General features: G+C 39.6%; 2 protein-coding genes across 3 annotated transcripts in view; both read right to left on the minus strand.

The window, feature by feature from the left end:
- Positions 1-33,953: 33,953 nt before the first annotated feature.
- LOC136885203 (gastrula zinc finger protein XlCGF8.2DB-like) lies at positions 33,954-82,874 on the minus strand. 2 transcript variants are annotated; one of them, XM_067157624.2, is made up of 5 exons: positions 82,766-82,874; positions 74,303-74,432; positions 70,729-70,824; positions 45,234-45,316; positions 33,954-34,648 (listed from the first exon to the last, which is right to left on the minus strand). In XM_067157624.2, the coding sequence occupies exons 2-5, from the start codon at positions 74,366-74,368 to the stop codon at positions 34,099-34,101; spliced, it is 795 nt and encodes a 264-aa protein (XP_067013725.2). In that variant the 5' UTR covers positions 74,369-74,432; positions 82,766-82,874; the 3' UTR covers positions 33,954-34,098. The 2 variants fall into 2 exon arrangements, with proteins under 2 accessions (XP_067013725.2, XP_067013727.2); XM_067157626.2 differs by lacking the exon at positions 82,766-82,874 and adding an exon at positions 81,420-81,439.
- Positions 82,875-130,747: 47,873 nt separating this feature from the next.
- Positions 130,748-144,179, minus strand: part of LOC137502974 (zinc finger protein 568-like) — a 39,828-nt gene continuing 26,396 nt past the window's right edge. The window contains exon 4 of the mRNA XM_068230255.1: positions 130,748-132,527. Within this exon, the coding sequence (XP_068086356.1) occupies positions 131,327-132,527 (1,201 nt within the window). The 3' untranslated portion in view covers positions 130,748-131,326. The remainder of the gene's footprint in view (positions 132,528-144,179) is intronic.

The raw sequence follows: 144,179 nt of genomic DNA on the forward strand, positions 1-144,179 counted from the left end.
CACAGCGTCCTGTGTGTATATTTGTTACAGTATAAATAGATTCTTGAATAAATTAAGTATTTAATGTACATTACCTTGGCCTTCCCTTTGCACTTAATGATGATGAAGTACATTTCATTCACTATGGGAAGAGAAAGGCCTCATTCGACATGACTGATCTACTCGAATACCAGGCTTGACGAGAAATTAAACTTGAGACTTATCCCCGATTACATACGGAATCTGGAAAAGATAAGATAATAGAAATAGTAATCATAATTTTCTGAGTAATTTGATATGCATGACTATGCCAATTATTATCTCCTGTAATTAATTGATGTTCATCTCTAGTACCGTCAGAAGCACGCCAGCTCCACACAAACAAGTCAAGTGGATGTGAAGTATCCCCGACAGGGAAAACGTAGCATAGCTTAGGTTATCAGTCCAATAAATACTGAGCTGAAGCGGACAGGACCCCTCTCTACAGTCAACTCCGATCGTGATGCACGTGACGTATCTCGATCGCGCTAAAGCATAACTTGGCGTAAACCAAGCATCCTAGAACTGTGTCAGAGATTTGGACAAATTTCTTTATCTGCGCGTTTAAAATACCAGTTAATTACGTTGAAATTGTGTCATAAAATCGAGCACCAATAAGATAGTGGTGACACGGATATGAGGCATTCTTACTTTGCTAGAATTGCTCGCTGTGTAGGCATAAATCTAGTGAAGCCTGAATGTTAAATTGCTCTCAGATTTGTGTGAGCTCAGACTGAACTGTGTAGATTAGCAGTCTTGTAATGGAAATTTCATGTGAACAGACTTTAATCTGCCGATATACAGGGCGCTAAGCTAGAAGGAGCTAGGTGAATAGCACAGGAGGAAGGATGAACTAGCCTATAACTTTGCTGTACATGTGAATAGAAGTGATTGCGTGTGCGGTTTAGCACAATGTCTTGTTTAAAACTTTACGTTAAATAAATGACGGGAGTAACGCTGATGTGCGATATAAGGGCATATGCACGGAACAAATACAGACATTAAAACTGCATTTCTTTTCAATTACCTTACACCGCACGAACGCTCATCCGTAAGTGCCAATACATAACGGCGCGTCCCAGTTGTACGAGAAGGTGACAGAAGACGTTAGTTGATGCCGGGAGTAGATCTCGAATCTAACAGCCCAGGATCAACGTGGTCGTGAACGAACAGCAACTCAGGAGTTCCAGTGAAGAAGATGCAAGATCATGGTCAAGCCACTGGAGAAGAACCAAGGATCGCTGACCTGTGACAATAGCTGTACCATGGCGTGCTGAAAGCCTGTGGTCCGCCATGAAAGACCGCCAAGATGAGGAGATATTAAGGTCAGACAGACTCTATTCTAAGCATGAGTTAGAGATAGAATAGCTTCGCAGATGTTTATATATAACTCTCTTTTGCCCTTCAGGCTATAATTAAATAAATTTTACAATCAGGGCTCGCATGCCTAGATAGTGTAGTTTCTTTTATTTGAGTGTGTTAGTTTATATTTGTTCACGGTTACAGATTGATTCTTGTTATTTGTGTAAATAGATTTTGGTTATTTACTTGAAGATAGGGCTTGCAGTGTAAGATCATTAAAGCAAGCGACCAAAACGGTCTGGTTCCATTGATAGGCAGACCTTGTGTGACAAGTGTGTTAGCTAGGGAGAATTTGTATCAGCATGTATTACAGATATGGTTTCCATAATTTGTTTGTCAGCATTGTAATCAGTAAGGTCATCACGACAGCATCTTCAGTCATTTTCGCAGACGTAAGCATGATTTGAACGGTGGACCACAGAGTTCAGAGATATGATGCCAAGACCAGTTGTATAAGTTTGATCAGCCCGAAGGTGACTAGGCTAGATAAGCCTTAATTTGCGTGGTTACGTAACAGATAAGTGTATAAAGTACGATGTTAAATGGCCTGTAATGAGCTTCACAGATGAGCTGTACTGAGTGCAGATACACGCACGATATGAGGTTAAGAACTGATACTTCAAGATTTATTATGTAATGAATGGCCCAGGCTGTTAAGCCTCTTATTTGCATGTACGCAAAGAATAAAGGAAAGTATGAATTCGTAACGGGCCCTACTGAACTGTCAGATGGTCAGGCTGGTAAGTTATGAGGATCCTGTATGGCAAAGAATGATGACAACCGTGTGACGTTATCATGTCTGGAGTAGTGAAGGGCAGGCAGAGCTGCTGCTGACTTCATTTGTTTTGGTTTGAAACTCTCCCACACCCAGAAATTAAATCAACGGCCAAGGCGGGGTTTATCACGGCCGGTACGTTAACTTTCTGGAATGGGCACAGTGTTAGAAATTTACTAAAGACATCCATTCATACCAGAATGAACATAAGACCTCTACTGGCAGGAGGAAGAGGTCCATAAAATCCGTTGCGAATAGTTTACGGGGTTGTGCGGGTATCAGAGATCGTGGTACTTGTTTCAGTAAGCAGGGTTTCGAGTAGGGGAGCAATGGGCGTTCTGAACCACCTCGTCAGCTCTTTTTTGCTGAGTCAGCACCCAAGGTCATTGACCCGGCCAAGGTCATTGACCCCGTGACGTCATAACCACGTGACCGTGACGTCGTCACCACGTGTTTTTGTTTGTAAACAAAGTCACGTGCTTTTTTTGACAGACACGGGCTTTTTGACAGCTGTCATCGACAACAACGTATCGCTAACCTCACTGCTGCCATCTTGACGGGCCTAAACCTCAGTACCTCAGTGCGGCCAACTAAAACTTACTAGCGCGAGATTTGAATTGGTAAACAAAGCCACGTGCTTTTTTGATAGCTGTCATCCGCCATCTTCATTCGCAAACCTCAGTGCTGCACTATTTACGGTACTAAATCTTACCAGCGCGAGATTTGAATTGGTAAACAAAGCCACGTGCTTTTTTGATAGCTGTCATCCGCCATCTTCATTCGCAAACCTCAGTGCTGCACTCCTTACGGTACTAATTCCTACTAGCGCCAGATTTGAATTAGTAAACAAAGCCACGTGCTTTTTTAGCGTTAACACATTCTCATGTTTACATACACAGCACTTGCATCACACCGCCATCTTGCATCGCATACCTCAGTGCTGCCCTCTTTACGGCACTAATTCTTACTAGAGCGAGATTTGAATTGCTAAAAAAGGCTACGCGCTTTTTTGAGAGCTGTCATCCGCCATCTTGCTTCGCTAACCTTAGTGCTGTCCTCTTTACGGCACTGCTGGTAATTTAAAATCCACGTGCTTTTTAATAGCAGTCATCCGAAATTGTGCATCGCTATCCTCAGTGCTGCTCTCTTTACGGCACTGCGGGCAATTTGAAAAATTCCATGTGCTTTTGTTTGCAAACAAACTCACGTGCTTTCTTGACAGTTAACAACAGCCATCTTTAATCAAGAGAGCACCGTGCTGCTATCTTTACGGCACTGCGGGAAATTTGAAAAATTCTACATGCTTTTTGATAGCTGTCATCCACCATCGTGCATCGCAAACCTCAGTGCTGCTATCTTTAGCTACTACCTTTGAAAATGTGTTGGCGGTTAATTAAAAAAATTCTACGTGCTCTTATTTGGAAACAAACCCACATGCTTTTTTGACAAGCTGTCAGCAGCTATCATTAATCAACAGAACATCGTGCTGCCACATTTAGCTACTACATTAGAAATGTGGTGACGGACAATTCAAAATGTTCTACGTGCTTTATAAACGAATATGCTTTTTTGACGGCAGCCATCTTTATTCAACAGAGTACCGTGCTGCTATCTTTAGGCTACTACCTCGCAAATTAGCATTTAGAGGCTACTACACAAAATGGCGGTGGCTGTTATAGCCTCCTTCTCTACCACCTCTGTTAAGGCATAAATCTATCGAACAAGTTTAAACATGCGTCGGGATAGGTAGAGTAAGCACGTGCTGCAGTGATGAAGTTATTGTGCATGTTTAGACTTGATCGTTTTCTTAAGAGTAAGTATGTGTAAGGAATGCAATAAGTACAACATTTTGAATGCGATCAAATATTTATTTACAATGTACTACAGCAGTGTTCGTTTTGCTGCTGACAAGGACTCCCGGAAATGAGTTAACACTTTTTTTTGCAGAATCAGCACCCAAACTGCACCATGAGTGAGTACGTGCTGCAGCGATAACGTTACTGTGCATGTTTAGACTTGTACAGCCAACTGCTATTTTGTATAGAATTTCACAGGACAAGCAAGCAAGCTGGTACTTGTCGGCACACTGCTAGCATGGTATCCTTCTCAACATACTATTACCTTAGAGAACGACCGGATGCCCTTCTTGACGGTTGCAGAAAAACTACAGCCTTAGGCGACTGCTGCTCTTCCATGCTTTTGTGAAACGACGCATTTTTAAGACCTGGCAGTAGACATCGGCCATTTTTAATCAACAGAGCATCGTGCTGCCCTCCTTACGGTAATCATAGTAGCGGGCAATTTAAAATTATACGTATTTTTTTTTGCCAGCTGCTATATTTAATCAACAAAACATCGTGCTGCCTTCTTTACGACACTAAACCTCACGGGCGGGAAATTTAGTAAGATGCTTTTTTGACAGCAGTCTGCGGCTCTGTTTATGAAGTGTCTGGAATATGACCAATCCTGCGGGATATTTGTTAGGTAATTGAGTTATTGGATGAGTTATTTATGATGATTGATTTGTTCTTGTGTTATTGGTAGCGCAAGATAAATTATAATTACTGGAGCACGTGTTGCGTGTGTATTTCACGGACAGGGAACAATAATAATGCGATTGAGGCTCACGGACACGATAGTTTCAACCTATCACCCATGCGCTGGTAGTGATTACGGATTTTATTGAAATCTTCGATTACAATTTCAATGTTAGATGATTTCCATCTGTATGAGAAGCATATTCTTACCCAAGTGATGTCCCAAACTTCGATCACTAGTCACTATGAATGATAAAAATAATTTCTGTACACAAATTATCTCCTACTGGATATGACGTGACCGGACCATTCTTAAAAGTCAAAAGTAAACTTGCAGGAATAGGATTCGATGTAAATAATGTATATAAAATACGTGTTTCCAAGTATGAATGAGTGAATGTGTGTGTGTGTCTGTAAATATGTGTATTTTTCTTGTATCATGTTTATTATATTTAACTTGATCTGGTCGTGTACTTGTGACGACGCAGATTACATTCCTCGTTGTGTGTTACCTTAAGAAGTAATTTTCGTTCCCTTAAGGGAAAATTTCGATAAGTTTAAGTCGAGGAAGACTAGGAAAGGATTTATTTTTGTTGATGAACGTGATTTAAAAGGAAAGATCATCTCGTTATTTTCACGAAGGCAATTAATTAACTAGCTCACACGTGGATAACAAAGTTTTCTAACACATTTATATTTGAATTTTGAAATATTTTAAAATTAATTTGAAACGTAAATGCCATGCAAATATCAGAAGTAGACGTTCATTAGCTACATAATTACTTTGTTTTTGGGTGATAATGAGTCACTATAATTAATAGAAAATAATTATTTTGGAATGTAAATGACAATTGCTAAGTGAATGATGCAGTAAGAAATTAATTAGAAACACGATCGTGTGATAGCGAAGGACGTGTTAATTAAATAAGGAGATTGATAATAATAAGAATAATAATTAATTAATTTTGAAGTTTTTGAAATTAATTTCGAATTTGTATTAAAGCTTATACTGGTGTTATTGACCAATGGTAAATACATTAAAGGATAAAAATTAGTAGAATTCAACTTAAACCACGTGTTGACGCTACTTTAAAGTCATGGAGCCTTTAACTACTTTATTGTAAAAATATCAGCAGGACAGTTATCGAGTTATTTTGTGAACCTCTTTGTTAATTTTTTTGAATTTCTTTCAGCCGAATATTTGGTTTTTAAAAGGCGGTAGGGCTAATTTCTCTTTGATTTTCATTACAGACCAGTAAGGCTGTCCATTAAGAAATACGTGCTTCTCAAAGACTGAGGAAGAGATGGATGTTATGAAAGTTCAATGTAAAAGAAAGTAATATCAGCAAGAATATTTTTATTTGTGATCTGCTTGTGTTAATAAATGTCAGAGTGTTGTTTTAAATTTTTTTTCTGGCTTGGTCATCAACCCTTCTATCCCTTATATGCCTCTAGAAAACAATACCCAATGAACGAACGGTCCCCCTTGGGATCTCTCGCTCACTGGCTGGGCTTAGCTAGGCAATAATGGGGGCATTTAAGATGGCGCCCAGCGTGGGGCTCGAGATTGGCTTATCCAAGCTCGAAAATGATCTTGTGCTGTCCAGTGTTCACGACATTGACAAGATCGGATGACCAATTAAGTTAGGTTGACTCTGATCATTTATTCGCCCAAATTCTTGTGGCTAACATAAGCACATGTTAAATGTAACTTATATGAATCTTACAATCACAGGAATAGAACCAGCCACTGCTAAGCAGAGTCCTGGAGTGGCGTGCCATTCCAGCTGATGAGTCCAAATGGCACGTCTGGACGAAACTCTGCATAATGCACACGGCATAACCACCCAAAAGCTGGTTCTATTCCTGTGATTTTAAGATCTGCGGGCGTGAAAGCCTTTTTTGAATTTATATGAATCTTGTTTAGGATGAAATTCTTCCTGGTAATTAGAAATTCTAATTTTGCTGCAATGACATAATTAACTAAGGTTAGGATAATAATTGTGACCGATATTGGTAAAAATTCAGAACTTTCATGGTATCAACAAATCATTGCCTTTGCGAATTAGATGAGTTCGATCCCTAAGATTCCCGCATCCCGATTAGAATCCTTCCTTTATCAGAATAGCCATTTAATGAATAATTGTAACTATGGAGGACTTAAGACAAATGTTGTTGGCTATGGAGGAGAGTCTTAACGCTAACTTGAATGCTATCCAAGCTAATTTAGAGAAAAAGCTTAATGACAATCAGGTGAACTTAGATAAGAAACTTAGTGATCTTAGTGATAACCAGGCGAACTTAAATGCTAACCAAGCGAATTTAGGAAAGAAACTTAGCGACAATCAGGCTCACGTAGAGAAAGGACTCTCTGAACTTAGCGACAGTCAGGCTAACCTGGAGAAATCTTTTAATGATACTCAGGCTCACTTGGGAAAAGGGCTCAGTGACCTTAGTGACGCGCAGATAAACTTAGAAAAATCTCTCGGGGAAGCTATTGAGGAAAAACTTACAGACATTAAAAACCAAACCGAGGAAGGTCTTGGGAAAAAATGTGCTGACATTAAAATTTTTAACGGCAAGCTAGCCTCGATGCAAAGCGAGCTCGTTATAGTTAAGAGTGATTTCGCAACCTTGAAGAAGGAAGTGAACGAAAACATCGCTAAATCCATGGCAGACATGTCCAATGAATTTAGTGAACGGTTGGCTAACGTTCAACAGGACATTTTGACGGGAATTGACAAACACAAGGGCGAAGTTGAACAATCATTCCTGAATATTGAGGAAAAGATTGACGAGAACGCCGAGGACCTTAAAGCCACTAAACTGGCTTGGGCCAAGAAATTCACCGGACTAAATGAAAATTTAAAACAAATCGAAAAGGGCATCCTTGACGAAATCAAGACATCCCAAGCTGACAATTCAGAGCGGATGGATTATTTCCACCAGTCACTTGAGGAGAGTCAGGACGAAATAAAATCAATTAAGGCCACCTTGATAAATGAAATACACAAGGTTAAGGCCGAATCCAAAACTGACAGTGACGGGATACGAAAGGTGTACACGGACGGAAATAAGGAGCTTGTTCATGAAATACACCCCCTAAAAGTCCAGAATGAGAACACTAGCACAGTCACTAACTCGTTGCTAGAAAAGCAGGCGTTACTGGAGCAACGCATAACCGGCACAGGTCAGACGTCAACTCCACGGGCAACCGGAGAAACATGCGCTGCGAATACTATTGATATTTCTTCAGGGCCGATGGTAAATACGCCTCAACTAAACACAACTGGTCAGACGCAGATAGTCAATATAATTCGTCTTCATGAAGACCAGCCCAAGAAATTCAATAATACCAGAGGCAACGTGACACCAAAGGGATTCATTCGCGAACTTCAAGATTACTTCCGTGATGCGAAAATTCCACCCGAAAGACAGTTAAGAGTCACTGAAAGGTTTCTGGAAAATTCAGTGCATACCTGGTTCGTGGCATTTCGATTTTCGTTTGACGATTTCGAAAGTTTCAAGAAGGTATTCCTGGAAAAGTACTGGAATAACGACGTGCAACACAACCTCAAGACGGAGCTATACGCCAGGAGATATGCGTCTTCTATGCCCACTAAAAATGCAGACTTCTTTTCCAGTCAATTACGGAAATTGCGAGAACTAGACTCACCGCCGTCAGAATCTGAGTTGGTCAAGGTAATCATACGTCAATTGCCAACAGATGTGCAGAGGATCATGATAGCCTCGAACACACAAACTGCAATCCAGGCTGATGCATTATTAAGGCAGCTGGACATGACGTCAAAGAAACCAGTTCGTCAGGGACGAAACCAGGAGCTTCAGATCAACCAAGTTACCACAAATAAGGAGGAGGAATCGAGACCAGTCAACCAAGGGAGAACCCTGCAACGTAACCCTGGAGGGCAAGATTCGCCTCGTGATCGATCGCCCGTACGTCGAAATAGACCCACCAGAAACTGGGAATATTCACGACGGAATGAGAGAAAGCGAACGCACTCGGACTACCGAAGGAACTCGAGACGAAACCAGGACTTCTGCCAGTCATGAGGACGGAAAGATTGGCGAGAAGAGGAGAAAGAAAAATATATAAAGGACCTGCAGTACTCGACACACGAAAATGAACGATGGAGAAGAGCAATCCAAACCCAGGATACTAACTCGGATATCGTGGGAGCGGAGAGCCTTCAATATCAAGAGGCTAAGGCTCGAGAAAGCCAACCAAGTAACTCGAGTCAGGAGCACAGCCAAGGCGCTGTGAAAAAACTCCATCTCCAGTAAAAGAAGATAGCCTGAATCCTGAAATCATGGTCAGAAACTATCAAGAACGGATTGTGGTACAGGTCGACTCATGGACTACCAAGCCCGATGATTTATTGGACGAAGTTGGTCAGCGTGACAATGAAATACCATCAACTTTACCTATAATTTCAGCAAGGATCTGCGATGTTCGTGTTAAATGTTTCATCGATACTGGGTCAACTATTAGCGTCATTTCTACTGCATTTTTAAGAGATCTCAGGGACAGAAATGATATACCTGTCATACCGGTATCTCATGTAAAAATTAAGGGCATTATACCGGATAAGTCTGTCATGTGTAAACAACAGACATTGTTGGATGTTGAGATTGGAAGGACGATATTTCCTCACGTATTCCTAACCATGTCCAACATTAAATTCAACATTATCCTAGGTGCTGATTTCCTAATGTCGTACCAGGCTATGATTGATATGCAATCAAACTCCATCCAATTCAGAAAGGCAGATTTTTCGGAGACTGCTACGTTAAATCCTTCAGACGTAAACGATCCATACGCCTATTGTGGGGAGTCGAACGCCTTATCTCTGAGGGAAACCTAAGACCATGAGGCTTCCGAAGAAATTTTAATGGCCATGGATAAAATATTAGAAGAAGGCGAAATTTGCACCACTGTTTGTGGGACCCTACAAAATTACTACAGTATTTGGCAATAATTCCTACAAAATTCAAAGTCTTGACAAGTCTTACGAAGCTGTCCACAATGCTGCTAATTTAAAAATATACCGGACACCTACACAACAAACTGACATCGTGTAACCACCTACTAAAAAGGGGAAAATCATTTATTGAAGAAAGAGGCAAAACTTGTGGAGCACCCTGTGTAGAGATACCAGGCTACCAGATGCAAGGAGCGGAACGGAGAACTCCGAGTCTCGAGCAGGACAGACACCCGGCGTGAGATCAACTACGCTACTTCTATGTACCTATCAGCCAAATTTTCAGGAACAATAACTAATGGATACTGCTATTTTATAATTTAATCTGCTAATGAAATTATGCTCCAACCAAGGGAGAGATGTCCCCGTCAAAATTGGCGATATTTAGTATATTTCCAACAAGTGGACATTAAATATTTTATTTTCTGCCTGGAGCTGTAACTTGTCATTTGGGAAGTAGTGTGGCGAGCTGAAAACAAGCTTTTTTCGTCATTCAGAGGGGCGACGTATTGATCGAGCTTCGACCAAGGCCAAGGCAAACCACGTGACATGTCCATGCACTACCTGCCACGCGCGAACGACAGACAGCTTGGTTCCAGAATAGTCTGAGCCAATTAAGGGAGACCTGATGACCAATTACAGTTCTCGTTGGAATACACGCCTCCCAAGCAGAGAATATAAAAAGCCTCGTTCCGAGCAAATCACTCTCTGACTGTTGTACTCTGCTCTGAATGTTCTATTCTACGCTGCATTCTGAAGATTCTGCATTCTCTGTACTTGCTACGACCACGTGGAGTAATTTTCAGCGCAAGCAGACGCCCGTTCTGCCAACAATTTAGTGAACTCCTACGGAGTAAAATCATCTTAAAATCCAAGTTAAGTGACTATCTAGAAGAATAATCGAAATCCTGCGTGTGTTTGTGCCCATATTTATTCTTGCCATCTCAGTTACAGCTTACGTCCGGAACTTAATAGAAGTCGTCTTGAAAGCTGCAGTACGACAACATGGATAATTCTACAATCATCTGCAACTCAACTTCATCGAGGGACACCGACGACCAAGTCTCCACGGATCTCTAAAATGTGAGGCGTCACTGGTCATGGGAAGGTAACTGACCGGGGAAATGCTGGAATGATTGACTGCTGCCTGGGATCGAACCTCATCTAAACTTGAGTACCACTTAATTCAATCACTGTCTCATCTTTTGTAAAACTAGATGTCTTTCTTCTTTAAATCGTAGAGCTATTAGTTTTGTTGTAGTTAGAAGCATTTCATTTTTCTAATTCTTAAGGTGTCGTGGTGGACGAGTCACATGTGTGAATGAAATTTTGATCCTGTTAGAGTAGACATGTAGTTTGTCTTTGGATGATTTCCCGTGCTTATGAGCTAAATATCTAAAAATCACTGACCACGCGATAAATCTACTTTTGTATAATGTTGAAGTTTATCGGACTTGAATTTACGTGTACATTTTGTCCGATAGGGTCGAGCCTAGAGTCTTTCAAGATCACTTTTATTCCTTAGGATCGAGTCATCTGACTTTATGATATTTCATGAGGATCAGTAGATGTAATAATCACTTGATTAATAATAAAAATGACTAAAGATCGAGTAATAGAGAATTAAACGCTCGTGAGCCATAACTTTACAGTACATTCCTTATATGTGAGATTGAATGTGCTCTGTTTATGAAGTGTCTGGAATATGACCAATCCTGCGGGATATTTGTTAGGTAATTGAGATATTGGATGAGTTATTTATGATGATTGATTTATTCGTGTGTTATTGGGAGCGCAAGATAAATTATATTTATTGGAGCACGTGTTGCGTGTGTATTTCACGGACAGGGAATAATAATAATGCGATTGAGGCTCACGGACGCGATAGTTTCAACTTATCACCCATGCGCTGGTAGTGATTACGGATTTTATTGAAATCTTCGATTATAATTTCAAAAATAGATGATTTTCATCTGTATGAGATGCATATTCTTACCCAAGTGATGTCCCTAACTTCGACCACTAGTCACTATTAATGATAACAATAATTTCTTTACACAAAATTACCTCATACTGGATATGACGTGCCCCGACCATTCTTAAAAGTCAAAAGTAAACTTGCAGGAATAGGATTCGATGTAAATAATGTACACTGACTGACAGAGCAAATGCAACACCAAGAAGGAGTGGTCAGAACTTTATGCCAATTGCAGGGTAGACTGACGTCACTGAGGTATGCTCATGATGTGAAATGCGCCGCTGTGCTGCGCACGTAGCGAACGATAAATGGGACAGAGCGTTGGCGAATGGCCCACTTCGTACCGTGATTTCTCAGCCGACAGTCATTGTAGAACGTGTTGTCGTGTGCCACAGGACACGTGTATAGCTAAGAATGCCAGGCCGCCGTCAACGGAGGCATTGCCAGCAGACAGACGACTTTACGAGGGGTATGGTGATCGGGCTGAGAAGGGCAGGTTGGTCTCTTCCTCAAATCGCAGCCGATACCCATAGGGATGTGTCCACGGTGCAGCGCCTGTGGCGAAGATGGTTGGCGCAGGGACATGTGGCACGTGTGAGGGGTCCAGGCGCAGTCCGAGTGACGTCAGCACGCGAGGATCGGCGCATCCGCCGCCAAGCGGTGGCAGCCCCGCACGCCACGTCAACCGCCATTCTTCAGCATGTGCAAGACACCCTGGCTGTTCCAATATCGACCAGAACAATTTCCCGTCGATTGGTTGAAGGAGGCCTGCACTCCCGGCGTCCGCTCAAAAGACTACCATTGACTTCACAGCATAGACGTGCACGCCTGGCATGGTGCCGGGCTAGAGCGACTTGGATGAGGGAATGGCGGAACGTCGTGTTCTCCGATGAGTCACGCTTCTGTTCTGTCAGTGATAGTCACCGCAGACGAGTGTGGCGTCGGCGTGGAGAAAGGTCAAATCCGGCAGTAACTGTGGAGCGCCCTACCGCTAGACAACGCGGCATCATGGTTTGGGGCGCTATTGCGTATGATTCCACGTCACCTCTAGTGGGTATTCAAGGCACGTTAAATGCCCACCGCTACGTGCAGCATGTGCTGCGGCCGGTGGCACTCCCGTACCTTCAGGGGCTGCCCAATGCTCTGTTTCAGCAGGATAATGCCCGCCCACACACTGCTCGCATCTCCCAACAGGCTCTACGAGGTGTACAGATGCTTCCGTGGCCAGCGTACTCTCCGGATCACTCACCGATCGAACACGTGTGGGATCTCATTGGACGCCGTTTGCAAACTCTGCCCCAGCCTCGTACGGACGACCAACTGTGGCAAGTGGTTGAACAGAGAATGGAGAACCATCCCTCAGGACACCATCCGCACTCTTATTGACTCTGTACTGCACCCGTCCCTACACATAATGGCTCCGGCATGATATCTACAGGGCGTTAACGGGTTGGAATAAAACAAATAGGCGCATAACTCGACATAGCTTAAAGGCATACAGGGTAGGAGACGGATCATACCTAATTACAATGAGAACACATTCAGGTTAAAGTTTAGATTAATACAAGTGGTTCATTAGGCCTTAATGATGATGATGGTAATGACGCATTTATATACAAACGAATTACATGGATTATTATCAATTGTTGTTGTTTGTTATCGACTTTTAGTCGTATGTGATGGATCCGAGTATTATCTATCGCAGAGCGATCCATTATGACGAGATTCGAACGGGAAAACACTTATCATAGACACTGAGGCTATGTGATATCATTGACCAATAGGATTAACATGCATGCTACGAATCTGAGCAATCCCTATACTAAACACACAACTATTCCCCAACCAAGTACCAAGAAGGAACTCATAAAAATGTGGAACAAACGCCCGGGTTTGAACCGACCCTCACTTGTATACAATTCACCACCCCGATGGTCAACACCATCGGCAACTCAATTATAATCACAACAAGATACATAAACCCTTAAAGAACACAAATTATATACAGTAAACACGTGAGACATCCAGCCTTCGGTTGAGCATTGGGGTACCAATGCCGCTGTCGGGAAATGAACTGACACCCCATGGGATGGAAGTGGGACCCTGAAAACCCTAAGCTACATTATACTCAAGTGTGTAATGACAGTAAACTAACAAGTACTGGTAACAATCGCCGTGTCATTTATTAGCGACTACATCATTCTGGCGTGTTGAATATTCCATTATTAGGCGATTCTTCCGCCCTCGTTCTATTTAACTCAAGGCTCCCCCTTTTACGAGCGGACGAGCATACCAAAAAAAAAACCAACATTTCTCCTCACTAGGTCAACTGCCCCAGCCCCTTTCACGGCGGGTGGTCAATGGCCTCGGCCTTCACAGGCATAACGCCCTTTCTTAACAAAACACCCCATCTCGGGGATCGTTCACTAATAAACTGAACTTCATTGTTCATTAAACAAAATTACATCGGCTCTCAATACTTCACTTCAATTCAACACACACATTCGTTTACAATATCATGATCCCGCGACGCGACACCGGTTTCTATGATACCAATACTTGCATGATTACCATAACTACAATTTATTATTATTATTATTATTATTATTATTATTATTATTATTATTATTATTATTATTATTATTATTATTATTATTGGGTTCATCATTACACTATCTCCCTACACGACTTACCTGGAAATTAGACCATACTGCGTGATCATAATTAACTTCCTCGTAATACAGTGTAATTAATCCATATCTAAATTGTGATTTCTGATAAAATCGTCACACGGTAATACAATTATGAATTAAATATTCCTCAATTTGCACTTAAATTGTGATAAGCCTGCCAATTAAAATCGTACACTTCCTATCTAAATATATGTCAGTGGAGGCCTGGGTGTCAGTTCCGAAGTCATATCTCGTAGTTCTGGGTGCTCACGGAATAAAATTACACTATTTACCAGCCATGCATTATCATCGCTGGACTAACTACAGCCTAACTTGAATTACTCTGAATTACTAAAAAAATTGGTCTCCTGACGCATCAATAATTACAAGTTTCCCCAAATAAAATGATTAAGTCAAAATACGACTGCATGCAAACTTATCGTATTACCCCTTTATTTACAATTGATTGCTCAGACGTGTTACTAATTAAATAAAGTAAATAGAAGCTACGTGTATCATGGTAGCACATCTACATTACTGAAGTTACAATCTTTAACATTATAGCGTCAGGTAATGATAACTGTTCCCCGCCCAATCTGATTACGTCATATTAATTATGATTGATACTCATCTCCATCTCGATGACCCGTTGTCAGCTCAGGGAGTCCATTGCTGGTTTAGTGCTGACCCATAGGCACCAAAGCAGTTACTGGAGGCACCATTCTTCTTTCCAACCGGGAATCCATTGTTCTAGGTTGACGAAACCGCTGGCAGTATTCCTGAGGCACACAACACGTCACTATTTATTCCAAGATTTGTTTAGTTACATTCAGTGTGAACGTCCAGCCACGATATCGGACCTCACTCCGCAATCCGCGATTCAGTATCGGATTCCGCGTACCTTTGTTACTACTCGACACAGTAGCGCCGTAGTAATAATAATAATAATATTATTACAAATTATATTTAATGTTCGCGACACGTCCCTGATCTTTAAAGTTTAGACACTAGCATCACGTCTATCCAATCTCTGCAATATTTACGCACAGTACGCGATTTCACCTGTAAATTAAATTGAAATTCACTCAAACAAAAGATCGCTGGAAGCTCGACGGCACGTAGCTTCGCCGTCTGTAAGCCACAAATCCCGACTGACTCTTCTCCCTTCCTGCAGTAGTTTTTACTAGGGAGCGATACCCCTTCCACTAATTTGCGTAGCGCCTATTCCCGGCGTACTCGAGGTAAAATAGTGCGGGTGACCGGTGACCAGTATCTAGTTGGTGCGATTGAGACATAACCACTCAATTATCCTTCGGTGAATCTCTTTAAATTAATTAAAATATGTTCTGCTTCCCCTACCACACGGGGTGAAGTCCCTCCGTCGAGGACGTGTCATGAGACTAACCAGATGGCCCCAGTACTTTTCCACGCAGAAACAACACAGTATTCTTTCTTCTGCTGAAAGTTATCACGGAAGAGGACATTAAACACTCTAAATAAATGTCTCAGTAACATTTATCCCTTTTAAATCGGGAGAGGAGCCCCTAATTCGAGTTTTATTAATTTTCTACCTCGTAAGTAATTAAGTTGGCCAGTCCGATTCCAAGATGGCTTTCATATTTCGTTTCGAAAAAGTTAGTTTCCCCTCATTCTGTGAGTCTTGAGGAGGGATGTCTTCTCTCGAGTGATGTCACAGGGAATCCCCATTCGTAACCCCTCCCGGGCCTAAGCTGGCTTGGCTTAATCTACGGGGCCCCCGCTACACAAAGGATAATACTGCGCAATAAGTCGCAGACAAAGAAATCTCGTAAAATAATTTTAAAACACACAATTTATCTATCTCAATGGTATGAATATTAACTAGTTTCGGTATGACCTCTGTTAATGATATGAATATTAATAATTTTCAGCGTTCTTTCCCTTTAATAGCATTGCGTGCGTAATTACGGATATCGATATCAACCTAAGGTCCTTGGATCATGCCCCTGTCGGGTTCATATTCCCCTCTCCCCGAGAAGAAATGGGTACAGGCACTGGACACATTTCGTCGCTAAATATACAATTGGCAATATCGATTCACAACTGTTTTTAAACCTTTGCTTTCTGGCGAAGTTCCTGGTTCTCTCTTTCCAAATAATATGCTATCTGACGCAATGCTTCTCTGTAGGTCTCCAGGTACTGACATTCTGGACATTCTTCATCCCCAAGATCTCTCTGTGAAAACAAATTCTCCAAATAATTGACTTCTTCGGCTTCCTCATTTGGTCCCGACTCTTCATCTGACACGTCACGTCGATCTTCTTCTCCGTCTTCCTCATCGTCTTCTTCTTCCGTTGCCCCAAGTTCTTCAGCGTTGTCCACGTCTTCTAAGTTGCCTCCGGACGTATGGTACAACTTCAGATTTGCTGCGTTGTAGATGGTTTCGGTCGCGCCGTCCATGCTTTGCACCTTGTACGCGTTGTTGTCGAGGTTCTGGATGACTCGGTAAGGACCGATGTACAGTTCAGCGAACTTGTGGTAGAACTTGTTGGGTGGATCGGAAACTGTTGGTCGTTTAACGAGAACAAGTTCCCCTACGCGCAGTGGTCGATGGTACCTCTTGTTACGGAGACGACGTAATCTTCGTTCTGCTTGGGCCTTCAAATGTTTTGCTGTCTCCTGTATGCATAGCTCAACCGATAGCCTAGGATCCTGTGGACATTTTAACACCTCGTGCCATGGTCTCTTTGGAAAACTGTCGAAATAAATCACTGACGGAATTTGGCCGGTGGATTCGTGGATAGTGCCGTTGATACTTTCTGTGATAACAGGAATCACGTCCACCCAACGCCAATGTTGTCTAGGACAGTAAATACGGCAAAATTTTGCGATTTCTCGCATTATCCGTTCTGCGGGATTCGACTCCGGATGCCTAATAGAACTTAGATGATGTTTGATGTTTAAGTTGTCGATGTCTCGCTTGAAGTTTCCCGATGTGAACTGCGACCCATGATCAGTGAGGACACATTCGGGCTTGCCCATACGTGGTACGATTTTAGTCTTCAACTGATTTATGACGGCTCTAGTGTTTGCCTTCTGGATTGGACAGAGAGTAACGAAATTTGAAAACACATCCACGCATACCGAAATGTATTGAAGCCCTCTCTTTCCCTTGGGAAGTGGTCCGTAAAAGTCTAAAGCAAACAGTTCCCGAGGTTTACTTGGCAACAACGGCTTCGGTTTTTGCTTAAGTAGGTATGGATTGGGTTTTACCCGTTGGCAAATGTCGCAAGTAAGGAGTACCTGCTGAACAGTTTTTCTCAAATTTTTCCAGATAAAAGTTTCCCGAAGTGTAGCAATTACTTTATCTCTTCCTGCGTGACCTGTAACGTGATGAGCGAGCCAAACTAAATCAACCTGCAACGTCGTTGGAACCACGATCCTGAATTGCGTGTGGTCCTCGTCCACGAATTTATGCAGCATGCCATTAAAAAATTGGTACTTCTCGGATCTTTTCTGAAGTTCACGGTATTCATCCGTCCCTGGCTGTATTCTACGTTGGAGGAAATCGATCAACTTCTTCATTTCCGGACATTTTTGCTGTTCTTCACCAATAGTCCGCAGCCTTTCTATGATTTCGCGGTCCCCTTGTTCTATCAACTGTATTTGGTTAACCACGATAGGTTCCGGATCTGGATTTCTACTGAGGGCGTCTGCAATTACATTTGCCTTTCCGGCGCAGTGCTCAACTGTAATGTCGAATTGCTGCACAAACAAGCACCACCGGCTGACTCTCTCGCTTGTTAATGCCGATTTCATCATGAACGTCAGAGCTTTGTGATCCGTCCTTAACACAATTGGATACCCATAAATGTATTTCTTCCAATGGTTAAGAGCGGTCACGATCGCGAGCATCTCCAGTTCGGTCACGGTGTATTTCAACTCATGCGACCTTAATTTGCGACTCATGAAAGCCAAATAGGTGATCCTCTGTTCGGGTTCAGGCGTCTCTTGATATAGGACTGCCCCAACTCCTATAATCGACGCATCAGTCTGCACGATAAACTTTTGTGTATAGTCCGGATATCCTAATTTTACACTATGGGCCAACAGATCCTTTGCTTTAGCAAATGCTTCACCGCAGGCGAGGTCCCATTTCCACCTATTGTTTTTCTTAAGGAGATCTTGTAATGGTGCAACTATACTGGTGTAGTTCGGACAATGATCCGCGAAAAAGTTACAAATTCCTAAAAATTGCCTGACATGTTTCACCTTCGTCGGCTTTGGAAAATTTTGAATTGCCTTTAATTTAACAGGATTGGGCATAATTCCTTCTGAGTCGATCACATGACCTAAGAATAGGATACTCCTTTGGCAGAAATTAGACTTGGGTAGGTTTACCTTGAAGTTGTTCCTTTCCAAATCAGTTAATAGTTTATCAAGTTTCTCCAGATGCTCTGGCAAAGTTTCAGATGCAATAAGGATGTCATCCACGTACCTCACCGTAAACTGTTTAACTTCGTCACTGAGGTTACGATCTAGTGCCCTAATGAGCGCTGACCCTGCTGTTTTCAATCCAAAGGGTAACCGGTTAAAAACGTAGGTTTGCCCATCAAACAGAAACCCGGTCAAAATTTTGGTGGCTGGGTCAAGTTCAACGTGATGAAATGATGATGTCAGATCAACTCCACTAAATAATTTCATTCCCCGGAATTTCTTAAGGACCTCTTTTATACACGGGGCCTGGTCATACTGTGGGATTAATCGCTGGTTTATTGCTCGCGCGTCGAGGCAAACCCGCAACGAACCGTTGCCCTTCTCCACCACGACCAACGGATTCAAAAATGGTGTGGGTGATTTTGATATAATTCCGTTATCTTCCATCTCCTGTATAATTTTCTTCACCCCAGCGTGAAACTTTTCAGGTATCGGATATGGTCTTTGCCGAAATGGTTCCCAATTGTTGACGACTAAGGAATATTTGAAATTTGGAATTTTTCCTGGACGTGAACCAAATACATTTTCGTGTCTCTCTATGACTTTCTGTAATGTGCCTTTGTCTTCCTCCCCTATCTTCGCTTCGTCGATCTTTTCTTGGACTACCTCCGCCAATGATGGTCCTTCATTCTCCGCCTCTAACTTGAAAATCATCCCTTCAAACTCCTTGATCATCTCGTCCCGATAGGCATCCCAGTTTGGGAAGCAATCTCCTCCTTCATGTTTCAATTGTTCTATCTCCATAGTCCAAATCTTCTCCTCCCCGTGTTGTCCCTCGAAGTCGTTTAACCTTACATCTCCCTGAATTGAATCGTTCCTGAATCTAATTTCATTCTTGTCCATGTCAATGACCGCTTTGAATTCCCGGAGAAAATCAGCTCCAATGATGATATTATATTCCATTCTAGTCAGAATTATGAACGGATGTGATATGAGGTTGTTCCCAATTTCCAAATCTAGATAGGCCTGGCTATTGCATGTAGTTGTGCGGTCCGGAATTATTCCTCTAACCTTAATATTGGAAATCGGAATGATTGGAATACGTTGCTTCGATTCCAGTTCTTTGACTAATACTTTAGATACCACGCTGACGCTCGCGCCTGTGTCTACGAGGCAACGAACCAGCAACTGGTTGACACGGACAAAAATGACGGGTAACGCTCTGATTGGTTTTGGACATGCCTGAACGGGATCTTCAACGAGGTCATCGGGCTGAACTATCCAAGATGCGATGGTCACGGACGTCCATGGTTCCCCCTTCGCTTCGGTAGTCCTCGAAAATCCGACTATCTCCTCATTCGGTTTTCCTAATTTTTTTTTGCTGACCTCCGCCTCCACTTGAATATGGTGGTGCGCGGGGATCAAGATTACTGGCACGGTTTGCAGCATTATGTGCCTGTAGTTCGAGGCTCTCTGCCCCTCGACATTCATCCGACTTAGCGAACTGCTGCATCGAATCTTTCCACCTATCGTTTCCGGCCTGGGTATCTCGCAGATCTCTGACATAACGGCGTGACTCATTTCTTCTATCGTTCAGGTCACCCCGATAGTATTCTCGCGGTCGGTTGTTCGGTCGACCACGGTTATCCCAACGTGAATTTTCTGTTCTCTCGTAAGGCCGTCGCCCTCGTGCGCCGATTTGTCCGTGGTTGTATCTCCCTGACTGATACCACTGACTCCTACCCTGGTCATTTCGATACTTCCACTGGTGGTTTTCCCACTTCGGAGATCGCCAATCCCTACTATTCCTGTTCTGGTTGCCTATCTGAGCATCAGTCTGAGTACTTGTCACCTGAGTACTCCGGTTTACCGACTGATCTCCCTCTCGGACGTTTAACGTGTTGATGGTTTCTACGTTTCTAGCTCGACCGTGCCCGACATGAGATGTTTGATCCAACTGTCTTAACACGTGCTCGGCTTCCACTGCCGTACGAATGTTCGCCGCAATCAACATGCGCTGGACGTCAGCTGGGAATTGCTTTGTGATGGCGGTTATTAATTCACTTTCAGTCGGCGGGCTGTCCAGTTCGCGCATCTTCACCAGCTGGGACGTGAAATAATCGCAGAACCTTGTGGGTCCTCCCGAAGCGTACCTCCTCGAGTAAAGCTCTAACCTAAGCCCTTGCTGCGTGTCCAAACCCCAGTATTTTCCAAAAATAGCTTCTTAAAGCCTTCGTAGCTATCGAAGCAGTAGCGGAAAGCTTTAAACCATTCAAGGGCCTGGTCTTCCAAGAATTTTTCCACTACCCGTAATTTCCTATCCGCTGGTACCCGATGATCCGCCATATAATCATCTACCTCGCGGAGGAAACTTTTTGGCGTAGTCCTAGTGCCTGGTTTGAATTTCTTTGGCTTATCATCCGCCGAACGTAAGAGGTTATACATCGGTATTGGATTTTGGCCAAGCAAGGTCGACGTTCTCTCGTCCATCGTCGGTAATTTATACTCTTCATTGCCAGGTAGTTGCTCCTTGAACAGACTGTAGCCCAACTGTTGTGATCCGCTACCTAATTCCATTTTCTTCATTCCGGCCGTTTCCATTTTGAAATGTGGTTCATCCCGAATGTCTAATTTCTTCATTCCCTCTATTTCTTCGCGAAGCGCGTTAATTTGTTCTTCGTGGATCTCCAATTTCACCATCATTTTCGAGCCTTTCTCTTCGCTCCATTCGTGGATCTGTTTAGCAGTCTCTCCTACTATTTGTCCTGACACTTCCTTCCGTAACCTGGCAAAAGTTAGTTTCGTATCGGACTGCGCTGCTTGCGATACTGACGTAATCTTTTCGTCTAGGGCCTCAATTACCGCCAAGGCTTTCTCCGTCCTTTCTTCAACGATCCTGATATTTATCTGGTTGTCCTTGACCTGCTCCACTATCTCTTCGATCTTCGTGTCGCGGTCATTCGCTTTGGACCTGACCTGTTCCATCTCACCATTCAGCCGATCGATTTCCTCTTTAACATCCACGATTTCGCCATTCACGCGAGTTATGTCTCTCTCGATACCGGTCTCAACCTGACCAAGCCGCTCAACTATTCCCTCGACCTTTATTTCAACAACGACATTGAGCTGAGAAACCGCGTCTATTTTATCGCTTAGTTCCTTAGCCCCCTTTTCGCATTGTTGTTGAACCTCCTGAATTTTGTTCATTAAACTACTGCATTTCTCCTCAATCATCTTACTAGTCTCGGTTCGGTTTTCTTCCAATTTAACCTCAAAATGTGTTAATTTACCGTCAAAGTTCTCTAATTGGTCTCTGACCTCCGCACGCCCCTGCTTGCATTCATTCTCAAGCGTCTTAATATCGTCCTTCACGCTGTCCCTGATCTGCGCACTATTCTCCTCCATCTTATTTTCAAGCGTCTTAATATCGTCCTTCACGCTACCCCTAATCTGCGCACTATTCTCCTCCATCTTATTTTCAAGTGTCTTAATATCGTCCTTCATTTCCTCCCGATTTGCCTTTAAATCGTCCTTCACACTGTCCCTAATCTGCGCACTGTTCTCTTCCATCGCCTTCCTGCTCTCCCTAATTTGCGCACTGTTTTCCTCAATACTTCTCTTTAAATCGTCCTTCACGCTGACCATAATCTCCTCCATCAAAGCCCGCATGGCTTCACTATCCATGTCGCTATCCTTTGAGATGACAGGACCCCCCTCGCTAACGTCGGCGTCAACAAACCACAACAATATATAATTATTATTTACTTTAAAGGAAAATATTCCTCTATCCAAACTTTACGTTCTTCCAGCTTCAAAAGGAAAATTTTACTTTAATCATCATTGCAAATTAAGCCTCAAAACGGCTATCATGGAAGCTGCCTAACTGCCTAACATCATTAAGGTTCATGAAATTTATATGAAAAGCAACGGGAAATTCCGAAAATTATTATAATATTAGCCCTCAAATTCAGTTAATACAGTTGCCGGTTGACCTGTAATTCTAAAATTGGGCTCGATTTTAAATACCAACACATGTGGTATAGTGCCAGTAAATCAACCCATGCCCTCAGCATTGAGGTCCTTCAAACACACAAAGTCATCAGAATCTCAAACTGAACCCATGAAATCAACCTACTGCCACTCGAAAAAAGAAAAGTAGGTGTGAGGTTACCTCTTCTCATCCACGGTTATACTAACGTAAAATATATTTCCTAATAGCAGGTTGTTTGGTGAAGAAACACGCACCACTGGCTAATATCCGTGAATAGATATGCACTAAGAAAGAGCCACTATTCACTTCGAACCTCACTTACGGGAAACTCATTTTATTGTTTCCCGGGATTCGAACTAATCCCCTTGAATTTTGGATACGCCCCTGCTGACGCGAATGTCAAGGCTCTGCCCATATCATTGGACCATGACTGTGTTCTCATTCATAAAACGATTTAATATTGACATCAATGTATCACTTATTCAACTATAATGAACTGGGCCTCGCGTGGAAATGTCAGAAGCAGACACGGGTTACCAAATAATCGTGCCCACTCCTGGAAGCCGCACAAGTATGCCTTGCCTAATACACAACACAACACGCCCCTATCTTCGCATTGTTGTTGCGATAGGTGGGATAATTATGCGCCTATTAAACATGAAAATACGTCCATTAAACCGTAAAACATGTCCCACCTGGAGCGTCATTCTATATGGCAGGTAAAGTAAATATGCGCCCCTATTTAACAGTAAAACACGTCGGACGTTGGGCCGACATTTTATATGGCGCTATGGTACCCCTTTACGGAATTTCGGGCCACACGTTGCTCGGCTACCATGTCTACTATGGCGCTAAATTTCCTAAATCTGGGTAGCCCTTATTTACGGACATATCGAGCCCCCACAGTTCACTTGCGCCCTTTTATCTCGCACCACGTTGGACTGACATTTTAGTATGGTGCACAACGTGTAAACGTCATGTAGAATAAATATACGCGCCTATTTATCTAGCACCACGTTGGAAGCGCCATTTTTAGTATGCACCCGTCCCTACACATAATGGCTCCGGCATGATATCTACAGGGCGTTAACGGGTTGGAATAAAACAAATAGGCGCATAACTCGACATAGCTTAAAGGCATACAGGGTAGGAGACGGATCATACCTAATTACAATGAGAACACATTCGGGTTAAAGTTTAGATTAATACAAGTGGTTCATTAGGCCTTAATGATGATGATGGTAATGACGCATTTATATACAAACGAATTACATGGATTATTATCAATTGTTGTTGTTTGTTATCGACTTTTAGTCGTATGTGATGGATCCGAGTATTATCTATCGCAGAGCGATCCATTATGACGAGATTCGAACGGGAAAACACTTATCATAGACACTGAGGCTATGTGATATCATTGACCAATAGGATTAACATGCATGCTACGAATCTGAGCAATCCCTATACTAAACACACAACTATTCACCAACGAAGTACCAAGAAGGAACTCATAAAAATGTGGAACAAACGCCCGGGTTTGAACCGACCCTCACTTGTATACAATTCACCACCCCGATGGTCAACACCATCGGCAACTCAATTATAATCACAACAAGTTACATAAACCCTTAAAGAACACAAATTATATACAGTAAACACGTGAGACATCCAGCCTTCGGTTGAGCATTGGGGTACCAATGCCGCTGTCGGGAACTGAACTGACACCCCATGGGATGGAAGTGGGACCCTGAAAACCCTAAGCTACATTATACTCAAGTGTGTAATGACAGTAAACTAACAAGTACTGGTAACAATCGCCGTGTCATTTATTAGCGACTACATCATTCTGGCGTGTTGAATATTCCATTATTAGGCGATTCTTCCGCCCTCGTTCTATTTAACTCAAGGCTCCCCCTTTTACGAGCGGACGAGCATACCAAAAAAAACCAACATTTCTCCTCACTAGGTCAACTGCCCCAGCCCCTTTCACGGCGGGTGGTCAATGGCCTCGGCCTTCACAGGCATAACGCCCTTTCTTAACAAAACACCCCATCTCGGGGATCGTTCACTAATAAACTGAACTTCATTGTTCATTAAACAAAATTACATCGGCTCTCAATACTTCACTTCAATTCAACACACACATTCGTTTACAATATCATGATCCCGCGACGCGACACCGGTTTCTATGATACCAATACTTGCATGATTACCATAACTACAATTTATTATTATTATTATTATTATTATTATTATTATTATTATTATTATTATTATTATTATTATTATTATTGGGTTCATCATTACACTATCTCCCTACACGACTTACCTGGAAATTAGACCATACTGCGTGATCATAATTAACTTCCTCGTAATACAGTGTAATTAATCCATATCTAAATTGTGAATTCTGATAAAATCGTCACACGGTAATACAATTATGAATTAAATATTCCTCAATTTGCACTTAAATTGTGATAAGCCTGCCAATTAAAATCGTACACTTCCTCTCTAAATATATGTCAGTGGAGGCCTGGGTGTCAGTTCCGAAGTCATATCTCGTAGTTCTGGGTGCTCACGGAATAAAATTACACTATTTACCAGCCATGCATTATCATCGCTGGACTAACTACAGCCTAACTTGAATTACTCTGAATTACTAAAAAAATTGGTCTCCTGACGCATCAATAATTACAAGTTTCCCCAAATAAAATGATTAAGTCAAAATACGACTGCATGCAAACTTATCGTATTACCCCTTTATTTACAATTGATTGCTCAGACGTGTTACTAATTAAATAAAGTAAATAGAAGCTACGTGTATCATGGTAGCACATCTACATTACTGAAGTTACAATCTTTAACATTATAGCGTCAGGTAATGATAACTGTTCCCCGCCCAATCTGATTACGTCATATTAATTATGATTGATACTCATCTCCATCTCGATGACCCGTTGTCAGCTCAGGGAGTCCATTGCTGGTTTAGTGCTGACCCATAGGCACCAAAGCAGTTACTGGAGGCACCATTCTTCTTTCCAACCGGGAGTCCATTGTTCTAGGTTGACGAAACCGCTGGCAGTATTCCTGAGGCACACAACACGTCACTATTTATTCCAAGATTTGTTTAGTTACATTCAGTGTGAACGTCCAGCCACGATATCGGACCTCACTCCGCAATCCGCGATTCAGTATCGGATTCCGCGTACCTTTGTTACTACTCGACACAGTAGCGCCGTAGTAATAATAATAATAATATTATTACAAATTATATTTAATGTTCGCGACACGTCCCTGATCTTTAAAGTTTAGACACTAGCATCACGTCTATCCAATCTCTGCAATATTTACGCACAGTACGCGATTTCACCTGTAAATTAAATTGAAATTCACTCAAACAAAAGATCGCTGGAAGCTCGACGGCACGTAGCTTCGCCGTCTGTAAGCCACAAATCCCGACTGACTCTTCTCCCTTCCTGCAGTAGTTTTTACTAGGGAGCGATACCCCTTCCACTAATTTGCGTAGCGCCTATTCCCGGCGTACTCGAGGTAAAATAGTGCGGGTGACCGGTGACCAGTATCTAGTTGGTGCGATTGAGACATAACCACTCAATTATCCTTCGGTGAATCTCTTTAAATTAATTAAAATATGTTCTGCTTCCCCTACCACACGGGGTGAAGTCCCTCCGTCGAGGACGTGTCATGAGACTAACCAGATGGCCCCAGTACTTTTCCACGCAAGCCACAAATCCCGACTGACTCTTCTCCCTTCCTGCAGCAGTTTTTACTAGGGAGCGATACCCCTTCCACTAATTTGCGTAGCGCCTATTCCCGGCGTACTCGAGGTAAAATAGTGCGGGTGACCGGTGACCAGTATCTAGTTGGTGCGATTGAGACATAACCACTCAATTATCCTTCGGTGAATCTCTTTAAATTAACTAAAATATGTTCTGCTTCCCCTACCACACGGGGTGAAGTCCCTCCGTCGAGGACGTGTCATGAGACTAACCAGATGGCCCCAGTACTTTTCCACGCAGAAACAACACAGTATTCTTTCTTCTGCTGAAAGTTATCACGGAAGAGGACATTAAACACTCTAAATAAATGTCTCAGTAACATTTATCCCTTTTAAATCGGGAGAGGAGCCCCTAATTCGAGTTTTATTAATTTTCTACCTCGTAAGTAATTAAGTTGGCCAGTCCGATTCCAAGATGGCTTTCATATTTCGTTTCGAAAAAGTTAGTTTCCCCTCATTCTGTGAGTCTTGAGGAGGGATGTCTTCTCTCGAGTGATGTCACAGGGAATCCCCATTCGTAACCCCTCCCGGGCCTAAGTTGGCTTGGCTTCATCTACGGGGCCCCCGCTACACAAAGGATAATACTGCGCAATAAGTCGCAGACAAAGAAATCTCGTAAAATAATTTTAAAACACACAATTTATCTATCTCAATGGTATGAATATTAACTAGTTTCGGTATGACCTCTATTAATGATATGAATATTAATCATTTTCAGCGTTCTTTCCCTTTAATAGCATTGCGTGGGTAATTACGGATATCGATATCAACCTAAGGTCCTTGGATCATGCCCCTGTCGGGTTCAGTACCTCGACGTGTTTCTGCGTGCATCGCCGCTCGCGGTGGTCCTACATCCTACTGAGTCGATGCCGTGCGCATTGTGTAACCTGCATATCGGTTTGAAATAAACATCAGTTATTCATCCGTGCCGTCTCTGTTTTTTCCCCAACTTTCATCCCTTTCGAACCACTCCTCCTTGGTGTTGCGTTGTCACTGTCAGTCAGTGTATATAAAAAAGTGTTTCCAAGTATGAACGAGTGTGTGTGTGTAAATATGTGTATTTTTCTTTATCATGTTTGTTCTATTTATCTTGATCTGGTCGTGTACTTGGGACGACGCAGATTGCATTCCTCGTTGTGTGTTACCTTAAGAAGTAATTTTCGTTCCCTTAAGGGAAAATTTTGATAAGTTTAAGTCGAGGAAGACTAGGAAAGGATTTATTTTTGTTGATGAACGTGATTTAAAAGGAAAGATCATCTCGTTATTTTCACGAAGGCAATCGATTTGTAAAGTAAACTATTAATTAACTAGCTCACACGTGGTTAACAAAGTTTTCTAACACATTTATATTTGAATTTTGAAATATTTTAAAATTAATTTGAAACGTAAATGCCATGCAAAGATCAGAAGTAGACGTTCATTAGCTACATAATTACTTTGAATTTGGGTGATAATGAGTCACTATAATTAATAGAAAATAATTATTTTGGAATGTAAATGACAATTGCTAAGTGAATGATGCAGTAAGAAATTAATTAGAAACACGATCGTGTGATGGCGAAGGACGTGTTAATTAAGGAGAGAGATTGATGATAATAATAAGAATAATAATTAATTAATTTTGAAGTTTTTGAAATTAATTTCGATTTTCTATTAAAGTTTATACTGGTGTTATTGACCAATGGTAAATACTTTAAAGGATAAAACTTAGTAGAATTCAACTTAAACCACGTGTTGAGGCTACTTTAAAGTCATGGAGCCTTTAACTACTTTATTGTAAAAATATCAGCAAGACAGTTATCGAGTTATTTTGTGAACCTCTTTGTTAATTTTTTTCAATTTCTTTCAGCCGAATATTTGGTTTTTAAAAGGCGGTAGGGCTAATTTCTCTTTGATTTTCGTTACAGACCAGTAAGGCTGTCCATTAAGAAATACGTGCTTCTCAAAGACTGAGGAAGAGATGGATGTTATGAAAGTTCAATGTAAAAGAAAGTAATATCAGCAAGAATATTTTTATTTGTGATCTGCTTGTGTTAATAAATGTCACAGAGTGTTGTTTTAATTTTTTTTCTGGCTTGGTCATCAACCCTTCTATCCATTAAATGCCTCTAGAAAACAATAGCCAATGAACAAACGGTCCCCCTTGGGATCTCTCACTCACTGGCTGGGATTAGTTAGGCAATAATGGGGGCAATACACCCGTTGAGATTCATAGTTCTAAACGTTGATGAGTGTTTTCTAGCAAGAGCGTTAATTAGGAGTAGACAATTCCTTTTCCTATTATCATTATTATTATTATTATTATTAGTAGTAGTAGTAGTAGTATTACACATACCTTCGTTCCATTGATTTCTTCCAAAATGCATTCTCGTGTTAATTTTAAATGAATCTCAAGTCACTGTTAACTACGTATACCAATCAGGTGACGAAGTGATCTTACGCAGCTGTTATGCAAGCAATCCGAATGACGTTCGTTATACTCAGCAGTAGTGTGCTAACATGTGAATGTGACACAGGATGTAGACTCCACGCTACCTGCCACACTGTCATTGCGGGTAAGTGGTTCCTGCCTGGTCCGCAGTCGCGGGCTAACATCATCACTGTAGCCAATTGATTACATAATGGAAAAATTGACATGTGCCGAGTTAGCCGACATTCACCTCGTTTACGGAGCTGAATAGACAAAGATTTCCAAATCACTGTATTTCCAATAGCCGAACGTTCGCCGCTATGTGCCGGAGACTCCGTGACTCAGGCTCGCTTCATTCTCATATTGAGTGCCGTGGATGCATCGCGATCCCTCGGAACTTTGGCGGGAAGAAGGATATAAAAGAAAACTTGTAAAAGAGGGACCGACTATAAGTTCAAGGAGCTAGGCAAGACAAGGCAGTACGTCTAACTTTTCTGCTCATGGTACATTGCGTGAACAGCTATTATACCCACAGCACTACGACAACGTTCAGCATCTCAGCGAGCAAATAGCCGCGAGGTTTGCGTCACGTAGTTATCGGCTTGCAATCGGGAGATAGTGGATTCGAACCCCACTGTCGGCAGCCCTGAAGATGGTTTCCGTAGGTTCCCATTTTCACACCAGGCAAACGGTGGGGCTGTATCTTAGTTAAGGCCAAGGTTGCTTCTTTCCCATTCCTAGTCCTTTCTATCCCATCGTCTCAGTAAGGGAATTATATAAAAAAGTTGAGCATCTTCAAGAAGCTGATTACCTACCAGCAGCTGAATTCTGTACCTTGTTCTTGTAACATGTGGACGTAATGCAGACGTCCCGCACAGCTAATTGGTTACAGATGAGGCATCCTTTACCGGGGATATAATTATTTTTCACAATGCCTATACATGAGCAGAAGACCCTCAATGCCATTTCTAGCACATGTTTTCTAAAAGTATTAAGGCTGTAAATTCGAAAGACCTGGTTCTTGTACCATTAGAGATGCCTGCACGACGGACTGGCTCTAGTTATCTCCATTTTATGCAGTTTTCTCCGCCAGAGCCTCTGGACATTCCACTACAGACAGGTAAGCGGCTGTGGCTCACGCAAAATGGAGTACCTCCTCACCTCAGTACATATGCTTGGGCATCACTAGAAGGCCGCTCCCCCAATCGGCGGGTTTGTCGGTGTAGTCGCGTCAGCTGCCAGCCGAGTTCATCTGAGTTCAATCCACTAGATTTTTATTTCTGTTAGCACCTCAAAGTCTTGGAGTACCAAGTGGAAATGCCGATGAATTTACTGTAAGACAACGTACTGGGTATGCTATCGTAACTGTGAGAGCTGACAAAGAGTTTTGCAGGTGGGTGAGGGATTTATGCTGCAACCACAAGGAAGTTGGTCGTCGAATTAACGGACGACATTCCGAGCAACCCCTATGAAGGAACAGAACGATAACTTCGAAGTACATGTTCAAGTAATTATGGAGAAGTTTTCAGAGTTATGATTAACAATTCGGATAATAATTCAGAGTTGTTGACAGTTCACTATTTTCTATTTCATGTATTCTGACAAATTAAGAGCTACAAATTTTCAGTGTGATGGATAGCTTATATTTTAATAATAATTATGTTATTTTCTTCCGTCCCACTACTTGTTACGATTCTCGGAGACTCCGAGGTGCCCAAATTTTGTCCGGAGATCCGAAATACCAGGATCTTGTTCCACATGTATTCTTTAACATGCCAGTAGGACTACTGATAGAAATCTGACGTTTTTACCAGGTTAATTTACCACCAGACTGACACAGGTTTAAGCCTGCGAAGTAAGGGCCAGGATGCCAGTGCTTTAAACGTCTGAGCCCATCCTGTAAACTTGAATTTTGATGCGGTTAATAAGCAGTGCAAACACAGCAATAAGTAAATGATTCTTTATTTTGCTATTATACATGTTTTTGTTAGGATGAACTGTAGGTGCGTTATCTTATGTAGTTCAATAACATGTATGTTATCCATTTGAAACAAAATGTTCGATGTGCTTTAATAATTCGCTTTCAATACTACTAATTTGGATAAATTATACCATGCATTATTTCCTTGATTCAGGGAACGTTGTTTACGTATACACCAGCATGATTTTGCCTTATTCATTCTCCCTTCATGCAATGCAAAATGGGGATAGTAGCATACTTCCTGTCCTCGAGTACCTATCCTAACTCTAATCTTGAATAATTATAATACAGCACAATCTTACAAACCCCATACCGACACAGATGATCAGGTCATTTCCACACTCACTAGAGCATGGGAACGATGACCACAGATATCCCAATCCCCTAAAGGACCTAACAGGAACAGAGCCCATATTATCACCAGCTATTCAATACATCTCCATTAACTGATATCGCAGACCAGGGATGTGTGAAGGTCTTGAAGATGGAAATCCACAGCATGTTTCCAGTCACCCAACCAGGTCTAAAATGGAATGAATGAAGCCACATCTCACGGCGAGGAAAGGAAGTTAGCCAGCTGCCAAAGCCTGTCACACTCCTATGGGGTAATGACCTGCACCTGGCGATTCGAACTTGTCCTTGGGCACTAAAAGCCATATCATATTTCATTAAACACTGACAAATGAAATGTTAATAGGGAGTATTGCTGGTATGAAAGATGACAGGGAAAATTGGAGTACCTGGAGAAAGCTTTCCCGCCTTTGCTTTGTCTAGCACAAATCTCACATGGAGTGACTGGGACTGGAAGCACGGTATTCAGAGACGAGATACCGATGCGCTTGCGCCTGAGCCAGGGAGGTTTCCTTGAAGATCTTGAAATGGAAATAAAATGCTAACAATTTATCGTGGACAGGCTGCTCATATACATAAACAAAGCGAAGCTCTTCTTTCACATTGAGGAGGCATATTAACTACTCTAAAAACATATCCCTTTGCTGACAAAAGTAACTTCCGGCGATTATTCAACATTTTGTATATATTGGTTTTACACATAATTCTTCATTGCTACAAGAAATATCTGCATATATACCTCTAACACCCTGTATAATTGGATGTTGTTGAACTCCATCGCCAATAATATCAAGGGCTTTTCATGGGTTGAGTTTACTTTGGTGTTTGCTTGAATCTTATAAAAAGGATAGCATGGGTAAAATTGTAGTAGTATAGGGCTTATTTTCACAGGTTTTCACGGATTTATTCCAATCACTGACTTCAACCTCTTGTTTTGTTCATAATATAACATCATACATTTAATGTAAATAAAACTATTTTGTTTTGTGATATTTGAGCATTAATTCACTGGCACTTTCAGACCTCTTAATTTGGAAGTTCACTTTGGTCATCAGGCACATTTAATTAACTACAGTGAAGGCTCAATTTTATCATCAGGCATGTTTCCTTAACCTTAAATATTAATTGTATTGGATGACCATGATAGTACAGTGATGTGAATTGGAGGATGCAAAAAAAAGTTCAGTACTCAGTATGTCTATTCAACACTTGCAACGTTGAGATATGAGCTTTTTAGTGACTTCTTTGAGATTTCATTAGAGAAAAGCCAGTGGCCAATTCTCTGCCACTTACTGTGCGAGTAAACTGTAGCCGTCGATATACGATTCCTTAATTACAGACGCCTCCATGAGAACTACATGAACTTCATGAAGAGCTTTGGGCACTGAAGCTGAACTTTCAATTTCCATTCAAAAAATGTTGACAGACACAATATTATAATACCAGAGCCTAGAGCAGGTACAGTTTTGAGCTACTTGTCTACTCATAATGAAAGGAACACACTAGTGACATGTACCAACGGAAGCACAGGCGTACTCAATCAGCGGCAACAATTTCTTCAACTGAATACCATATTATGACTTGACTCGGCACTGACTTATTCCCTTGAAGAGTTTATTCAATGGTTTGAATAATTTTTCATGCACTTCTAGCGTTATACCACTTGTGTTCATGTGACTCTTGTGTGTTCATCCGGAATACTTCTTACCCCGCATCTGAACGGCTCCTCAATGCGGGTTACAGAGCACACTTCTACAGAAGTCGAAATCAGAAAAAGGTTCGTCCATGGCTGAGAACAAGCTGGTGTCGTATATCTGTGATTGATGAGGCTATAACTTTTGAAATGTCCTTTGCTCAAGCACTTGGCAAAATGAAACTGCAAATTTTGCCTCACAGAAAATGGCGCAAAGGGACTGGACTGCTCTCTGGTGTACATCATGAGGTGAGCCTAAAAGGTGCCGTTCTGGTTGAAGAAATCTGCTGTGTGCGATTGCATGTGCCTGGCTACATCTCCAGAATTGCAGAAGGTCTTTGAAACTGCGACTCTCGTGAAGATATTATTTCAACGTAAAGCAAAATAACTTTATATATAATCTCGAGCGGTTTCCGGCGCGACGTGACGATGTGCGCCGTCCCGCCATTCTGGTACACCTTGCGAACGATTTGCCATGAAACACGGAGCAGTAGAGCATCTCACCATTGTGGTTCACATGTACTCGGTTATGTTACAAGATTCTTTGTACATTTTATCGCATTACTGAACACCCGAGTGCCTTAACACGTGTCTGCATTCGGATGTGAACTGTTGGATAGACTTTCTGGCATTAGGTTTACACAGACATTTCGCTGTATGGCTTCTAGTCTGTATGCGTTTGCGTTTGTTTCGTGAGAGCAATTCAAAACAGTGCGTCAGTGTGGCTACATGCCCGTGTGTGTCCGAAAGTCACGTGCTAATTTGGATTTACTGCTGAATGACTTGCCACAGACAATGCAGTCGTTGGTGAAGGACTTGCCGCAGACATTGCATTTGTAAGGTTTGTAGGCTGTGTGTGTCGTCAAATGTTCGAGAATGTAATTATATCGTTGAGCAGTTTACCATAGACATAGCAGCAGTATTGCTTCTCGCCTCTGTGTGTGTGTGTGTGTGTGTGTGTGTGTGTGTGTGTGTGTGTGCGCGTATGATCGGCTAGCTGGCCTCTCCCGATGAACGATTTGTCACAGACATTACACGAGTGCGGCATGCTACCTGTGTATGACAGCACGTGATATCATAGTTGTTGTTTAGAGCTGAATGACTTCCTACACACATTACACATGTATGGTTTTATCATGTTTGAGCCGGCATATGCGATAATCTAGGCTTCCTTTCTTCATAAAAGATTTTCCACAGACGTCGCAGGAGAATGATTTCTCACATGTGTACGTTCGCAGGTGTTTAGCTAGGTGGCCTTTCTGAGTGAATAATTTGCCACAGACAGTGCAGCAGTATGGTTTCTCGCCTGTGTGACTCCGCAAGTGACGTACTAAGCCTCCTTTGTTTGAAAATGATTTGCCACAGACATTGCATTCTGTATGAGACCGCAAATGCTCTGTCAGCTTGTTCTTCTTTGTGAAGCATTCATGACAATATCTGCACACTAGGAGCGGGTGGAACAAGAGGTGTTTCGACAGGCTGTTTCCGCTGCCAAAAACCTTTCCACAGTGATCGCACTTAAAGTGGCGATCATCTTTGTGTCTCTTCAGATGTCGCAACAGGCCCAACTTCCCGTCCAGGACTTCACTGCACACATTGCACATAAAACAAGGTTCTCCACCGTCCGGAGAATGATGACCTGTGTTGCTCACCTCGCTTCTCGATCTACAATGACAAATTAAAACTATGTTACTAATAGTTCAAGAGCAAACTCCACTACAACTCTCACACAAAGGAATCGCTAACAGCACATTCAACTCACTAATATACCATTCAGGGAGTTTGTTACTCATGAAAACCACATTCCTTAGGGCGAACATAATTTCAGGTCAGATTAGAGTGTAGTCTTAAATTTCAAAAGCTCTAAAATCACGATATCACAGGCAAGAAACTTCTGATAATTTAGGAATGTACAAACTCATTTAAAGAATGCATGAGAAGTGATTCAGTCTAAGAGGAGAAATACAGGCTCTTTCATCTGGCATACATTCATCTACTGAAGTACGAATATATCTGCACTCCCACATAAAGGACGGCACATGCTTAGGAATTTTCTTCTTAATCAACCACTCTGTGCTTTGTGCAAGTAGTAACCTTTGTAAAAGCACTTGTTGTTGACGTTGCTTGAGAGAATCCATTGTAGATATTCATTAAGTTAAAAACATTGTTTGCTGACAATCACCGTGATGGCTAATCTTTTATGAATGTCATTAACTGTCATGCAAACATGCCTATTATATTTGTACATTTTTGTCATATCAGTGTAGCATTCTACTAAGTCACAGTGTGGTTATTGCTAATTACATAGTTTATGTGCAATCAAACACAGCCGACCTATATAACGGATGGTAGGTTTATACAAGGAAGTTCATACTTACCACCATGTATTACATCAGTCTGTCTTAATTGCTGCTTCTGCACTACACAAATGGGGGTGGTTGGAGTCTCCTTCCTGCAACTGTGGTGCTGAAGTGCAAACCATCAGCCACATCATGAAAGAATGTCCTCTCTGAGCATTCACTGGACCTCTACATCAAGTAACCCCTACGGCACTCACTTGGCTGGAAGGACTTGACATCAGCTTGTGATGAAATCTCAGAACCTGCAGTCCTGTGTATATGTTTACCTCCTAGGTAGTCTGTAAATACTCTATATCCATGTATTTAAATATGTTTATATTTTTCTACTAACACTTATATGTGAAATAAATTTTAAACGATTGTCAAATGAAGCATCATACGCTAAATAAATAATAAATTGCTCTCTTTTCATGTGCTAAATATATAATAAATTGCTCTCTTTAACAGAGGTCGTATGCAATGTGGAACACACTAGTGATGGTTAAATCTTCGAAAAGCTGGAATATAACGAGCAAATGACGGCTCTTTCCCTAACACTGACGCCTTCTTTTCTCCTCCAGATACTGCTGTCATAGACATTATGAAGGTGACAAAGGTATGGTTTTGGTAGCAGTGTTTTATTACAACGTTCTGATATCCTGAATTTGATCCGAAATGCAAGCTATCATGTCCTTGAATATTCTAATAGTGTTCCTTTAACACTACACCTAGAAAGAGCTGAAAATCATGGTTTGAGACAAACTTCACGCTGACAGGATATTGAATTGCACTGTAGTGGATATTGATGCTATGTAAAAGAAGGAATGAGATTCCTTTTCTTTCAATGATCACGGACAAAGTGATATATTTAGTGGAATGATAACATTCGTGGGATAGCATCCACATCTGTGGCTATCTCCCCACCGCAGAGTGGTTCTACATATTCTAGGAACGAAGAGCGAGAAATACAAATTTCTTAGTTAAGGGTGAGAAAAGGCACGTGGGAAAAGTCAATCACGCAGGCCAAAATACATTGTAACATGTAAGGGCACTTCTCAATTGATGCTGTATGCACTGAATTCACATGGCCCAGTCAGATGCATGGCATGTTCACAAGCAAAGTAGTAGGAGGCTCGGCCACGTGTTGTACTGCACTCTTAGGAGAAAATAAGTGAACAAATAGAAGGCGGTATTGATTACAGATATGACAGGCTAGACTTCTTGATCATCATACACTGGATTTTATGTCATACCTCTTGTGACATATCCAATGGTGCAAATGTCTGTGGCCATTCTTCTTTACATAAATATCTGATTTGTGTAACAAGTGATCTATCGGGTTCTCAATTAGTTTTTCAGTAAAATGGTATTTCATTTAGTCCAGATAAATATTTTCTACTGAAACGGGAATGCCCTACGAGCATTCACGTTTCATTCATTTATTAAGAGGAACTCGCCAACACCCAGCCGTAAGCATTTAAAACTCGCGCCGAGCGCACAGGCATTGTGGAAACGGCAAGCAAGCTCCTGCTGTTCTAGAACACCGGCCAAGGTCAAGCGACGTCACGCAGAAGGTTCTTTCGTGTTGCATAGCATTGCAGCATGAACGAAATGTGATATCAATATTTCAATAACGTCACCTTGCAGGCAGGAATAATGAACGCTGCTAGCCGAAACTTCATGTCAATCGGTGTAAAGATGGCCAAGATATAAAATTTTCTTGGGGCCCACATGTGTAGCCACGCCCACTGACCTTCGGCAATATAAGCGAATCACCAGCCTGGGGTAAATCAGAGAGTGTGCAGTGTGGGCAGTGTGCAACTGCAGTGTGCCGTAGGCAGAGAGAGTGAGAGGAGTCGGCAGTAAGCCGTGAGCTCAGTGTGTGTGTGCAAGTAAGCACGTTGCGATATAATTCATCACTCGGTCCGGCTGTGTACTTCAGTTCGGAAACGTTAGTGTTGGAAGCTTTCTTCGTGGGCTTGAACTTTGTGCATGAACAAAAACGTAATTTCGTTTTTATCAGTCTGTACGACTGGGCGATTATATTTCGTTTGTGGACTATGAATGTTTCTAGCATAAACTGTGCCTACCTTGATTTCATTTAAAGACTGTGTTTCGAGCATAAACTGTGCCAACCTTGATTTCATTTAAAGACTGTGTGAAAACAGCGATAACGTTTCTAACATAAACTGTGCCAGCCTTCATTTCATTTAAAGACTGTGTCTATCCATTGAACTGTGTTCGTAATAAAACTGTGCCGACCTTCATTTTATTTAAAGACTGTGTTTATCCATTTTTCGGAACTGTGTTCGTAATAAAACTGTGCCGACCTTCATTTCATTTAAAGACTGTGTCTATCCATTGAACTGTGTTCGTAATAATACTGTGCTAGCCTTCATTTCATTTAAAGACTGTGTCTATCCATTGAACTGTGTTCGTAATAAACTGTGCCAACATTCCCTCTCAAAGACAGTATTAACTTGTGGAATACGGTATCGTAATTTCTTTCCGAGGGACCATGCCAATTCCCATCATAATCTGTTCAGAATCACGTATGATCTTAAGTGCCAATGATAATCTTCTGAAAATTACGACGTAACAGAACATGGACTGTCGTTTATTTCAACAAGTGTGTGAATATTGTGCACATGGTGTACAGTGCAGAGACTGTACCCGGTGAATTTAATTTTATTTGTGAAGTGCTTAATCACTGCACCTCGGAAGGTCCTAGATTGTTTTCGTTTGTTTATTATTCCAAATACGATAATTCCTTCCATCTTATTCTCATGGAACTGTGATTCTGACTTTATCCTTGCTGCTAAAGTGCGTTCAACATCATTGACTGTGGGAACTATTTCGGTGTGCTTCGCCTTAGAGAGGTGTCACACCAGAGTCCCATGACGTCCGATGCGGAAGCTCCACATTTCCCCGTTCCTGCCTCAGGTTCGAATCGCCATCAACACTAATACAGAGAAAACACCAACGACGGAAGACAACGCCGACGCCGACCGCAAGACGACGCAGACGCCGCAGGACGACGTCCCCTCCACACCTTCAAGGACAACTCCACGATTCAGCTGTAAGAGGTGACATAATTCTTTGCATATCTATTGAATAAACTGAAGGATCCACTTAATCGTACATTTTTTTTCACTACCCTTCTCTCTCACTCTCTTACCATGGGCCGTACACGCCTTGTCGTTTCTCATGCTCTCCGATAAACTGAAGTACGGGCGTTCCTGTTTCACTACGAATACGCTACGTTGAAGTAACACGTGGCGCATCCCAGGTGACGGATACGGGTTCCCACTGGCCAGCCGGCAGACTTGAGCGAAATATTATAGCTCTTGCGGTCGGAACACGCACAATGTCTTCAATGGCAACTTTAGCGGATATTGAGACGAAGCAGGTCGTACTCTACCTTTCTGGAAGTTAATGCAGAAAGGAGCTTAGCATTTCTTTCTTAAACGACCAGATGCAAAAGGCGTCTGTTCTCTACGTTGGGAGCGGTGTATCTACCTCCTGTCAACAGCTCTAAACTGCTTCAAGACAACCCGGCCGTAAAATAATACAGCCACATTACAGAAATATGTTTCAAGGAATCGGAACCAATGGAAGGGACGCGCATTGGCATGGACCAGTCAGCATGAAAGGTATGCAAGGGTTACGGTCACACGGGCTGTGACGGCTCATCAAGCGAGTACCCTTTTATGTATCACATAACTGAACTATGTCTGGAGGACGTAAAAAATTAGCCGCAGCAACTGAGAGAAGGCATACAGGCGTCTGCGAGGTGCAGGAAAAAGATGGGTTGGAGAAAATTCATGCGAAATGGGGTGCGGCTACTAACTTGATGTACAACGGAAGCCCAAGAACAACTAATGGTGTTGGCACTGTTGTATCAGCAAAATATGACAGTTCATTCTCCGAGGTGTAAAAGTATGAAATTCTAACGCTCCATAACTGGCCAGGGCACGGAAACCAAAGATGCCTTCTGGGCACTGCCTGACAAGAAGACCGCTGACTATCTTATCGTTGCTGGAGGTATGAAAGGACACGTCGGACGGAGCAAGGAAAAACACACAGTCCAGGGCGTTCAGAAAAACGACGATGGTCAACAAATTCCCGATTATGCAGAAACTGATCATCGCGAACACACGGTTCAGAAAATGTGATATTCATCTAATCACATACTACAATAGCTCCCATTCAACTAACACTGAATATATCCTTGCGAGAGGAAGGAATCTCAAAGATATTCTAGAGACAACAGTTGAACCTTACGAGACCACTGGGAGGAAGCATCGGCCAGTCATCTGTAAACTGCAGATAAAGTCCCCAAGAGCCCAATACTTCACTGGAAACTGACCAAATGTGATCAAATGGTGGCCTGAAGAAGCAAGCAAACATTGTTGCAAAAGGTACAGTGCAAAAAACACCATACTTGAAGTGAGCCGGATTAAAACGAAAGACCGCACACTCTATTCTTGGAACAACTAAGTCAGGGCGACAACAACGAAGGTGGCTTCAGAATGACGATGTTAAGTTTGCAGTACGGTTGAAGTAACAGCTGTACCACGAGTCTCTTGGTCATTGGAATATCTATAAAGCAGCCACTAGAAAAGTGAAGGAGATTGTTGCTGTAACAAAAGCAAACCGGTAAGCAGGTCTATATGTGAAAAGTGACATGGGGAAGAATAAGCGGAATATTTAACGGCTAGTCAAATCAAGGCATTGCAAAACGGAAGTCCAACGTTTTTATGGCATCAATGAAGAGACAGGTAATTTGCTACTCAACTGGCGGTAAACACGAGTACACTGGCGGAACAACTTCGACAGAATTTCAATCTTGGTATTTCCGTACCTACCAATCCCAATCACCCCTGCTGTTGAAGGTCCAATGTAGGAAATTGGCATCACCGAAGTCCAGGCTATGCTGATGGAAATGAAACCAGGGAAAACCATCAGTCTCAATTACCTTCCGGCAGTGTTTTGTTTCTCTAAATGGGGGGATGCAGCGGTATGGCTAAAGCAAGCTCTTCAACCAGATTACCAAAGGAGGTCAAAAACCAACAGATTGGTGATGGAGATTCCATTCAAAAATAAGGAAAGCCCTGCCGATTTTTCTAATTACCACCCAATCACAGTTCTGAGCCACGCAATGCCAGATTTCGAACAAATCTTCAACAACAGGATTAGCGATTTAGCCAAACATACAAGCCAATCTGAATTTGTGTAAAATTGTGGCACAATAGGAGCACCCCACGCAGTAGGGCTGTTACTTGAGACACACTGCGAAAAGAGCAAGAGGCTTCACCCTGAGAAGGCCGTCTATCAGGTACCTCATAACCTAATCAGTAAGCACTACAAGAACATGGACATTCCAGAGCACCTTGTTGAGAGGGTATAATTGCTCCATGAAGAAACAATGAGTTATGTTCTAAGCTGCCGCAGGGCCGTCTAATGAATTCCGCATTACTGTAGGAGTCCACCAAGGCTCTGCCTTATCACCTCTGCTTTTCATTCTTGTGATGGACTCCATTATATCAGACATGCACAGTCCTATACCATGGACACTTTTCTATGCAAATTATGTCAGTTTGGCTGCAGAGAATAACCTTGATCTCCAGCGTCAGACAGAAGACCGGAACAGTGGACTAGCGCAATATGCCCTGCGCCTCAACAAAAATAAGACAAAATACATGGCATTAAATCATCGAGAATTTGGAACCAGGCATGTTGACGGTGAAGATATAGCACGAGCAGAGAAATGTAAGTATCTAGGCTCCACAATCTCTGATGATGGCCGACTTACTGAAGAAGTCAACTTAAGGATATACAAAGGCTGACTGAAGTGGAGAAGACAACAGGCGCCCTTCCGACCTTAGGGCGAAGGGCCATCTCTAATCTAAGTACTACCCAAATGTTATGCATCCTGTCGTTTCCTACAGCAATGAATGCTGGCCAGCTCTAGAGATGGAACGCTAATTAAGCATCATGGATACGAAGTTGCTTAGGTCGAAGACTGGCATAACAAGACTGGATCATATTTCAAATGATGTTACAGTATTAGAAACTGTTTTCACATTGCACCAATCCAGGGGAAAATTGAGGAAAGGCGTGTGTGCTGATTTGGGCATGTGTTGCATGCAGAGGATGATATATTGGGAAAGTCAGCATATACCCAGAAAGTCAGTGAAAAAGGGCCCAAGTGATGAACAAGACAACATAGGACAGATAAAGTGCACAACAAACTAACTGGAGAAAATGAATCACAACACTGGACCCTGCCACCAGGCAGGACCAAAGAAGCAGAATAACAAACAGCAGATTGATGAATATTCTGTTATAAAAATGGGATAAAATGGATATTTTACACATCCTATAATTCAAATGCATATGTTCAAATTCTCTCCACTAAAGCCTATGTCCAAAATCTATATTTTTATATATATTTTCACAAAATACAGTAGTGATTGAATGACAGAACGCTTCTGGATTTTGTGCTTAAGTGACTCCCATAAATGTATGGAAAGAAAAATATTTAATTCAACAAAATAAAAATTTCAGGATTATCTTTGTTAATCAGGTGTGACAGTTTGAGTATCCGGTGAAATTCTATGAGTACCAACAGAAGGGATAAGGAGTGACAGTTTGAATATCCGGTGAAATTTTATGAGTACCAACAGAAGGGATAAGGAGTGACAGTTTGAATATCCGGTGAAATTCTATGAGTACCAATCAGGAGTGACAGTTTGAATATCCGCTGAAATTCTACGAGTACCAACAGAAGGGATCAGGAGTGACAGTTTGAATATCCGGTGAAATTCTATGAGTACCAACAGAAGGGATCAGGAGTGACAGTTTGAATATCCAGTGAAATTCTATGAGTACCAACAGAAGGGATAAGGAGTGACAGTTTGAATATCCGGTGAAATTCTATGAGTACCAACAGAAGGGATAAGGAGTGACAGTTTGAATATCCGGTGAAATTCTATGAGTACCAATCAGGAGTGACAGTTTGAATATCCGCTGAAATTCTACGAGTACCAACAGAAGGGATCAGGAGTGACAGTTTGAATATCCGGTGAAATTCTATGAGTACCAACAGAAGGGATCAGGAGTGACAGTTTGAATATCCGGTGAAATTCTATGAGTACCAACAGAAGGGATAAGGAGTGACAGTTTGAATATCCGGTGAAATTCTATGAGTACCAACAGAAGGGGAGTCCATCAGTGTACTCTAGCCTGAATGGAATTTTGCAATTCATATTTCTGCTCACATCCGCCATAGATAGCAAATGATCAGAATTTTTTTTTTTTTTTTTTCACCCCAATCAAATCTACAAATATGAACACCATGGAGGAGTAGCAGAAAATGGTCAGCTCAGCACCATGTGACACTCAACACTCTACAAGTGGAAGGAAAATACATCACTAAGTGGTTACTTGAGGATCATGAGTCTCTGCACAAATGAAGATGAGGGAGATGTGTCTCTCCACTAATGGAAGATAATCTCATCACGAATTGGTAAATTCCAAAATGTGTGTCTTTCCACAAGTAAGCGATTAGGAAATTTTATGAATCATAAAACATGTTCTTATATAATTCAGTACCAATTTGACATGGCACATCTTTTAGATATTTTAAAAGTAGTCATTTAAGTTGCTAAATGATACTGGTAGACTGTTGAAATGAGTCAAAATAACAACACCTGAGGTGAGATATAAGACAAAGTAGGAGGAAGTACATGAGATCTGGTCAACTGAAACCTTCAGAAGCTTCTAAAATCTATGATACACAAAACACACAAAAGGCTTGCTGCTTTGCTTCTTTGAAAGTGCTTCTGCACAAGATATCTTTAGGAAGAAGGAAGCTAATTTGAACTCCATCCAAAAATAGAAATATGCATTTTGTGTGTGCGAAATGTATTCATAAGCAACATTTTTATTGGTGGTCATAATACAAGATTGTTCTCTAACGTAGCTTATTGTCTACAGATACACAAGAATTACAAAGAAACAGCAGAATTTGAACCGTGAAGAGTTGATCTATTTGGGCGATCTTGAGTTGTGTGCATGGTTCTACTCTGACTAATGAGAGAGTGTAAGCTGGTACTGGGCAGTTTGGAGGACTGAAATGAATATTTCTTGCTAGTGGTTGTGAATTACAGTAGGAAAAATCCAATGTGTCACATAATAGTTGAGAAGACTCTAACCACCCACGACCGAGCTCGATAGCTGCAGTCACTTAAGTGCGGCCAGTATCCAGTAATCGGGAGATAGTGGGTTCAAACCCCACTGTCGGCAGCCCTGAAGATGGTTTTCCGTGGTTTCCCATTTTTACACCAGGCAAATGCTGGGGCTGTACCTTAATTAAGGCCATGGTCGCTTTCATCCCATTCCAAGGCCTTTCCTATCCCATCGTTGCCACAAGACACATCTGTTGGTGCGACGTAAAGCAAATAGCGAAAAAAACACCCAGGAAATCAAATAAACCTTTCAGAATTCGTAATTTCCATCACTAACATGGTTTGAAGTCAAATGTTAGGCTATGAAGGCCATTGCAGGACCGGCCAGTTCAAGGGCTCGGTTAAGAGCACCAATCAGTGATTATACAAACATTTCACACTGTAACCAACAAGGGTGTGAAAGCAAAATATTAATTTGCCAGCAGTCAAATGGGACACCTACAGTTGGAAAAATACTACTTCATTAAATATTTGAAAACAGGATATACACGTGTGCTAGTTTGTAATGTCAAGGATGAAAATACAAATTTTGAAATAATATTACATCAGTACATTATAATTTACCTATCTTTATGAGATAATAAATTCACTTGAAGAATTCTGATTTTTTTTTTTTTTTAGGCAACCTGCACAAATTTAAAACACTTGTAGCTTTCCAATTTATTAGTTTATACTAACTGTAATGTGTTTGCAATCAACACACTACAAGCAATTGACTGATAATGAGCACTAAAATGAATAGTGGGAATTGGTAACAATCAGCAAGTGTGACCACAACACTGGAGCACACATAAATTCAATTCCTAAGATCATTTTTTTACAATTAAAACAATGTGGAAGTTTTATTTGAAACCTTTGATATCTAGGATGTAGCACTACTGATCTGAAAGTTTAATTTCTACAACACATTATCTGCTTTGGCATCCACAAACAGAGAAATCTGACTTAACACACAAGTGAACAGAAAAGAAGAATCTAACCAAACAAATAATTTAAAATAACATTTTTTTGAGTGATCATACTATAGAACTCAGCCATCATTATATTGATTAATGAACCTAAGTATGCTAGTTTGAAATTATTATACTGTTTACAATGTACATAAAACCTAACAATTCTGAATTTTTAGACTTAGTTTATATTCTACAAACATGCATTTTTCTGTGTCATGTTGGTAGAAAACGTACAAAATTAATGAGAATATCTGAAGGTAATAGTTGCTGATGGCATTTCATATGATATGAATGTGATGAACAAATGATGCAGTGACAGTGACATTTCAACAATGACCAGCTATTTTCTTTATCCTCTTATCTTCACATTCCCCTGTTCCCATCTTTCTATATATGACTTGACCTGTCACCTCTTTGTTGATTTTTATGGTTGCTTAAACGTACTGTAAACAAATACACTTCAAAATATCTAGCTTTACCAGAAATTTCTTTTGTAGATATTTATTTTTAAAAACTACATAACAAAACACTAAATGTGATCTTAAAGTTCCCGAATTTTTAGAGGTAGTGTTTAAATGTTACCTTGTACAGAAAGGATTAAACTGATGATAATGCCCACATTCTCGAGATAAACCAACCAATACTGAACACAACTGTGAATAGGTACACCCTATTCAATATTGTATGGGATTAATGGAGTACATACCTTGTTTCTTCTTTGATGTATGGCAACAGCTGATCATCAGTATGTTCTTCTATGAATATTTCCTCCTTAACATCTTTGGACAGCTATAAGTAAGAAATAAGGAAAGTAGAATAAAAAAGTAAGGGAATAAAAATTATAGGCCTAAACAATAAATAGCTGAGAAAATCAGTTTTTGTAATAACAGAAGAAGAGTTTAGTTAACTTATTTTCCATTTTCAAAATATGAGAATGGAAAGGAACAATCAAATCAAAATTGCTCGAAATGCAAAAGAGGTGTCTACCTTGGTGGCAAATGGTACACAAAAATACGTTATAATCAAGCACTAAATGTTAAATGAACAGAAAAGAAGACAATTTCCTAAAATACAGGATTATAAATGTGCACTAATTTTTTTCTATTAAACACATTTTTTGAGTTATCACACTATTCAACTCAGCCATCATTATATTGATTAATGAACCTAATTATGTTAGTTTGAAATAAATAATAGTAATAATAATAATGAATTTACATTTACAAAATTCTACTCATAATATCTTCTGTATTTACGAACATAATCAACTCATATAAAACTTGTGTAACTACTTCAAATAATACTATACAAATGATATTATATTAAAATTTACATTGCATTTATTTTATTTCATTGCCCTTTTGGGAACCTAACTTGCATAACAAACTGCTGCATCTTAACCTGAGTCACTTTTGCCACTGCTTTTCAGACAACTGATAAGAGAGATAAGAAAGTGAAAAGGAACACACTGTAGGATAGCAGTAGACAAGGTAGCAATAGAAAAGGAGGAACATTTGTAAATATGAAAATTTCAAATTGCTTATATATTTGTGAATATTCAGCAGAGCATATGTACACATTCATGCGGAGATGGAGGCAATTTCATGTATGTGCACATGTACAATTTAAAAGAATAATAATAATAAAATAATCATAATAAATACTATCTCCAAATCATTACCCAATACCATTCCTTGCTTCTCCTTCTCTTTCTGTTGGACCCTAGTTCCACAATGACAAGCTATTTGCTTTATCCTCTCATATTCACATTCACCTGTTCCCATCTTCCTACACATGACTTGATTTGTCACCTCTTTGTTCATTTCCGTGTTCTGTTCCTATATACTTCCTTTCCCAAACCACTTTACTGTAATCTGTACATTGCTCAAAATTTAAAAAGGATGGTATTTCTGTACCAGTCATATCCATAGTAACAAGGAAATGCATTTTTTAATTTTCCGTAATTTCTGTCTATCTGTCTGTCTGTATGTATGTTTGTTTGTATGTACACGCATCACGAGAAAACGGCTGAAGAGAATTTAATGAAAATCGGTATGTAAAGTCCGGAAATAAGTCGCTACAATCTAGGGTATAAATAATCTTTCTCGCGCTAAGAGAAATGGTAGTTTAGGGGAAGGCCTAAAATTTAATTCTCAAATATTTATGTTATTAGTAGTCCTATATTAGTGAAAATCGGTATGTAAATTTCTAAAATAAGTCGCTACAATATAAACTATAAATAATCTTATTCACGCTAAGAGAAATGGTAGTTTAGGGAAGGATAAAATTTAATTCTCAAATATTTATTAGTTGTCCCATCGTAAATAAAATCGGTATGCAAAGTTGGAGAATAAGTCGCTACAATCTAGGCCATAAATAACTTTATTCACGTTGAGCGAAATGGTAGTTCAGGGGAAGGCCCAAAAATTAATTATCGAATATTTGTATTATTAGTGGCCTTATTGACAATTACTATATAAATGAAGTTACATAGTATTAAATTTCCGATCATTTATGTCTTTTAAATTTTGACCGTACCGGCTATGATAACGGAGATTTTTTTTTGCTATTTGCTTTACGTCGCACCGACACAGATATGTCTCATGGCGATGATGGGATAGGAAAGGCCTAGGAAGTGGAAGGAAGCGGCCGTGGCCGTGGCCTTAATTAAGGCGCAGCCCCGGCATTTGCCTGGTGTGAAAATGGGAAACTACGGAAAACCATCTTCAGGGCTGCCGACAGTGGGGCTCGAACCCATTCTCCCGATTACTGGTTTCTGGCCGCACATAAGCGACTGCAGCTATCGAGCTCGGTACGGAGATATTTATGAATATGGATTTATGAATATGGTGTCCGGCTGGCCATTTTTGTTCTGTACTTAACATCTCTTCAACACGTACTACATGTACGTAACACGACCTAATACGTTGAAAGTCTGTTTCGATTACAATGCGGTCGTGAAAATTCAATATTCATCAATATGGATTTTTGTTGCTAAGATCATATCAGCTCAGTCACGAGAAAATGGGTAAACAGAATTTAATGAAAATCGGTGTGTAAAGTCGGGGAATAAGGAACTACAGTCTACGCTATAATTAATTTTATAAGATGGCCTTATATTACAGAGTCGAACGAAAACTGAATGTGAAGGCCTACTATACAGAAAGCTCATAACTTTGCTCAACAAAACATTACATTGACCATTGTTTGTTGTGATTTGCTTTCTGTCTCTGTTGCCATTCATCTCCGATAGATGGGATTACTACTGTATACCGCGTTTTTTTAATTTGCTCTACGTCGCGCCGACACGGACGGGACTCATGGCGATGATGGGATGCGAAAGGGCTAGGAGTGGGAAGGAAGCAGCCCCTACGTTAATTACGTTACAGCCCCAGCATTTTCCTGGTGTGGAAACTGGAGACCACGGAAAACCATCTTCAGGGCTGTCGACAGTGGAGTTCGAACCCACTACCTCCCGATTCAAGCTCACAGCTATGCGCCCCTAACCTCACAGCCAACTCACCCGGTCGTACCGAGCATAACAGCCTGCCTGAATATTGGCGGGAAGTAGCTGGGGAGTTGGATAAATTTCTGATACTACTGATACGTAACAAACTGGCTCATCATAGCGTTCGAGCTATTCGATTCCTACTCTGAGGCACTGATTGGAATGAGCAGTGTGCATATTTAATGGAATAATGGCAGAGAAGTGTTCAAGGCTGTCTGCGGTCTGGTCATTGGAGCACTGGAACTTTGGACTGTTAGATCGACACCGTAGTACTGTTCGTTAAAAGTGAGAAAATGTGCGGTTTATTAATTTCATCGAGTATTTTATATAACATTGCTTTTAATCACTACATTCCTTCTGACGACTTCAGGTACGAAAACCACAAAGACAGTCCTTCTGAGAATCCCGTAGCGAAGCACGGGTACATCAGCTAGTATCAAATAATCCCACATTATTCCTACCATTGAAGTATCCATCATCCCTCTCTGTACATCACATTTGGACCAAAAACACAATCAATCAATCAATCAATCAATCAATCAATCAATCAATCAATCAATCAATCAATCAATCAATCAATCAATCAACAGCATTTAGGGCTGTACGTTGTTTATGTAGAAATAGATTGAGGGACATGTATGAAACAACTCACTTGGTAAATTATTTCAATCACTAAATCATCTTCCTACAAGTGAATATTTGCCAAAATTTGTACCCTTGAATTCAAACTTATCCTCATGTTGTGACCTTTCTTACAATTTAAAGAAAATGACTTAAATTTATTCATCAACTAATGCCATTCCAAGCCATCTCTCCAATGACATCTCTGAATATACTGCTTAACTGAACAGCTTAAATCTCCTTTCTCCAAGTCTTCCCGTCTGAAACTTTGCAACATCTCTGCAACACAACTCTTTTGTTAGAAATCACCCACAAGAAATGGAGCTGTTTTTGTGGATTATTCCCTGTTCTCTAATCAAATACTACTGGTGATGATCTCATACTCTCATTGTGGCCTTGCTGGAGATGTATATGCCCTCTCCTTTACAACCCCTAAATAACCTCATTATCATATTAGAGATCAGTATATTTTATCTTCAATCCTGTTTATGTGATTACTACAATGAAGATCTATCCTTACTATGAATACCTGGGTATGTACAGAGATCCCCATGAGGAACTTTCACCCCATTAACACAATAATTAAACCAGAGAGGAGTCTATTTGTGAAACATACAACGTGGCTCTTCACCTTGTTCACCAACAAAACAGTGCCCGATGTCCATCTTATGATGTTGTGAAGGTTTTTTGCAGTACTCACAATCCTGAAACTTATTTATTACAAAGTGCCTTAAGTTCATTATTCATACTGTTGATATATATCAGGGAATAAAGGTCTCAGAATATTGTTCTCTGGGTCCAAATCCCATAATTGTTACAGGATCAAATTAAGTTTCATCTAGGTGTACTCTAATGTTCTGAGTTCTACAGGGGCTTTATTTACGCTTGGCAAGGACTTTCTCGCTCGAACTTGGCCGCCAGTGACTGTTCAGTTGCTGGATACCGCGCGTGCGTATGTACGGCAGAATACGGTGCTCAAAATCATTATTATGCACTTTATTCACCATGTTTACAGTTTATGCTCAAAATCGTTATCATGCATTACCATGCTTTTATCATGCATTTTACTCATGCGCTCCCTAACATAACCGGCATGTCCTAACGAAGTCTTCGGTTACTCTGCCAAGTTCTTCAGCACTGATGGATGCAACTGCAGCTCTTAAAGTTCATCTAGTGTGTGAGGGTTTTTAACATTCCCCACAAATAAAAATCACATGCCTTTAAATCTGGGCTAGGAGGGGGCCACAAATTTTTACTTATGATCCTCGTACCAAACACGCTTCAGTAAGGAGATAACGACCTTTAGTCTATTTTTATTGTTTACTGAACCTGTACGTTTGAATCTCATGGCCAGTTGTTTGATTGTCCGATTGGTAGGAATGGGTCTCACTGGGAATTTCGCTCGAAACTTTTGTGTTGTCCTATCGCACGATTTTCTGCACTTTATGTAAGTATTATGCAGATATACACGTTCACGTAACGAATATTTCACATACATTACAGCACTATACACAATCACAATAAAACACTATACAACACGACATACAGTACGCAGTAGCTTCATTGAACACCCTACTATTTCGGAGCTCAGCTCTCAGCAAGTGCAGAAGTGCCGGAAACCGCGCGCGCCAGCGGCCGGTAGCGGCCTGTCATCGCCGGCCAAGGTCCAGCGAGAAAGTCCTTGCCAAGCATAAATAAAGACCCTGTATTATCTAGAAATACACCAGATGTGGCCTAATTATTAGGGTAAAAGGTATATTTGTATTTTTATATAAATTATTATTATTATTAGCGTATGGTAACTCACACAAAACAATACAAAAGATTAAATATAAATGAACAGTAAGCACAAACCATTATATACATAATTATAAGATATACACATAACATTGAAAACTATCATGCAAGCAAAAGGGTTCAAAGATTTAGATCTAAATTCTCTAGCCATTGTATGGCCTCACCAGAAGCCACCACAAAGTCCTGGCTAGATCCAGCGAATGCCCTTCCAATGCATTCGGTGACGATATGGTCGATAGTCTGTTTAACTGCACCACAGTCACAGGCTGGGGAAGATCTCATACCCCATTTAAACATCATTGAACCACATCTCCCGTGGTTAGTACGGACTCTGTTGAGGGCTACCCATGTCTTGCGGGGCAAATCAAAGCCAGCTGGAAGATTCTTATAATTGAACAATCAACCTTTACAGCCTAATCCTTGAGCATGTTTGGTGGAAAAATTACTCCCTGGGATATCCCTATCCTATGTAATGTACTTTTTTCATATACTGGCTACGGTGAGACTTACTTATTTCCTTTTACTCTTTTGCAGTGCATAGGGCTTCAACAAAGCTGCGTCAGCGTATCCTATTTTGAGCCAGGGTCTTGAGTTCTCCAAAGGTCTTCCCTTCTTGTTTTGCCTCCTCCATCACACTGCGTCTCCATCTGGGTCTTCCTCTTTTCCGTTGTCCTTGGGGGTTGCAAAACAGAGCCGTTGTCTCCACTGCATTCTGCTGCTTCCGCAGGGTGTGGCCGATCCATTTTCACTTCCTACGCTTTATTTGTATGCCAATGGGCTCCACTTCTGTTTGTTTCCAAAGATCTTCGTTTGAAACTACTTTTGGCCAGAGAATACGTTTAATTCTCCTTATGCATCTGTTTATGAATACCTGTAGTTTATGAGTAATCTCTGAGGTAACTTTCCAGGTTTCACAACCATATAACAGTACTGTTTTTACATTTATTTGAAAAATGCGAAGTTTGGTTTTCATTGACATTTCTCTGGCTCTCCATATCAGATAGAGTTGTATGAATGCCGCATTTGCTTTGTGGATTCTCATTTTGACATCAGCAGCTGTTTCTCCATCCTGCGTAGCCACACCGCCAAGATACGTAAACTCTTCGACTTCTTTAATGTCTTCATCATTGACTCTAAATTTCCGTTTGCTCCTCATGTTGATATTCATTGCTTTTGTTTTCTGGGCATTTATCCTGAGGCCCAATGCTCCCGCCTCTTCCTCCAGATCATGTACCTTTCCCACCATATGAGGATGTTTTTGAGTCAATAGGCATAAGTCACCGGCATACTCCGAAGCCTCCAATCTGTTACCCAATCCCCCATTGGATGCCTCTTTGCCTTCCCTCCGTAAATTTCTTCAAGACGTCATCCACAACAAGGAGAAAGATAGTTGGAGAGAGGACTCACGCCTGCCGCACACCAGAATTTATGGAGAAAGGCTCCGAAAGCTTCCCTTCATGGATTACTTTACACATGAAGTCGTTGTCTCTTTGATGATTTTGCTGATTTTAGTTGGTACGCTGTACTTCTTTAGCGTTCCCCACATGGTGTTCAACGAATCGAAAGCCTTCTCGAAGTCCACAAACAGAAGATATACGCCAGAGTTGTTTTTTAGCTAGGGGCTTTACGTCGCACCGACACAAATACGTCTTATGGCGACGATGGGATAGGAAAGGCCTAGGAGTTGGAAGGAAGCGGCCGTGGCCTTAATTAAGGTACAGCCCCAGCATTTGCCTGGTGTGAAAATGGGAAACCACGGAAAACCATCTTCAGGGCTGCCGATAGTGGGATTCGAACCTACTATCTCCCGGATGCAAGCTCACAGCCGCGCGCCTCTACGCGCACGGCCAACTCGCCCGGTCGCCAGAGTTGTATTCATTAAACTGTTCTATAATAATTCGTAGTGTTCATTTGGTCTATGCATGAGCGGTTTTTCCTAAAACATGCTTCTTCATTGGCAGTTGGTTTTCTATCCTTGCTTTTATCCTGTTCAGGATCACCCGTGTCATCACTTTACTGGGAATCGAGAGCAAGGTGACACTCTCCAGTTGTGACAGTTGGTCAAGTTACCTTTCTTTGGTAATTTCACAAGGAGTCCTTCTCTCCATTCCTTTGGCATTCTTTCCTTATTCCAAATTTTTGTGAACAGTGGATGCAACAGATCGGCTGTCATATCGGGGTACACAGTCAGAAGCTCAGGTGCTACATTATCCACTCCTGGGGCCTTCCCATTCTTTATTTGGCTGATCGCTTCTTTTATCTCATTTCTTGAGGGTGGTTCAGTGTTGATATCATCAGTTTCACAATCTTCGTTCACCTCTATCATTTGTCTATCTTCCTCTATATTTCCTCTGTTCAACACCTCCATGCAGTGTTCTCGCCATCTACTCAACTTAGCTTCATCACTAGTGAGCATATATTCTTGTTTGTTCTTGATGGTCTACTGTGTTTAAATTTCTTCTTGGCAAGTTTCCTTGTGATGTCATACAAGCCGTTCATATTTCTATCTCTTGCTGCAGTCTCTGCTAATTCAGAAAAATCTGATACACATTTTTACCGGTCTGTTTCGCACTCTTCTTAACTTCCCAATCTTAAGCATGATATGCCGCTTGGTGTTCAACCTCCTGGGTTCGTGTCCTGCAATTATTCAACTTTAGTTTCAGCTCCCTACGTTGTTTAATACATTACCAGATATTTGATGTCATCCAATCTTCCCTCCTGATGTTCTTGAAGCCAAGTACTTGCTCTGCTGTGTCCGTCAAAGTGGTTTTAACTTTCTTTCAGTGTTCTTCAACATCATATTCATCTAACTGTAGAGCTGTAAACCTGTTACTGAGGACAAGCTTCAACTGTTCCTTATTTCTATCATCCTCTATCTTTCAAACATCAAATCTTTTCGTTTGTTGCTCAAATCGCATCTTTGCAGTTGTAACCTTAATTCGGATGTTAGCAGTCACTAGATGGTGGTCGGTGCCTATATCTGCACCTCATCGATTTCTGACATCCAAAAGAGACCTTCTCCAGCTTCTGCCAATTGCCAGGTGATCGAGCTGGTTTTGAGTTCGCTGGTCTGGTGAAATCCACGTCACTTTATGGTATTCTTTATGAGGAAATAGGGTTCCACTGATAGCAAGTTCATTGCACTCACATAAGTCTACCAAACGTTCTCCATTCTCATTCCTAGTACCAAGTCAATGTCGCCCCATTACTTGTTCAAGACCCAGATTTTCAGAACCCACTTTGGCATTGAAGTATCCCATAACAATCACAATGTCCCTTTTGTTTAATGCCTGAATGGTACTCTGTAGTTCTGAAAACAACTTAGCCTTATCATCTGCTTCCACTTCTTCTGTAGGTGTGCAGCATTGGACAATCGAAATTCCTGATCTTCCCCTTGAATCTTGCAGTGATAATCCTTGATGAGATGGGCTTCCAATCCATCAGACTCTTCTTTGATCTCTTGTTTATAAGAAATCCCACTCCTTCCTGATGTGAGTCGTCTTCATTTGGCTTACCAGAGTAGAGGAATGTTTGTCCCCTCTCCAAATGTATTCCACCTTACTTCACTAACTCCTAAGATATCCAGTCTGTACCTCTCTGCCTCGTTAGCAAGTTGTGTTAACTTCCCGATCTGATACAGTGTTCTGACGTTCCCAAATCAAATTTTCATGTTCTGTTTCAAGCCAATGTCTTAGGATCTGTCCGGGTGCTTTTCTTAGTTTGTTTAATAAGTTAGTTTTAAGCTACTGCGAGGTATTGGCCCACATTTACCGAGTGTCATGGTGGGGCTGCCACCTTTAAGCCTTGACACTTGCTCTCACCTCAGATGTTACGGGTGGAAAAGATGCCATTTACTGCATCCTTAATTGTGACATGGTTATCCCGCCATATATTTGGTCGCTAGAGCCTCGTCTGTGATAACAGGGAGCACCACGGGAAGGTGAGGTTGAGTTTGCAATTGGAGAGGCAATTTGTTGCACATCCAACTGCCTTGCACTCCCGCTACAGTGAGAACCACAATGCAATTTCACTATTCAAATGGTTTTGTATCACTTTTGTTAGTGCTCATGTTCTGTTGTTTATCATCTATATCTGCATATTGTTGCTGTATAGAAGTAAATAATGTGACCTATTATTCAGACTATGGATTCTGTACGTTACATGCATTATTGATACTATTCACGAGTTCAGTTGATATTTTTTACGAGTGGTTCTAGAGAATTGTCAAATTTAGAGGTTATGGGGAGACGAAATGAGACTTCACCAAGAAAGATAGCCATTGTCAGAGAGCTACTCAATAAGAAACGATATTCACAGCAAGACATAGCTTTTATATTGCAAATAACACAGAATAAAGTTAGTGGAATTTAAAAATGTGAAGACAAGAGGACAAAATATCAAAAGCATGTTGGAAACTGTGGGCAAAAAAAGAAACTAACCCCAAGGAGTAAGCGAAAACTGATTAATTTGTCAGTAAACAATCGCAAGGCTACTAGTTCGAATTTACGTAAGAAATTAGAAGGGTATGGGTCATTCGTATCAGCAAGGACTGTGAGATGAGAGCTGCTTAATGCTGGAATGAAAACAAAATGAATTTGAAGAAAAGCAAATTTTATGCCTGCTATGGCTGCAAAGAGGTTCCAGTGAACCATGAATCTCCAGAATTGGTCATATGATGACTGGAAAAAGGCAAGTCCATGACAATAACTGTAATTCCTAAATTTAAATTCATTATTCCATTTTTAACATAATCTAAGAGATATAACCATACAGAACAGTACAAGTATGCAATTTTTCTTAGAAACTGTACGACTTATTGCATTTAATGCTAGGCTTGTTTGTTTCATTTATTTCAGGTTTGTTTTAGTGATGAATTGGTATCTACTGTCGAAGAAGAGACAAGTCAGTATGTCAGAAGAAAAGAAGGAGACGCATTCCATACAGATTGTTTGATGCAGAGAGTGAAGCATCCAACTTCAGTGATGGTCTGGAGTGTGTTTTCTTGGTACGGCTGTGGACGATTATATACTGTCGAAGGAACTATGAGACGTGAACAGTATAGTATTAAGAACCTCGGGTGCAAGAGTGGTTTGGCCAAAGTGAAATTATTTTTATGCAAGAAGGGGCTCCTTGCCACAAACCGAAGTAATGGATTTTTTAAAGGCAAACAATGTAAAAGTGCTTTATTGGCCTAGAAACAGTCCAGACATGAACCCTATAGAAAATCTTTTGGCGACAGCAAAGAAAAAATCAGAAAAAAAAATATAACAACAAAAATTTGCTTGATTGAGAACCTCGTTCATATCTGGTTTCATGATGACGATTAAAAAGTCAGTGTAAAATACTGATTGAGGGTATGCCCAGTCGAATGAAGTGACATATTAAAGCTAAAGGGATGCATACCAATTACTAAAGTCCTAAACTTAAAAATGGTAACATCTTGTATGTTCAATTCTCAATTTTTCAATGTTTACTCTAATAATTTGGCCACAACTTTATAGCCACCCACTTTGTCACTGTTTTATCCAGCCCAGCTGCGCTAATTTATGTCAGTAATCTCCCATGATCGACCCTATCAAAAGCCTTAGATATGTCAATAGTGATGCATTTGACCTCCTGAATCTAATATATCTGCTCTATTTTGCTGGAGTCTACAAGACGAGCTTCAGTGGAATATTGTTTCCTAAATCTGAATTACCTTCTATCGAACCAGTTGGTAATTTCGTACATTTGTATAATATAATCAGAAAGAATGCATTCCAAGGGCTTGCATGCAACACCAGTTAAGATGACTAGTGTGTAATTGTTGGCTTTATGTTTACCACATTTTCTTCATACAAAGGGAGCTACTACTATAATTCTTCATTCATCAGGTATAGCAGCTTCATACATCCACTAATCAATTAAGCACTACAGATTTGGTTCTATATCACAACAAGCTGACTTTCGAATATGCCCAGAAATTTTACCAACCCCAGTAGAATTTCTAGTTTCAAATTTTTGTATCTTATCTTCAATGTCTATTTGTTACTGTAGGTCCATGTGGACATTGCTAAGTAATTTCAAAAGATTGGGTGAAATTGTTAACTGCGTCAGGTACTGCAAAAGGACATAACAATACCATTGGTGACATGTCTTATGCCTCGCGAGTGACGGGTGCGATGCTTATTTGCTGGTGAATGGTGTCTTTTTTACGTAATGCAGGACTGTGATGTCCATCGACTAATGGAGGATACACTTTCCCATATCGTATAATTGCTATTCCATACCTTTCTCAGTCTGCCGACATTCAACACCATGCACAGCAACAAGACGTAGTACCATGTAGAATATTCTTGAGTTGAGGTGTTGTGGCATCCTTCAGTCACAGAGTGTGCCTGTGACTTTCCTTCATCTCATTCATGCTGCCTTTATCAGAATTCGCACTTCAACAACTACCTCACTATCAGTCTGTAGGCAAGATCCTAGACACCTGAATCAATTTGGATGAGGCCATTAGATGGTTCGAATGATTCGAGCTATTCACTTCTCTTTTTGATCATTCTAAGATTGTATATTGAGAAACAGGTATACCAATCTTCACCTTGATGCTGCAGTCCGATTTTGGGTCTATCAGCAAGTGCAACATCATCTGTATATAAGAGAGTCCTAGGAACACTCCTTTGCAGGTCCCATATGGTGGTGTCTATGCTGAGGACAAAGGGCAATGGGGGCAGAGTGGAACATTGGTGTACACACCATGTTTCAGTGAGAAGCTCTCCAAGACGCTGACAGCGCAACATACACAGCCTCTGGTGTTCGTGTATAGCATCTTGATCCAAATTTTAAGCATTTCTGGTACACCATGGTCATGAGCGCAGACCAGAACACCCAGTGTGGAACACGGACTAAAGTCATTTCAAGATCAAGGATGGCAATGTATACTGCCTGCTGATGCTCTCTGTGCTTTTCAATTAGCATTCTGGCAGGAAAAATTGCATGAGTTGTTCCAGCACCCTTAATGATGCTGTACTGGCTAGCAATAGTGACGACGATTTCACCCAGTCATTAATGAAGGATACTCTCAAGGATCTTCTCATGTACAATTGGGGGCAAATTGGATATTAATTTGCACATCCTGCTGGATTGTCATTTTGCTTAAAAATAGACACAAGGATGTTTGTAGTCCAATTACTGGTAACAGAGCCAGACTCAACTTTGGCACTGAACACGCTTGTCAGCCAGTTGATAATGAGTTCTGTAAACTGCTACAACTTCCAGAAGTTTGCTGGAAGGTCATCTGGTCCTGGCGCTTTCTGGTTCTTCACACTTCTAATGGTACTGTTGACTTTCTTTGATGTGATGCATAATATGGGACGTACCATCCGGAATATGTTGATGTAGGAATTCAATGCAGGAAATCTCTACAAATGCTGTTGCAAATGTTGAGGATTCCTTGTCTGTCCTCTATTCACTGGCCATTTTTGAGTCTAATGCACACAGAGAGTTCAATACCTGTGTCAACTTCGGTTAACTGGAACATTTCTCTTCTCCTTCCTTTGAGTTTAGTGGTGTACAATTTTTATCAGAAACACAATGATAAAAATCAAGGATGCTCTTCGTGTTATGTTAATAAGAATGGTTCAATCAGACTTGCGGGAAAAATTATTCCTTTGTGAAAACAAAGTTAAAATGTTACTTCCGGTGCGCGATTCAAATCGACGAGCTGCTGCCGTGTTTCAGGAAAGACAAGGATAGGGAGGGGTTGTGGAGTGTATGATGCAGACAGATATAATTCATGCATATGAAAAATTTCCTCAAACCACACTGATAGGATTGTCTCTTAACAGGCAATATCCAGTCCACTGATTAAACAGCCACAGCTGCACACACAGTTAAAGAACACACTGTATTTAAGACACACTTGTCGGTCAAGGAAAGCACTAGATTGTTTCTCCTCTCGGCTGTTTGTCACAATAATATTCTCTATTAACATACTCGAAGATGCAATGCTGCCGCAATTGCAGTGTAGTTACTTTATTAGTATATACTGTGCTTGCTTTATTATTACATAGTCTTTTCATTGTAGGGGACATATCCCTAGAAATTTAGTTCTCATTAAAATTGTACTGTTTTAGTTAACCAGTTGTAATTATGATAATGTATGTCTGCTTTAGATTTGAAAGGTAGCTATATTCATTAGATAGTACGTTGCTTGCTTTAGAAAGGCCAGAAATTTCATGACATGAGATATGTCTGTGAACTTACCTACCAGAGTACATCCAGCAGGAAACCTGTTGTCTTCATTGTGTACGTAAGCCTGCAAGATTGAGTTACTGAGGTTCAGCACTATTCAGACAGCCTTATGTCAATTACACTCGACATTGCATCCTCTCGAATGAGTGTTTTCTTTGTCACAATCTGGCTGTGATGACCTACATTAGGAACAGCCTTGGCAAAAACTACGAGATCATGTTTCAGCGTGTGCTGAAGGTGAGTTCCCAATTCTCCATGGTGATCTTAATGCGCATGTTGATCACACTAAGAATCGTTATAGCTGGCATGGTGGTAATACCTATGGTGTCTGATAAGATAATGGAACTCATATTTTAGATTTCACCAAGGCAAATGACAGTTGTGTTTAGAAGGGGGCCTTTGGTAATAATGTCCATGTCCTGTTCAATTTTGGTGAAATTATGCTTAGAGTCTTGTATGTTTTCTCTTATTGCAAAGAATCTGTTGTGTTTTATGGCGTTGACATGTTTGGAGTATCTAATAATAACGTTATGTCCAGTCTGACCAATGTACGAAGAGCTGCAGTTGTTACATTTGAATCTGTATACTCCAGATTTAGAAAAAGCATTAGACTTATTTATTGAGTTAGAGTTGTTTAATATATAAAGATGTCTGTTATTGGTGCTAAAAATATTTTCATGTTGTATTTTTTTTAAACGTCGGTGACTTTTTAACACACTGGAGACGGCCATATTTGAATGTGTTATCCTCCAAAAATCGCGGTATTTTTAATGGTTTGTGAAAATTTTTCAATGCTAGGATAAGCCATGATTATAACAACTTTTGGAATGCATAGAAAGATCACACTTTCTTCTACACAAAAATGAGTTTTAATTATCATAATAGTGCAGCAATTTTAAAATATAAATTTATGAAAATAACATGTTTCACAAACAAAAAAAAATCTGACGCAGCTATGGATGCCAGTTTGGTTAATATTTCAAAATTTGACATTGTGGGCACATCTACTGAAACACACTAATGCAGATTCTAACCTAATTAGTCGATTGACACCAGTATTCTGGTTTACAACAAGGAATTTTCATTCCCACTGTTCTTTGTTTAACAACGGTGTTGCATCGAGTTGCTGCAGGTACACGGCAAACACCCACATTTTTAGGAAGTGGTATAAAATTGTATTACAGAACCCACTTCAAGGAAGCGATGTAAAACTACGTTACACTTCACACCAATTTGAAATGAGCTCATTTTCTACATTGACTAACCTGAAGGGCCAGAATCATCATGTTTACTTAGTGTGTAATTGTTATCCTCATCCTCATTTTCAGAAATCGTGTCTTCCATAAGAACATCCATTATGGATTCATTGTCGAAATTTCGTACACTTGAATTAGACATGTTAAATATTCACAAGAATTATGCAAACAAGCCTGTCTCTCGAACACTCACTCTTCCTGACCGCATGTACCGTACATACTTTCCCGCCCATTTCACAGCTGGGAGTCAGCGATGATGCAGCCTTAGGTTATGTAGGAATGTGGCTGTGTTATCAATGCCTTGAAAGAAGAGCTCTCGACTTATGCTCATAACTAGTATATATTATGCGTATAGAAGCATTCAGCAGTATCTTATTGAAGTCACAGCTCGCTGAGACGGCAAATACAATTTTTTAGCTACAGTGAAATCATGCCCGTAGATTCTCCGAGCTCCGTCAGCAGCAATGAATTAGCGCGCCCGTAGTTTCTACAAGCTGCGTCTCCAATGTGTTAAACATCTTGAGTGGAAGTAAATGTGGAAAATGCAGTACTGAACACGGATGTAAATGGTTGAGTGTTAAATAATAGGCTTTAATGATATAGCATGCTCTATTTAAGAAGGTGGATAGTGCTCAATAGAAATAGCCTAGCCTTGTTAAGTGACAGAGTGGAATGACAGCTCATATTTATGAGCACCGAATAAGTAGCAAATGGATATTGCATTATGGAGTGTATATTACTGAGCACATGGGGCGACCAGTGCAGTTTAAGATAAAAACACTCTCTGTGCTCACTCAACAACCCCAAGCTTGTCTCACTAATAAAACATATCTAATTAATGCAAAATGTAAACTATTATTAGTCTGTCTTCTATAATGTGTGAAGATAGATGGACAAATTCTCTTAATGTCCTAAAGTGATTATTATTCTAGTTATTCCATCATGATTCTTACAGTGAGGGTGAAATAAATTCTAGAATATTCATGAAGTTAAGGTTATGAATAAATGATGAAGAACATATGTAATGTAGTGATCATACCTAAATAAAATTATTAACTTCACATGATCTTATTTTGGGGGGGGGGGGATTTGAATAGTAGGGCATGGCCAACACTGCAAGATTAACCTATCAGGCACAGATTCAACTCAAGTTCTAACATCACAGGCCCTGGATTCAACCCTAGGCTTAAACTTACAACGTCATTACCGTTACAGACTCATGTTTGATGTCCAAGAGTGCTGGGTAAAGCTAACATGCATGGATTTGTGGCCCAGCTCAACCTTACAAGGGTGTTACAGACTCGAGTTTGAGATTCGATCCCAGGCATAACCTAACTAGACAAGATGAGACATGGTCAATAGGCTTTAGGAGCTGAGCATGGAAGTTGATGCGGCCATACACGTTCTTTTAATAGGATTGGGGAGATGGAGTAAAGCTTAATGCACGTGCTATATTCATAGGGGCATAAGAGTGAAAGATGACATCAGGTCATGGAGCTGAGTGACTGCAAAATGGCTAAAGGTCAACATGGCCAAACGACAAATGAGCAGAAGTGTTAAATGGTTAAAGGGCAAAATGGCTAATGGGCAAAATGGCAACTGGTCTTAAAACTAAAGGGCCAAAGGGTTGATTTATGGTCTAGAGCTCTGATCTGAACATGGAACAAGATGGTGGTATGGGACTATGGAGATGGTGATGGGTTTAATACAAGTGCATGGTTCATACGGACATATCTTTATAAAGCTACTTCAAGGTCTTTAAGCTGAGTGCTGCAGAGTCAAAGATACTAGCATGTGAGCTGATGCGTAATGAGTTGTTGGTTTTTAGTGTTTGGAACCCTAAATTTTTTATTGTAATAATACAAGTGCAGAGATTTGAGTTCTAGATACATACAGTAGTTTATAATACTGCTTATATCACTTATGAGATTTAAACTTAAGTGTTTAGAACTGAAAAAAATGTTTGCACTACACATGACTGGGAATGGAACTCAGGGCTCATCCCTTTGGACTGCTGAGTATCATCCTAATTAAATGAGAGCACGTTGAAAGTGTGCATTTAATTCAATAAAACTAATGTCTATGCTGCAAGAAATTAAAAATTCCCACACCGACTTGGAACCGAACTCGACACTCTATTCCTTCATAGTAACTAAATGATTGTACATTAAATTTAAAAACACCCGAACTTTGACTTACAAGAAATGAAAAATTCACCAACCAGACTAGAATTTGAAACAGGGGCTAATTAACTGAGAAGAAAACAAGTATGCTAACTAAATTACTGTACATTAACAGCCTACGTGTTTCATTGAAACATCTAGATTTAGCATTATAAGAATCAAAGGAAAAATCACTGACAGAACTAGGATTTGAACCTGGACCTCGCTTCGATCCAAAGCTAAAGTGCTATTCAAATATCTAACTCAGAAAATTCAAACTACTAATTCTGAGCAAAGAAAACAATCTCTGATTTGGGGTCTCAAATCTGGAGCTCACTTGAGCTCAGAACTAAAGATCTCAAGTTCATAAGAAGAGGTTTTTTTTTTAAATTTCAACCTGACCCAGAATCGATGACGAGCTTTTCTTCCACTGAAGACTAAGTGTGAATGTTTAGCATAAACTATGTAAACAGAATGTGGAGAGAGATTGCCACAAATTTAGAATAAACTGAGGTCGTGACATATGTGCATCTCAACAACAACAAAAAAGACTGTAGAAATTTTCGGTGACATGAAATAGAAAGTTCATTGTTTTTGCAATTATCCTAGTGTGCACCTCTCAGCAACAGAACATTGGCAGTACGAGCAAGTTGACTAGACTTGGAAGTAACTTATTTGCTAAGACAGTCAATACAAAGTTTATCGTTCCCGCATTGAGCTCTGGGCTGCTGATTTGAACCCTGGAGATGTGTAATTGCCTGCGGTAATGTTTATATCACTGGGCACCTAAAATTAGAGCTGCAAGAAATTAAAAAATCCCCAGGCCCCCTGGGAATCAAATTCGGCACACTTTCCCATGGACGGCTGGCTATCATAATATCTAAAGGATCGTGCGTTAAATTCAAAACACACAGCCTTCGAGATAAAAAAAAATTAAAAACTCACCGACCAGTTTAGGAATGGAACCGCAGGCTTATTGACATGGGCAGGAAACAAGCATGCTAACTAAATGACAAGAAAAGCTTGTGTATGTAATTGAAATTTTAAAGATAAAAATTTCATAATGTAACGTATTGAAATGTATCACAATGCAAAATTGAATTAATAAATAAGGTAGTTCAACCTATTCAATACAAAGAAATATGAAATGTAGTATTACATTCCTATTTAATAACAAGCGATACTGGTTTCGACCCTAATCTGGGTCATCATCAGCCGCATAAAATGAAAAAACAATTCATAGGTAAATAAGAAATTAAAGAGTGAGTTCTTCACAAAAATAGTTGAAGAGGCAAAATATGTTAATGGGGATTTGCACTGTGCAATTTTAAAATGTAAAATCTAGAAGAAGTAGAAAGTCAGTCTAAGGTGTGATCTTCTGAATAGTAGCACAACACACGCAAATTTCAGCCCTGTCTTATAATGTTTACAAGAAGAGTTGAAAAGTTAAATAAGCCAGCAAATAAGGCATGAAAGCACAATAAATTTAATGAATGTGAAGTCCCAAAATTGTTTAGAAGTCGAAGACGAGTCGCTTGATTGTAGCAAATTGCTAGCTCCTGAAGATCAGCGCAACACACTCAATGTCCGGCACTGTGCTTTCAAATGCCGACGGGCGACAGAACTTGGTGAATAGCTTGATGAACCTGTCTGTAATTGTTTCGGTTGCAAAAATGTGTTTATATACATATATATATATATATATATAAATAATACAATTTAATATAATTTAAGTACGTAAACAGGATCTTGTAGATTCTTTAGAACAGTTGACGTAAAAAACAATTGTGAAGAGAAAAATGGTAAAAAGCGTAATACCGGAAACAAATGAAAAGCATATGTGAACAGTGCACTACTTCTTGAAGATAAGAATTCAGGTTGTAATTGAGGTAGTTCAAGGCAGCGCAAGGTATGAGTTTAAATTTGAATGTAAAGAACCAAAATGCAGGTGGCATTATAGTATATACAGTACAATTCGAAAAAGGATTTTTTTTGAGAGGTAAAAAGAAAAGATAGATTAAGTTAATAAAGGAAGAGGATTAGTAGATAAGAGAAGATAAAATGGTTGGAAGTTGAAAGAAGGAAAGGATAAGATGGGGAATTAAAGGAGGAGTATATTTTAGGGTGGGTTAGGTGATGGGTTATTGGAGGTAGAAAACGTGGGTAGGAACTTTGTAAGGCATGGAAAATTGAATCTGGGTTTTGAAACTTATAATTTTTAAGAATTAGAATTAGCAAGTCAAACATGATATTGGGTTTTTCAGAAATATCATTTAAATTGAAATTAGGGTTGAAGTATTGGTCAAGGTGAATAAAACAATTTTCAGTAGTGTTTAGGAGGAGGCCTTTGTTAATGATTTTAAGTATTTTTATGTCTTCTTCAATATTGGTGAAATTATGCTTGGAGTCTTGTATGTGTTGTCCTATAGCAGAGAATCTGTTGTATTTAATGGCGTTGATATGTTCGGAGTATCTGATGTTAAAGTTGCGGCCAGTTTGTCCGATATATGAGGAGCTGCAGTTGTTACATTTGAATATGTATACTCCGGAATTAGAAAAAGCATTAGATTTGTTTACTGATTTAGAGTTGTCTAATATATCAAGATTTCTGTTATTGGTTCCAAAAGAAATTTTCATGTTGAGTTTTCTAAGAATATTAGTTACTTTATAAGCATCTTGAGTGAAAGTAAAAGTGGAAAATGCAGTGGGTTTGGCTTTGTCTTTTGATAACGTAGTTTTAGGATGGTGTTTGATTTTGTTGATGGTACGGTTTATGAAAGAGTTGTAAAATCCATTAAATTTAGCGATATTATGGATGTTCAACATATCAACGCTATTAAATACAACAGATTCTCTGCTATAGGACAACACATACAAGACTCCAAGCATAATTTCACCAATATTGAAAAAGACATAAAAATACTTAAAATCATTAACAAAGGCCTCCTCCTAAACACTACTGAAAATTGTTTTATTCACCTTGACCAATACTTCAACCCTAATTTCAATTTAAATGATATTTCTGAAAAACTCAATATCATGTTTGACTTGCTAATTCTTCTTCTTAAAAATTATAAGTTTCAAAACCCAGATTCAATTTTCCATGCCTTACAAAGTTCCTACCCACGTTTTCTACCTCCAATAACCCATCTCCTAACCCACCCTAAAATATACTCCTCCTTTAATTCCCCATCTTATCCTTTCCTTCTTTCAACTTCCAACCATTTTATCTTCTCTTATCTACTAATCCTCTTCCTTTATTAACTTAATCTATCTTTTCTTTTCACCTCTCAAAAAAAATCCTTTTTCGAATTGTACTGTATATACTATAATGCCACCTGCATTTTGGTTCTTTACATTCAAATTTAAACTCATACCTTACGCTGCCTTGAACTACCTCAATTACAACCTGAATTCTTATCTTCAAGAAGTAGTGCACTGTTCACATATGCTTTTCATTTGTTTCCGGTATTGCGCTTTTTACCATTTTTCTCTTCACAATTGTTTTTTACGTCAACTGTTCTAAAGAATCTACAAGATCCTGTTTACGTACTTAAATTATATTAAATTGTATTATATATATATATAAACACATTTTTGCAACCGAAACAATTACAGACAGGTTCATCAAGCTATTGACCGAGTTCCGTCGCCCGTCGGCATTTGAAAGCACAGTGCCGGATACTGAGTGTGTTGTGCTGATCTTCAGGAGCTAGCAATTCGCTATAAACAAGCGACTCGTCTTCGACTTCTAAACAATTTTGGGACTTCACATTCATTAAATTTATTGTCCTTTCGCGCCTTATTTGCTGGCTTATTTAACTTTTCATCTCTTCATGTAAACATTATAAGACAGGGCTGAAATTTGCGTGTGTTGTGCTACTATTCAGAAGATTGCACCTTACTTCTTATAAGTGACTGACTTTCTACTTCTTCTAGATTTTACATTTTAAAATTGCACAGTGCCAATCCCCATTCACATCTTTTGCCTCTTCAACTATTTTTGTGAAGAACTCACTCTTTAATTTCTTATTTACCTATGCATTGTTTTTTCATTTTATGCGGCTGATGATGACCCAGATTAGGGTCGAAACTGGTACCACTTGTTATTAAATAGGAATGTAATACTACATTTCATATTTATTTGTATTGAATAGGTTGAACTACCTTATTTATTAATTCAATTTTCATTATTTAATTGAAACACATCAATTTCGACTTCCTTTGCAAGAGGGGCCAATAATAATATTCGCTTTACGTCTTTATAACTACACAATTATAGATCACGTCACTAACTACACTCAAACGTTTGAAAAGTTTGCAATAATAGTAATTTTGAAAATCCAAGCTGCTTTCATGCTGAGTACCCTACATGCACACTAAGAAAGAAAAGGGCAGCACTTTAACCGTCTGAGCTACCCAGCCTGACAATTCAGCTATTAAGTGCCGAAAACACACATACACTAACAATAATAGTACTGTAATTTGGAGGATCCAACCCACCTTCGTACTGAATACTCTACATGCGTACCTAATACGAGAAAGAAATCTGCTGCTGGAATTTAGTCCCTCAGGTGTTCGCGTCTTATCAGAATTACCCAATAAAGAATAAAACAACCAACCTAACTGAGAATTACAAAACCTAGAATATTTAAATCAGCCTGGATTACACTTACATGCATATTATTTCTGTAATATTCAATCATTACCAAGCAGAGTGCTAGTCCTGAACCACAGACGGGTTCCACACTCAGTGGTCAGAGAACAAAGGGGTTACTCTATTGTATTTTCTAACATCTAGGCTTGCAATAATAATCCTGACAGGTAAAGAGGAAGTTCTGTGTTATTGCATTCTTTGGACCTCACAAGCTAGATGTGTGCAAGAATCACCAGAACTGTTAAAGCTTGTCAGCATTGTTATTGTGAGCCTAGCAGTTAGGAACTATAAAGCAGTAACCTCTTTGAATCTGTCAACTGAGTGTGGAACGCATCTTTGGTTCTTTTTTTTTTTTTTTGCTAGAGGCTTTACGTGACACAGATAGGTGGTATGGCGACGATGGGATAGGAGAGACCTAGGAGTTGGAAGTAGCCGTAGCCTTAATTAAGGTACAGCCCCAGCATTTGCCTGCTGTGAAAATGGGGAAACCACGGATAACCATATTCAGGGCTGCCGACAACAGGATACGATACCACTACCTTACGGATGCAAGGTAACGGCCGCGCACCTCTAACTGCACGGTCAACTTGTCCAGTCTCTTCTTTGGTTCAGGACTAGCACTTTACTAGGTAACGATTTAATATAACGGATATAATGTGTGTGTAGATGTAATCCGGACTGATTTAAATATTCCAGAATTTTTCATTACTGGCTGGGTCACGGATATTATTCTTTACTGAGTAATTCTGTTAAGATGCGAACTCCTGCGGGACTAAGTTCTGGCACCAGATTATTTTTCTTACTGGTTAAGCATGTAGAGTATTCAGTGCAAAGATGGGTTGGATACTCAAATTATGATTATTCTTATTATTATTGCTGGGTGTGTGTATGTGTAATCAAGGCGTATTTTCCTGGCTGTCGGGGATTTTATTATTTATTAAGTAATTCTGATAAGACGATAACTCCTGAGGGACTAACTTCCAGCACTAGATATCTTTTTCTTATTGGGTATGCATGTACAGTATCCAGTAAAAAGGTGGGTTGAATCCCCCAAATTATTATTATTTTTTTTTTGCTAGGGGCTTTACGTTGCACCGACACAGATAGGTCTTATGGCGACGATGGGATAGGAAAGGCCTAGGAGTGGGAAGGAAGCAGCCGTGGCCTTAATTAAGGTTCAGCCCCAGCATTTGCCTGGTGTGAAAATGGGAAACCATGGAAAACCATCTTCAGGGCTGCCGATAGTGGGATTCGAACCTACTATCTCCCGGATACAAGCTCACAGCCGCGCGCCTCTACGCGCACGGCCAACTCGCCCGGTCAAATTATTATCACTATTAGTCTGTCAGCCTCTGCAGCGTAGCATTTTGTGTTATTACCTGCCATTCGTGTACGCTCAGGTTCAATTACCGATACTGCCAGAAATTTCAGAATGGCAGCAGGTCTGGTATGTGGTCGAATGATGTGTGCAGCTCACCTCCATTGGGGGTGTGCCTGAAAAGAGCTGCATCAACTCAGGACAAGGACACTTAACAGTCGAACTGCCGGACTGAGTAGCTCAGACAGTTAAAGTGCTGCCCTTTTCTTTGTTAGTGTGCAAGTAGAGTATTCAGCATGAAAGCAGCTTGGATCTTCCAAATTACAATTATTATTATTTGCAAACTTTTCCAATATCGGTGTGTCGTTAGTAAAACGTAAAGTGAATATTATTATTGTCCGCACCTCGATAGGAAGTTGGACTAGAAGTGTTATGATTAAGCAAACAAGTGTTTAATGTACAGTCATTTAGTTGGCATGCATGTTTGGTACCCAAGTAAAGGACCCACAGTTCGATTCCTAGTTGGGTTGGCGATTTATTTAATTTCTTGTATTTCGAAGTTTGGTGTCCTTGAATTTAATGCACAATCACTTACATGCTATGATAGCAGTCTGATATATCACCTCAGAAGTGTGATGGATTCTTATCGATTCACCAATAGAGAATGGACCACCCTTACAACTCATACTCATCACATTCTCTGACCAAACATTTATTAAACGTGTTTTAACTGTGCAAATTGTTGTTTGTTAACTTACAACAAGTTTCCTCATTTTTATAACATACCTTTCTCTCTGTAACACTTTGACTAGAGTAATCAGGATCCTGATTTTTATCCTTTAGGCATGAGATCACAGCTGATTATGCCAATGCAATGGGCGAAGCATGTCCCATTAAATTAGTATGACAAGATGTAAAAATTAATTTTTAAGAACCCAATGTGAACTGAATAGGTGGATTACAATAAACCTTTGTAACATTGTTGAATTATTGCACATTTTAATATGGACCAGTCATTAGATTTGTAATTATCTGACATTGTCGTAAACAACACACGGAGTGAAATAAAGTCCACTGTTTGTATTGGAGTTGAACCCTGTACACAAATAATAGATTAATATTGTGTAGGAAACTATCAAATCATATTAGGACTATAAATCCAATCATAGACGAAGAATGTGATCTTCTTCTCAGCGATGACTGCACAATACTCCAATACTGGAGGAGTGGAAGCATTAGAAATTCTGTATCATATCATCTCACAAATATAATTACGATGGCGGATCACCTTCGACACTTCATCCTGGTACTCAACTCTCTGAGAGACAAGTTTAGGACCTCATCAGCAAGGGGGACGGAAAGAAGCCACACTCATGCATGTCTCAACTGTTCTAAGTTGAACCTTAGAACAATTAATGCAAAATACATAATGGGTGCGTGAAACCCCGACGTACCCATTCCTTAAAACTAGCACAGACTATACTGGCCCAATTATCATAAAAAATGGTGTGAGATCGAACAAGACCAGACTGACTAGCTACCAAGGCTGTCTACATATACATGATACCTAATCTCACCATAAAAACATTTCTCTCTGCACTTTATCAACTTAATTCTCATTGAGGTGAACCCCTGACAAACTTCTTTGGAGCAGCAAAGAAATCAAGGCCTTTCTGCAAAAGAACCAACAGAAAACCAACTCTTCACACAACTGCAGGCATGGGACTGCCATGGCATTTCATCCCTTCTGCAGCACCACACTTTGGTGGAATCTGGGAAGCAGCTGTCAAGAGTCTGATACATCATCACAGACAAGTGATGGATTCTTATTGCTTCACTGAAAAAGAATGGACCACTCTCAGAGCACATACCCTCATCCTCTCACCAAAGCTAAATGATGACCCTTTTGACACTTCTTTCCTAACTACATCCCATTCCCTCATAGGAGAGCCAATTACTACACTCCCTGATCATGACTATACTTCCTCTCCAATCACAACCTTGCCCACATGGCAATATATTCAGCAGCTAACCCAGAACTCCTGGAAGAGGTCGTCAAATGAATATCTCAATAACTGGGCAATGAAATGCTCCATAGCAACGTATTCACACTAAAAGAAGACGACACATATGCTATGAAATGGATGATGGCTAAAACGTGTGTAGTATATAAATGAACACTCACAGTAAACAAGCATGTCATCTGCAACTTGAATCTACAAAGAATTGTATTATCTAAAAATCAATAATTAACATGATCAATAAAATTACAAAGTTGTTTCATTTGGAAGCAACTAGTAAAATATCCCGTAACAATAAGAAAAGAATGTATCTGAGCACTATTTCGTGTTCAAAAATATTCACAAAATCAAAAGTAGTAGTGGAAATGACACCAGCTCCCAAATGATATAGAGTAGAGGTCTTTGGAGTAATCCTAACTGCTGCACAATTCATAATGCAAGATCGTGGAATAACTTGAAAGAAAGTGAAAACTAGACAAGTAAACACTCAGTCTCATAAAAAGTATATTTTCCATAGTACTATCAACCATGAGCACTGAAATGAAGAGTCAAACACTGATATCTGTTTAGCCATTTTCTAACAATTTTCAATGCCTGGTGATGGCTTATCAAATTATATACATTACCTCAAGAGAGTTTTCCTGTGTTGACCCTGGCTCAGTTAACTCTGATTTAACTTCTCCTATCAGAGCCATCACTTCTGATACATCTTCAATATTTTCCTGTGGAAAATAAAATATATTAGCTATGCTCATAACACACATCTACAAATATAGTCACAAACAAATGAGCAAGTTAATTCATTTAATTGCCAGTAATACAGCTATTTTCAAAATTTCACTAATGTTTAAGGAAGATTTCTACAAGCAGAGGATTGTTATAACCAAAGGCTGTACTGAGAATGGTGTTATTATTCTTGCTCACTTCTTATGACAGAGAAAGGATGAGACTGAGAACAAAATATAACATGAGAAACATTTTCTAACCATATGAGAAGATAACCTACCAGGGATGGAATTGAGGCCATCTCGCAGAATTTGGAAGGAAGCAGCCATAGACATAAACACTAAATTGTATGAACAGTTTTCACACGTACAATCATATCAATCAAATCTTAAAGGTTGTTTGAACCAATTACAAGTGTTACAACAGTTTTAAATAATTTTTTGTTCTCAGCATAGAGTAATTTACAGACAGATTAAAATACCTTGAAATATTGGAATCACATTCTCTACTCTGGTTTTGCCGAGCTCACAGGAGCTACATAAAGCATTAAGACAGTTCTGTTTCTGACAGCACATTTCAAAGCTTGCAAATGTAAAATAAAATAAAAACATGAACCAAGTAGGCTTATCAGTCATGTGTGATGTAGGCCAAACTCAAAGCAACTACAAATGAAATATTTAACTACTACAAGGATGTAATGTAGTGTTCTGTGAAGAACTGTGGGTATGAGAACACTGTCAATGGAGAGCCAGCAGTGTTGGAGTGTACATCTGCAGCGTCAGAAGCTCATTTATGATCTACTAAGACATTTAAATTTCTCACTTGGATTCATAAAACCTTGATGGCACTACACGTGGAAAGGTCTGTGATCAAAGGCTTATATTCTAATATAAGTTACTTTTTTAATAGTGAACTAAAGTATAAAGTTCTAAAATACACCTACATAATCCACTCAATACAGAAGAGAACAGTAGCTGAACTAAGGAATGGATGAAAAGGATGCACAGAAAGGAGAGGGAAATAATGACAAAGAGGAAAGAAAAGTTTTGTTTAATTCGCCTTAAGTCCTCAAAGTGTGAGAGCCCCAAGGAAGGGAATTTTTTTTTTCTAAGAAATCATGCATTCTAGACCCCTTAAGCATGATTCTCTATATAACATAGAGTGTGACCTGTATTTGAGGAATAAAATGAGATAATCACTACATTGCCTTTCTAAATGAATTCAACGTCTGAGCAAAATACTTATTTTGATAGAATGTACATTCAGAATTTGAACTTTTTTTTTTCTCTCGTATGCCATAGGCAAATCTGCTATTTCTTTAACAAACATATCTTCCAGCACATTGTGGATGTGAGGGTAACCCAGAGTAATCACACCTGTGTTGACATTTTGTTCAGCAGACCGGTGTACCCAGACAAAAAAAAACACTGACGAAAGATTTGTTATTTATCTTCTTCTACACTAATTATATTAGGAGTAATAAATTTTAACATGTGGTGCTAATGGTGGTGCAGTAGTGTTGGAAGATATTAGTTTTTAAAAAAGTACAACAGGCCAACCATCCTCTATTATAATCAGAGGGGATAAAGAGAAGAGGTGCAACCCCTAAACCAAAGTAATTTTGATACTGGGAGTAATAAGTATAGACTAATCCAACCCCAACCTTAACACACTCGCTAACAGTTTCCGATATTGGCACATATTTCTTTAACATAATTTTCATATCTGTACAGGTTTTGGAACAGTAGCGTTATAAGAAATATTAAACCTAGAGTTCTTGATCAGGAGTGCACTCATATGCCAAGTTCAAGTCTGTTACAGAACATAACAACAAATATCGTCTGACTCGTTGGCTGAATGGTCAGCATCCTGGCCTTCGGTTCAGAGGGTCCTGGGTTCGATTCCCGGCGGGGTCGGGGATTTTAACCTTAATTGGTTAATTCCAAAGGCACGGGGGCTGGGTGTCTGTGTTGTCTTCATCATCATTTCATCCTTATCACGATGTGCAGGTCACCTAAGGGGGTCAAATAGAAAGACCTGCATCTGGCGAGCCGAACCCGTCCTGGGATATCCCGGCACTAAAAGCCATACGACATTACGTTACATTACAACAAATATCAAAGGTAGAGATCATGAACAGCAATACACTCACATCTTGGATATGTTCAGACACCATTCTCTTCTGTAATGCCTGTAACTCAGTACTCAAGAGCACACATTTATTCTGAGAATAGCATTCTTTAATTGCAGAATTTTAGCTTGAAGCAACTAATGGTCAACATTTCGTAAGTAAATTATCAGCTCACAATGTTTGCAATAGATCATTACTGTCAAGTCACAGTTATTCATTGAACATAATTCTTCAAACTGTCAAGGTTTCCAAAGTTCCTGAGGTGCAGGAATGATGTGCAGGAATTCACTTTCAAGCCAGTAAAACTACAGACAGGCGCTGCGATAATTCAGCTTCTTCAAATATCTCCAGACTGATCCTGAATCACACTCGCCGACATGAAATTAGCATGTCATCAGTTTACCTTCTGAGCTATCAGATGAAGAGCCACTGAACTGAAAGCCACACAGTCAGATGATTGCAAAGGACTGTGATTAGAGTAGTCTATCAACAGACAGAGCAAGGAAAGATGATGAAAATATCTTGCATCTTCTGCAAAATTTTCTACTGGATCTCCACCTTTAGTGTCCACGTTAGTGTCACTGTAAAGAAGTTTAAATGAAGCAAATCACCTGGAATTTCTTTTAGCAGAAAAATATGTCATCCAAGAGAGCCATGGACCAACTGGCCATAACCTAATTCATACTAGCACCCATCACTTCTCCATCACTTCAGCAACTACTAGCACTACAACTGGCTGTCATGATAGGAAATGACGTCAATTCCACAAGGTTTCCATTACCAAGCCATGCAGAATAAATCCATAACCACACACCCTCCAGAAATCCACTTTAATAATCAACAGAGCTACTCAATTAACAACAGTCAGTCAATGGGTACTTAACACACGAAATGCCGTGAAGCCTCAACCTTGAGACACTGCTAATCACAACTTTGTCACTAGCTGGTCCTAACCAAGGCTCTTACAATATCAAGCCCACAACATTCATTCAACTTTATGCCACTATCAAACATAGAATGCTATGCTTATGCTGGCTTATGTCAATAGAACCCCTTTCCTTCTCCCATGAACAATGTTTTTGTCACTTGTCTGACCTATAGATATACATCAATACTGTGGATAGTAGTTCCTAAGCGTTGGCAGCTTTGTGGAGCGTGCTGTGGCGTATTTCCAGACAAAGAAACAAAATAGCATTGTACTATGCCTAGATGCTCATGCAGCAAATGGTGACTGCTGGTGTTAATATTAAGGAAGCACATAGTAAATTATGCCCCTGCCAAACTTATTCAGCCACTAAGGGTTCAATTCTGACCTCTATAAAGTTATCTGGAATGAGACTTACAAGTGATGCATTTGTTATTCCTTCAAGCCAGGCTGGTTCCTCTTTGATCTTTACCTCCATGTCCATTTTGCGCTGCAACTGAAGTAATCAGAAGTTACTGGGATTGTTGATTACTTCCAAAGAACTTACACTGAAACATAAGCCAGAAAAATATATTGCTTTATTGATGTCATTGCTACTTACATTATTTGTCACCAGACTAAGCAACAAGCTTTTAATTTTACATGACCATCAATATTATGATCGTGCCAAAAAGACTTGAAATTTTACATGACTGTTGATATTGCAATCATACCTGGAGGACCTCAAGTTTTCTATGACTGATACTATGACCATAGCTAAAGACCTCCAGTTTTACATTACTTCAAAAACAGTGATCACTTCACTTCCATAGGAAATATAATTTAACATATCTGTCGATATCAAGATCATAGACAAAGGACCCCTAGTTTTACATGACACATTGTATCGTATTCACAGCTATATAATGTACAGTTCTATATGGAACTGAAACCACAGCAAGATGACTGTTTTGTTAAAAATTTAAAGTATATTGATTTTAATCAATTGCACAAAACCATTTGAAAATTCAGTAACTGTTCCATTTGCATGTCACTCTTATCACCCAGGTCCATTTCTTGAAAGCTTCCTACCATTTTTATCCATTGCACTTCACTTCAAAACTAACTGAACAAGTTCACAGTGCCTCAAGATTTGTTCTATCAAATTTTTCCTCCTTAAGATCAAATTCTCTCAAACCATTCTCCTCCTGTCTTTTTTTTGCCAGTTGCTTTACGTCACACCAACACAGATAGGTACTATGGTGATGATGGGAAAGGAAAGGGCTAGGAGTGGGAAGCAAGCGGCCGTGGCCTTATTTAGGGTACAGCCCCAGCATTTGCCTGGTGTGAAAATGGGAAACCACGGAGAACCATCTATAGGGCTGCCGACAGTGGGGTTCAAACCTACTATCTCCCGAATACTGGATACTGGCCACACTTAAGTGACTGCAGCTATCGAGCTCAGTAATTCTCCTCTCATCAAGTTGATTCATTATCTATTAAGTTGAGACACGTTATATCCATCTGATCTTCAACGACTTCTGATAACACAGCATGCATAGGCTTCAGTTATTATCTATGTTTCACCTGTATATGGTGTCCTACTCCCTTCTCAGTGTAAACATAAATCTTAAGTTTTTCAATCCATTGAACCTAAAGAACATGGTGGAGAACAGATGGGAGTTTAGGCAGGATTTAGTGATGATATTTATCGATACTCAGAAGGCATATGTCAATGTACCATTGCACGTAGTCGTGAATGCATTGATAAAAAAGAAGGCAGTCAGAGGAGAAGAACCAATTATAAAAGCCGTAAACAGAAAGTGAGTAAGTAGCAGCAATACTACGATAGGATAAACAAAATGGTTCAAAGTAGAAACAGGTCTTCAAAAGATGTGTTTTATCCCCTCCAATCTTCATTGCATTCATGGATAAAATCCATAAGAGTACTAAAATGGGAACCAAGGAGGCAAAGGCCTTAGTCTTTGCAGATGATACAGTAATATGGGGAAAAGATGAAATGGAAGTACAAGAACAAGATGCTGTATGGAATCAGGAGATAGAGGAAGATGAAATGAAAATAAGTGTGGAAAAATGCACAATAGTAGTGGTGACGAGAGGTAATGGACAAGGAAATGGGAATATTGAAGGGAATAGAAGACCAGTAGAAGTTGAGGAAAGCTTCAAGTATTAAAATTTACAATTAATTTATTGAGAACCACCTATTCAATACTTTACTGTCTTTATGACTATAATATAATCATTCTATTAAGGTTGTTATCGTACATGTTTCACCTGTCATAACAGGCAACACCATATACATAAATTCCATACTCTAAACCAGAGCTCTGGAATGGATGTTATATTTCTAATTATTCCTAAAAAAACTATTTGCTTACAATAATTTACACTGATGTATAAAAACATTATGGTCTCAATTTGGATTGAACTGGTTAATCTTGTCTTGAAGTTTTAATGGGGTATCATATTATGTACCCATCTATTAGAGACATTGCAAAAATATTACTGGTATACAATACTGATACTAGGTAGACAGTTAAAGTCAAATATGAATCAAAATATTTACAACAGATTTTTTGGTATAATACGCTCAGCTTAAAATGAATTTGTGAATTAGCTAAAATCTACTATAGATTAAAATATTTTCTTAATTAAAATGAGAGTCTTTATTAATAATATTCTAAGTAAAAATGCTAGTTAGATAGCAAGCATAGTAGTGGAGTATACTTTATCAAGTCTCATTCATGTGGCAAGTTATTCCATCTTCTCATTAAATATGTCTGAGTCATGAAGCTTGTGAAGTTATCACTGTGTAAACCTGAAGAAGAGTTCAACCTGATTCATAGGTGTAAATGAAACTGCTAAGTCACGCGAGTTGAAGTTTGTGAAATAAGGCAAAAAAGTCTGTGATTTGTTAAAATTAGAGTTGTTTACTAGTGGAACATATCCCCACGTACCCTTTAGACATTAGGAGAGATGTCTGGCAGTGTTGCTTGTGTGTGGTGGTCCGACAGTCGCTTTTCTCTACTCCTCATGTCGTAGAGGTGTGTCATTAGTGGCGGCGAGTATGTCGTGTGAAGAGGGATGGACGGGACATTAATATTGCTGTTGGTATGCGTAGGGGAAGGAGTGTCTAAAAGGTGTTACAAAGTGTTAAAAAGATTAATTAACCTGCTGGGCTGAGCGGCTCAGATGGTTGAGGCACTGGCTTTCTGACCCCAACTTGGCAGGTTCGATCCTGGCTCAGTCCGGTGGTATTTGAAGGTGTTCAAATACGACAGCCTTATGTCGGTAGATTTACTGGGACGTAAAAGAACTCCTACGGGTCTAAATTCCAGCATCTCGGCATCTCCAAAAAACCGTTAAAGTAGTTAGTGGGATGTAAAGCAAATAACACTATTATTATTATTATTATTATTATTATTATCACTTTAATCAAGAAAAGATTTTAATCTATAGAAGATTATAGCTAATCTGCAAATCATTTAAGCTGAGTGTATTGATTCTTGCATATACTGAAAATATTTGACTTCAATCGTCAACACAGTATCAATATTATGTGTGTCAATAATCTTTTTACAATATCTCTATTAGATGTGAACATAATATGATACCCCCATTTAAATTTTAAGACAAGATTAACCAATTTATTCCAAATAATGACCATAATGTTTTTATACATCATTGTAAATTATTGTAAACAACTACTTCTTAAGGAATAATTTTAAATATAACATCCATTCCAGTGCTCTGGCTTAGAGTATAGAATTTATGGCTGATGTTGCCTGCTGTGACAGGTGAAACATGTACCATAACAACCTTAAGAGGATGATTACATTATAGTCATAAAGACTGTAAAGTACCGAATAGGAGGTTTTCAATAAATTTATTCTAAATTTTAATATATTAAATTTTGCATATGGTTTAACACTGAAATGAATCTCTTGCAAGCTTCAAGTATTTGGGGAGAATAATTGGATGGTGTTATGCATCAAATGACCAAGCGCCAAAATGGATTTTTTTAGATTATTGCACCATCTGGTAGATAAATGTGTAAACTTTACATAAGTTATTGTTCAGACTTTTATTCTCAATATGATTGCGCAGGAAATTAATTTTGACCAAATGCCAACCTCTCAATCATTAAATTGAAGTTGTGCATCAAGTGACCAACCACCATTTCTGAGTCTGAATTACACATCAAATGACCACACGACAAGCTTGCAGTCGCATGGTCGTGTGATGCTAAATGTAGATTTCTGCGTAGAAGATTCCCGCACAGGTTTTCTTCCCTGCAGCATATGCCCAGAACCTAAAATCTCCGATATGGAAAAATCAAAGTTGGATGAAAAACTGGAAACGTTTTGTTCTGACCTTGAAAAAACACTGCCATTTTCCCATATTCCCACAAATGTGGTTTTTTACAAGCGCCAGTTGTGGTTATATAACTTAGGAATTCATGGTGGGAAAGATAATAAAGGTCATTATTATGTCTGGTTGGAAGGAAAAGCAGGACAAGGGGCTCAGGAGGTTGGATCCTGCTTGTACAAGCATCTCATGGAAAACATGCACAACGCCAAAGAAGTCATACTGTGGTCAGATTCTTGCGGAGGCCAGCATCGTAATATAAAGATTGTTCTTATTCTGTAAACAGTTTTGGAACAACACCCTACCACTGAAAAGATTACACAAATATTTTTATTTCCAGGCCATAGCTTCCTCCCTAACGACAGTGACTTTGGAGATGTAGAACGTAGAACGTGCTTTCAAATTTCAGCAGCGCCTCTATACCACCGAAGACTACATAAATGTAATGAAGATGTGCCGAAAGAAGAACCTGCTTGTTGTGGATAGAATGACCGGACTGTATTTTCATAGTACAGTTCATCTGGAGAAGCACATTGTAAACAGGAAGCAGGCACAAATAGTGAGAAGGTAAACCAGCTGCATGTGAGAGAAATAGAGTTGAAGAAATATAAAACTTTTAGCATTTTCTTCAAAATGCATTTTGATGCAGAACGCACTGTTGAAGTGAACATTAAGAAATCTTCAGTTGGTCGCGGCTTCAGAATGAAAATGGATCAGCTCTACATGGTCTGCTCACTCTGTTATGGCCAAATGGAAAACAAGTTTCAGAAGCGAAACTGAACGACTTGCGCTCTCTCATGGAGCTAATTCCCAATGATGATAAGCCTTTCTATAAAGGGTTGTTTAGTGATCCTGGAATAGATGATATAGATGGATTTGATTGTGGAAATATGGATTTTGAACTCAAAAATTCTTAAAATCCTGCATTATATTACACTTGGAGAAACTGTGTGTTTATGATGCCTTAATACCATGACCTAGCAGTGTAATATCTATACTACTGTATATTCTAAAATTCATGTTTTTTCTGTCATGTTGTATGCTGTTATGTATATTTTAATCCTGTACTTAAATAAGCAATAAAATTAGTTAACAAGTACCATATTTTACACTGCACTGAATTTTAAAAAGTCAAATCGATCACTAAATGACAATTTTATTCGTTGGTCAAGTGATGCAAAACAAAAACTAATGAAACCGCAATAAAGCATCAAGCGACCAAGCACCATTATCTCAGATTACGACGATATACTTCAAATATTCCTAAATTGAATACATTAAGAAGAAAATTTATGTTTTTATCTTCATGTTGGTATATAATACCTCACATTTAACAGGAAATATGAACTAATACAAAGGATTTTGCGTTTGTGTCAATATCTCAAAATCTACTTTTGGCGCTTGGTCAAGTGATGCATAACACCATCCAATTGCAGAAGACGGGAAAATAAATTATGAAATTGAAAAGAGAATTGAAGAAACCAATGGGTTTTACCAATGTGAGATGTACAGTCTGTAACTGGGACGTCCCAAAGGAATGCACGGAAATTTTGCATCCAATGTATTACACACCAATTTTGACATATGCAGCAGGCACATGGACAACAATAAAACATGATGAAAGAAGAATCCAAGAGGCCATCATGAAATTCCTTAGAGAAATGATAGGGAAGGCATGAAGGGATAAAATCAGAATCATAGTAAGCAGGGAGAGAATTGGAATCCCTGAAATGCAAGGCAAGATAGAGACAAGTAAGCTGAAATTGTATGGACACACGATGAGAATGGAAGAGGATAAAGTTCCAAAGTGAGTATTTACAGAGAAAGTCATAGGAGAAAGACATCGAGGAATGCCCAGAAAGAAAACTGAGGAGGGCCTTAATTCACAACTCTACCTACAAAACTGGAAATAGAAAATGAAGAAGAAGAATCTGTTGAACTGAAGACAAAAATTTATACAACACTTTTATCAGCTCATTTCATCGGAGAAAGCTACCAACCTAAACATAAGTGCACTTTCTTTATTAGTCTGTGCATGTCACATCTAATGACATAACTGAGGGTTGCTTAACAGAGCGCCCCTTGAAGGGAGTTCCATGTCAAACAATTGCTTTAAATGACTATCAGTTTTTCATTGCTCCCCGGGTGGTACAAAACTAGCCTGTGTTGAATAGCTCGAGAGATGCCTCACTGCTTGTTAGTCACATTGTAATACATATCTGTAAAAATAAACATAATGCACACATGTAATACAAGCCAAGAAATAGATTTCTATGTAAACACATATCTATTTAGGAAACTATGATCAATGGTATTTTGTATATTGCACTGTTATTCTGGCCATCACTGATTATTCCATACTATATTACTGATTTTACTTTCAAGTAACTACTTTTTACAGTTTCCAGAGCCATAATGTATCCTTGGAGATTTTTCTTCCATTCCTGCTACTAGTTTTGATGTTGCACTAACAAGTCGAAGGGAAAGTGCTAGGATTGAGAGGGTAGTGGTGTTAATTAATGTTAATTAACGAGAAAATGGGAAAACTATGGAAACGATTTTCAGAGCTGCCTATCCTGGGATTCGAAACCATGCAAACTCACCGCCACACGCCCCTGAAGATCTTTTACACACCATTAAATCAGTAAGTATCTAACGAAACAGAGGCAGCCTACTGTTAGCTAAAACTTCTGGAGTAAATACAGGTTATAGCTCTTGTGGTGTAAGGATGTGATACAGATGATTCTCCATAACACTGAGATACCAAGAATTTCTAGGTACATATGCAGATAATCTTACATATCCTACACGGAACAACTGCCGGTACACTACATCTTGTAATTTCTTTCTGAAACTAATTTCCGCAATTCTTCACCTGCGTAGCCCGTCAGAAAAATGTCTCATTCCACCATATTTAGATATACGATATATTGCTACAACACACGAGTGGCAAATTCGCTGGCATTTGTAACGCAAACACAAGGAGTTTTCAAACAGAAAGCTAGTTATATGCGTATAGATTTTTAACGCGTAAGTAAAAAATAAAACTTAAGAAAATTACAAATATGTAGAATGCTGAACTGAGAAAGATTAGTATCAACTTCTTACGGTTGTCAATTGAGATCTATAAGTTTGGCAAAAGTATATTAATTGAACTTGAACTTTACCAACAATATGTTAGAGGTTGCGTACACAATAGAGATGGGCACTATCGACTAATAACTATCGAACTAGTCGATAGTTTAAACTATCGTAATAGTCGACTACTTTAAAAAACAAGTCGACTGAATTCAGTCGCATTCCCGCCACGCATCTTTCCAGGTTTCATTGTCCAGTCAGCACAAAACAAGTCGACTGAATTCAGTCGCATTCCCACCACGGATCTCTCCACGTTTCACTGTCCAGTCAGCACAAAACAAGTCGACTGAATTCAGTCGCATTCCCGCCACGGATCTCTCCACGTTTCGCTGTCCAGTCAGCACAAAACAAGTCGACTGAATTCAGTCGCACTCAAGTCACAGCAACATGGAAGCGAATGGAACTATCGGTTTATGATCACTTCGGATATGTAATATATAATTATGTTAACTTCATATGTACGTACCTACTATATATGGCGATTTTCTCTTGTCGTTTATATGCTCTTTATTTCGTTGCATATTTGTTTATGTTAATCACGTTAAGCACTATTCATACGGCATAATAATAATTTGAATAGCTATAATAATAATCTAGAAAATACGGTAGTATTGTGTTTGGCTGTTCTCATATACAGTATATCTTGATTGTGTACCACAGCAACGCGTTGTACATATTATTATTGTTAGCATTGTTCAGGAATAGAGCCTCATTGTCGTCTCTCTACGTTTCACTGTCCATTTAGCACCAAGAAAGGCCATTCGTATGATGTTGGTTCGTATTAAGGGCATCTCTCTATCTATTAGCCCCGTGTACGAACGAGTGCGTAAATCGGATTTTAATGGGTGTCTATACAAGTGATTTCTAATTATTGGTAAATTACGTTAAAATGAGTCGAATGCGTAAAAGTACGGCTCTACACTTTTGATATGGAGATTTTCGACTGGAAACATTCGAATGTTTTTCATGGACTGACTACTTGCGTTATATGAATACTTTAATTCGACTGTTCAGTCTTCTCGACAGGAAGTAATGAATACTTTTGTTCGACTGAAAACATTCGACTATTTAGTCGATAGTTCGAAGGGACTATCGCCCGACTAGTCGATAGCGGTGTTCAGTCGATAGTGCCCATCTCTAGTACACAAAGCAAAGTGATAGAAATCAATTCGTCAGGGAAGAAAATCTGTCTCACAATTAACGGAATAAGCTGTACTATTGGCTAATGCGCATCTTATATAAAAACATATCTCACACTTCGAGACAAAACCTTATATTTTAATGTACTTTTGATCACGTAAAACAAACTCTTGAGGAACGGATTTGATTTCTATCATTCGGTAGATCAGGCTGAATTTAAGAAAGGATGAATTACCAGTGACAACTCCAGAGCATGCGGCACTTATTGTAAAGAGCGCTCTGCGCCTTAAATCGAAGCTGTGCGCTATGTTCGGGAGGAAAAGATTACGACAGCAGGTCCATAAGTCTTAACGTATGTGGACAACCATGGAAGGAGCGATCAACTGACTGAATTTTACGATCCACATCTTCGTGTAACAGAAATAAAAACGTACAGTTTTATTATTATTATTATTATTATTATTATTATTATTATTATTATTATTATTATTATTATTATTATTATTATTATACATCTGCCAGTTTAACATCGAAGGCATTAGTAGAGCCAAGAGTGAGTATTTATCAAGCATTTTACAGAAGCACTCAGTTGACATTGTTGTACTACAGGAAACACATACAGAGAACACTGAACAGTTATTGGCAAGGGGAAAGATACCAGGATTTAAAATGATAGCAGCTCATGACCATGCTCAATACGGAATTGCTACTTACATTAGAAATAACATTTGCAACTACAGTACCCTACCAGTAAGCGATCATCCAACCTATTTCTCCACCTCAGTACAAATAGAAGACATCATGGTAACGAATATTTACAAGCCACCCAATGAAATATGGCCTGATCCCATTCCCATAATACCCTCTCATAATAACATCACCCTTGGAGATTTCAACAGCCACCATACATCTTGGGGCTATAAGCGAGATGATGAAAATGGAACTAAGGTCTCAGAATGGGCAGAAGTAAACAACCTTGCACTGATATATGACCCCAAAGATAAGGGAACGTTTCACTCTGGCCGTTGGAAATGTGACTACACACCAGACCTTTGTTTTGTCTCGCACAGTTTTATGTTACCATCTTGCCGTGTTAGGAGACAAGTGCTCAATAACTTCCCGCACAGCCAGCACAGACCCATAATCTACCAAATAGGAATTCAGATCCCAGTTATACAATCTACACCCAAACCTCGCTGGAACTTTCAGAAAGCAGACTGGGTTGCTTATGCCAAGTCTACTGATGCCAACATCAGATGGATTAAACCTGTCCCAGAGAACTACATGAGGTTTGTTGGCTTAATAAAATCAGCAGCAAAAACCTATATTCCTAGAGGATTCCGTAAAGACTATATACCGGGATGGAGTGAAGAGTCCAGCAGACTGTGTAAGGAATTCGAAGAAAATAGCAGTCACGAGAAAGCAACAGATCTACTACAATCACTTGATCTTGCTAGAAAAGAGAAGTGGGTGAAGACTGTAAAAGACATGAATTTCACCCATTCCAGCAGAAAAGCATGGTCACTTATTCGGAAATTAGATTCCACATCCATACCACCAAAGCAACATTCCCCAATCAAGGTAGAAGCAATAGCAAATCACCTCGTTTCCACCTCTAAAACAACAAGGAATAAACTGACCACGAAATGGGTTAAAACTGAGCTTAAACAGGCAAAACGAGAAACACAACTGAACGCAACCTATTCACAACCTTTCACATCACAAGAGGTCGATGAGGGATTAAAATCACTCCGAAATGGCAAAGCTGCAGGACTAGATGGAATCTACCCAGAACTACTAAAAAACTGTGGTCCAGCTACAAGAAGATGGCTTGCTGCATTCTTCAGCTCCATACTTCAGTCAGGAAGACTTCCCCCAATCTTCAAGAAGTCAAAAATTATTGCCCTTCTGAAACCAGGAAAGGATCCAACTCTCCCACAAAGCTATCGACCTATAGCTCTACTCTGCGTCACCTACAAGTTATTAGAAAGACTGATACTAAACCGAATAGCACCAGCCATCGAAGCATTCCTTCCAGTTGAACAAGCAGGATTTCGACCCAGCCGTGACTGCAGTGACCAAGTACTGTCCTTGACCACACATCTGGAGGTTGGTTTTGAGAAGAAATTGAAAAGCGTCTCTGTCTTCTTAGATCTTACAGCTGCATATGACACAGTCTGGAGGGAAGGTCTTATGCTTAAACTGATTAAAGCTGTTCCTTGCTTAAAAATTACTACACTAATTGACAGAATGTTAAGCAACCGACTATTTCAAGTTCACTCAGAACACAACAGAAGCAAATTCCACAAAGTCAACAATGGTCTGCCTCAAGGGTCGGTTCTATCTCCTACTCTCTTCAACTTATACATCCACGACCTGCCTGAAACAGTGTCCCGAAAGTTCATATATGCGGACGATATTTGCCTCACAATTCAACGACCTACCGTAACTTCGCAGAAGCTGAAATAGTTCTTTACCGAGACCTTGAACTGTTGGATGACTACTTTCAAAGATGGTACCTTCATCCCAATCCACAGAAAACAGTGACATCTACATTCCATCTGAACAACGCAGAAGCAAACCACCATCCAAGGGTATTCTTCAAGGGCCATGAACTACAATATTGTGCCAATCCCAGTTACTTAGGAATAACATTGGACAGGTCTCTTACGTACAAAAATCATCTGCAGAAAACCGCCAACAAACTAAAAAGTCGTAATAACATTCTCCAACGATTGGCTGGAACTTCTGGGGAGCAGATGGAAACACATTAAGGACAACATCTCTGGCCTTAGTCTATTCTGCAGCAGAATACTGCTCTGGTGTCTGGCATAACAGTGCTCACACACAGCTAGTAGATTCACAACTTCGTCAAACCATGCGAATCATAACTGGTACACTTCGTGCTACACCGACCCAATGGTTACCGGTTCTCAGCAATATACTACCTCCACATATCAGGAGACAGAAGGCCCTTTTTCAGCTATGGACCAGAATGCTAAAGAATGAACGTCTACCTGTTCATGAGGATATCAGACAGAAATGCACACGCCTGAAGTCTCGCCAGCCTGCTTGGAAGACAGCCGTGAAGATAACATCTAGTGAATTCAACCCCACCTCTAAATGGTTAACAGAGTGGTCTTTATCCCCAGCTCGGGCAATAGTGGATATTGATAACCCATCCACAAAGCTGGCAGGCTTTGATCTGCCACGTTGCACCTGGAGTAGACTAAACCGCATGAGATGTGGAGTAGGTAGAACAGCATCTACTTTACACACCTGGGGCTGGTCAGTTTCTCCATACTGTGATTGTGGGGAGGTTCGACAAACAATGAAACATGTAGTGCAGGAATGTCCACTCCGTGCTTTCACTGGCACCATGGAAGACCTCAACACAGCAACACCCGAAGCAGTGAAGTGGGTGGCGGGTTTGGACATTCACATTTAGTGACATGTACATCACTCGCACTCAGTGTGTATATATGAACTGTCAGAGTTGATAGGTGGATAGCGATGTAAATATATTGTGTTTTCTTCTTGTATTTTCAAACTTTGTAAATTGCTTTCTTTGACTGTATAGATATGATAATTTGTATTTACTTTGTACTCATCTTTCACTGGTTGTGTAAATAGTTTATAGGTTGTCATTATTCATCATACGCCAAATAAATAAATAAATAAATAAATTATTATTATTATTATTATTATTATTATTATTATTATTATTATTATTATTATTATTATTATTATTGTTGTGGGTATGATTTCCTCAGTAGCTTAGCTGCTGGCTTCCCATCTGGAAAAGCTGAGGATCGAATCCCCGTCGGTACAGCGATGGTATTTTCATCTAAAAAATCACGTGGCATCCGATCCTGAACACCCGGCCTTTGTGACTCCAGCGACCACGGATACAGCCAGGCTAAGCTGGAGTAATTACATATCGTCGGTAACGTTCAAGGCTCACACATTTACTCAATGCAGTACCCTCTTATTCTTCTCCTTCTTCTTCTTCTCTTTTTTTCTTCCTTTCCTTGTTTCCTGGTGGTCTATGTGCCCGTAACGGACACTCCCGGGTTGGGTCTTCCGTTCCTTAGAGAGCAGGTAGGTAGGCAAAAGGGAAACAAAGACAGGTAGGCAAATGTCTTAGAGTCAAGGGAAACGATAACTTGGGTTATCCTTAGTGTGTGGACCCACCAGGAGATGTAGGTTTGAGGCACTGCAGGAAGAACAACAGAGGGAAAATGGAGATCAGGGAAGTGCTACAGAGGGAGGGCGGTGCAATAGGAAAGGGAAACGTGGAGTAGAGGATAGGTGGAAGAAGATGGAAGAGAGAAGGAAGGAAGAATTAACCGGAAGAGGGTTGGATCTGAAGACGGTGGGGTTGAGGCTCTGGTCAGGCACGTGGAGGAAAGGGAACCAGAGTGGAGTATTAAGGCAGATGTTGAGGAAAACAAAAGAGCAGGAGGAGAATGAGGAGAAGATGGTTATTTTCAACATAAAGCAAGCAGGAGATTTGTGGGATCAGGTTACTGCAGAACGGAAGAATCATAAGGCCGCGGAGATAGTTATCAGTGGGATAGCGTGTAGGAGGCATATTGAATGGAATAGGATTGAGGATATAAATGAGACTATGCAATGGGTATGCGGTGAATTGGAAGTGAGATTTGAAAATCCGAAAGGGGGGTAGGAGATGGTAAATTGAGCTCAGATGGTCTTCACCTGAACCGCAATTGTAGACCTACGTATAAGTTAATGGGGTTTGTTCAGGAGAGTTATAGGGAGGTACATTCAGGTAAACACGGTGGACTAGAGAGCGGTGTTCAGAGGCGGATCCAGTATTCCCTGAAGAGGAACAGAACTTTTATTTTTAAATGCATACAACAACAAAAAAACATCAAGGAGCTTAAATTGAGCAGTAAAGCTAGAACTGACAAACGGAGTAACATTTACATTTCCATACATTTTCATGTTTAAATTATAATTGTTATATGACTATCAATATTCCACTAAGCATTCAGTATTTTCATAGCTAAATAATACGAAGAAAACTATTCAATCTTTTAGTGAGTTCCTATTGTATTATATAATAAGATTACGGCACTGTAAACAATGAGGATGGACTAAGCATGCAGAATCATGCAAGCTACCACCAGCAACTACGTACTCCCATATTTGGATCATGCGTGCATTTTATTTTGAATAATAATAATAATAATAATAATAATCATCATCATCATCTTCATATCAGTTACGGGTTTTTCCGTGATCTTTCTTAACGGCTGGAAAATTTACGAACCGAAGTTTGAATTTTGAAAATTATCTTTATTGGAAGTTGTTGTTCCTTTAATGAAGAGAAATATGTTGAGCAAACAAGAAGAAGAACAATGATAGAGATTAACAGCGGATAACTAACGGACAAGCTTAGAAGCTTAGTTAATTCACATCCAGGGGAGAAAGGAATCTCCTTTTCACCCAAGAATTTCAGTATTATACATTTACAAATCTTTGGCAAAAATAATGAGACACTAGCCTTTACAAATTAAGTCTCCCAGCAGAGGTTATATAGAACCTTACTTTGTTCAAAAAGGAAGACGCAGAGGCTTCTAGAATAAAGTTACCTAGAGGGGAATCGAACCATCAAATTCAAAGTTACGTATCAGATGGGCCTCGAACCCTGAACCACAATTAAAGATAATAGCGGGAGGTAGGCGTGACAACTTGCAACAGCGACTGGGGATCCCTCTGGAGGTTCGCGATGTCGACGTAAAACTAGGGATCAACAACTATGAAGTAATTCAGTGACAAATGTTCAATCAATCAATCAATCAATCAATCAATCAATCAATCAATCAATCAATCAATCAATCAATCAATCAATCAATCAATCAATCAATCAATCAATCAATCAATCAATCAACCAATCAATCAATCAATCAATCAATCAATCAATCACTCACTCACTCACTCAATCAATCAATCAATCAATCAATCAATCAATCAATCAATCAATCAATCTATCTATCTTCTGAAGGCTAATGCCTTGTCGATGCACCCACTCTTTTCTTTCATACGCTAATCATTCCAGTTCCATGTATTTGGCACAACCAAACCTCTTCTTGATGTCGTCCAAATACTACACCCTAGGTCTTCCTCTCCCTTTATTTCCCAGCACTTGCCCTTCAAGTATGTTAGTGATGAAACTATTGTGTCTGATGACATGTCCAATAAATTTTAATTTCCTGTTTTCCATTTCGTTTCAAATTTTCTCTCTTCTCTAACTTCCCTTAAGACTTCCAGGTTTGTTTTTCTTTCCGTCCAGCTCGTTCTGGTCGTTTTCCGCCATATCCACATTTCAGCACCTTCAAGTCCATTCCTTTATAATTTACCCAGAGTCCAGCTCTTACTTCCATACTGAAGTGTACTCCATAAAAACAATTTTGCAAAGGGTTTTCTGACATCTATATACATGTGTGCGCTGGTTAAAATGTTTTTCTTGCTCATAAATGCCTAATTTGCCAATGCTATTCTTCTCTTTACTTCCAGGAAGCATCTATTATCCTCTGTTATCATACTACCAACATAACAGAATTGTTTCACCTGACCAATTCTGACGTCATCAATTTTTATATTGGTTTTGATTTCTTCCATGTTTTTCCGTACTACCATTACTTTCGTTTTCCGTTTGTTTACGTTTAATTTCCATAGTTTAAGAGTTCCTAAGAGGACTTTCAGCATTCTATTCATTTCTTTTTCTGAGTCTGCAATTAATACGACGTCATCTGCAAATCTGATACAATGTATCCTTTTACCATTGACTTCTATTCCCTTTGTCTTCTCCTTCATGATCTGAATTCCTTCCTCAATGAACATATTAAATAAATACGGCGATAGGGGACAATCTTCTCTAATTCCTTTCCTAATACTGTCCTTTTATTCTACCTGATTGATGATTATTTTTGTGCTTTGCTTCGGATACAGTTGATTAATCATTCTTCTATCCTTTCAGTCCAGTCCTATTTTCCTCATGGTTCTAAAGAGTTGTTTAAAGAATATACGGCTGGAATATGCAGTATTTGGGCTATATATGGTTGCAATAATTACAACGGGCCATGTGCGTCAAAACCTGTCGACAGATTTCCGAAAAATAAAGGAATGTAAGTACGAGTTTAGATGTTTGTTATATTTGTGTTTACACAACTTCATTTTATATAGAATGAATACGGTAGTTGATTTTACGGCAGTGGAAGGTGATGTACTAATTGATATTACTGATTTTATTAGATCCAATGAATGGCTTATTCGGAACAGACGAGCAGACCTGGATGATATGTTCAAAAGAGATGGACTAGAACATTGAACAAAAGTGATGTTGTATGCTCAGATCGTTTTGTATAGAAAGTCCTTAGAAACAAGAATTTATTAAGTCAGGGGTAAGTAGCCTACTTCGAGCACGTTTGGATTTGGGATTATGTAGACTTTATACAAGATAGTTTTATTAGTTTTTAATTCTTACTTGATCTTTTCAGAACTTTGCCTGGATCTATCCCCTCATTTCGGCCATCTGCGAAGGAAATCAATCCCAGGAGAAGCCCAAAGAAGAGGAAGAGAGAAGAGAAACAAGAGTCAGAAACAACAGTGGGTGGTGAAAGTTATGTGGTTAGTAATGACACCTTCAAGAGTACACAAAGTGTTCGCAAATGGCAAAAGGTGCAGATCATTGCAAAAAAATAGTTTCCAGATATAAGAAACAGAATTGTGTGATGAATGATAAGCTAAGTACTTCAAATCATTCTAAATTGAGAAGTAAAACTACAGAAAAGGATATTAGTGTTTGTCAAGGTAATTTTTGTAGGTAGTGATTTAGCAGATAACTTTATAAACTCCTGACTAAACTTGAGTGCAGGAAGGCTCAGGGGAGGAGATACTCAAATAAAAATAAGAGTTTTGCTTTGGCCCTGCATTTCTGTTCTCCAAAATCATACAGGTTCTTGGAGACGGTCATTGAGAAGTTGGCTACTAAATTTGGAGGTAAAGATTGGTACGAATGGCAAGTTTCTTGATTTGATACCAAATTAAGTGTGAAAATATGAAACCCCAAGAAAAAGTCAGATCATTGGTAATTTATGAAATATCTCTTAAGTGTCTGTTGACCTAAAGTGCTCAATATGACTTGTTCAAAGGGTTTAGAGAACAGGTTCAGAAATCTTTTCTGACTTGAATGTCACTGAGAGAGAGTTATGTAATCAGGCTTTGTTCATAATGGTTAAAAGTCTGTACCTCAATTTCAAGCAAATTATGGGATATTTTTTGGCCAGAGATGCTATGTCAGGGAAGGGTATTGAATATATGTTAATTCATGCATTAGTGAAAATTCAGGACACTGGACTAATACCCAAGACTGTAGTTTGTGATCAAGGGGCAAACAATATTAAAATGTGGACAATTTTGGGGATAAGTTCAGACAAACCGTACATTGAAGTAATTGATGAAAAATGTACTTTTTCTATGATGCCCTTGACTTGATAAAATCACTAAGAACAATCTAAAGAAGTATGATTTCAATTTAGGAGGGGAAATTTGTTGCTGTTTTCATACTGAAGAATTTTATAACAAATATTGTTCCCAGACTGGCCTCAAAATTAAGAAAACAATATATTTCACTTCCTCCTTTCCACCAACTAGAGTGTGTTCAGATCTTCGGATTGTGAGTCAATCTGTTGCTTGTGGAATAAGGGTGCATGTTCGATTTAATTCAATACCACCCTCTGCTGCTATTACAGCTGATTTAATTGAAATATGTGTCATATTATTTGACATCTTCAATTCCTCAAAATGTAGTGTCCCTAGCCGTAAGTAGTATAGAAAACACCTTTGCAGTAATTCTAATAATTTAGAAAAATTGGTAGAAGTTGGAAAATGTCTTAAGCAGAACATTATGTTAAACAGAGGTACTAATAGTAAACTCAAACCAATGTGTATTCAATGTTGGGTAGATAATATCACCGCTCTTAAGAGTTTGCTGTCAGAATTGATGGAGCAATTTGATTTTCAATTTATCTTCACTAGAAGACTGGCACAAAATATTCTAGAAAATGCATTTGCCATTGTCAGGGGTAAATAGGGCAATACTATAGCTCCAGATGCACCTAAACTTCACAGTGCTTTAAGAACTGTTAGATAAATATCTTACTATCCCCATCACAAGAAAGCAATTGTGAGGCAGATGCTGCAGTATTCCTAAACAAATACAATTATTTGAAAATGAGATACACTGTGAATGGAATATTAAACGTAAGTGATAAGAGACCTAATTGTAATGAAAAATGAGATCATCGACAGTAATGTGCAAACCACACAGGCAAAGGTAGACAATTTTATTATTGGATGGGCAATCACAAGACTGACAAACAATGAGCAGTGGCGGTGGGCACTCAGGAGCACAGGAGCACGTGAACACCCAGTTTTAATACATATTTACGAATTCATGGATAATTTAAAACTTTCCTTTCTTTCGACCTGATTTCGACAATCGATCGAAAGCATTCGACTTATATCGAAGCTCCGTTACACTGACAGTTGTTCATTTTGACTGACAGTGCAGCGAGCACACTGGGTAATGCGCTATTGTGCTGAAGACTATACGCATGCGCAAAGCAGATGACGTCATGGTTTTCTGCACTGATATTCCCATTAGCGAAGAGCACGGTAAGGTACGTGCCTTGTCGTCTAGAGCCACCCTCAACCTAGAGGCAGTATTACAGTTGACCACAAGGGTCCGCCACCTCCCCTATTACTGTTAGCCACAGCCTCCCAGGAGCTACTATTGCATTACGTTACCGGCAGATTTCGCTAGTACCCTAATTCTGAATAGGCATTTTCTAGCTCGTTGTGAACAGGTATTTGTAATCGCGGGAAGAAGTTTGCTTAACCTTGTGACTGGAAAATCTTTTCAAGTTAAATTAATTTGTGTGTTGTGTTTTGCTTCTGTATTTGTATGGTTTGTGACCGTGCCGTGGTATTCTTTGTGTAAGAGGAAATGAATTCGGTTCAGGTAATTTTAACTAGTGAAATATTAGCCTATCAGGATAAGTTAGAAATTAAAAGGCTTGGACCGGACAGACCAGATTTGGTTATTGAAAAAGTTACAAAAACTGATAAACGCGAGTACAGGCGTAAGTTTAAGAGAGAAGTGTACGAAACATGCAAGTGGCTCTGTGGATGTAGATCTAGGAATGCGTTGTTTTGTTTGCCCTGTTTATTGTTCAGCAAAGAAAGAAATGTATGGAATTCAGCTGGGTGCACAGACCTTGCTCATTTGAGTGGAAAAATAAATAAACATGAAAATTCTCATGCACACAAAAACGCGAGTATTGAATTCTCTATGCTAGGCCGTGTCAATATCACCACGCAGCTGGATTCCGCTTACCGTGAATCGATTAAGAAACATAACGAGCAAGTCGATGCAAATAGGTATATACTGTCTCGATTAATCGACTGTGTTAAGTTTTGTGGAGCTTTCGAACTGTCACTGCGCGGCCACGATGAAAGCGATACTTCTGATAATCCTGGGATTTTCAGGGGACTAGTAAACTTTGTAAGCTCTATTGACAATGCAATGAAAGAGCATTTAGAAAGTGCTACCGTTTTTAAAGGTACTTCCCACACTATTCAAAATGAACTTCTTGATTGCATGTTGAGCGTGTGCAGAGATGAAATATCTAATGAGATTCATGCCGCTCATTATTTGGCAGTTATGACTGATGAAACGACAGATGTTTCTACATTGCAACAAATGTAATTGTTTATAGATATGAAGTTGGAGGGGTTCCGGTTGAAAGGTACTGGGGTTTTGTCAACCCGAAAGCTCAAGACGCGGAGTCTATTTTTGGAATTGCTCATGCAGAATTGGAACGCCACGCGGGGAGCCACAGACAGGAAGTTATTGGACAATGCTACGACGGAGCCGCAGTATTAAGTGGGGGTAGAAACGGGGTGCAGGCCAGAATAAGGGAGATTTACCCTCAAGCTTATTACATCCATTGTTATGCTCATCAGTTTAATTTAATTTTACGGAAAGCGGCATCTATAAATAGTTCGTGTAGCATATTTTATTCCAACTTAACAGCCTTTCCAGCATTCTTTTCTCGATCAGCACAGAGAACGAAAGTTTTGGATTCGCTGGAAGAGAAGAGGCTTCCGATGACCATAACCACCAGATGGAATTTCTCAGCTCGTTTAGTCCAAACCGTATATGAGAACACGGACAATTTAATGGAATGTCTCGAAGAAATTCGAAATTCATCTTATGTTGACGATGTTACGAGGCGGGAGAGTTCCGGACTTCTCTACAGTTTGAGAGATACGGAATTTATGTTTTGGCTACAATTCTTTCACCGTTTGATGCCACATGCAGACATTCTTTTCAAATTACTACAGCACAGAAATATCGATGCAGTTAAAGTGAAAGAACATATTTCAGAATTCCGAAGGCATGTTGAGAAAGTCAGGGACTGCACCACGGACTTGGACGCTGATATATCCTCCAATGATCAACTCTCTCAAAAGAGGCGAAAAATCTCAGATCGTTCAGTAGCTGCTAAAGAAGTGTGTGATGTAATAACTGTTCACATGGAAGAACGATTTTCATTCCGTTCTCACTTACTGGCTTCTAGTCTGGTTGATATGCGTGCGTTTGGTGTCTATTCAGACTCTTTTCCAGAAAGAGAACTAAATACAGTGGCGCATATGTATCCCTGCCTAAATAAGACACAGCTGAAGACTGAACTAGAAGTATTGTATATGAGAAATGACTTTCAGAAAGCTGATGGGGCCATTTCCATGTTGCAGTTTCTGCTTGACAATGAACTAGATAGGGACACATTTCCACAAGTGTCCACACCGCCTGAGAGGTGTTTTTCTACTTTGAAACGAATTAAAACATTTCTGAGGAACACCATGACTGGAGAAAGACTGTCAGCGCTGGCTATGCTTGCTATTGAGAAGAGATTTGTCAACAACATCAGTGACTTCAGTCGTAAAGTGATTGAGAAATTTTCGCGATTGAAGGACAGAAGGATTGCTTTCCTGTACAAATAATCAGCATTTACGTGAGTTGCTAATCTAAATGCTATCATTTAAATAAGCATGATCTAGTGTTGTTGGTTGTACTGCATGCTATAAATTGTTTAGAGTAGTGGCTATAACTTGCAAAATGAGAACAATTACCATGTGATACAGTAGAACCCTGACTAACCGAGATAATGTGGAGACTATTGGGGTCAATTCGGAAATAATTATTTTAAAAAATTACCGGTAAATGCGGTACACATTCCTTCTATGCTTCTCGTCATATCCAGATGAACTTCGTGCTGTTAAAAACCAGGAATAGTGCTCGCATCCTTCAGTGTTCGCAGTGCAGTAAAGCTATTATGAATTTTACTATTGTTCTACACTAAGACAGCCTGCCCGCAGTGTAGGGGTAGCGTGCCTGCCTGTTACCCGGAGGCCCCGGGTTCGATTCCCGGCCAGGTCAGGGATTTTAACCTGGATCTGAGGGCTGGTTCGAGGTCCACTCAGCCTACGTGATTACAATTGAGGAGCTATCTGACGGTGAGATGGCGGTCAAAAAAGCCAAGAATAATGGCCGAGAGGATTCGTCGTGCTAACCACACGACACCTCGTAATCTGCAGACCACCGGGCTGAGCAGCAATCGCTTGGTAGGCCATGGGGTTTGGTTTGGTTCTACACTAACACCCAGGTGAACTTCGTGCTGTTTAAAAACCAATCCTGCAATATTCGCAGTGTAGTAAAGTTATTGTGAATTTTACTTTTGTTCTACATTAACAAATTAGTTTCGTATAAAATTTATCCTCGGTTACAGGGGTTCTACCACATTATTTGTGAAGAAGGAACCGTACAAGGAACTTTTAGTGAAATGATTTATGTACCTATGTTACTTTTCTGCTGATTTGAGACATGAACAAAAATGATGTGAACCCCCTAAAAATTTTGTCACGAGCCGCCACTGACAATGAGTATAAAAATGTTTTGATGTCCCTTGAACTTAATTCCCATGACCCTGAAAACTTCCTCATATTAGTGAAGAAATATGAATCAAGTAACATGATTTTCCCCAAGGAATGTTCTCACATGTTGTGTTCTAATATGTCCAGTGATTTTGAGAATAATGTAAATAAATTCATATGCGAAAGCACTTATGATGTCAAAGACAACTTAGTGAAGAATTTATTGAATGAATATGTTGGTGTAGAAGATCTGTGTGACAATTGTTATTCCTTGTTGGCCCATAAAAAATTGACAGTCCTCAATAAAGATTTCGTATATAAAACAAATGGTTCTTACACATCTCAGTAGAAAAAGAAAAATGCCAAACTACAGAAAATAACGCATATGTAATTTCATGTTCAAGTGCATTGGGATGTACGGTACATAATATAGTATGTATATAATTGTGGTATGTGCATGGGTGTTCTTACATATGGTTGCCTGGCCTCTAGTTGTATGCAAATTGTTACAGAAATTTGCCATGACAAAACTCCAATTTGTGCAAAACAGCATGTGTACAGTAGAATAATATATTTTGAATTATGTGACACGTTAAAATTGTAGACGGTAAACTATCAAATGAAAAATCCAGTAGATTTGGTCTAAGTGTAGGCCTAAAATGGATGTTACTTTCCATGCTTTATTTCGTGACTAATACAATAATGTTATAACCGCAGATCAAATATTTTGTACTTGAAAAGGTATTCCATAATTCGTTCAAAACTTAAAACTTAAAACCAATACGATACAATTTCGGGACCTCTGGTTTAGGCAATATGTCATAGAAGCCGCAAGGAGCAATCACAGCTGTTCGTTTTTACACTGCGAGCCGCTAGATAGTGGTAGTGGCGCTGCCTCGTCGGTAAGCTATGCACTTACGAGAGTGTTTCTGCTATTATCTTATAACCCACTTGGTCTGGCCATGTAATGTGTACAGAGGGCACTTCGCATCACACCGACTGAAAACAGGCCACGTGGTCGGTCCTAGAAACACCTTCAAGAAGACATGAGGGATGTTCATATTGTTTCAAATGATGCTCTTATAGAACCAAGTGAAGATTGGCTTGCAAGAAACAGCACACCGCGCTCCATTGCGGACAACGCTAAGACAATGATGATGGAATCCGTAGAACAGGTAATACTAGCCTATGAAGTGCTCTGTAACAATCGGGATGTAACAATACAGTAAACTGTACTCTGGTCCGACATCAGTACCGTTAACACGTAGTAATACGAGCTTGTGTCATGAGCACGAATATCTTACTTATATAGTTGCCAAGTAATTGAATTACTTGTAACGACAGTAACTTATACTCGCAATTTACTACTGAAAATAAAATTGCAATCGATACATCGTAGTAATCGATATACATCGCATCGAGAGCTTGGTAACTTTGGAGCCCCAGCATTAGTTCATTTGCTCGCAGCTTGTTGGGATTTAGATAATCGTGTACTACGTTGTCGAGACGGTGGTGGTGATATTGTTCTAAGAGGAAGTACAACTGGGCAACCATCCTCTATTAACACTAATCAGAGGGAAAATGGAGGAGAAGTGAAGGTATCGGCAAAAGAAAAGGAGGCCTCCCTAAGACTCGAGCACCTCAAACCGTAGAGGCGCCAGACTCAGCTAGCGGAACCTTGGTCACCAAACGACACTCCCAAGTTGACAGTCTTTGTTCCCCCTTAAGGTCGCCTCATTTTACAGGCAGTAAATACAGCCCCCACGTCGTGGAGAATGGAGCCGGAATAAACACGTGACAGTGAACGGGTTAAGGCATTTCCACTCCCCTATTTGAATAAGTTACCCTGAAATCTCGAAAGTGACATTCTAATTTTGCTCAGGAGTTATCATATTGAATGTCTGTTTAGTCTCACGCCACGATGATAGCCACATAATGCCCTTATGCTAAAAAGTACAAAACAGAGTAATGTATTTCCCTCTGGCCTACCCATGTGAAAAAAGTCCGTGCTTCTCTGAAGACTCGCGTTCTACGATGATTGTAACTTTACTGATTACATTCAGAAATAATTTTTGATCGGGTTAACTATAATTGAGCCCAATCAGAGCTTAGTTGCAACTTAACTAAGATGTTTCCATAGAGCGAGTGACCCCATAACTGTCGGGAGAAAATGGGATCAAACCCCACCTCAGCAAACTTGAATATTGATTTCCGTGGTTTTCAGTTTCCACACCAGGCAAACTACGGCCAGAGTAACTTCCTTCCCTGTCTCATTGTCGCCGTAAGACCTGTCCGTGTCGGTTTAAAAAAATACTGGGTAAACATCTAATAGTGAACCTGCCACCTGGTGACTGCCCTAAACGCAGAGCAGTGGCGATTGACTGAAGGTTGCACCCTCGTTTTCCGATACCACGGTTATTCCTACATGCATCAAGGAATTAAATGAGGCATTTCTTGGGGGTAGACTCGCAAATGATTTCTTGGAAATAGAGTTGAAATGTTTAGATTGAATTGCATAATATCGCATAGTGCAACTAGTGACCCACTCAAGTTTCGTATGGGAACTGAACCGGGAGGTACACCTCAACCCCGTGTATTTATATGAAACGCCTCGAAGAACGCTATCTATCACACAAAAATTGAAACAACTTGTGCAAGAAGTTGGGACGTTGATCAACAGATGTCACGACTGAAGTGATGGAGTAATGTGTTATTTTAAAGTTTCCTAAACTGACTGGATATCTTTTGATTTTTGGTCTATCATAATTTACAACAAGTATTTCAAGAAGTTTGAACTTTTCTCCATAGACGTTTCTATTAAAGAACTTGTGTCGTGCATTCTGCTGCAAAGTGGAATAACTAGAAATTTAAAGAAATTTTGTGTTCATAGGTTTTCTGACTGAACTGAACTGACTCTCCATGTTTTTGATACATCAAGGTTTGTAACACTTCTTACTTATCCCGCCAACTAAGGATCTTAACCAATAGAAAATTGTGTGTATTTATTTTCCTTCCAATCATTAGCTTCTTGTAACTTTTCGACTGTCCAATAAAAATGAGAGGGTGTGTCTGGTTTTAGTGCAGAGCCTTCTCGAACCTTCCTCTCGGATTTAAAAGCTGACGCCTTTTCGAGCGAACTTGTCTTACTGGTCGTCGCGTTATTGAGTGTGTGTGCTAAGACAGGAGGCGGGTGCCTTATTCATCGGCAAGCAGAACACCAGCAAAGGTAAATGGTCAGCATCTTTCTAACTCAGCAGTTATCTCCGCAAGTCGATCCGAGGGGAAGTTTCCCTATCTTTGGTAATGTAACCGTAAATTTTCTAAAATGTAAACCTTTCTTTCTGCTCATGTAAAAGTTCAAGTTAGTCACAAGTACTCAACTGCAATCCGGGGATAGAGAGTGCGATACCCTCTCGAATTCCCCTTCAATTAATGTTGAGATGACTACGATTTCGTAACTGTTCTTCACTTGTAAATTGTAAAGTAACGTGTCCATCTAGTCACCTCAGTAGTTTGGGATTAGCCTCTGGAAGCCCAAGTAGGGTTTTAACCTTTGATTTCAAGGAGCGCAAGTGTACGCGTCCATAAAATTTTGAGTTTGGGCCAGTAATTTAACCTGTTCTTCTTCACGAAGGCCCGGTAGTATGGGTACTCGATACCCCTGTATTATTTCTTAAAATACAACTACTACAGTCTTGTTAATTGTAGGTTGTGCCCAGAGAGGCTAGGATTTGTAAAGTTTATTGTGCAAAGGTAAAGGCTTCCTTGAGTAGGCCGTAAGAGTTTGGGACCTCAGTCTCCTTAGTAGAATTTGTAGAGCATGTAAGCTCTTCCTTGTAATGTGAACTTGGTGAACTTGGTAATGTTTTGGAGCAAAAGTGCTCTTGAATATGAATGTCCTGTAAAAGAAAACTGGGAGATCCTTCTCCTTGAATGTGTTAAAAATAAGCCCCAGTGCTCGTGTTAAATTGTCTGGCCTAGATCTCCTGCAATGGTAACGGTGTGGACCATGCAGCCAGCGACTGCATGCCGAATGTCAAGTGGCGGTTATTTTACCTGGCTCCCCTGGGGGGGGTGAACGGCTTCGGGTGGAGGAATTGCCCCCCAGGGAGGGTGATGGCACTCAGTGGAGGAAATGCCACTGGAACCCATCTTGTTGGAGCGCTGCAGCTTCAACAGAACTGACTTGAGGCCGAAGAGGACTTCACGCACCAAAAGGGTTCAAGATCAGATGGTCACATGCGGAGCTCAAACAGCGGTACGGATGTGATACTGCGATGCGGAAGGCAACGGAAAACCACCGCATTATGAATTATTCCTAGTACAATCAACATGGCTCAAAACACAAGAAACACGGCCCTCAGTCCCCGGCGGACCTTAGATGGTCAGAGGGCCCTTAGAATCTCCCGGTCAGCTATCAAGATTGCTACATGGAATGCACGAAGTAAGTTTGAAATAGGAGAGATTGGTAATACCATCCATGAAATGAAGAGGATGCACTTAGACATCCTGGGAATCAGCGAGATGCGTTGGCCAGGTTCGGGACAGTGTACTATGGGCAAGCACACTGTATACTGTGCTGGAAACGATGACACCAATCACCGTCAGGGGGTGGCTGTTATCCTGTCGCAAGCTGTAAACCGTGCTGTTCGAAACTTTGTACCATACTCAGAGAGAATAGCCCTACTGCAGCTCTAGGCCAGTCCAGTCAATGTCAACATCATACAATTATACGCACCCACAGCTGACAAAGACGACGTTGAGGTGGAGGAATTCTACAGTCAGGTCAAACGTGTGTTGGACATCACAAAAAACATGAGATGAACATAATTCTCGGAGACTTCAATGCAAAGATCGGAAAAGGCAGAGTCAGTAACACGGTCGGGCCATTTAGACTGGGCTTTAGGAACGGGAGGGGACGTCGGCTAGTGCAGTTCAGCCAGGAAGAACATCTTGTCGTGCTTAATACTTGGTTCAAACCACCAGCCAGGCGACTCTACACCTGGAAGTCACCTCAAGATACCGCAGAACACATCGTCCGAATTCAGATTGATTTCATTCTGGTGAACCTGCGCGTCCGCAACTTTCAAATCGGTTAAAACCTACCCTGGAGCAGACATCGGATCAGACCATAACCCTGTGGTGGCATGCATCCAACTGCGCTTTAAGACAGTTCGTAAGACCATGAGACCTGCGAGGATAGACATCAGCAAGATCAAGAACGAAGAGATTCGTAAGAGGATTCAGCATGACCTATCTAAAGGTTTCGATAAAATGAATGTTGATACAGGTATAGAAGTCTTGTGGGCAGAAATGAAACAGATTCTTACGGGCACGGGGAAACAACATTTAACACGTGATAAAAAGATCAAGAAACAACCGTGGATGACCGATGGGATACTGGAACTCATGGATGAGAGGCGGAAATGGAAGAACAGAGAGATGAATGAATACAACCAAGTGCACAAAGAAATTAAGAGGAAGATTGTGGCTGCAAAAGAACAGTGGATGACAGAAAGAAGACAAGAGGTATAAATACTGCAGCAAAAATATGACGCCTTTAATCTACACAAAAAAGTAAAGGAGTGCCTTGGGTTATATCGTAATAGAGGGCATCATGTTCTGGTGGATAAGAACAACCGCATTGTGACTGACATCACTGAAAAACTCAGGGTCTGGAAATCATATATAAAAGAACTGTTCAACGATGATAGACCTAACGAACATGGCATGAATGAGACAAACACAGGTCCTGCCATTTTGAAGGACGAAGTGAGGCGTGCCATCCGCCAAACGAAGAATGGAAATGCCCCCGGAACTGATGAAGTGCATGCAGAACTCCTCCCACTCCTGGATGACAATGGTATCAGTATTCTGACAGAGCTATTCAACAAAATCTACTCAACTGGAACAATCCCAGAAGACTGGCTTAGGTCCACTTTTATCACTCTCCCTAGAAAGGCAAATGCCAAAGGATGCGAAGAGCACAGAACCATCAGTCTGATGAGCCATATCCTAAAGATATTCTTAAAGGTGATTCATTGCAGAATCCGTGCTAAGTGTGAAGAAGTGATATCTGAAACACAGTTCGGATTCATGAATGGTCTTGGGACCAGAGATGCACTTTTCTGTATTCAAGTACTTGTCCAGCGTTGCTTGAAATGAACAAGGATGTCTATGCATGTTTCATAGACTACGAAAAGGCATTTGACAAAGTGCAGCATTGAAAGTTGATGGAAATTCTGCAGAACATCGCACTTGACGACCGAGATATTCGGATTATTGCCAACTTGTACTGGGGTCAGAAAGCAGCAGTCAAGATTGAGAAAAACCTGTCAGAAGAAATAGACATCCACCGTGGCGTTCGACAAGGCTGCGTATTATCGCCTCTACTCTTCAACATTTACTCAGAGACTATCCTTGCAGAAGCTCTGGAAGAACCGTCTACCATAGGCATTGTTATCAACGGGGAACGTCTAAACAACCTCCGTTATGCTGACGACACGGTATTGCTAGCAGCAAACGCAGAAGACCTCCAAGTATTATTAGACAAAGTAAATGTTGCTTACAACAACAGAGGACTGAAAATAAACATTTAGAAAACCCAGTTCATGGTCATCAGTAAACGGCAAGACGTTCTCGAGAATGAACCAATTGCTAGGGTTCACCAGTACCAGTATCTAGGATGTTACCTCAACCAGAAATGGGACTGCAGCCCAAAAATACGGGTCCGCATTGAACATGCGAGAAGCATCTTCATGCAGATGAAGAAACTGCTCAACAACCGCAACCTACAACTAAACCTAAGGCTCCGTCTGGTCCGTGCCTACGTCTTTCCCACGTTACTTTATGGAATGGAAGGCTGGACACTTACTCAAGCCCTCTGTAAAAGACTGGAAGCATTCGAAATGTGGGTGTACAGACGGATGCTTCGCATTTCGTGGACTGACAAAATGCGGAATTCCGAGGTGTTGGATCGACTTAGAAAGAAGACTGAAGTCATGCTGACCATTAAAAGGCGGAAGCTGGAATACTTCGGCCATATAATGCGGAATGATAAGTACAGAATCCTGCAGCTTGTTGTACAAGGGAGAATAGAAGGACGTAGGAGTCCTGGTAGACGACGAACTCTATGGATGAAGAACCTCGTAGACTGGTATGGGTTGGACACGATGGCTCTCTTCCGTGTCGCTGCATCCAAATTCAAGATCGCCATGTTGACCGCTAACCTTCGCTAGAAGATGGCACATTACGAAGAAGAAGGTGTCATCGGCTGAGTCAGTATGTCCACCTTCCCGAGGCTCAGCCCCTGTTGAACCCAGTAAAAGTTCTGGTAAGGGTAAAGTTGCTTCTAATTCATCCATTGAAGTCCCCAGAGAATGCCTCAAAATTGCGGCAGAGATCCCTGCATTCGTACCATTCCTTAGAATTGAAGTAAATCATGAACTCGTCACCACCATATTAGACTCAGGGAGTGTGTGTTCCATAATTTCGGAAGAATGGTACTCTAAATTAAACACTGTTTGTAAGATTCCGGATTATAGCTCCTCTTCGGTTAAATGCAATTCGGCTCACTCATCTCCATTAGAAATTTTAGGTTCAATTTTTGCTAAAATTCGTATTTCAAAGTTTACTTGGAAAGTGAAGTTATTTGTGGCTAAACACTTGCCTTGCCCTGTAATATCGGGGGCCGATTTGATGTCTTCTACCGGTCTTGTGCTCGACATTCAGAGCAAGCCGTGCACCTTCAAATTTGATAGTAACCGTAACATTCCTCTTTTGAAATGTAATTCTGCGTCGTGTTCATCTGTTTCGCCTACCCAGGCTGAGATATTGTTAGATTTTAGATATCTACCTGAGGAGCAGGTTGAAAGTATTCGAAAGTTGTGTCAGTCCTTTCCTGATATATTTTCTGATACTCTTGGTGTCACTGACTTTATCGAATATAAGATTGAGGTTACGGATTCGATTCCACTTAGGTTTCCGCCTTATAGACTGTCCCCACCTAAAATTAAGGGTCTTAAGGAAATCATCAATCAGATGTTAAGGGATGGAATAATTCGACCATCTAAGTCGGCGTATTCATCGCCCATTTCTCTTGTGCCGAAACTGCAAGGCGGCTTCAGGCCTGTGATTGATTACAGGGCTTTGAACCGTAAGGTGGTGTTACAATCTGTGCCCCTTCCTGTTCTTCACTCTTGTTTTTTATGGTTTCGAAAGGCCAAGTTCTTTACCATCCTTGATCTTAATCAGGCATATAACCAGAAACCTCTAGCAGAAGAATCTAAATATCTATCGGCTTTCGCCAAGGATTGGAACTTGTATGAATACAACCGCATGCCTATTGGCTTCCCCACGGGGGCAGCTGTTCTTACAAGACTGCTAGGTAGGGTCTTTTCGGATGGCAAATTCGAATATCTCTATGATGCCGTCGTGTTTTCTGAGACCTTTGAAGAACACGTATATCATCTGAAGGAAGTCTTTAATCGACTTCGGAAAGCTGAGTTGACTGTCAAACAATATAGGGTAGCTTCTGCTAAACCTTCTATGTCCTTCTTAGGGCACATCGTGTCGCCCGATGGTGTTTCCATTGACCATTCCAGAACTCAGGCTATTCGTGACTTCAAGCCTCCTAAGGACATCAGAGGCATTGCCAGGTTCATAGGCATGGTGAATTTTTTCAGGAAATGTATTCTTAACTTCGTTAACTGGGCGGCGCCCTTGAACATACTCCGTAGGAAAGGCGTCAAATTTGAATGGGGCCGTCTCAGCAAGTAGCTTTTGGAGATCTTTGTAACGCCCTGTATTAGCCATGCCATATTTCTCTAAGAAATTCATTGTTCAAACAGACGCCTCGTCATCGGCGGTTACCGCTGTCCTTCTTCAGGAAACGGAACTCGGAAGGCCTATGCTTCTAGGACGTTATCGGCTCAAAAGGCCAAATATTCTATATAAGAACTTGAGGGTTTGGCAGTTTTATTTGCACTAGAGAGTTCCGCCTCTATCTGCTACATGTCAAATTCGACCTAGAAACGGATAACAAAGCCTTAAGTTGGGTATTACCTAGGCCTCGTAGTACGGGTCGTATAGCCCGATGGGCAATCAGGATTTCTGCTTTCTAATTTGATATGCGGCATATTACAGGATCTGAAAATGTAGTTGCGGTGGACTAAGCCGCATGTTTTCTCACGAAGTTGAGACCACCGAACAGGAAGATAGTTCATATCTTCCCACGCCCATACCTTTGGGGATTAATGCTATTCTAAATGATGCCCCTGTGTTATTTCAGGATATTGAAAAATATCAACGTGAAGATCCTGTGCTGGCTCCTGTAATAGAAACCCTTTCTTCTGGTGAACATGTCATTTATGTGTTGAGAAACGGGGATTATTTTGCCCTTCGATGCACGATCAAAAATGAAAGTTGTGGTTCCAGCTGTGCTTGTGCCTATGATCTTCGTGTACTATCATGAAATCCCATGAAAGGTGCATTTAGGCATCTTCAAAACTCGGGAAAATATCCGAGAGATGTTCATTTGGAAAGGTATGGACGGTGAAATTAGAGAAATGGTGAAAGCTTGTAAATCTTGCTTGCTTAGTAAGCCCACCTTGCCCAGTAAGCTAGGGCTCTTGTCATCTCATCAAGGGTCTCGCCCCATGGAACGCCTATATATAGACTACGCCGGACCTTTCCCACAATCCAAGGGGAACGGAAATTTATTCATTCTGGTGTGTGTAGACGGCTGCACTAGATTCCCATGGTTATTTCCGACTAAGCTGGCAACCTCGCAGTCTACAATATCTTGTTTGAATACTATTTTTTCTTCTTTTGGTCCTTCTCAATATATAGTTTCTGATAAGGCTAAGACATTTACGTCCAACTTATTCCGTACATTCTCTTTTGACCTGTCAATCTCACGCGTAACAATTTCTGCTTATTACCCTCATCCGTCTCTGACGGAGCGGGTCAATCGTAATCTCCGTTCTGCCTTAATTGCATTTCATCATGAAGATCATTCCAGGCGGGATACGTCCCTGCATTGGTTAGCTTTTGGTCTAAATTCGGCACTTCATAGTCACACAAGTTCACTCCAGCATCTCTCATGTTTAAGTTTATTCCTAACACTTCGTTCTCTAATTTTTGGTCACAGAGACAATAGATCCCGATAATATTTGAGATCTATGGAAGAAGGCTAAAACCAGTCTTAAAGTTTCCCATGAAAAGGTTACATAAGGATATGATCGTGGACGTAGACCCATCAATTTAAAAGTTGGAAACAGGTCATGGTTGAAACCTGCTGGCAAGCTTGCCCCCAGATTCCATGGGCCATGTATCATTTTAGATTTTCTAAGCCCGGTTACCTTATTGGGCAGTAACCCAGCCACGGAGAGGGTATTTAGGGTTCACCTCTCTCAGGTTAAACCTGTGTAAATTCACGCGCCACTAAACACTGGCAAGACTCTTTCTTTTAAGAAGCGTCGTCCATCTTAAAATGTATTTAATGCCAATAGGGAGGTCTTCGGCCCCTATTATAATAAGTAGGTATTATATTTACTGTTGTAAAATTTTCCCTCCGAGAAAATTCCTGTTAGCCAGTACCTGGTGGCCATTACCTTGCCCCCGTCTCATTAATCCACGCATTGCTGACACACGCTATCCATAAATGCCGCCCGCCTTCCTACCGCTTGCAAAAAGCAAATAAATATTGTACTCTTATGATCCAGCAAAACAATTTCTGTCGCCCAGATACTTATTGTTTCAGTACCCTCTCAGCCGTCCGCGGCCGTATCTCAACATCTGGCGAGCGATACCGGAGTGGGGTAAGGGCCCACTCCACTCTAGTGAAGTATCCTTCTGAGCGGCGCGCCGGAACTCTATCTTTCCGGCAAGGGCTGAAGTGCGGTAACTCTACCGCCAAACCATCTAGGGACTGAACTTCAACATCTGACCTGCGGCGACCATCACCACGACTACCCCTCTCATAGTAGGGGGAGAGGTGTATCTGAGTGTACTTTGGGGGTCCAGGGAACCTCACCTGGGTATCGGCAGCGGCGTCCGGTCTTCCCGTCAAAATCGGCATACCTAGGTTTCTACGATGGCCAAAGGACTTCAAATATTGTTTTCCAAATTAATTTTCTAACAAAGACATTCAGCAAGATATGTTTGAACATCTATAAAATTTCAATGTGAAAATGTTCTTCATTCAAATTTCTTCTGTATCACCCCACGGAAGGACCTTTGGGGGGAAGCCTTTACCGGGAGGTACACCTCAACTCCGCACATTTAAAAGAAGCGCCTCAAGGAACTCTATCTATCAAACTAAACTTGAAACCACTAATGCATGAATTTGGGATATTTACCAGAAGATGTCACCACTGAATAATTTAGTAATGTGTTATTTTGAAGTTGTCTATACTGACTGGATTTATGTATGGTTTTTTTAGTGTACAAGAAGAAGTTTGAACTTTTCTCCATAGGTGTCCTTACAAAAACTATAGTCATGCACTCTGGTGCACGGTGGAAGAACTAGTGATTTAAATAAGTTTTGTGTTCTTATGTTTTCTCAACTAAATTAATGTTCAATTATTTTGTTAATTCAAGATTTGCAACACTTCCTTCAAATCCCGTCAGCTTTTGAATCTGGCCAATTAGATTTTTTCAGCCTTTCACAGGCTTCTTGTAGATTCTTATTCGGCCAAGAAAAATGAGAGGGTGTGTCGGGATTTGGTTCAGAACCCTCTCTAACCTCCCCTCAGGTATAAAAGTGGCGGCTTTTTCAAGATCCCTTGTTTATTGATCGTCGACTTACTGAGTGTGTGTGTTAACACAGAAGGCGAGTACACCAGCCCAGGTAATGGCCACCAATTTTATATTTCTGTAGCTACATCCGCAGACGTACAGGAGGAGGGGTTCAAATTTTTAACTATGCAACCAACTTTTTTCTAATATATAAACTTTCTTTCGGCTATTGTAAAATTTCTCCTGTAAATTACCAAGTAACTTATTCTTCTAGTCACCTCAGCAGTGTGGTTTAGCCTCTGCATCATCCGGCCACAAACCCAAGTAGGGTTTTAAAACCGAGTTTCAAGGAGCGCAAGTGTACGCCTCCATAGATCTTGTGTTCGGGCCAGTAACTTAATCTGTTCTTCTTTTCCACGAATGCCCAGTAGTTTGGGTAATAGATACCCCTGTGTACAAAAATTGTATGTTGGGCCTAGAGGGGCTGACAAGGGTGTGGCTCACCTCTGATTGGTCCGTCTCGCGGGGTGGGGTGGGAATGCGATCAAGGACCTTCTGATTGGCTGACAGGTGTGGAGTGGGAAGTGTAGGTTGGCCTAAGCGACAAGGTTTTCTTACTTAACTTCGTGTGGTGGTATGGAAATAGTACGGATATTCTTCGATTGGTGAAGATTCGGCATGTGGTGGGGTTGACTAAGGAGTTGCTTTTTAAAGGGGGTTATAACGCCCCCTTCTCATCTTTGGAATGCTGCCCGTCTTACAGTTGTGTGTAAATAGTATGGTTACCTTCAGTTAGATCCTTTTGCCGAGGAGAGGGCATTAGGCTAATTGATGGCTCATACTCCTTCACCTTACATTGTAGAAGGTTTCTGTACTTTCTGCTAATTGACTGCAAAGTTGATTAATGATGACTAAAACTTACAAAACAGGGAAAAAACACTAAAAGGAAATAAAAGGAAGAGGATACTTAAGCAGAGAAAAAGATGGTACAAGTAAAGTAGAAACAGGCATTGATAATGTACTACAGGAATATTTAAATATTTTAAACAACCGAACATTGGCTAAAGAAATACTCGATACTGTGTACCGAGTTCGACGCTTGAAGAACAAACAGTACAAGATTGGTGATAAAGAATTGTGTTTAAAGAAAGATATATGTTGGAGGTCGAGAATACACTGCTACAAGAGGTTTGTACGAGCTGCTATTTAAAAAGGTTCCAAGACGAGAAATGTGTAATTTAGAAGATTTTCCAGTATACAAAGACATACTGAATTATAGTAATGCTTATAGGAAACAATATAAACCAAACCATCCTGTAAGATCCTCCCATGGATGTACATTTATGAAAATAATAAAAAAACAAAGTTCAAGTGTGCGTGCAGGTTCAGGAATGGTTATGAAAAGACACAGCACTAATGATTCTAACTGCGTATTCTGGGATAATCCAAACGAATTAGTAAATCGTTTGAAACTACTTATCGCATTTACAGCAGCAGGACACAACGCTCAGCACAATGAAATGATATCGATTGAAGAACTACGGGAAGCAGGAATCATTGCATAAAAACAGGAGAAAGAACAGAAAAAGACCAGAAGTATGTCTACTACGATTAAGGAGGGAATCCCGGCTGAGCTACACAAGCAGGCACGACGACGTTATCAAGGACGCCATGTTATAACAAGAGGCTATGATGATCTCAATCAAATGGATCTTGTCGAAATGATACCGTACGTTAACGAAGGATATAACTATCTATTAACAATTATAGATATATATTTAAAATATGCATGGGCACATCCGTTAAAAAGGAAAGAGGGAAAAGAAGTAATGGAGGCACTACATCAGATTTACAAGAAGAGCAGGCGCTACCCCAAAAACGTGCAAACAGATCATGGAAAAGAGTCTTACAATACGGTACACAAGTACAACAAAGGTTCAACAAGCATCGAATTAACCACTACATCACGTACAGCAACCTTAAGGCAAGCATTGTAGAGCGATTAAATGGAACACTTCGCACTCGTATGTGGAGAATGTTTACAGCTCATGGATCATACAAATGGGTAACGACTACAACAATACTTATCATCGTACGATTGGAATGAAACCAAAAGACGCTAAGGATAACAGCTTGTCTACAGCAGAATACAGAAGACTGATGGCGACATAGTACGCATTTCAAAAGTAAAACATCAGTTCGAGAAAGGATACAAACCGAACTGGACAACAGAACTATTTACTGTAGATAGAGTTAAACATACTTACCCAGTTACTTACCTTAAGAGACTACCAAGGAAAACGGATTGCTGGCTGCTTATACAGCGAAGAACTCCAACGAACTAAGTACGCTAAGCAATATTTGGTTGAGAAAATATTAAGGAAGAAAGGAGATAAACTAGTAGTAAAGTGGTTAGGATTTGATTTAAAGCACAATAATTGGGTAGATAAAAAGGATGTACTAGCCTAGATTGAAATAAAGAAACTATTAAAATATTCCAATATTCCAATATTACAATTTTCCTATTCAAAATTTATCTACAACAATCATCGTCTTTATCAGTATGTTTATGCACAAGCATCTTGAGCAGTTGGGGATAGTTACCAGCTTCCTCTGTGGTCGGTACTAGCACCGTTAAGCGTGGGTACAAAAGTCTGCGCAGGTCGTCTGTTGGTTGCATCAGAGCTAGTGGTCTTAGTCTATGCAGAGATCGTGCTACCTCTTCTAGATGTTGAATACAACCCCTCTGCTGCATCCTCGACGGTTGCTTGATTATTGGCGTAGAATGCTGTCGATGAGCTGTGTGTTCTGCTTCTCCTCTGTCTTCATCAATGCTCTCACTGAGAGCAACACAGTAAGAATGCATGAACAGCCCCGGTGGTATTTCAGTAATTATAAAATTTAGGATTCGTCGATACTCAGCTACCTAGAGGCTACTGCAAATACTTATTAATAATCGTCGTAGTTCTGACAACGTCAACTCATCCACAAACCGTGGTTCAGTTGCAGATATCCCATTAGAAGCCTCAGACAAACCGATACGTACTGCTTGGTCCGCTATCGTTGCTAAAGTATACAACCGGAACACCTTGTTGCGGTATTCAGTCGAATCCATAGTGAAGTCGAAATAATGAAGCAGTATGCTGAGCTGCTGGAATATATAGTCTGATTCGAAGAGAAAACAAGGAATTAATTTGTTTACTTCGCTCCCATCCACACACACACACACACACACACACACACACACACACACACACACACAAGGTTAAATTTGTTCTTTTGACGCACTGAGCTAACCAGTTTTTCTGTATGCTGGGATGAAGTCAAATATTTGTGCTAAGGAGCTGCAAAGTTGAAGGAGAAATAATGAAGTAGTCTAGTGCTGAATAAATTAGAATGTGGTCACGGTTCCCCAAAACAACTCTCGCTATCTACCTGCTTATAAGTTTACATAAGGTTAAACTGGTTGATCATCTGGTGAGCTGGGATAAGTTGTTTTCGAAAACCGAAACTAGGTCGAATATCTGTCCCAGTCGTGTGCCAAGAGCACACAGGAGAAATTATGTTAATAGCAACATGTTGGAGAGATAGATAAAGTTTATCTATATGAGGAAATTAAATAATGTAGCTTGGAGCTAAATAAAGTAGTATGTACGCAAGTTGTTACCAAACTGGCTGCTACTTGCTTATTACTACTAATAAATTACACATGGACCGAAGTAGTTCTAAACATGAGACAGTGTGCAGTAATTCAACGTAAGGCGGTAGATCTTGTGTAGTAATCGTAGGACCTGATTCAAGAGCACTCCTAGTAATAATAAATGCTAATCTCTCTCCAGCTCGAACAGAATGCACTGTACCAACACTCATTTTAGTTCCTTTTCCATTTAAAATGCATTGAAGAGACTCGGATCCGGGCATAATACTGTGTACTTTTATTTTACCATTATATGGGAATGTATACTGTGAACTACTATTGTGCAACACATACATAACATTAGGAGAACTTGCATTATTAATGCTATCAATTCTTAAGACGAAAGAATGTTTACGCGCAACATTTTTACTGATTTCTTTCATATCCTCACTATGTCCCGCCCGTAGGTGTTCCAACGAACTGATGGTTTTATCCAATAAATTATGAATGCTAGCAATAGCAGACGTTGTAGCGGCAACATGATCTTGAAAATGACCAAAGGTTACAGCATCACGAACATTTTTCCCTTCTGCAAGATTGACAAGCTGTCTGTTCTTCATATCTAATTTACCATCAGGAAGGAGCCAAAGTAGGTCATTTAAATGACTAGTAAGAGTTGTGATCTTCTCTCGAGTAACAGAATTTTCAATTGCAAGTGGACTCACAGCATCAAGTAAACACTGAAAATTTACTGCATCTTGATTATTGTGAGGTGCAGCCAAGGTGCTCTTCATGGAGACGGACAGATCATTAAACTCGAAGTTTGATCAAATCATTCTGCATACGTTCGTATATTGTTCTAGGAATCTCTTATTGACTGCATCTCCCTCTTCTTCAGTATCATGTAAATCGACTAAGCGATTATTTTTACTCCTATAATGCCATCAGCACTAACATCGAACAGGTGAGCATAAGGCACAAGTTGATTTAGCTTTACGTGCACAATATTCTGTATTTCGGCAATAAGAGGACACAATGAAGAATATTCCCTATATGCTGTTCAACTCAGCGCATCGTACTGAGCGTAATGTCTTCAATAAATTTATACTTGAGGGCATGTGCTTCCTTTCTGAAACAGCATCGTTAGCTTCTTTAGGTGTTCCGAAATTAGTTATTCTTCTGTTCCGGACATTAAAGATGTTTTCTGTACTAATATCGACAGCAGAGGCATAACTTTGAATGCCTTTATCTAGAACAGCAAGTTTGTCCGCAACGGTTTGTCTGTATAATTTCATGTTTGTTTCAAAAAAGTTTTCCAACTCTTCGAAGCGTGTTTGAACATTCATTTTAAAATCGTTTACGTTCTCTTTGCTTTGAGCGTATGTTTCTAGTAACTGCTTATTTACAACATTTTGTCGTAATTGAGGATCTTCAACATCAGTTAGTCGTTTGTGCTGGAACGTTATGCTGTTTTCTGTAGGATTTTGTCGAACGTATAAGTTGCAATCATCTTCAAGTTTCTATAAACGAGCACAAATGTCTTCATCTGCTTTCAACATATCTGCAACAGTTGTTTTACTAGCAGTATTGTCATCAACGTATTTTTTCGTAACAGCATCATACATTTCTGTAGGTTCTCTTAATTCTCGTTGAACTTTACCCTTAACATTATATATATCGTTGGCAAGAGAAAGAAGTTTACGAAACGGGAGACGTCTTCTCCTAATATATTTCATTTGGTTTGTAAATGTTGTACAAGATCGTAGGAAACGGCATCGGCGTACTCTACAGGCATTACAATATTCGCTATGTGCATACCTTTTGAATCTAGAACATCACCATTCAATTCTAGAGGATGATCACAAACACACTTTTGCATTGAGGCAATACTCTCCTGTAGTGTTTGTATATCTTGTAATGTTGCAGGAGCATTTTGGTGTACAGGTTAGCCAATGTTTACAACTATCTTGCCTTTCATGTCAACAGCATCTACAGTAGCTTCGATTGGTAAATCGCCTATACAGAATGCTTCTTCTTTTACAACAAGATTGATGATTTTAGCCCTTCAATAGCTTGAGTTAGTGTTTGTATATCTTGTAATGTTGCAGCATCATTTTGGTCTACAGGTTTGCCAATGTTTACAACTCCCTTGCCTTTCATGTCAACAGCATCTGCAGTAGATTCGATTGGTAATTCGCTTGTGCAGGATGTTTCTTCTTTTCTATCAGGAGTAGTTGAGAACTTTAGCTCTTCAATAGCTTGAGTAACATAACATTTGTTGCAAACATCACTGTTTTCTTTAGGATCTGTGAGACGTTTGTCCATTAGCGAAGAGTTACCATCTACCGTGCGGTAGAGAGTATTCAACGACAACTACATAGTTGCCTTATCTACATAACGTTTTATTGACACATCATCCTGCTTGTTGGGGTCGGTAACAGAAATAAGGTTACCGCACGATTCGTTCATTGTGCTGCGATCCGTGTGCTATGAGTAATGCTTACAGACTGAATTATTTTTCTATTATTTTATCATTATATACCAGTGTCTACTAAATGTTTTTCGTCTGTAGAGGGTTGTGTACACCAGGGACAATTTCGAATGATTGGATTTGGACCATCCCACTCATCCGAACCATTATTTCCCCGCCAATCGTAATGTTTATTACAATACTTGCATTCCGCTACATCTCTTGACATCCTAGTGTGAAGAGGTAAAATATCCCAAAAATCGTAGCTGCATACGTACTCAGGAAACCGGCGGGTATATAAGAATTAGATCTCTCGGCATTTCACATAGTTCACTTATTAATTCATTACATTTAGCATGATCTCAGCAAATATATACACCTCTTGCTTCTTCTTTTTTAATCTTCTTACTGGCGAAAACATCCATTGTGTAATCTGTTCGCCGTGAGAGTTAAGCACAAACTGAATACTTTTACCTTTCTCCTTCTTATTTGTAGTGGATGTATCGATAACAAAGAAATGATCGAAACTTTTCCTACATCGACCATTGTTAAATGGACTGTCTTTATCGATGACCATGAAACCATACTGATTATTTCTCCAACATAGTGAGCAGAGGGTTTTAAACGTTTCAAAGTCTAGATCCATGTTTACGTGGTGATCGTAAAAGTGACATAAATTACCTGTATCTCGTTGGAAAAGGATAAGGAAATTACCTTTGTCGCGCACTAAATGTTTCGAAAGATGTGTATATGTTTGGCACAAGTAGAGAACATCTATCCCAAAATGTCTACACGAGCAAAAATAGTTTTTCATATGATTTTGCTTGTCACAGACAAAATCATCGAAAATAAACACATAATTAGGTTCCGCCTCTTGCGGATCAAGGACACATCCGTTTCCCGTGTACTGACAATATTTTATTCCAGGAAAACCGAAAGAATGTTCTTATATGCATTTTGATTCAAGGTCTTCGAACACACATACACGTTTTCGAAACGCAATCCGTTTGGGTGTGTTAATAATGATAACATTACAGTAGTTTTACCCGTGTTCGACGGACCGAATGTAATACATATTACTGTATCTGGTAAAAGAACACTGTGTCGTCGTTCTCGAAACGTATCAGTCTTCTTGTCTTTTACACGGTGGACAGGAAGCGTTGTCTTTTGTCTTACTGTTCTGATCATAACGAGCACACTGATAAAAGGATAGATTATGCATATTAATAAATATAAAACTACTTGCCCATATCCGTCTACTCTCGGATCATGCAAGTATAACAAGGTGTCAACAACAGTAAGAGGAGAAGCAGGAGGAAGATTAGAAGTAGGAAGTGTAGAAAGAAGAGGAAGACAACCCAGCTAAATAAAAAAGAAAAGTATATTGAAAATATCGTGGACCTGCACATGAATCATGTAATACTTTATATCGTGTTAGTAAATTTCTTCCTTGTTTTTTCATAACTTGTCAGGCTACGACAACCACTTCATTGTTCGAGAGTTTGCAAGATTAAATTGCACAAAGTTCACAGTAATTGCACAAAATCACGAACGTTTTATTTCATTCAGTCATCGTGTAGGCGATATTAGCATTCGCTTTCTACATTCCTATAAATTTCTAAACTTTTCTCTTGATACACTTTTAAGACATTCAAGCGAGGACTTAAAATATATTCATCAGTATTTTCCAGATCCTGAGAAATGTAAACTTTGTATGAGGAAAGGTATTCTGCCATATGACTCTATTCAAAGCTTTCATACATTAGAAGAAACAAAATTACCTCCTCAGACAGCACTTACTAGTGTAATGAATGTAGTACACTATCACTAAGCTCTTCCGCATATGATAAGCATACACTATCGATTTCAGATGAAGACTATTTGCATGCATATGATGTGTGGTCAATATTTAATATAAAGTAATTTGGTGAATATGCTGATTTGCATTTGAAAGTAGACACAATTTTACTCTGTGATGTGTTTGAAAAGTTCCGTAAAATGTGTTTAACTCTTGCTATTACTACACGACTCCCGGTCTTTCGAGGCATGTAATGTTAAAGTCTACAGGAGTTAAACTTGATCTTCTTACTGATGTTGGCATGCTTTTGTTTTTTGAACGCGGAATTCGCGGCGGACTTTCTTTCGCTTGTTAACAGACATGCTATTGCAAATAATACATACCTCAAGAATTATGATACAGAGAAAGAAGATTCTTATCATATGTATTTTGATGTTACTAATACGTATGGGTATGCAATGTCACAGGCTTTACCATATAAAGATTTTTACGGCTAAATGAAACTCAAATTGAATATTTTTATGTTTATCTAGATGCTAAACATCCTAATAGAAGTTCCGTGTTAGAGGTTTCTCTTGCACATACCCTTCTAATCTGCATCATTCACATTCTGACCCTCCGTTCTGCTTTGAAAAATTAATTCCGCCTGATATTACATCAAAGCATGTTAAACTGCTAACTAACCTACTTCCAAAAAAAGCGGTATGTTATTCGCATTCAATGACTTGTTCTAAGTCTAGAATACGGCTTACAATTAGAGTGTATTCACCGTATTATCCCGTTTAAGCAGGAAGCATGGCTTAAACCGTATATGGATTTAAATACAGAGCATCGTCTACGTGCTACATCAACATTTGAAAGTACGTTTTTCAAACTCATGAATAACTCCATCTATGGAAAATGCATGGAAAACGTTCGCAAACATCGCGACTTTCATTTAATTAACAAATGAGAAGGGCGGCGTGGGGCATGCAAGTATATCTCAAAACCGAATTTTAAATCCTATCATGTCATTGATCGTTACCTGATTAATGTTGAAATGGTGGGAATGGTCGTACAAGATTTCTAGAAACTAAAAATGTATCATTTTCATTATAGATTTGCAAAGCAGCAGTTTTCAAACCTTTCACTTTTGTATACGGATAGAGATAGTTATATTTATCATATTCGGAATACAAACTTCTACAATGTAATGCGAAACCATTCTGAATACTTTGACACTTCATCCTATTTACCATGTAATCGATTTGACATTAAGCCACTTAATAAGAAAGTTTAGGTCTTATGAAATATGAATGTGGTATGAATATTATAACGGACTTTATTAGTTTAGCACCAAAAATGTATGCATATGAGACAGCAAAATTCACAATCTGTGACGAAGGCAAAAGGCGTACGTTCAAGCGTAGATAGGCATTTATATGTTCAACGCTGTGGTAATGTACTAGCATCTAGGAATGCTGATTTTTGTAGACAGATAAGAATACAATCACACATATATCATGTTTTCACTATTGAGCAGAATAAATGTTCATTATTCTATTTGATAACAAACATGTGTGGAATAGAGATTCTCTTACGATTGTACCATTGGGGAACAACAACAACAACAACAACAACATATAGCTGTTTCTTGTGACATGCTTCTTATGTAAATAATACTCATAAAACTTTCATTATTGTAAATGTAATAACTGTGTGTAAAAAGGGGAAGATTATCTACAAAAATATTTTTACATCATCATTTATTTAAAATTCTATTTTTATTTCTATATTCAAGATGTAAAATATCCACCACATATTTAAAATGTAACATTGTGTAACATGTAACATTTCAAAAAATAATGAATATGTAAAATATTTTCAGAAAATTATATCCTTTCCAGATTTTTATAGCATCACAAATACTGACAATAATATTTGTTTGCAATGCTCAAAAATCACTAACAATAATATTTATGATAATGAATAATACAGAAATGCTATAATGTTTTGTTTACTAAATAGATTAACTTGGAATATACAAAAAATCACTAATAATGACGACGATAAATAATACACATCAAAAATTGTATATTGTTTAATTTTTACTAAAGTATATCATCATTACACATCTATTCTTCCTGTGTCCGCCTGCTTATGATTTTTAGAAGAAAAACTGTTATGAATAAGTAAAAAATTCGAAAGGGTAAAGAAGTATTGCCTTCTCCTTACCGCATCCTCTTCTTCCATCCAACGCTCCCTCCTCTTCTTTTATCAAACGAAAAGTGTAAAAAGAAAATAGGTAAGTAGAAACTTATGCGACACATAGTATCAGGAGGTAAAAGACCAAGAAGACAACTCTACACCCTGCATTCCAGTTTAATAACATAACGTTAGTATATCTGAAGCAAAAACGTAACATTAACGATAAATATTCGACTAATTCCCTATCCGTTATTCTATGCAAACTAGGCTGGGGCATCGTCATCAGTTAACTATTTAATTGTATAAATATCAAAATTACAATTTCTAGCAAGATAGATAGGGCAGCTATCCTTAAAACTAGGGTCCTCTGAGGTTACGGACCCCTCCAAGATTGTGTCGGGAACGGGCATGTCGAGAAGGGCAGTTAGTATTAAAACTATGGCCCTTAGGCCCCTCCAAGATGGTATTGGGAAGGGGAATGTCGGGAAGGACAGCTAGCCTTAAAAGCTAGAGTCCTAAGGCACCCTGTAAGATTGTGACGGGAAGGGGCATGTTGGGAAGGGCAGCTAGCCTTAGAACTATAATCCTCTGAGGTTAGGCCCCTCTAAGATGGTGTCGAGAAAGGTCATGTCGAGAAGGGCAACTAGCCTTAAAACTAGAGACCTCTAAGGTTAGACCCCACAAGATAGTCGAGAAGGGCAGCTTGCTCTAAAACTAGAGACCTCTGACGTTAAGTCCCTCCAAGTTAGTGTCGGGAATGCCGCACCTCACAAAATCACGTGGCTAAGTCCCATTAAGAAAACAGCAGTGAAGTTAGGGATCGTTCAGTTTTTCAAAGAATTCCTAGCGCGTGGCTACGTCCCGTCAAGCTAACTACAGCGAGGTTAAGGTCGTTCAAATTCCACTTGTCAAAAGCACGCGGCTAAGTCCCGTCAAAATGACAGCAGTGAGGATAGGACTGTTAAGAACTCCGCTCCACAAAAAAGCATGTAGTAAGTCCAGTCAAGATAGCGGCTATAAGGTTAGCCACGCTCTTGTTTAAATTTCGCGGCAAACAAGTGCACGTGGTTAGGACCTGTCAGGATTGCAGCAGTAAGATTATCCACGTTCTTTTGTTCTAATTCCGCGCGCAAGTGGCCGAGAAAGTAAGGTAGGGACCTGCCAAGAAGACAGCTGTCACCTTGCCAGTTGTCACTTATTCAAATTCCGCGCCAACGTGGTTAAGAAGGTAGCAGTGAGGTTAGCCAAGTTCACTTGTTCAAATTCCGCACCAACGTATCCGGTAAAATAAGGTTAGGACTTCTCAAGATGGCAGCTGTCATCTTGACAGCTCCCATTTATTCAATTCCACGCCCACGAGGTTAAGATGGCAGCAGTGAGGTCAGCCATGTTCACTTGTTCGCAAAAAGTAAGGTTAGGACCGGTCAAGGTGGCAGCAATGAGGTGGGCAACGTTCTCTTGTTCAATAAGTGAGGTTAGTTTCCGTCAATATGACAGCTGTCATCTTGACAGGTGCCAAAAGCACGTGGACTTGTTGGTAAACAATGTGACGTCACGGTCACGTGTTCATGGTGTCAATGACCTCGGGTGTTGACTCAGCACAAAAATTGTTGACGGTTGTTTGTTTTAGAATCTGGCCAGCCCTACTACTCGTTACGTACAACAAAGGAAGGGTTGTTTACTACTCGGCCTTGTGTAAATATTTCAAACTGCACTCAACATACAACAGCCACACCCAGGAATCTCCTGAGCTGTAGAGTGATTACATTCCTCATGGCGGAATTACAACGTGTGCAACAATTACCCAAGTCTACTCCATCTCTTCGTGATGTGATGATGATGATTGTAGTTTAAAGGGGCCTAGCATCAGGGTCATCGACCCCTAACGGCATGAAATGTAATAAAAATGTAAAGTCCAAAAATTCATCCTCTGACCAGAATTCAAATCTTGATTGTGAATAATGAATGGATGAATACGAATGTAAGATTATCATCGGATCCAACTCACAATATTAAAAATTAAAAATTATTCCAAAATCAATCCTCTGACTTTGTACTTTGTGTCGAACTTGGATGTCATAATGTAAGGCATCATTTGGATGGTCCAATGACAGAGAACACTAGGAAGGGAGATGTGGAGCTACAGTCATGATAAACTAATCACAAAGCCCCTACTATCCCGTGGTGTTCCTCGGAACGCAAATCTATGGTGTAGCTTACAGAGTGGCACTAATCTGAGGGATCCGTACTATCTCATGGTGTTCCTTGGAACGAAGACCCCATGACGTCCACAAAACAGATCCTGAAACATCCACTATGTGAGGAACACCACGAATCTGGGGTTTACCTCTCATTAGTACCCAATATGTGAGGAACACCATGGGATAGTATGGGTCCCTGAGACTTGTACAACTATGTGACGAACACCATGGGATTGCGTTCAAAGGAACAGCACACTTCTGGGGTTTAACTGTGAATCTCCTTGGGATTCTCCAACCCAATGCGGGCAAATGGATAGCCACCGTCATAGTGGTGCGTACTACACACTGGTACTGTAAACCCATAATAATCCTCCATCAGACCCATTCCTGTGTTTGTTGTACTAATCACAAGGGTAATGGATCTAAAGACAGGTAGATTGGTTCAAAATTCAGCATCCCTTGCTCTCGTCCCTCACCCACAAGGTTTTGTGTGTTTGGTCCGCGAGAGTTATTTTACTTCGCTCAAGTCGACCAGAAAACCTGATAGGACCCCCTAATCACCACCTGGGATGCAGCACGTGGGAGTAACACCTCTCTCCCTGCTACGACAGCGTAGTAGGTTCGTGGTTAATCTGCTGTTATCTAATGTCGTTTAAACATCCTGGATTACCGCTTTTACAACTGGCACTAGCTGCCATGCAGAAAAGCCGCATAAGATGTCTATACTCTACTTCTTTGACCGTAACATATTGAAGTTGTTGGTGAGGTTTACCATTTTCCACGAGCTGGCGTGCATTGTTTAGTTGTTACATTACCTCTCTACCTATTGGGTCACAACTCAGACGCTTAAGAAACCTGCAGGATTTCTGGCTACTCTTCCATAGATCAGTTCCGTCCATAGCTCCACTTGTTAGATTTCGCATTTACAGATTTTTTCCCAAGTTTGGATGTCACCGGAGCTCAAAGGATCATTATCTAAGAGATCAGGATAGTTTCTCAATATTTCCTTAGTTTAGGTATATAGTATGAAGCCTCAGGGAATTGAAATACGAGAACAATGCTTCACCATATTTACAAAATCATCATATAATTCAGTAAACGGCTCTATATTCAGAATGTTATCCTGCAATGAAATAGTATATTTCTCCTATCAGCCTTCGTAAAACGATCTTCTTCGAAAAGGAATTCAGATTCTAATGATTTAAAGATAAGACGTACAGAACTAAGACGAGGCCACAGAACTAGTTGCAAACAGAGGATTGTGTAAATTCACAGAGGGTCGCACTCTAAACGCTGAAAGGCATAACAGTCTGTCACGAAGGTGCATGTATTAAACAGAACTGTCTGTGGTCAGATTGCAACATATATCTGGCATATAACAGGACGATGAGGGATTGCTTGCCCCACTGATTTCGCTGATAACTGAAATATGTCTCAGATACAGTGACTTAATGTTCGGATTATATCCATGCCTCCACCTCGCACTATTGAATGATGCTGGAAATTTGTTATCATGCAGTAGAATTAGGTCACAGGAATCTGCACATTATACCCCAGCCTATCCGCTTTTGTCGCTACCTGGGTAGCCCCATGTTGTATTATAACTATTGAAATAACCAACCACAAACTTCACATATTCATGCTGGAAGCCTCCACAAATGTAAATACAGTACCTGGTGGCTCACTAATTGAGCTCTACTGTGAGAGTTTCAGTGTCATCACGGGAGAGGATCTGGATGTTGGATAGCACTGAGGGTGTTCAAACACTAAACACATGTACTTTATGGCTGCCTCTGTGGATCCGTGGTAGAGTGTCGGCCTCCGGATCCCAAGATAGCGGGTTCAAATCCGGCAGAGGTAGTCGGATTTTTAAAGGGCGGAAAAAGTCCATTCGACACTCCACGTCGTACGATGTCGGCATGTAAAAGATCTCTGGTGATACAATTGGTACTTACCCGACAAGATTAAATAAATCTCAGCCATAGACGCCCAAGAGAGATCCGGTTTACTCTAGGTCCGCTAGATGGCAGACAGAGTAAACCGGAACGTCGAAATTGACGAGCAGCAGCCAAATGGCGTCAAATCGAAATGTCTGCAAACGGTAGCTGAGGCCATACGATTATTATTATTATTATTATTATTATTATTATTATTATTATTATTATTATTATTATTACATGTACTTGATTTTTGGACAGCGAAGATTATATTCTCAGTGAATTTTCTGAATGCATATTATTAACATGTGAGGTAAATTGTGAGGGTATATATTTTGTGTTGTCTTTCAGATTCATAGAATTAAGACAATAATAAGAATAACATAATCGAAATGTAAAATATTATGCATAATAGTGTAAAATAAACCAGTAAACCCATACATACAGAGGACGATAAGCAGAAAATGGGAGCTGATAAGATTTAATTAATGGTCTGTGTATTCCAGTAACTTCTACAACGTAGTCTGGTATATTTTGCTATGTGTAGGGTTTGATTTGACGTATTATTTTAGTGGATGTTTATCACAGTTTCAAAATTTTTGTGCTGAGAAGACACAAGGCGAAATATACGATACTTGCGTGTGTTAGAAGTGTCACATAGTTATAACAGAGAAAAAGTCATAATTTTTCTCAGGATGGTACATTCAATTTAGTGCATCTACCATCGAAATTGTTCAGACGTAATGAGGAACATGTTTGCAGGAGAGCAGTGAAATGTAGAGGAATTTAAAGTACGTTAGTTTGCGAGATTTCATGTCCAAATAAGTATAATCAGTTGTGTATGAAAATCCTAAAGTTTTGGTCAACTTGTAATTAGTAAATGTAAATAATTATTGTACTGGGAGGTACACCTCAACGCCTCGCATTCGAAGCTAGCGCCTAAATGAACTCCTGCATTGGTGAAACAGTGAAACTGAAACTACACCAACTTGGAACTTTAATCAGAAGATGTCTCCACCGAAATATTGAGTAGTTTTGTTATTGTACAGTTTCCTAACCTGAGTGAATTTCTACTTGTTTTTCTTGACATTCATCAAGAATTTTGGACATTATTCCACAGATGACACCACTAAACTCTATGATCATGCACCCTGGTGCGAAGTGAAAGAACCTATAATTTAAAGAAGTTTTGTATTTCTAGGTTTTTAAACTAATTGATGTTCATTTATTTTTACTTTTTTCTTTCCGCCAGTTTTGAATCCTACCAATCAGTAATTTCTGTAATTAATCTTCCACCTATCACAGGCTTCTTCACCGATTCTGAGTGTTACTTTTGAAATCTACCAATAAAATTGAGAGGGTGTGTCTTGATTAATCGTGAATGATCTCGAACCTTCTCTGAGGGTTTATAAACTGCGGATTTTTTGGAGCTGGAGCCAATTGATCAACGTCCATCTGAAAGTGTGTGCGCTTAGCAGGAGGCGGGCGGCCTCTTTCGTCGGCAGCTAGTACATCTACAAGGTAATGGCCACATAACATCTTTCTTTCTTGCTAATTCCACAGTTTAACCCGAGGGAAAGGTCCGAATCGTTAGCTATGTAACCTAACTTTCTAAAAATATAACTTTCTGCAGGCTAATGTAAAAACTTCATAAAATCTTTAACTATAAATCGGGGATAGAGAGTGAAGTACCCTCTCGAGCTCCCTTTCATCTTGGTTTGAGGTGTCTACGTTTTTGTAACCTTTCTGCTATGTATTAAAGTTATTTCCATCCGTGCTACCTCAGTAGTTTGGGATTACCCCCTGTTTCATCGGCCTAGTGCCCTATAGGTTTTAATTTTTTTGGAGCACAGTCGTCGCCTCCATTCAAATTGTACTCGAGTCGCTTATTTAACCTGTTCTTTTTCACTATGGTCCTGTAGGTTGGGTACTAGATATCCCGATGTAATAATATTTCTATTTGCAAACAGTGCTTTGCTAGACCAGAGATTGTCAGATTTTCATGCAATGTTGCCTTTAGTAGGCTTGAGAAACTGAGAGCCTGGTTGCTCTTTTGCAAGTTTTGTAATTGTAAACTGTGCCTCTGGATGTCTTGAGATTTAGATTGTGGAGAGCAAGTGCTCTTGAATTAGGGGATTTCTTCCCCTGAATAATTTGTGCTCTTTTGTAAATTTGAGCTAGAAGCTCAGAAAATGTAAAGCGAGGGCTTGAAGCCCAGGATCTGTTAAGATGACTTATCTTGTCTGTTCCTAGACTGTTTTAGGATGTTTCATTTTACTGAAAAATTGTTAAGTTTGAAGTTCTGAAAATATAATCTTCAGTTTAAGTTTGTAATTAATTTCGATATTGTAGTTCGACCCATTCACCTTCCTTCACCTCTGCTTTCCACGGATACCCCGGAATAATTATAATGATTATTATTTGTTTATTTGGCGTATGGCTACATCACTCAAAACAATTAATATTTACAAGAATTATCTCAAACTAATAACAATAATAATTGATTGCATCAAGCCACTAAGTTGAAAACAGGGGAGAGTACGTTTTAATGTATATCAGCAGTATAACTATGGTATTTAGCATTACAGGTTGCCACAATATATTTTCTGGCAAGCTAGTTACTGATAATATTCATATCAAATGTATGCCCTTCGCAGATGATCTATTTATTCTATTCCACAATAGGCTGAATGAATTCAGTACTGCAAAACCTTCATGCTATTGCATCTAAAACGAATCCAAATCTCATATAAGAAAACCCGATTCACGGAAGGATCTACTCGATGATTAAAGAAATAAAATCTTGTAACTCGGTTTGGCGAATTCCTCAACTAAATAATTTCAAACATCTGCATTACATCATGAAGCAAAAATAAAAGATTTCTATATTACAAGTAGGCCATGGAATCACATGGAAAATGTACAACAAAAATCAATATCCCGGAATGCTAAATTAAAAAATTTGTAGCACTGCAATTAAGCCTGAAGCATTATGCACGTCATAAATCTCGATCATTGGAGAAAGATCACTAAAATTATCGAAAAACAAGAAAGGAAAGACCACAGGGAAATAACTGGCCCAGTACGCATAGGAGTGTGGATGAAAAGGAGGTCTCCGGAATTATACCAACATACTCAGAAAATACCAGAAACAATTGGAAAAAGGCGATTAAAATTTGATGGCCATATTCCAAAAATGGATGATTAAAGACTCACTAAAAATATTTAATTATGCCTCCTCACTAAAAGTCAAGAATAATTGGATAATCGAAGTTAAAAAATACCTTCAAGAAATCAGAATACCAGATGAACTTACATGGGACACGCCTAGCTTTAGAACGTTGGTGAACAAATATCATTTTGCTAATGCACCGTTCCCGCGTCCAGGTCGAGTCGCAATTAGATCCAGACTAGCTCACTGTATAATCAATTTCCAATCGTTGTTGAATTCGGGTGATGAGTTCGATATCGAGAGCGGACCATCGGGGTAGACGGTTGAATAAACATAACCTACACAAAGGACGTCAGCAGTTCGCAATCCGGTTTGTTTCCGCTTAAATTTTCATTAATTTTTAACCTACGATTACTTAAGACTACATACTTAAGTCATTGAAAAAGTCAATAATTTTTTTCTAATTCGATTTTATTAAATAATATAAAATCTTACAAAAATAATGAAATAATCTGATCTCAAGTAAAAAAATTATTAACTGACTTCGAAGTTCATTTATCTTCAAAATATTTTAAAAGAAAGGAGAGAGCCCTTTAATTAAATTGAAAAGAACAAGTCAAAATATATACAAGTTTGACTGGGAGCTGGAAAATGTCTCTAATGCACATTCTTTAGGCTATAGTCAATTATAAAAATTACATTTCTTTCTTTCAACTGTCATTACATAATCTGGTTTCATAAACATTTTCACTTGATTTACACACATATCACCTGATCAGTTCACAGTAAGTTAGCTTCACTTCTCAGTAGCTGTCCATATTCCATTATCAGCATAATTGTTTGTTAATTGAGATAAAAAGAAAATATTTTCTAATTATTTCAAATTTCTCATCGTCGTTATTTACTTATATACGAAAAAAGACAATTCATTAAGTCGTCACTTCATTCAAAAATAAAATAATTGAAATATCATTACTGTTATTTACTCAAGTTACTCATTGAAAATAAATATTAATTTAAAAAATTAATTAAAGTGCCAACACATTAATTATACGCGATCTGCAATCATGCTATCACTCATATCTGACGACTATTCAATGCAATTATTCTAGATATTGAGTAGTTTAACTTGTAAGAAGACTCTATCAATTACTGTCGACCTTCAATTAGACATAATATTAACAGCGATATCATTCAATGTAATCAAATAAACTTTCTAACTTTCCTTGTTTTAATGAAAATGTTTGTGGTTAGAAATTCGTACTAATATATGCAACATTTGCGTTATCCTCCCTACGTGGATTTAGTTTTGATGATCTACAGGTATTTGTTAACATGGGCACGTTACATAGATCGTATTCAGTGCTATATATGGATTACTGAAGAACTAACATGCATTTGAAAACCAAGTATAACTATCCACTACCTTCAAATTGCGTCAATTGACCTAAGACTGTCGATAAGGTGATCTATTTCTTAACTCTCGATGAAACAATGATCATTATCATTATTACACTTCATAGCACTCGACCATTCTTCACATATAAATCATCTACTTCATATTACACATCTCATGTTTCACTTTACAATACACTAAGCGAAATAATCCATTTTAATTTGACGCATGTTACTATATAATCATTATTCATTCACATAATTACCCATTATGTTCTAAATTTTCTTCAGATTACGTTAATTACCATCATATGTCCTCCTAAGACGTTGCTATAACCTGTATACGATCATATATCAACTCCACTTCACAGTATTATGCCTTAATGTAGAACTAATATTAACCACAATGTCGTATCATATCTCTATTAAAGCTAAGTTAATCTCTTTTCAATTAACATTGACAACATTACGAACGTAAGATCTTTTTATCACTGGTTAACTACTTCCTAATCCAATGAACTTGTTATTCTGGTCAGATGGTCAGATGACTACCTAATAACCTCCAATATTATTATTTTGGTTGACACCGCGTAACATCACTTCTTTGGGTAACTTAAGATAGCACTTCACATGTATATTTCATGAAAATATAAAATGACACTTCTCAAACAAAATATTATTTGAATTGCGCACATAAGGTGGACTTAAATGATTTATCTTTTCCTTCTGCTTCCCTCGTCGCTGTTACATGTCCAGCTGGCTCTGTATTTGTGTACACGACATCGTATCAGCCTCTTGGGATCATCTGGGAAGGTCTTTGGTCTTCTTCGGTCATCATAGGATTGATTTGTCTGCTCGTGTCCCCATAATTCAGGTAGCCTCCACATAAGCCTTTCTAGCACAAGCCGTAGCTGGTTTCTTGCTCAGTCGAAACGGAAATACACATTGTCATGGTCATTTTCGTCATCTTATGAGTACAAGGCCTGCTATGATCTAGTAATATTCTTCGACTAATGCTTCTTATAATGATATCTTAATTAAAGTTCTGTATTTTGTCAATATGGCTATTAAAGTTTCAATCGGAACGTTATTTAATTTCCTACATCTTGCTCTACAGGTTATTATACCATTCTAATATCTTGAGATAATGTTCTCTCGCTAGGTACGTCGCCTTCTCGGTATGTCGTGACGTAGTAATTACGTAGAATGCTGATCCAACCCTTTATTTTACGTTGCTGCCTAAATTCTGTAATGCTGATGTCTTGCAGAGGTATTGTCAACCATTATTCCTATTTATCTTTTAACTTCAACCGTTTTCACGTTTAGAATCCTCCTTGAATTAATTACTGTCGCGATCCACTCGTAGCTCTTTTCCATATCAAATATATATATATATATTTTCAATAATAAATTTTAATAATATTCCGTCTTCTTTCTTTTTCCTTGCCTTCCATATTCCATTCCTTTATTTGCACCTGGTGAAAACATCATTTTTCAGACATTTATGAATATGTTAACGTTTTATTTCCGACGTTCTCGTGGCATAGCGATCTTTTTTGCTCCAAAAAGTCTTCATTGCTAACAGTGAAATGGCACACTAACAACCCAAGATAAGAACACCACGGTATGGACGGAAGAACGGATGAAAAACACAGTGAGGGAAGAAAAGAACCTGGCAAGAGAAGTAAGCACACTCATCTGCAAAATAAGTAACCCGCGCTCCTTAGTTGGGTACAACATTGTGAAATAATAGTAATAATAAAATGGAATGGAATGAGGAATAGTTACTATGCGTGTGGTATGGTTTGTCTGTGAACGACAGGCTGCGATATATTTATCAGGAGGTGATAGCATGGGGTTCGGTCTAATGAGTTTTGCGGTGGATGTTGAAGTCATTGTCATATGTGTCTGGAGTACTGTAGGTCAAGTGGAAGTGAGAAACGTCGTAACTGTCCATATCTGTCGGTGGTAGATACGTTCTATTTCTCCATGTAGTTATGAAACCGTGCGACTCAGTGAGACATGTTCCTAATAGATATCCCAGAGGTAACAGATAATGCTGAGGTTCCCTTGTAAAAAGGCCCGAGGGATAATCGTCAAGACAGAATGTTTTGTGAATTGGTAAGGTCCATGGTTTGAACATTGTATAGGATCCTATATCCAGAGGGATGCTTTGTTCATCTAGTAACTCCATTAATACAAGTGAAACGCATATCATATTCCACAGATCCCATTAGACTTCAGTTCATTCATGATGGCAACAATGTTGACCGATAAATTGTCTGATAATACAATAATTTTGACGTAGATTTGTGCTGAAGTAAAAGGCAATCCGTGGTGATATTTGTTTCAAAGCGGCAGGTATAAACCTGTCTGGGGTGATAACAGGTGCTCACATTTATGAGGCGGATCCTGTTCGGAAATAGAAGGGGGTGTTACAATATAATTGATGTTAAAATAAATGGGGAGTTATTTGAATTTAAATTCTATTGTGTAGGCAAATAATAGAGTGGATTTTCAGTAACAGTTCCGAATATTTGACTTTGTATTCAAGTTTCGATGTTTCCATAACACAGTCATAGTTCGTATCTCCACTGAGCATTTAAATCATTATTTAGGTGTCAGAAGGATGTCCTTAGATATATAGGAATTCCATTTCTTGATATGTTCGTCATGCAACTAGGTGTTAAGGATTGTCGATGGTGTGTCCTCCAGTGCAAACATAGGATGCTGGTTGAAGTGCATGGAAGGGATTCTTGGGATTGCTCACCGATGCTGGGAACACGAACTAATGTAGCGAGCCAACTGCTCCAAGATGAGAGGTGAGAATCCTAGTTTGACACAAAGAGTTGGTACCACACGGTATTCGATAAAATGTAACAGCACTCTGTGATTAGTCCATGGGATACCCATGATCTATGGCTATGTTTTTCATCAAAGAGTTGTTATATTTTGCATGTTTAAATTTTAGAACTATACAAGTGGATGCAGTTGAAGTCTGTGACCAATAATAGTTAATGTTTACCCATGAGTCGAATTTATTTTGAGTTTGACTGTAGGTTACCAATGAGTCGAGTTTATTTTGGGTTTGATTGAAAGTCGTAACAAAAAGATAGCATTGGAAAACTTGTAATGGTATAGGATTTCCCTTTACAGGATTTCGTGGATTTATTCCAATCACCGACTTCAAACTGTTCGTTGGTGAAACAACTTCATACATTAATATAAATGATACTGTTTTATGTTGTGTAATATTACACTTAATTCACAGGCACTTGAGATCCTGTTGTTATGGCAGATAATTTTGGTCATCAACCTCTTTCAATTAATTTCAGTGATGGTCACTTTGGTCACTAGCCACGTTCAATTAACTTAAAATCAATGAGGGGTACTATGGTCATCAGGCACGTTTCCTTAACCTTAAACATTAAATATATTAGGTGATCATGATATGTCAGTGACGTGAATTGGAGGTTACTCAGATTCAATTGAGGGTCCAAGGAACTTGTTCTATGCTGATGGTCAGTTAGTAGACAACCTAAATTAAAAAATGGTCTGGCGATCACTTCCTGATATTTAGACGATCGAGAAGAGCAACGCACAGTTGTTCATGGAGCCAAGCAGAGTGAATCTCATGTTATTTTCTAGTTAGCCACAAAGTGGTTTTCTGTAAGTATCCCTTCAGGCTTTCATTTGTGGTGGATATTAATTTTATCCTGAAATCGTCCCGCCGCAACCTAATATTAAGACCACTTACCGCAGACCGCTGTTTCTGGCCTTATTTGTCAACACACCTGCCATAATGTTTCATCATTTTTGATTGAATAAACGTAGTCAGATTATGTAAGCTTTTTATTTATGTAAGTAGGTCTTCACTGATACCCAATAGTCATGTCTGGAAGTCAAGAAGAGCCATTAACACCACTGAGACACAAGAGTTAACAATTCATGCTGAAGACCTGTAACAGGCAAATGTTAGTTTGACATGACGAAAAGGCTTCAGTATTCAGTATGTCTCTTCAACACTTGCAACACTGAGATATAAGAGATATTCAGGGACTCATTTCAGGTTTCATTAGAGAAAGGCAAGTGGCCAATTCGCTGCTAGCCGGTAAACAAAAATGGAGAAACTTAAGAGCAAGTATACTGCAGCCGTCGACATACGTGTACTTACTTACATACCCCTCCTCGAGAACTGCGTGATATTCATGAATAACTAAAGCCACTAAAGCTAAACTTTCAATTTGCATTCAGAACAGGTTGACAGACATAACAACAGAGCGAGCAGGTATAGCCTTGAGCTAGTGGTCTGCTCATAATTAAAGGAATGCACTAGTGACATGGAGGAAGGGGTGCACAGGTATGCTCAGTCTTCTGCATCACTTTCATCAATTGCATTCCCAATAATGACATGACTCGGCACTTATTTTTCTCTTGAATTGTGCATTCAACCATTTGATTATGTTTCTTTCGCCTCTAGTTACTTATCACTCGTCTCTCTGCCATACGTTTCTTCTGTGTTCATCCGGATTACTTATTATCCTCGCATCTGGAGAGCTCCTAAATAAGTGTTAATGAGCACACTTCTACTGAGGTAAAAACATACACCTCTGATTGACGAGGAGGTAACTCATGAAATGTCCTTTATCCGCATATCGACCTGGCTTTATGCTATTTGAAAATTGTATCTCAGAGAAAATGGCACAAAGGGATGGACCGCCAGCAAGGTGCCTTTCTGAATTAAGAACTTATTTCTTCTTTGCTGTATGCGATCGCCGGTGCCTGGCTACATCTCCAGAATTGGAGAATGTCTTTCGGAACTCCGAACACTCGTGCACTAGTTAGTGGGACGTAAACCAAAACAACATTATAATTAAATTCCCCACAAAACAAGGGACAGTCCGGCACCTATCTCGCTTTTGGTTTACAAGTGCACGGTTACGTTATATGATACTATGTACATTTTACAGCATTACTGAGCATTCGTGTGCCTTAACATCCACGTACAGTCAGATGTGAGCTGTTCCATAAGACATTCTGGCTGAATATTTGCGACGGACATATCCAAAGTATTTAGTCTCGTGTGTATGCAACGGCATGTATTTCGAGAGTGCAATTCTCCCGGAGAAGTACTAAATACAAATACCGCAACGGTGTTGCTACTCGCCCGTGTCAGCCCACATGCAACCTGCTATGTAGCCTTACCGGATGAAGGACATGCCGCACACATTGATTCAATTCGGCTTGTCGACCGCGTGAGTCAGCATGTGACGCGATACACTAGCCTTCCGGCTGAAGGATTTCCCACAGTCATTACACTTGAATGGCTTCTCTCCCGTGTGAGTTAACATGTGATGTGTGATGTGGGATTTCTGCCTGAAAGATTTGCCACAGATATTGCATCTGTGAGGCCTCAGGCCTGTGTGAGTTCGGATATGTCTCGAGAATGAGCTCAAATTGGTGTAGAGATTACCACAAATATCACAACAGAATGGTCTCTCGCCTGTATGACTAAACACGTGACTCATTTTTGTCCTTTTATCAGCGAAAAGCTTCTGTTTTGCATGGGTCCGTAAGTGACTTACGTGATTCGATTTCTTCCTGAATGATTTGCCACAAGCAATACAAACGAATGGCTTCTCACCCGTATGAATTCGGATGTGATTTTGAAGATGGACTTTCCGGCAGAAGGACTTTTCACAGACACTGCAACAGAATGGCCTTTTCCCAGTATGAGTCAGCATATGAAGTGTCAAGTTTCCCCTCTGGCTAAAGGATTTTCCACAAATAATGCAACAGTACGGCTTCATCCATGTGTGAGTACCCATATGTTTCGACACTGTGCTGCTATCCTTAAAGAACTTACCACATATTTGGCAATCATATGGCTTCTCACCCGTGTGTGTCCGCGTGTGGGTAACAAGCTGAGTTTTCGTGACAAAGGACTTCCCACATACCTTGCAACAGTATTGCCTCTCGCCTGTATGGATCCGCATATGAACTGCCAGGCCATTTCTATGGATGAATAATTTGCCACAGACATTGCAGCAAAATTGCTTCTCGCCCGTATGATACTGCAAATGTTTTTTCAAAAGCCACGACTTCCTGAACTTCTTATGACATACTGAGCATTCACTCTCTGTCGTAGTTGTATGCAACCGCATGTGCTCTGTAATGATGTTCTTTGTAAAGCACTTACGACAAAATTCGCACTTTAGGAGCGGGTGGATCCTGATGTGTTCCGACAAGCTGCTTCCGCTGCCGAAGACCTTGCCACATTGATCACACTTGAAGGGATGATAATCTTTGTGTCTCTTCAGATGTCGCAAGAGGCCCAACTTCCCAGCCAGGACTTTACCGCACACATTGCACGTAAAAGAAGGTGCTCCGCCTTCAGGAGGATGAAGATCTGCGATGCTCACTTCTGGCCTCGATCTACAGTAAGAAATTAAAACCAAGTGAGCAATGGTTCAACAGCCAACTCCACTATAAATCTCACACAAATGAATTACCACCGAACATTCCACTCAATCATAACCCATTCAGAGAGCTCTTACTCATGAACAACACATTCCTGTGGTAAACATGATCTGAGGTCAAATTCCGAGTGTGTTCTAAAATTTTAAAAGCTCTCACTTGTTACGAGGTCGTGGTGCTTCTTTTAACCTGAATCACGATAACACGCGCAGTGAGGTCAGCCATGTTCACTTGTTCGCAATGATCTTCTGATGATTTCGAATGTATGAACTCATAGTCAACCCCTTTGAAGAATGCATGAGAATGGGCCACTCTAAAAGGAGAAAAGAAGCTCTTTGATCCGGCACACATTTATCTATCAAAATCCATGTATGTATATTCTCCTACATATGCTTTGGAGTTTTGATCATGCTGAACCACTGTGCGGTTCGTAGCAGGCAAGTAATTATTTCCAAAAACCCCTTGTTGTTGAGGTTGTTTGAAAGAATCTCAGTGTTATAGATACTAATTTGAGAACATCGTTTGCCGACTGTCAGCAAGATCTGCTGAACCGTGGTTCATCATTTATGAAAGTTATTTACTGTCACGCAAACATAAATATTGTATTTGTACATTGTTGTCATTACAACACAGAGTGGTTATTTCCAATTACATGTAGCTTTGAAGAGCAATCAAAGAGAGCCGAACTACATATAGGATGCCAGGTTTATACAAGGAAGTTCATTCTTACTAGCGTGTATTAAAATTTAAGAATTTCATCGTACATATATCCGTATTGAGCTGAGAATAAAAAGGGAACAGCTTATGGGTCCACCTATTCCATGTATAAACAACCATGCAGGGTATTGCATTAGAATAATGCAACTCTATGTTTAAGATAATTGCAATGGATTAAGAGTGAAAATGAGTGATAATGACCTTGGAGAAATTTGACAACACTGATTTAATAATGTTCTATAACAACATGTAACATTTTAAAATTGTTTCCTTATTGACATTATTGACAACATAAGAGACACGCATTTAAGACACCTATGACAATAAAGATCCTAAATGAGGAACTCAACATCATCCGGTCTATAGCAAAATTCAGTGGATTCCAAAAAACCTTCATCGAAAGGATAACCAATAAGTTCAGACATTACCCGAAATTTATTAAGAGATAAATCTAAAACTGAAGCTTTGCAACACTCACTTTTAACAAAGAAATATACACCATACTAACGTTTTAAGAAAAGCATAATACGATGGTATCTTTTTGAACTGGTAACTGAAGTACATACATTCTTCATACCTCCATTTCAATAAGTAACGGTATCATTTTTTCCCCGAATTTGGAGTCTATATATTGTGACCTTTCATGCATCTCTCAGTTCAGGGTTCTTGATGTTAAAGTTATGCCTTGGCTGGTGTCATGTGGAGATACAAGAGGTTCCACTCAAAGGACGTGAAAGTTTGTTGAGTAGGGTCAGAAAATCGTTTGGATTTAAGTTGATTCGACTGACGTGAGAAGACGATTGCTAATTAATACCCTAATCTATAACTTTCATGGAAGGATGTTCCATTAAATGACTAAAAAAATGTTTAAAATATCAACTACAATGCTAAGAAAATAAAAAACAACACAAATGGGTGTTGAAAATGATTGAAGGTTACGTTAATTAAAAGGAAATAATCTTCTGACACTTGTTAATATATCATTCACAATATCAACGATAACTTAAAATTAATCAGAAAAATCAAAATAAAGTCAACATCACAATGCTGAAGGCTTAAAATTCAAAATAAGTCCATCATTCACCACATTCATCTTCAAACTGGTGGTTAATGAATCATTGATTCTTGTTGGCTTGGCCCACCTATTCACCGACTCAACTAAATGTTTCAACATCCCATTATTATGTATAAATTATCACTTATTTTGTCAAAAATCTATCTAACAACTTGAACGCACCGGTAACCTCTGCTCATCATTATCGTTTAGCTCAAGAAAATGATCAAATAACATAAAACAACATCATAATTCTTCAAATAATAACACTGAACAAATAGGAAATGAAATGGATTTCTTCTGAGTTCCATCGGCATTTGCACTTAAATAATGGACATTTGAAAACCTAATCATCATCAACTACAATGATTAAAAAACTATGATGACTCTGCAGCTCTGGTGTCCTCTGTGAAATCACCCTGAAAAAACTACATCAGCTCTAAACGGCAACTCAATAGTTTATAAGAAGAAATTCAGCTAGCAAGAACATTAATCTACTCACCATATATAAATGATGATCACACATTCCATTTTGTGACATGGTTTTCAACTATATAGTATCATTAATTCGTGAAGATCTTGTGTCATCCCAATATTGTGCGAAGTCACCTACACTGCATTTAATTAATACATTTTAGATGATCGTACTATCAGTGTCCTCAAAATGCCTCGAAATATCATTGCAACTATCACCTTATGCCTAAGTGATTACCATTCATTTCAGTAAAATCAAATCCCTACGCACGACTAATTCAATATCCACTACAAAAAAATCTCATCAGGACCTCTACATCATATCATTCTATAAAATGCATAATCCCAATGACACATTCACGACAATCCATATAACAATAATCATTTACAGATTTCGACAACCCTATCACAACAAACCCTTCATTATGTTACTCACTCGTCATGCTCACGAATTCTCATTTCATTAAAAAATATACTCAGGCACTTCACATTATGAAGACTATACATCTTAACAAGATTATTAACACCATACCATCGCAACAACATCACAATTTCATTCGCAAACACTACGTTTAACATAAGAATACGATCGTAGATGATCGTAAATCATGCACCTGTTATTACTGTCTCTTTCTAACATATATTCGAAACCATGAATTAAACGGAAATTACTTCATAATGACACTATATTAATACGGGTATAATCCATGCCTAAATCTATCTGCAAAACACTTGCCTGCGGCCCTTTAGATTCACATGATATAGTGTACAGTGTGTCATAATTCAGGATCATTCACGCTACAACTTACAATATCCCTATCAATAGTAAGGCAATAAATGATGAATAAAACGGTTGCCTTCAAGTTGTGTAATTTAGCATGTCACAATTCTGACATTTAAAACAACACACTACTCTACTTAAAAGCAGCCACATAGCGGGATAATGAAACATTGACTTAGAGTACATATCATTCGCTGGCTTCATGATGAAGACACCTCTCATCTTCAGCATTGAGACTTCAAATAACCATTGGTGTCCATCCCAGCTCACCTCGGGTATTTTGAGACCATTGTATAATTTTAGGGCAACATGCTGGGATTCATGATCATCTCCAATACTCCTTGGCCTCATAATACCTAGAACTCATAATAAACTATTAGAATAGAGTTACATGCATTAACATCATTCACAATATTCTTGTACAACACTTGCCTTGAATAACTCTTTTACAAAAGTTATTTCTCATTACAATTAACAATTTTGTATTACAATCTAGCTTCTCGTCTAATATCTTTCGATACGTGTGCAACACTTCTGATACCCTCTAAGTTTCCAACATATTTGTAAACTTCTCTTATTTAGAAAACAAAACCTAATACCTGGTTACAATAATAACGGACGGTTTGCTTTTAAAAGACTTCTCCATATTTCCTAGCTTTTCATATGATTTTGACAATTAAACACCTGACTTCTTAATCTGGAGTGCTATTCCATAATCGTTCACGTCAGCAAAGGAATTAATTCAATAATCTGTTGTATAATATTTCAGTTATCAATCTACAATTTCATCACCAATCTCGATTATCAAATCGTATTGGACTAGATAGGCAAGTTATGGCCATCATGTACAGATTGAACTTAGCCCATTTAATTAAAGTCGCTCCATGGCCTCCGATACATTTCTATCATTGATATTTTTGCCATGTATTTACATTTTTCAAACTTTTACTTGAGGAAACTGCGATATTTACTTAATCCTGTATTACGTGCCACTACATTATTATTATCCACCATAACTCAACAAGATACCATGGGGTTCATAGCTTATCATTTTTGCCGATTCCTTCAATCCGTTGCCTGTTGTTCATTTAATTGAGCGAGTTATTTGGGTTTCTGATATACTTGGAAGAATAGTGATCGGACATATGATTTAATTGATTTTTATTTTCAACACAAGCTTCCAATGTCTTCACCAATTCCAATCCAACATTCATTGGAAGGTTGTAATTTTCTGTTGTCAAGACTGCAATAGTTCATACCTGGGCCAAATTTGACATAATTTTAAAATCAGATGTGCAGAACATGTCAATGCAGAAAATACATAATGGGTTCTCAGCAGTGGGCGAACATATGAAAGAAATTAAACAACATTTTTCTGAGATTGAAGAAGATCTTGATGTTTTTAAGGTTCTAAATAAAGGTGCCTTGTTGGATATTACTGAAGGTTGTTACATCCACTTCGATCAATATTTCAATTCAGGCTTAAAATTAAATGAAAACTCAGAAAATTCTAAAATATTCCTACATTTCCTTATCGCACTTTTTAGAAAAAAATTAAATTCTGAACATCAGATTACTCTTTCAAAATATTCACAATACATTTTCACGCCACACACATTCTCTGCACTACCCTCCCTAAATTCCCCCTCTTTCCATCAATCTACACCTCTCTCGCTGCCCCTCCATCCTCTGCTTCCCCTCCCCTACCTCGGCACACAGTGTTTATACGACCCAGTGCATTATAACATGCAGCTTCTTCTCTACTGCACTCCACAGCACACGCCTCTGGAAGCGAGTCTGACACTGTCTCATTACTTTCATGTAAAATTCACTCTATTTTATTCTGTTTACTAAATTCCCCCTTTTTCCTTTCCTCAGGTCTCGTATTGAACTACAAATCCCTTATACGACATTGACACAAAATATGGCATCCACCTTACATACATAACATTAGCAAACTTCAAATTACAAGCTACAGCACAACCCCGAGTTTGGAAAAGAACACCTCTTATTTTTATACTGCAATTTTCAGTTAAAAGGAGTCAGCTGATTTTTCATGTAATGGAGACACACATCACTTAACAGACAATTTAACCATTATAACATTGTTTTGTATTGAGTAGGTGGACCCATAAGTTGTTCCCATTTTACTACCATGTATTACATCAGTCTATGTCTTAAGAGCTGCCCTTAACAGAGGCTGTATGCAACATGGAAACCACTAATACTGATGAAATCCTGGAAAAGCTGGAAGGTAACAAGCAGATGACAGCTCTTTCCCTAACACCGACACTTTATTTTCTCCTCCAGATACTGACGTCGTAGACATTATGAAGGCGACAAGAAATATGGCTATGGTAATAGTGCCTTATTACAGTGTTGTGATATCTTGAATTTGATCCCAAATCAAAGCTGTCATGTCCTTGAATATTCTTGCAAGTGTGCTCTTATCACTACAGATAGAAGAATCATAAAAATCAAGAATTGAGCCAAAATTCAAGATGACAGGACACTGAATTTCACCGTAGCAGATATTGCTGCTACATGAAAGAAGGAATGAGATTCCTTTTATTTCAAAAGGTCACAGACAAAGCGATTATTTTAGTGGAATGATAATTTATTTGGATAGCATCCAAGTCTGTGCCTGTCTCCCCACCCCAGAGTGGTTCTATATATTCCAGGAAAAAAGAGCGAGACATACAAATTTCTTGGTTAAAGGTGAGGTCAGGCACTTGAGAAACACATTGTAAGGTGAAGTAGCAATTCCCAATTCATTCTGTACGCCCAGAATTCACATGTCCCATTCAAATGCATGACTTTCTCACAACAAAGTGGTGGAAGGCTCAACCATGTGTTGTTACCGCACTATTAGGAGAAAATAGGTGGAAAAATAAAAGCGGGACATTGATTCCAGATACGGCAGGCCAGAACTCTTGATCATCACACAGGATGTTGATGTTGACACCAGTAGACAACATGTGGCAGAAAATACAACACTGGATTGTATGTCATACGATTTCTGGCACATCACACAAAGCAAAAGGTGCAAAACTCTGTGACCATTCTTCATTACTTGATTATGTGATTTCTGTCACTAGTGATTTATCGGGTTCACAATTAGTCTTTCAGTAAAATGGTATTCTCCATGAACCAGCTACATTGCAGTAGCACATCGCAAGTCCCAGGTGACGGATACGGGTTATGCACTGGCCTGCCGGCAGACTTGAGCAAAATAAAATAGCTCTCGCGGACCAAACACGCACAAAGCCTTTAGTGGCAATTTTGGTGGAGATTGAGATGTTCAGTATGAAGCAGTTGGCAGAAGAGGTTTTGTACCTTTCTGGAAGTTAATACAGAAAGGAGAGCAGCGTTTCCTCTCTAGAGGAGAGGCTGCAAAAGGCGTCTATTCCCCATGTCCGGAGCTGCGTAACTTCCTGATGTCCTGAGCTCTAAAATGCTTCAAGACAAGCCGGCCGTAAAATAATACCGTCACAACATTACAGAAATATGTCTCATGCTATCGGAACCAAGGTTAGGGAGTCCTCTGGAAGGGACACACGTTGGCAGGGCCCAGTCAGCATTAATAGTATGCAAGGGTTACTGTGAGACGGGCTGTGACAGCTAAGAAAGCGAGTACACCCATTCTGTATCCCATCATTTAACTATGTCTGGATGAAGTAGCATATTACCCACAGAATTTGAGAGAAGACATGTGGGTATCTCTAAGGTGCAGAAAAGAGACAAAGTGGAGAAAAGTCATGCGAAATGGGGTGCGGTTCCTAACTGACGTACAACGGAAACCGAAGAACAACTGATGGTGTTGGAAAATTTGGCAGTTCAGTCTCGAAGGTCTAAAAATATGACAATCGCTTGATGTAACTTGCCTACATTGGGGAAAGAAAGAAATTCTAATTTTTCTCTGGAACACTCCTAAACTGGCCAGGGCAAAGAAACCAAAGATACCTTCTGGGCACTGCCTGACAAGAAGACCGCTGACTAACTTATCGTTGCAGGTGATATGAATGGACGGAGAAAAGTAGAACACACAGTCCATGGCGGACAGAGGTATGGACAGAAGAACGATGATGGCCATAAAATTACTGATTATCCTGAAAGTAATCATCGCGAACACATGGCTGAAAAAAGCGTGATATTCATCTAGTGACATACTACAGTGACTCCCATCCAACTCACATTGACTACATCCTCGTGAGACGAAGGATTCTCAAAGGTATTCTGGAGACAACAGTTGTTCCTTACGAAGGTTGTGATGCAACATGGAGCAGTCACCTAAAAGCTGCGGATAACGTCACCAAGAGCCCAATACTTCACAGAAAATGTACCAAATGGGATCAAATGGTGGCGCCTGAAGAAGGAGGCAAAGAGTTACAGTGCCACAAATCACCAGAGTTTAAGTGAGCCTGACTAAACTGAGAGACATGGCACATTCTCTTCCATGAACAACTAAGTCAGGGCGAGTACCACGAGTTTCTTGTTCGTTGGAATGCCTACACAGCAGCCACTAGTAAACTGAAGGAGATCGTTGCTGTACAAAAGCAAACCAGTAAGGATATCTATATGTGAAACTTGACACGAGCAAAAATGAGCAGAATATTTAACGGCTAGTCAAATCCGGGCATTGCACAACTGAAGAGGTCCAACATTTTTACGGCATCAATGAGGAAACAGACGATTTCTACTCGACTGGCAGTAAGCCAATGGCGGAACTATTTTGACAAAATTTCAATCTTGGAATTTCCATATCTACCAATCCAAATCACCTCCACTGTTGAAGGTCCAAACTAAGAAATTGATGTCACCGAAGTCAAGGCTATGCTGAAGTAAATGAAACCAGGGAAAGCTGTCTGTTCCGATTATGTTCCGGTGGAGTTTTGTTTCTCTCAATGGGGGAATGCAGCATTGTGGCTAAAGCAAGCTTTTTAACCAGATCATCAAGGAAGGACAAAAACCAACAGATTGGCGACGGAGTATCCCTTCAAAAATAAGGAAAGCCCTGCCGGTTTTTCTAATTACTGCCCAATCATATTTCTGAGCCATGCTATGTTGGATTTCTAACAAATCTTCGACAAAATGATTAACGATTTAGCCAAACATACAACAAGCCAAGCTGGATTTGTGTTAAATTGTGGTGCAACAGGAGCAACCCGCACTGGAGGGCTGTTACTTGAGGGACACTGTGAAAATAATAAGAGGCCTCATCATGACTTTCTGGACTCTGAGAAGGCCTTCCATTGGGTACCTCATAACCTAATCAGTCAGCACTACAAGAACATGGCATTCCAAAGCACCTTGTTGAGAGAGTATTATTGCTCTACAAAGAACCAAAGAGTTATGTTCAACGTGCCACAGGAGCGTCTAATGAATTCCGCATAACTGAAGGAGTCAACCAAGGCCCTGCCTTATCATCACTGCTGTTCATTCTTGTGATGGACTCCATTACAACAGACCTGCACAGTCCAATACCATGACACTTCTCTATGCAAATTATGTCATTTTCAATGCAGAGAAATAGGTCTGATTTGCAGCGTCAAACAGAGGACTGGATTAATCAATTTGCGCATTATGTACTGTGCCTCAACAAAAAGAAGACAAAATACATGACATTACATCGTCGAGAATTTGGAACCATGCATGTTGACGGTAAAGATATACCCCGAGCAGAGAAATTTAAGTATCTTGGCTCCACAATCTCTCATGATGGCCAACTTACTGACAAAGTGTACTTAAGGGTATATAAAGCCTGACCTAAGTGGAGAATAAAGAAGGGCGACCTTGCGACCATCGGATTAAGGACCATCTGAAATCTAAGATCTACGGAACTGTTATCTGTCCTGTCGTTTTCTATGGCAATGAATGCTGGCCAGCTAAAGAGGTAGAACGCCAACTAAGCATCATGGATACGAAGATGCTTAAGTGGAAGGCTGGAATAACAAGACTGGATCACATTTCAAATTATGTTACTGTACTAAAACATTTTGATATTGCACCAATCCATAAAAAAATTGAGGAAAGGCATGTGCACTGGTTTGGGCATGTGTTGCGTGCAGAGGATGGGTATATTGGAAAAGTCAGCATATACATAGAAAGTCAGTGAAAAGAGGCACAAGCAACGAAAAAGACAGCATAGTACAGATAAAGTGCACAACGAACTGAAAGCTGTGAGACTACATACCGACATGGCCTGAGACCGAACTAACTGGAGACAATGAATCACAACACTGGACCCTGCCACCAGGCAAGACTAACACTAAAGAAACAGAATAACAAGAAGCAGATTGATGAATATTCTGTTACAAAAATGGGATACAATGGATATTCTACACATCCTAACATTTAAAAAACAAGTTGAAGCTGAGTTGGGGGAAGATCAATTTGGCTTCAGAAGAAATGTAGGAACACGTGAAGCAATCCTGACTTTACGTCTGATCTTAGAGGATCGAATCAAGAAGGACAAGCCCACGTACATGGCATTCGTAGATCTAGAAAAGGCATTCGATAATGTTGATTGGACCAGGCTATTTATGATTCTGAAGATGATAGGGATCAGATACCGAGAACAAAGAATTATCTACAACCTGTATAAAAATCAGTCTGCAGTGATAAGAATCGAGGGCTTTGAAAAGGAAGCAGCAATCCAGAAGGGAGTGAGGCAAGGCTGCAGTTTGTCCCCTCTCCTTTTCAATGTTTATATAGAACAGGCAGTAAAGGAAATCAAAGAGAAATTTGGAAAGGGAATCACAGTCCAAGGAGAGGAAATCAAAACCTTGAGATTTGCCGATGATATTGTTATTTTATCTGAGACTGCAGAAGATCTCGAGAAGTTGCTGAATGGTATGGATGAAGTCTTAGGTAAGGAGTACAAGATGAAAATAAATAAGTCCAAAACAAAAGTAATGGAGTGCAGTCGAACGAAGGCAGGTGATGTAGGAAATATTAGATTAGGAAACGAAGTCTTAAAGGAAGTAGATGAATATTGTTACTTGGGTAGTAAAATAACCGACGATGGCAGAAGTAAGGAGGCCATAAAATGCAGACTAGCACAAGCAAGGAAGAGCTTTTTTAAGAAAAGAAATTTGCTCACTTCAAACATTGATATCGGAATTAGAAAGATGTTTTTGAAGACTTTTGTGTGGAGCGTGGCATTGTATGGAAGTGAAACATGGACGATTACTAGCTCAGAAAGAAAGAGAATAGAAGCTTTTGAAATGTGGTGTTACAGAAGAACGCTGAAGGTGAGATGGATAGATCGAATCACGAATGAAGAGATACTGAATCGAATTGGTGAGAGGAGATCGATTTGGCTAAATTTGACGAGAAGAAGAGATAGAATGATAGGACACATCTTAAGACACCCAGGACTTGTTCAGTTGGTTTTTGAAGGAAGTGTAGGTGGCAAGAACGGTAGGGGTAGACCAAGGTATGAATATGACAAACAGATTCGAGCAGATGTAGGATGCAATAGTTACGTAGAAATGAAAACGTTAGCACAGGGTGGCATGGAGAGCTGCATCAAACCAGTCTATGGACTGATGACTCAAACAACAACAACATTTAACTATGTATGTTCAAATTATCTCCCTTACAGCCTATATCCAATATCTAAAAATACTTATTTTCACAAAATACAGAAATGGTTGAATGACATAATGCTCCTGGTTTTCACGATTAAGTGACTCCTACAAATGCATTATAAAGAAAAATATTTAACTCAACAAAATAAACATTTCAGGATTATCAGTGTTAGTCGGGAGTGACGGTTTCAATATCCAGTGAATTTCTACGAGTGCCAAAATGAGGGGAGTACGTCAGTGTTTTCCAGCCTCAATGGAATTTTGCAATTCATATTTCTGCTTACATCTGTCATAGACAGCAGACGATCAGAATAATCAATTTGTTATTTTCATTCCAATCAAGTCTATAAACATGAAGACCATGGAGGAGTGGCACAAAGTGTTCAGCTCAGGGCCATTTGACACTCGACACTCCACAAGTGGAATGAAACCATATCAATAAGTGGTTAGTTCAGGACCATGTGTCTCTCCACTAATGGAAGGTAATCTCATCATTAATTGGTAAGCTCAGAAATGTGTGTCTTTCTACAAGTCAGCGATTAGGAAATTTTAAGAATCTTAAAACCTGTTCTTATATAATTCAGTACCAAATTGACAGCAAAAACCTATTAGTAATTTTAAAAAAAGTCGTTTAAGTTGCTGAATGATATTTGTAGGCTGCTGAAATAAGAGTCAGGATAACATTGCACCTGCGGTGAGATATAAAACAAAGTGGGAAGCGGTAGTTAAGATCCGGTCGACTGAATCCTTCAGAAGTATCCAAAATCTATGATATATAATGGACTAATCTACATAGAAAATGGACTGTGCTCTGCCTTATATACTAAGGAAAAAGAAAACACAAAATGCTTTACGCTTTGCTGGTTCGAGAGTGCCTCTGCACAAGATATGTTTAGGAAGAAGAAAGCTAATTTTAACTCCTTTCAAAAATTGAAATATGCAGTTTGTGTGTGAAAATTATTCATCAGCAACATTTCTATTGATGGTCATAA

Source organism: Anabrus simplex, chromosome 14 (assembly GCF_040414725.1).
Source record: "Anabrus simplex isolate iqAnaSimp1 chromosome 14, ASM4041472v1, whole genome shotgun sequence".
Lineage (NCBI taxonomy): Eukaryota > Metazoa > Arthropoda > Insecta > Orthoptera > Tettigoniidae > Anabrus > Anabrus simplex.

Coding starts and splice junctions, on each gene's coding strand:
- LOC136885203 (XM_067157624.2), bottom strand. CDS start 74,368: ATGGACATGGAGGTAAAGATCAAAGAGGAACCAGCCTGGCTTGAAGGA. Junction 70,825..74,302: donor GAATAACAAATGCATCACTT/GTAAGTCTCATT, acceptor TATTTTCCACAG/GAAAATATTGAAGATGTATC. Junction 34,649..45,233: donor TACATCAAAGAAGAAACAAG/GTATGTACTCCA, acceptor TTGTCATTGTAG/ATCGAGAAGCGAGGTGAGCA.